The sequence below is a fragment of the Cannabis sativa genome, chromosome 1 (assembly GCF_029168945.1).
Source record: "Cannabis sativa cultivar Pink pepper isolate KNU-18-1 chromosome 1, ASM2916894v1, whole genome shotgun sequence".
Lineage (NCBI taxonomy): Eukaryota > Viridiplantae > Streptophyta > Magnoliopsida > Rosales > Cannabaceae > Cannabis > Cannabis sativa.
Genome location: NC_083601.1, coordinates 34,270,966 through 34,399,277, shown reverse-complemented (window position 1 = coordinate 34,399,277; position 128,312 = coordinate 34,270,966). Strand labels below are relative to the sequence as shown.

The window sequence follows — 128,312 nt, the reverse complement described above, 5'->3', positions numbered from 1 at the left end:
ATAGGAAATGTGATCCTTTGGTAACACAATTGACGAGGTTCATCGTTCTTGATTTCATAATTTTATAACTAGAAGTGCAAAGCTTAGAATACCCCTAACATGTACAGCATTTGACATTTTCATTCTCATAATATAATGTAAAGAGTAAACACACGTGTACAATAAAATTTATTGTGTGTTTGTTATACGTACTCTCCTCCATTATTGAAAAAAGGAAAAAAATTGTTGAATTGAATGATGTGAACTTGTGGTTGACTGATAAGCTTAATGTATATTTTAAAATACAAAAATGAACTGATTTATAACGTGTCTTAAAGGGTAATTGGTTGTGAGCCATCGAAACGATCTTCTTCGTAGTTAATTGGGAGTAATTATAGTCAATTCAATCAACTCTGCTTCTTGCACTGTATTCAATTTTGTCAAGTTCAAACAGGTGGGGAGTAAATCACAAAAAGAAGAATTGTTTTGTCTATATTGAAAAAACTACAACACTACAGCTAATCAACAAAGCAAATAAAACAAACACATAATAGAAAGAGCATGAAAACAAGCAAAGGAGACTATTGAGTTGCAAGGGAACTGAAAATGTTTGCCTAGGACCATTGTGATGATCAATCCAAGAAGGTATCCATGGCATCAGTGTACATACCCCCTTGCTCAGAATTCCTATACTCCACTTGTTGGTGGTGATTAAGATGATGATGATCGACCGAGGTGGATGAAGACGATGCAGCCATTCTTACAGGCAAAGTAAAGCTCCTCTTGAACTTATTTTCCATGCTATTGGTCTTTCTGCCATCCTCAGCTGAGTGGCTATCTAAACTCAATAACTCGTTTGAATTTCCATGACAAGCATTATCTGAATTGGGGTGGTTGTTTTGGTTCTCTTGTTTGTTTCCCAAGTTGTCAGTGTTGAACAGAAGCTTTGCATCATCACTTTTTCCAGTGAGTGCATTAAAGAAGGACAAACCATTGGGCCATTTGATGTCATTTTCATGCTGATCTCTGCCTCTGACTCCTCCTCCTGCTATACCTCCCATCATGTCTTCCATTCGGGTTGTTTCAGATGATGAATGAGGATGCAGGAACATATGTGTCTCATCTTTGGCTTGGGGAAAGCCTAGTCTTGCTGGAGAGTTATGGTAATTAGGTGAAGGAATCATAGAAGTGGGGGATGGGAGTGGCCTTTGTGCCCAGTTAAAGAGTGGTGGAGGTGGTCTTATTGGTATGGGGGATTGTTTTGAAGGAATGGGAATGGAAGAGGATGAGCTTCTACTTGAAGAAAACAATTGGGAGAGATAAAAACCAGATTGGTAGCCCAGTGATTCAAAGGTATGCCTCATTCTCAGCACAAAATGAAGGTCTTCAGGTACCTATAGATAGGTAAATATGCATGCTCGTCATTAGTACTAATTGCTTCATAATTTACAAATGTTTAAAATCCAAAGGGAGTAGAGAAGAGAATTGAAAAAAGAAAAAAAACACTCACAATCTTGCAGGAGCCCAACTGCAGAAGACCATGACCAGCTTGAATCACAGCTATAGTCTGGTGAAAATAAATTATTTTACTTGAGAATTTCCAATCAGTAATAAGTAAATCAGATAATGATAGTACATGATCTACAGTTAAATCTGTAGTAAGTAACATAATTTTCCTCTGTACTGACCTGAATCCCTGACTCAAACTGATCAGTCCATTCAGTGGGCAGCTGCAATCAATAACATCAATAATTGGAGTCAGAACCAGATATTGCTAATAAAACACCGTCTTACCTAAAACAGAATAATAAAAGCAGAAGTAATACTCAATTTACTAAGTTTAAGTAATTATAAGAACATACAGCATCAAAAGAGCTTTGCCAGTAGTTGGAGATATTAGGTTCACATTCAGTTGGTTCTTTGAAGACCCATTTGTGACACTTATCAGATGCAACTTTGCCCATCAGCCTGGTCATGATGAAATGAAACTCATCAAAAGTAAAGAAAAAAACAGTAGAAAAATTTCACCAAAAATGTATTTATGTTTATGTTTTGGTAGGAGGAATTAGATTTTAGATTGTGAGAGGCAGAGAGATTATTAAATTGAAACAACCACAAAAACACCTACCCAGTACCCACCCTTCTCCATAATTATACAACTGTATGGACATCTTGCTGAAGGCTTTCCTCACCAGATCCTCTCCTTCAATCTCTTCCAAACTTCCTCGGCAAAATCCATCTTCCCACATCAACATCCTTCATTAAAACCATTCATATTAATATCCAAAACTAAGAATTTCAAACAGTACTCAGTTATACTGGAAATTATTTCCACACCCTTTAGTCATAATCATTTACCACATTCAAATAGTATTTGAGAAAAGAGAAATAATGAGAAAATATATAATGGACCTATTTTGTAGTAATTAAGCTGATTTACTTAATATATACACACACTAATATTTACTTAATAATTATATATATTACGTAACATTAACTATACTTACAAGCTGCCGTTGTCGTCTCCAACCTTGCACCCATTGCCACCTCTGACTCTCCTGAAAATCAAAAAGGAAGAAAAAGAAACCCATTTAAGGAAACAGCTAATTAAGCTTAGTAAAAAGTAGAGAGAGAAAGGGAGACATAGAAAGAGATAAGGAGGGAAAGAGACATACGGGCGAGGACGGATGGTCCAGAAGACAGAGTAAGTCCACTCTGTGTTGAGACAGACGGTTCTAAGGGCCTCATGAAGGGCCATCATCCCAACAGCTTCTTTGCTTCTATCTGATGCTCCTGAGCCCACCATTTCTCTTTCTCTCTCAAGACAATTAAAGCTTTTATAGTTAATCTCTCTCACTTATTCTATCAACTTTCTTTATAAAATTTTAAGACTTTTCTTATTATCCCAGAAAGAAACACTACAATTCCGAACTCAGAGTCTCGACTTGGTTTAGCAACACTACAACACTGCTTAACCACCACAAGAAGAGGAAGACCTATTCTTTCTACTTCTCTCTCTCTCTTTGTTGGTTTCTCTTTTAAGCATATATATTTAATTAATTAAGGTTTTTGGGTTTTGCAACCTCTCTGTTGTCTACTATTGTTTTTGTATTTGCTGGTCCCAAGTAATAAGCTTTGGTAATGTTGAGAGAGAAAGATGAAGATGAAGGAGTAGGAAGGAGGGGTTGTAGTAAAAGTAAGAAAAGAAAGGATGATGATACATGGTTTTTGGACGTATCTTTAAGCTTTTTACAACATGGAAACAACTTTCTTAAAACAAATAAAAGAAAGGGGGCCATGGAAAGACTCAAACAAAACACACAGAAATTAAATCAGCGGTGGGGACAGCTTAAGTCCTTTGCTAAAATCACATTAATTAATATATTATTATTATAGTAATACTAATACCAATGTATATTGTGTAGACTTTACTATCCATGATCAAAATCACCATTTTACCCTTTTACTAGTGTTGCGTTGTTACCTGCCTTAATTCGTAGTACCCACACTTTTACAATCTGCATTGACTCCATAAGGCTCTGCTTAGCAGGAGACTTTCGAAGTCATTTTCAAGACTGTTGTAGTATATTTTTAAAGTACTTTATTTGTTTGTTGTGTAGTAAAGACTTTTGTGGAAAATTTGCATCTATAAAGAAGTTTTGATTAATAAAGAAAAAGGAGGAGAAAACTCAGAAAAGTTAATTAGAGCTTTTAATCAAATGCTTGTATTTTACACTGTATACTACTTTTATGCAATTTCTAATAGTGCCCTTTCTATTCTAATACCATAAATAAATGGCAAAAAATGAGAAGATCTCTTCTTTGGTTTTATTATTATTATTATTTGTTGATGGATAGGATCCAAACTGTAACCATGTGGAATTGTTTGTGTTTTTATTATAGTATTTAGATGACTTGATTGATAAAGAAAACAACATCACAATAAGTTAACCAATGAATTGATCTAACAACCCAAGACCTAATCTAACCACGTAACACATTGACATATATCCACAAAATAAAGCTTTATTAACTTTTGTACTCTTCATAAATATAATTTGTGAAAAATAATATTTTGTAAGGAGTCCGGAACAACAAACAAACATGGCACAAAATTAAGTAGAAAAATGTGATTCTGTTTCTGTTGTTGGCTTGAAACTTGTGGGAAATGTTTTGATTTCAGTACAAAATGGATTTATTAAATGTAGTGTACCAATGAAGAAAGCTGGCTGATCTGATCACTATCACAGGTACCAAAGTGAGTGCATGTTTTTTTTAATATTATCAAACAATTCGGAAGGCATAGAATCTTTACCAAAAAAAAAAAATGCTAGGGTAGACTCAATATTATTAGATCTGAATTCTACTTTGAAAAATCCTATTTATATGATATTATTATTTTGTTGTCAGTTTTATCTTTTATTATAAAAAGGCGTAACTTATAGAAAAATATTTAAAGTATGTACGGATGAAAGTATATTTTTCATATTTAGGTCACTTATATCTTGTTCTTATTTGGTTAAACTATCTAGCTATTTGAAATGGTTTATCTTCTTAAAAAGAGCAACCACTATTACCATAATTGTAACTTCCTAAACGAAAGTAGGTAGGGAACTGGGAACCTATGTGTCTTATGTGAGCTATGTAGGATTAAGGATTCTAAATCAAATTAAAAGAGGAAAGGAAAGATTATTGATATGTTATAAGCTACAAGTGCACACATTATAGGTGCAATTTTTTTATTTATTTTTTTTTTTTTATTTGGAGAAGGTGTACTCTCTTAGAAAAAGAGAGATTCAATTTGCATATATAAAACAAGTAAATAACTCACTCGCACTTCGGGACGGTTGTTTTTAAATTTTCTCTTACATTTTTTTTTTTTTTTTATATTTTCTCTTAATATTTTTGAATAATTAATTAATTAGAAAAATATTTTTTTAAAAAAAATTATAGAATATTCTTTGTACGGTTTATTATGATAGGCTTTTTTTTTTTTTTTTTTTTTTTTTATATAAAATATTTGTATTGTATTGTGTTTTTGTATATTGTTATTGTAAGTTATTATAAATAAAATTTAAGTTTTTTTTTTTTATTCTTCACTTATTTGTAAAGAGATATTAAAGTACTTTTAAATTTTTAATTAATTATTAATTATTTAATTATTAATCAATTAATTTTAATCATAACTATCTTAATTATCAATCATTTAAAATTAAATAAATTAACTCAAAAGAAAAAATAAACGTCAAAATTAAAATATAGTGAAATTAATTTACAAAATAAAAAAAAAAAGCGCATAATATAGAAAAAAAAAATACAAGAATATAAATATAAAATATTTATAAAATTAAAATAAAAAAAAATAAAAATGAATAAAATGTTAATGAAAACTTAAATATTAAGTTTTCAAGGTGTGCATATGCTACCCCTAATTCTAGGGGTGTTTATCAAATTACTCTCAACTTACAAACTGCCTGTACCGCACTACACCGTATAAAAAATATAGTTTGAAATTTTTTACGATGAGATTATAGTTTGCATTCTTGTAGTGCAGTTTGGTTCGTGGTTTTAAATTTAATAATTGCAGTTTAAACAACACTGTACTATACATTATAAAATTATCAATTTTTATAATATGATTTTTGTTTTTTTTTCTTCATATAAGAACAAATATATATAATATATGTGTATATTATATAATTTTTTTTAAAAGACAATTCAATAAAATGACTTGATGATTAGTATATATATTATGATGTTAAAACTTTAATAATAATTTTTTTTATTATTATTAAATCTTTATTAGATTAATTTTTGAATTTTTTATAATATTTGATAATAATGATAGTGTAAACTGTTCGAACTACCGTTCAAACCGCACGACATCATACTATATTTTTGCGATGTAGTTTTTATGGTTTTAAAATCTCGCAGTGCGATTGTGATTTGAGAAATTACTAAAATCACACGTACGATTTGGTTTTAAAAAAATATTATAACCCACACCTGTACCGCGAATACCTCCACCCAATCCTATGCTAGTCAATGTTATGATAGTGTCATTTTGTTTTTTCTTTCTATATTATTTTGTTCATATCATGCATAAATTTACCATTTAAGGGCTTGTTTGGAATGCTGTATTAGATCGTATTGTATTGTATTGTATTATATTAAATTGTATTTTATGCAATCTTTTTATGTAAAACTATATGTGGTATTAACTTTTATGGACACCTAAATATATAATATTTTAGTATAAATTAAAGATTAACATAGTATTATATAAAAATATGATATATAATCCAATTTAATATAATACAATACAATACAATACGACTTAATACGGCGTTCTAAACGAACCCTAGTGTTTTCTATGTTGATGAGTCCATGACCATAGAAATTAAAACAGTAGACCTACTACTCTACTACACATACGTCTGAATGTGAAAATGAGTCATTAAAAAAGAGAGATCATCATTAATTTTCCTAATATCAGGTCAAAATTATTAGTTTATCATTGCATCATTTATTATGTTTTGTAGAAAATTGATGATTAAGTGATCAGTATTCAGTGGCACACAAGAAAGATGAGTTGACGACTAGGACAGTAACAAAATTCAAAAATTTTATTATAACCCATACGAACAAAGATAAATATTCTTTTTGGCTCATTTAATTTTACTTTTAAAGCCACTAATTAAGGAGTAAATTTGTCACTTTCTAGATTTCGTACGAGGTGTAAAAGTAAAGTAATTAACGATGATTATTAAGAAATCCTTCAAGTAAATTTATATGTATATAATCTGTATGACCAAATCAAGTACTAGCGTAGTGCATTCAATCAGAATGAGGCTTTAGAATTGTTGTGACTCGTGAAAAAGGATTGGTTCACTAATTTAGCTAATTAAAACGCATATGATGATAAAGAGAATTCATCCTAAATCAAATCTCTGAGTAAAATCAATAAGGTTTCATCTTTCATAATGTCATGATGCTCTGACTATATTTAATTTACTGAACACTTTGCTCTTAACTTCTTTTGGCAGCCCATTTCGCTCGTCGCCCTACTAGAGACTGGATAACAATACCTTTGGGGCCCATAATAGGTCATTGTGCAGGACATCAAATAAGATTTTCTCTTAATGAATTTCTATTGCACACTAAAACTCATTTCACTACTACCATTACTTACACTCAGATTACCAAATTAAATTTTCATATTCTTTTACTTTGTTCTACAGATTGTTCGTTCTTACCATAGATTCCATCTCTACCATAAAAAATGTATACTATATTAAAAAAAAATATATATGCTGAGAGAGAAACACCATCATTTCAATTTCAAAAACTCAATTAGCAAAATACTGAATTGGGTAAATGTGGAAATAAGTACCTTTATAGTTGGGGTAAGTTGAAAAATGCCTCTTTTATTAATCAATTAATCAAATTTGCCTCTAATTTTATATTTATTTGAAACATACCTCTTTTTATATGTATTGTACCCAAAATACCCTGATATAAGAGAGTCACATGGAGAGTATCTTAAAATGACAGGGACAAAATTGGTACAATGATTAAAAAAAGAGGTAAAAATGATAGACTTTAAAAAAGAGAGTAAAAATGAAAGAGAACAATATAAAAAAAATATAGAGTGTAATTTCGTCATAGTTCGGGTTTTTAGAAGCAAAATAGTATGCATTGTCAATTGTCCAGTAAAAACACAAATTTGAGGCCCAAGTCGATCCAAGTAACTTTTTGGGATATCAAAAGCCCAATATAAATCCACTTATTTAGAATGAAGCCTGGTGGCCCGGTCTTATCTTGTTTAATTTTTTTTTTTTTTTTAACAATTAAACACATTCTAGAACCAAACTACTCACTCGCAGTCACAGTCCTTAGTACGGCAAAACCCTAAACCTTTGCAATAAATATACACAAAATGGCATAACCCGAAGACTCCTTCATCGCCTCCCTTCACAAACTTGGAACACGTTCAAAAATGGCTGCCAAAATGGTGTTGAAGGACGCGAAATCCTCTCTTTTATTGTTTCGGAGCTCAATATTAGCCGCCGCCCGGCCCCGGTCCACGTCCCCAACTGTTCCCCCAAACGGCGACCTAATCCAGTCTCTGCTTATTACGAAGGCTCAGAAACCGCTCCCCGAGTCTTGTTTCGTTCCCTCTAGCTATCTCTACAACTTTGGTTCTCTTAAAGTCCAGGGCTGCGATCTTCATTCTGCTTTTGATTTGCAAGCTGTGGGACCAAAGAACGTAGTTGATCGTGATGAAGACGAGGACGATGATCCCGACGATGCTGATTTCGATATTGATGATGGAGACTTTGACTCAGATGACGATGACGATGATGATTCTGATGATTTTGATGAAGTAGTAGTGAAAAAGAGAAGGTGAAAGCTGGTTGTGGTGTGGTCATCATGATCATTCATTGGGTTTGGGCTGATACAAAGTGTAGTGTGTGTTTTAGTGCTCGAAAATGGACCTATTATATTCGATTTTTTTTTTTTTTTGGTTAGTATTGTTATTGATGATGAAGAAGGTGAACATACTGATTTTATTGGTAGTGTGCGTTTGGCTCTTTTGTTATTTTATCTGATTTGTGTTTTATGTCAGCAGAATATCCTAATCTTAATCTCTAATAAGCTGTTTAACTAAAATAGATGAAACAGAGTTCCATTCAAAAAAAAAAATAGATGAAACAGAGAGGAGCACTCTTTATGAATATAGATTAATAAAGAAGAAAAATTATTTTAATTTTAAGTTAGGAGGAATTTTCATCTAATGTATTATGTCAAACTGGTTAAAAATAATCAAAATTAGATTAATTAAACAATAAAATTGAAAAAGAAAATGATCGGTATAGTTGCAGTAGTAGCGTGCTCTAAATTCAAATATTATTAGATGTTTTTTTTTTTAAAGTTAGTGATTTGTAATAAAAGTTGACTATCCCCTAAGGATGAATAAATAAAAGAAAGTTATCAATGGTATAGAATTCTAAATTTCTAGTATAATTAATGTTGAATATTTACAGTAAGCCTAAATGAGATAATGGTATGATAAATTTTCATAATCTAAGTAAACAATGTCGACAAAGCGGGCAAGTGGGATTTTTCTTAAGCCAATTTCCAATGCAGATGGAATGGAAAATGTGGTTGCAAAATGGGATAACCTGACAGGAATCCCCTTTTTCAAAATCCTCTAAGCAAATTACACATTCATCAATACCATTCTCACCAGAACAAGAGAAAGATGATGAAGGTGAAGAACAAGTAGGTTGTTTCAATTCTGTACTATTATTATGGCTCCCGTAAATGACACACGGCGGCAGTTTCTCCAAGGCTCGCCGGTGCCGCCTCCTCCCTTCTCGCCCTTCCCCTAAATGTCTAAGGATTCTTTCTAACATTTCCAAGACATGTACGTTGTTTTCCAGATCATCATGGTTTCCACGTTCAGCACCACTCGTTCGATGAAAATCCTGAGTGGATTCATTGGACGTATTATTATTATTATTATTATTATTCCCTGCTTCAAGGTCGTTCTGACGTGACTCGTTGAAAAATTCAAAACAACTGTGCACAACGGCGACGATGATCAAGGAAATCATGATGGCAAAAGCAACAATGCAAGCGAAGACCACGAGTAGAATGAGTAATCCTGTGAGAATATAGAAAAGGGTAGTGGAAATTGATGGCGAAATAAAGATTAAAGGAGGAGGATTTTGTGTCGATGGGGAAGACATTATAATTGATGTTCGAATGTTTTGATTGAGCTTTGCAAAGCTGCTGAGGTTTGGGTTTGGCTACTGCTCTTTGCTTGGTATTTGTCCATGTAAGTTGTTGCCATAAGTAGTTATATCCATCTAAGAGTTCTTTCATTATTGTTCGAATTAAACAACCTTTATTTTATTTTTATTGTTTTTTTAAACATGTTATTTGAGATAGGAAGCAAAACTGTTTTTTTTTTCACTTGTGTGACAGTAGGCAATAAAAAATAAAAATCGGTTACATTTGATTCCTCATTATAGAAGTTTAGGTAAAACACCATAACAAAATTTTAGGTAAGTAGATATTGGGTATCGAATATTAATCCAAAAAAAACTAATATAAAAAAGAAATGGGATAAAAAGAGTTGGGTTTATTGCATGGTAGTTTGACACACGAAGCAATTATTAGTTATGACCATAACAAATTACTAATATTTACTATCATTTGCCTTTCTAATTCCTTATAGTTTTGATAAGGTTCTAATTCCTTAGGAGTTATATATCATATGTCTTTACAATGTATAAAACGTGATTAACTTTTTTTTTTTTAATTAATTGAATTTTTTTCAAGTTTATCCATATTTCGTAAATTGGGAATTTGACATCAAGTCATCGACTGCGTCATTGTATATCATATATTAACATTAAAAAAAGGCTAATTAAAATTTTTGTTCCTGAATTTTGACATGTACCAAATCATGCCCCTAAATTTTTAAGGTCGTTAAAAATGCCCACTGAACTATTGAGATTGTGTGATTTAAGGATTTTTGTCTAATTTCATTCAATTTTACTACCAAATTATGTCCCTCGAACTTTGACATGTATTAAATTATGCATCCTGAACTTTCATCCATGACTTTTTTATTAAATTAGAAAAAAGACCTTAAATTTAACAATCTCAATAGTTCAGGGGGCATTTTTAACGACCTTAAAAGTTCAGGGGGCATGATTTAGTACATGTCAAAGTGCAAGGGGCAAAAATCCTAATAAGCCTTAAAAAGATGTATTTCGTGCCTATAATCAGTGGCGGAGTGAGCGACACTTTTTAATAAGGATATGTAATACATTTTGTTACTTTTTTTTTTCTTCTTCTTTTGCTTTTTTACCAATTTGTACAAAATATTTGAATGGTATGTACTGATAATTATTATTTTGTAAGCCATTGAGAATAGCTCAACGGTAAGAAAGGGGTGGGAAATTAGAGAGGGTATGAGTTTAAAACTAAAACTTTTAAGTTAATAATATTATCATTAGGTTACACTAAAAAAATTAATTTTAAGAAAATTTTATATATTTTGACGCACAAAAAGTCACTCCAAATTACATGTTTTCTGTTTAGCATAAAGTTTAGAAAGGACATCTCTCTAGGAGTGTTTATAAAATAGTCGACCCAATTCAATCTGCACGATCGAATCCAATTTAATCCGCAAATTGCGGATATCCACACTTATGCGGATTGAATTAGAAAATTTAAAATCCGTACTTATGCAGTTTGGATGTTGATTGACATATAAAAGTAACCGATCCAATCCAATTCACACATATTTATAAAAAAAAAATTAAAAATTATATATACAAATAACATTTTAATGTAAAGAGAATAATCATTTAAAATTCTCATACATATAATACAATTATATTACAAAATTTAATGGATCAAATGTATATTCTATTCTTATATATAATTTTTTTTCTACATACAATTTCAAATAAAATTAAATATTTTTTTATACATACAATTTTTTTTCTTCCTTTAAATTTGTTATTTTATTTATTAATGTGTTATTAAAGATATAAAATAACAATAATTTATTTTATTTTGTTGCTGTTATGTGAAAAAAAAAAATCATAAATATTAAATAACTTAATATTAAAAAGTAACCAATCTAAAATAGCTGATTCAATCCCTACTTTTGCAAATTGGATTGGATTGAATTTGAACTATTGTGCGGATTGAATTAGATCCAAAAAATGAAATTCACACTTAGTGCGGATTGGATGCTCTAAGAGTAAAATAGTACGGATTGGATTGGATGAACACCCCTACATCCCTCTCCCTAAACATACAATCAGCATAACATCAAGTTCAAGACTGTCTCGTAAGAAAATATGCAGCTCAATTAGGAGACCGTTCAACAAAACATAAAGCAACATTGCGTAAAAATTACAATGAACTTTTACAATCTTCAACCACTAGACAAAAACCAGCTGAAAGTATTCTAAAAGAACTACCAATGGCTTGAATAGTAACAATACTATCTGAATCAACTTTCACTTTAGAATAACTTTAAGATTTCAACCAAAAAATTTTCTTTAATTCCCATCGTTTCTGCCAAAGAAGGAGACACCACTCCTTGAAAACAAGAAGCAATAGCTGCTAACAATTCCTCCCTCGAATTCCAAACCACAAAAACATAATCAAACTGCTTATCTTACTCAAAAATAAATGTATCTACATTAGGCTCCTTTGATATAAAAAGAGAATTCACTCAATACATTGTATATCCTCTCACTTTTTATACCTATCTATTTATAATGATTGCTCACTCAAAATTACTCTCGAACAAAAATTCATTTACCCTTTTTATTTACCCTTCTCATGATGTCTATAATTAGTGGCGGAGTGAGCAACTCATGAAACCACAGTTAAATCACTCTAAGCCCGTGAGAATTGAGATAGTTTTGTTGAAATTGCTGTCAATATTGGCTTGTTGTTAATTAATTATATGGCAATTCCTAAAAAAGAATAATTTCCTTAATTAACTACAGGTGTATATTATATACATACAAATATATGGTACAAATTAGTCAAACATCTAAAATACAATGGCGACAAATAGGACAAGTTGGCCTGTTCTTCAACCAATGATCGATACAATTGGTATGGAAAATATGGTTACAAAAAGGAAAAACTTGACAAGACTCGCCTTCTTCAAAATCTTCCAAACAGATCACACACTCATCATCGCCTCCTCTAGTACTGGAGCTACTACTACTACACATTCTTTCATGGCATTGCCTGCCATAACTTATCAATGGAGGCAACTTATTCAACGCCCTCAACCTTGGTCCTCGTCTTTCATCAATGTCTCGAACAAACCTCTCCAACATGTCAACTACCTGCACGACATTGTACTGGACAAAACCTCTGTAAAACGCTGCCTGATGATGTTGATGATGATGAGGCATGCTATTGGTGTCTGCTGGTGATGTGTACATTATGTCTTCTTCTGTTGATCGGTCTGGCCTCATGTCGAGAAGCCATGAAAGAAAGCTGAAGAGGATTTGGTAGAGAAGAACGATGCACAAAGCTATTGTGAGGCATAGAATTAGAGTAGTTAGAAGATCTAAGGTTATGGTGTATTGGATTGAAAGGCCTTGAGAAAATATTAGCATATCGTTTAATTGAGATTTTCTTGAATTTATGAACAAAATGTTGCCCATTACTTCTTTTTTTTTTCTTTCTTTCTTTCTTTCTAATACTACTTTTGAATGTAATGTTTGATCATGATGATGATGAGAAGATATCCTATTTGGTTTTATAACATTTTTGAGTTATGAGAACTAAAAGTGATTTGGATAATTTCAGAATCTAGATTTTGCTATGTATAGAAACTTGGGCTTGAAGATGACAGCTAACAATCTTATAATGACTTGTCAAAGATATCAAATCTCTTAGCTGTTATAATAATGACAAAACAAACAAATATATGGATTGAGCCCACGTATGCATTTAGTGTCGTTATAATCTTTTCTGGGTTTTTTAGGAATGAAAAAAATGGGGGTTGAATAGATAATTAGGAAATTAATTAAAAAAAACTTCCAACTAAGCCGTTAGGAGATAAACCAACAATAAATACTATGGTAGGGTGATAAAGAAGCCACGCTTGCCTGTTTTGGCGTAATAATTTAACAATGATCTCTAAAACGGCATCACTCAAATAGGCAGTTTTTGTTTCGTTGATAATAATAGCTTTTAATCGGATAAGATTTTGGTGAGATAGGTTTCATATTTAATATGTCGCATTTATTTTTTGGGAGAATAAAAGAGATGACAAAGAACTAGATTGGACTTGGTACCCTCCAAGTCCAAACCTTCTCATAAAACCAAAATGAAGGCGGATGTTATTCGATTCACAATTCACACATTTAGAAGCGGCGACTGTGTAGCTAAGCTAAGTAGAGGTAAACCTTAGATCTTCAATTTTTAAACTAAATTATCGAAAAACAAAAGTGTATAGTATATCACAATATTTTTATTATATTTGTTAAAAAAATATATATATTTTTATTGCATGTTATGTCAGAACCCACACTACAAAAAATCTTACTTTAGTCCCAACAAAATTTGTGATTAAAAGTGAAAAAAATGTAATAAATTATAAATTACTATTCTTATGTTATGACTAAAAGGTTTGTGTCTAAAGATATTAGTCACAAAAATTACAATTTATTGTGACTAAATGTATTTTTAATCACAATACTTGTTATGACTAAAACTAAAATTAGTGACAACTTATAACTAAATACAATATTTTAGTCACAAGTAATATTTTGTTGTGACTAAAAGTCACATTTAATCACTAAAAATAGCAGTTTTTTGTAGTGTCATTTCATCCACCTAATACCTTTTTTTTTGAAAAAAAGCATTTTAATTAAATTTATGTTATAATATAATTTATAGAATTTTTTACATAAAAATACAAATTGACATTTTAATTACTAAAATACCTCCACACATCATGAGTAACAAATTTACTTTTAATAATTTTATTTACCAAAATACTACTTATACACACTATGCATGAATCAACTTGATTGACACACATCAATTTTCTCTCTATTTTTTTTTTCAGTTTTTATTTTCGTTACAGTTTTCATTTCAGGTTTATGTTTCAAATTTTTTCCAACCCTAAAAACCTATCTCTAGGGGTGAAGAACAGTCGGTTTGGTCAGTTTTTTACAAAAAAAAAAAATTAAAATTTGGTTTTCAGTTTTCATGGTTATAATCCGAAAACCGACCGACCATCATATAAATGTAAAAAAACCGACTGTATTTAATCCACAGTTTGGTCGGTTTAAACCGACCAAACCGAGATTTTTTTTTAAAAAAATAAGTTTTTAAATTTGCTATAATTATTTGAAATCTAAAAAAAATAGAGTATTGTATCAAATATCATATAATTTAAGAACAAAACTTTTTTAGTTAAATAAATAATTTAAAATAATTTTTTTAAATTTGCTCAAATTATTTGTGCTATTAATTGGTAATTATATTAAAAACTCGTATTATTTTATGAATGTGTGTATATAATACGTAAATACATCAAATTATAATAAAATAAAACAATGAATAATTGAGATTTCAAATAAAAAAAATAAGAAGTAAAACTAGTTTAATAGAATTGTATATTAAATATGTACAAAAATAATTATATTATATATGTATAGTGTATAATATATATGTTCGGTCGGTTCTCGGTTTAATCAGTCGGTTTTCCATTAACACTAAAATCGACCGTGCAAAGACAGTTTTAATCGAAGGCAGTTTTTTCAATTTTTGGTTTTTTCGATGTTGATTTTTTCAGTGTTCGAACGGTCGGTGTACTTGGTTTTGGTAGGTATTGGAGATCCCACATGGAATAAATAGTAGAGAATTGGGCCATATATAAGAACATGGGCTACTCCACTCATTGCCAATTGGTTTTGAGATGGAACCCTATGATTCTCAATATGGTATCAGAGCCATATCCCTAACGGACTTTTCGATCCACACTTATCCAGATGGTTAACCAGCCGCACGAGATCCAGATGGTGCAAACACGCTTGAGATCCGAATAAAAATAAGCGAGCTAATGGCATGACTTGTGATAAGGTGATTCAATATTGGTGAGCAAAAATAGCCACCTTCTTGAGGGGGGATATTGGAAAACATTGTCCCACATGGAATAAATAGTAGAGAATTGAGCCATATATAAGAACATGGGCTACTCAACTCATTGCCAATTGGTTTTGAGATGGAACCCCATGATTCTCAACAGTAGGTTTCTTGGATTTTTTGCTCACCCCTACCTATCATAACCCACGTTCGAAAATTGTATACCCACGGTCAAAAGTCTTTTCTCCCATCATCTTCTCCAACTCCCTTAACCGAACTATCCACTCTTTTTTCTCCTATTTTTTTTGTTTGAACTTGTATAGTACTTGCGATAGCTCATTCTTCTTCGTCCCCTTATCCATTGCCGAAAAAAGCGGCTAAAATGGGTGTTAAATTCGTTGCAAGCAAATTCAAAAGAAAAACGTCCAGTTGTTGAGGATGATGACCCGAACTTTCCTCTGCTAGTAGTGAAATGCAACCGTAAGAAGAAATCTAAAATTAATGTTCCTCCAAAAATTTCACCCACCAAGAGTAGGAAAGGGAAGGACGAAGCTAATCATAGTTCAGAGGTTTGTTCCTGGTTTTATTTTTGTTTTTCCCCAACATTAAAATTTTGTTTATTTATATTGTGGGTTGTGTATATTCTTTTGATTTCAGTTAAGGGTTTAGATTTGTGTAGTTATTATAATATTTTTGTATCGTTATTTAGGGGTTCATAAAATAGCCGATCCAATTTAATCTGCACGATCCAATCCAATCTAATCTGCAAAGTGCGGATATCTGCACTTGTGCGGATTGGAAAATTCAAAATCCGCACTTGTGCGGATTGGATGTTGATTGACATGTAAAAGTAACCGATCCAATCCAATCCACACATATTTATAACAAAATTAAAAAATTATATATACAAATAACATTAAGAAAATAGAAATTTAAAAGTCTAATAGATATAATACAATTATATTACAAAACTTAATAGATAAAATGTATATTCTATTCTTATATATTTTTTTTCTACATACAATTTTTTTTTTGAATAATTCTACATACAATTTAAAATAAAATTAAATATTTTTTTATATATACAATTTTTTTTTCTTCCTTTGAATTTGTTGTTTATTATTTTATTTATTTAATGTGTTGTTGGAGACATAAAATAACTATAATTTGTTTTATTTTGTTGCTAGTTATGTGAAAACAATTTTTTTTTTTCATAAATATTTAATAATTTAATATTAAAAAGTAACCAATCTAAAGTAACCGATCCGATCCGCACTTTTGCGGATTGGATTGGATTTGAGCTATTGTGCGGATTGGATTTGATCCAAAAAATGAAATCCGCACTTAGTGCGTATTGGATGTTGTTTGACCAAAAAAATACGGATTGGATCGGATGAACAACCCTATCGTTATTTGTTGGCTTTAATTGGTTGTAAATATTCCGTTTGAAATTGGTTTCTATTTGGCTTATTATTTTTAATTTTGTTGTGTATATTATTCTATATAATTTTTCTGTTATTTATGCTTTTTATGTTTATTGTTGCTATTAGGCTTGTAAATAATCTGTGTTGATGGTTTTACTTTTGACAGTAGTTTGTTTATTTGTATTTTCGTTGTTATTCATGGTTTTGGTCACTTTTGGTTATAGTTGTTTATTGTATTTTATGTTTATTAACTTTCATTGATCTAAATTTATGTATGCTCAATGATGTTTGGGGTATGATTTATCTTTTGTTGATTTTGTTTATCATCATTTTTAAGTTTAGTTGATGTTTCTTTATTTGTTTTTGTTTATATTGGTAATGATATTTTGTACATTTAAAGTTGTTTTGTAATTTTTATACAGTTTTGAAACCATAAATATTTTAACATTTATGTTTTTATTTTCGTATTTTTTTTTATACTAGGTGATCGTTACGTGCCAAGTCACGTACTGTTAGTTTTATTTAATATTTTAATTTTTTATTTTAATTAATAATTAAAATAGTATAATTATTTGAACGATTTGTTTTAAAAAAAATAAAATATGTGTCAGTATATTTAGTAAGTAAAACATAATTGTGTTATAATAATGTATGTTATTAATAGTAAAATGTACATTAATCTTCTAATTGAAAAAAGTTCTATTATCTCATTAGCTACACAACTATATATTTATAGACTTTCACATTCTTTGCAAATTACTGATAAGCACCAATAAAATTTTCATATTCTAATATTTTTCAACCTTCTCCTCTTGGTGGTAAAATTAAAAATAAAACTAAAAAATAATCACAAACATATAAGGTAAATATCTATATTTTTCTTTTTTTTTAAAAAAAAAAATTATTAATATTCTCCCAAGATAAGTTTGTTAGAGAGATATGTGGCTAAGATGATTTTTTTAATTTAAAAAGAGATTATTAATATTTAAAAGATTCTTTAATTTTTTGGGTTTAATTATTGGGTTTATTTGTTAACGGGAGATCAAAGCTAATCGTTAAATTTAACAGAATATTCTTTTATTTTTAAGTATATTCTGTTAAACCAAGAAATGCCGTTAGATAGGCACTTTTAATACATAAAGATACATACAGGATTAAATTTATAAATTTAAACCTAAAGGTTATTACATATGTTATTATACATGCACTTATTTATCATTAAGATTATAAAGAGCACACTTAAGTGGCGTGTGGTTGGAATGAATCAGGGCCGGCCCTAGGCATAGGCGGGCTAGGCCCGTGCCTAGGGCCCACACTTTCCGGGAGCCTAAAATAAAAAAATAAAAAAAATTATTAAGCTTTTATTTAAGTAAAATTTAAGTGTATTATAAGCAACAAATATTTATAGCTTAGTTGGTTGAGGTAGATGACATAATGTCCAAGTCATGGGTTCAAATCCCATAACACTCTTTTTTTATATATTTTTTAGGGCCCCAAAATTTAATTCGTCTTGGGCCCATATATTTTCAGGGCCGACCCTAAAATGAATAAAAACATAACTAGAATAAGAATGAGATTCAAATACGTTAAAATAAAACTAAACAAATGAATACTAAACAAATGAATATAATAAAAATTGTTTTCTTTTTAAGTTCATTATATTTTATTCCCTCCAACCAAAAATCACCTATATGTAAAATGGAAATCACTATATTTCAAAATCACTATTCTCTTATGTATATTGTTGTTTTTTTAAATGATTTTTTTTTTTAACAATGAATAAAAGTTTCATTGAAAAACTAAAAGAGAGTAGTACATTATCAAAAAATATAAAGAATCCATCTAAACTAGTTCACAAATTACTCTAAGTGCATGCACTGTTAATTCATGAATACGAAAATGAATTAGGAACGCCTCAAGAAGATTAGTAAGTAAATTATTAAAAATCTCTAAAAAAGATCGTAATTTATTCAATACGAATAAAAAATCTCGTATAGAATACAAAGAACTAAATTCAACTGTTAATCTTTTTGATATCAATTGTCAATCTTAAAAAAAAGAGGAGGAAAACCATGGGTCAAAGACCAATCCAGCACCATCATCTTTATAAAATAAATAAAAGTGAATTAGCATATTAAAACAATAATATACATTGCAATAACATCCACAATAATAACATAGAAAACTTATCTGCTACAAATAATTTAAGATGTGGTATAAATTCTTTTTATATATATACATTATCACCAAACAAAACAAAACAAAACTTATACTGTAACAACACATAATATAACAAAACAAATAAAAAAACATACCATCACCATACTCATAAATAGAAACTCTTTAATATAATAAAAACAATTAATTAAAATTAAATACACTATTAAAATAGTAAATAAAATCAATATCTCAATATAACTAGAATAAAAACATAACTAGAGTAAGAATGAGATTCATTCAAATACCTTAAAATAAAACTAAACAAATGAATACTAAACAAATGAATATAATAAAAATTGTTTTCTTTTTAAGTTCATTATATTTTATTCCCTCCAACCAAAAATCACCTATATGTAAAATGGAAATCACTATATTTCAAAATCACTATTCTCTTATGTATAGTGTTGTTTTTTTAAATGATTTTTTTTTATAACAATGAATAAAAGTTTCATTGAAAAACTAAAAGAGAGTAGTACATTATCAAAAAATATAAAAAATCCATCTAAACTAGTTCACAAATTACTCTCAGTGCATGCACTATTAATTCATGAATACGAAAATGAATTAGAAACGCCTCAAGAAAATTAGTAAGTAAATTATTAAAAATCTCTAAAAAATATCGTAATTTATTCAATATGAATAAAAAATCTCGTATAGAATACAAAGAACTAAATTCAACTGTCAATCTTTTTGATATCAATTGTCAATCTTAAAAAAAAGTGGAGGAAAACCATGGGTCAAAGACCAATCCAACACCATCATCTTTATAAAATAAATAAAAGTGAATTAGCATATTAACACAATAATATACATTGCAATAACATCCACAATAATAATATAGAAAACTTATCTGCTACAAATAATTTAAGATGTGGTATAAATTTTTTTTATATCTATACATTATCACCAAACAAAACAAAACAAAACTTATACTGTAACAACACATAATATAACAAAACAAATAAAAAAACATACCATCACCATACTCATAAATAGAAACTCTTTAATATAATAAAAACAATTAATTAAAATTAAATACACTATTAAAATAATAAATAAAATCAACATCTCAATATAACTATTAGTATCAATCAATATCAATATCAATCAATATCAATATCAATATATAATATAAAGGAAAACACAAAACATCTTAAGTGGCATCCTAATCTTCTTCTATTCTCTATTCTCTATTTTTTCCTATTTCTATTTTTTAATGCATATTTTTAGTTTTAGGTAATTAATTCATTTCAAATTCATGTCTAGCCTTAATACTATTAGCTCTTTAATTATTATGTATACTATTTCTAATTATATGTGTTATTTGAAAAGATTACTTATCATTAATTATGTAAATATTTTTTTTTTTCAATTATATATTATTGGTAATTTTACACTAATGTCTATATAGGTATTCTTTATTTTTCTCATTTTTTTTAACTTTTTTAATTATTTATTAAATAATCAATATATATAAATAAAGCAAAGCACAAAAGATCTTAAGTGGCATCTTATCTATTTTTCTAACTATTTTTACTATTTTCTAACACTTTCACATTTTGTTAAAGGAAAAACAAAATAAATTACATATTATTAATACCATTATTATTAAAACATGTATATAGTGACTTCTCATATTTTATAACTCTTAATCATTCATTATTATTATTATTATTATTATTATAGAGAACTTTTTATATTCCTATTAAGGCTAATATCATGTATATATAACTCTCTCTATAGAGAAAAATATCATCATCTTTTCTCATTTGCTTTCAAATATTTGAGGTATGTATCATATTCTTTTCCTAAGTAGTAGTAATAAAAAATGATAATTATATTTCTATCCATAGTTTCATCTCTTTCTATTCTAATAAATCAGATATCTCATTTTTTATTTATAATTTTTAACATTATAAAATTCTAAATAGTATTTATAGTGTGACTATAAGAAAAATAAAATTATATATTGCATTATAAAAAAGAATCAATATTATTATTTTATTTTAATTTTTATTGTTACGATTCAATTTTATCATGAACTTTATGTAAAATATTTTTTTTTAGAGAATTAAGATTGGAATAAAAAAAGTAATAATTAAGCTTTGCTTGCTACAATTCTAAATTTCATATTAATGCGTTTATAAAGTTTTTTTTATTAATATTTTTCGTGACAATTTTATGAAGTTTAGGGATTGTAGGACTTATACAACACAAAAAAAAAATTCAAAATATGTTCACAAGTGATCCACATGCCTTTTAATACAAGTGAGAAATCTTTTAATCTTTTAATATAGTGTATATGCACTTGATTAATATTGCCCTCACAATGCGATTGATCATAATGTATTAGAACCCTTGACATATATATATATATGTGCCTATGTGGGAGAACACATTATTTATCCTGTAAATTTTTTAAAATTTTATTATAATTAGATATCAATCATGTATGTTAAAAATATTGATTTATATAAGTTAATAGTGTATTTTTTTATTACCTTTTTTAGATGACAATGCAAATAGTTATTATCTACTATATATTATAAATTATGTTGAAATTAGAATGCATATATGAAAATAATAATAATTTATTACACAATTGTTTATTCTATTTTTTTAATAATAATTAGTAATATATTTCTATATATTAATTATTGAAAATAATAATGATGCGTTTATGAAATTATGTAGTTTGTGTATGGGAAGTTATATAGTTTTTGTATATGATATATAGTCATGACCATTTAGTTCTCACCATTAAAACAACCATTTCAACTTAAAATTATTATTAATTATATATATTATATTTTTTCAATTATTAATAAAAAAATAAATTTTATAAAAGTGTCCGTATATAATTTATATCTATATTTATTTATCTATCTATATCTATATAGGGATATGATTTTGTCCCGTTACTGTACTTTCACGGATTGTAATCCGTGATGTACGGCAGTCGTCAGATGAGGAAGTTATTTGATCTGACGGCTGAGATTGATCTAGGAGTAATTAGAGTTAAAAAGTAGAAACGTACCCTGACACTCATTTAATGTACTCTGAGACCCATCTAATGTACCACGGAATACATTCCGTGAAGTACATCACGGGACAAAATCATATTCCTATCTATATAATCTTCAAATAAAAAGAGGTGATTCTATTTTTATAGTATTGTAATGTTTTAATTTTGTGAGTTTTTTTTCTATTAATATAAACTAATAATAATTATTAATTTGTTAGTTGAAGAGATAAATCTAATATATAATTGAGACTCTTCATTATTTATAGTGGGATTAATTTAATTTTATTATGTATTATTACGAAAATTTTAATCATATTAATAGTAATCTTAATAGCAGTTATATAATTAAAGATTTCTAATATAAATGAGAGAATTAGACTACTAACAATAATATATTTAATTAAAGTGTTTTATCTACTACATTTATTATTTTAGAGCAATATAAGAAACTAACAGTATTTATATCTATATTTATATATAAATCTAAAATTTTGAAAAAATAAATATTATAGGTAACATAAAACAAAAAGAAAAAAGTAATTCACGTCCCAAATTTATTTTTTTTTTGTCACTCTAGATTCATAAAATAATGTTATGTATTATAATTTTATATATTATAACAATTAAACTGAAATATTGTGGAAAACAAATCACATTATTATTAATAATTAATTTTAATGTGAACTTCTTAAAATATGTAAATATTTTTCTTGTATTTGACATAATATAAATACAAGTATATGAGATTGTCCTATACATATAAATATTATTATACGCTTTAAAAAGAAGCATGCAATAATAATGCTTGACAGTTAGAGTCTTATTTAAAAAAAAAATAGTGCTAAATCGTAAAGTAATCGAATTATAATGAGTTTCTCTTATGTATTTTTTAACAATTTATATACAATTTAAGAGTTTGAAGAAATTTTTAAAAAAGAAAAATATATTCCTATCAAATATATTGACCAATACAGAATTATTATAAGAAAAATCAATTGTAAAATATATATAGTCCAAAATAATAATTGGTCAAAACATATAATTTCTTTCATAAACATAAATTTAATCATTTATAATTTAGACGTTTTATAAAAATATTGTAAAAAATATGAGTGAATGAAAAATTACATAATGTATGAATTATTCATCGAGATTGTATGTGTATTTAAAAGATTATCATTAACTAAATAAATATAAAACTAAATATGTATTCATAATACTTTTATTATTACAAAACGACAAAAAAGTGAAATTATTTATATATAATAAAAAAACCCAAGCAAAAACATGTGACATCTTTTTCTTTTTTTACTTTGTATTTTTTCTTTTTTTTTTTAATAAAATTTTGAATTTTTTATAATTTTTGGTGAGTTATGCTTTTAATCTCTATATCATAATTAATAGATAAAAAACTTCTCTTAAAAATTGATAACTTATAAACATCTTCATCTACAATACATAATATTAACACTAATAAAAAAATAAAATCAATAATCTAAATATAACTTATAAAAATATTAATCATCAACAAAATCTTTATGTAATATAGATGGGTTGATTTTTTTAATCTTCACATATTCTATACTTTTCTATTAACTCATAATATACAATTCAATATATAATAATAAATTCATAATTTTTAACTATCTTAAAGTTATGTATAATAGCTTTAAAATATAAAAATTATAATTAATTTATTTAGTAAGATATAATGCACGTATACACATTTTTTTTACCTCTAACTATATATATATATATGCACTTAAAAATAATTGAGTTTTTATTAATTTGATTATTTAAATAATTTTAAACGTTAATAAATTTAGAGAGTACAATTCTTATTTTTTTTTTAAATAGAGACAACAAAATACTTATTTATTTCATACACATTGCATTGATATCACTAAAACATGTTAGGATTTAATGTGCCAAATCAGTTTTATATTAACCATATAAGATGAAAAGTAAGAGAAAGATCACAACTCAGTATCGAGAATATTTAACATCAGTAATAGTTTAGAGATTTTTTTTTTTTTAAATCAGGAGAAAAAAAATACTTACTAATTTATTTTTATAATAATTTAAATTGTACACGCTGTAAAATTAATCATGAATTTCAATCATAAAATATATAAACTTCACTATAAAATATAAAATTATTATTAAAATATAAAATATGTAATTTTCAATTATTATTAAAACCGCGCGAAGCGCGGTACCATTCCCTAGTTAAATATAAAAGAGAATCAATTTATATACATATATCTGAGAATTTTAGAAAAAGTGATGTGACATCATATATGAGAGTTTTTCCATTTTTTAATTCTTTCAAAATTTTTAATTTTTCTTATATATTTAGACTTTTTAATGCTACTTAAAACAAAATTTATAACTAAAAACTATTTGTATTCTTTGTGTAACTCCTATATTTATGTTTATATATTAAGTCTATAATTAATTACTAAAACTATTTATATTTTTCTATTAAAAAAAAAAAAAACTCTTTGTATTCTAGCTCTTATTCCTTTGTCTATATATATAAGTTAAAATTTTGTGGACATTCATAATTTTTAAGTTTTTCTTATGTTTTTTTTTGTTGCTTTCTAACTTTTTACGCTTTATTTTTTTATTCCTTAATATGGCTATTAATTTTTTGAAGATTTTATTATGTTTTTCTTTTCATCTTTTTTCTAATTCTTAATGCTCTATTTTCAGGTTATTTATTGGCAAATCTCTCAAATAGATATTTTGCACCAAAAACTATTAGGTAATTTTTTTCTTGCTTTGAAAGATTACCACTAATCTTTATTTGTTTTTATTTTCATCATATATCTCTATTTCTACTATTTTTTTTCCGCTCCATTCTACTCTTTCATATAAATTTGATTTTCATAAGTTTAAATTTTTCATTTTCATCTTCTATTTTGATTTTTTATTGTTTATATATATATATATACATGGAAGAGGTTTTAATGGTTACATTTTTATTGTAACCATCATGGTTACGTTTTTTTTAGCCATTGGATCAGCATTAAATGGTTGTGATTAATTTGGAAATTAAATAAAAAAAAATGACCTGTAACCTGATATTAACCTGTTAATTTATTTCCTTTTAAAACTTTAATTAAAATTAATTATATTTTAAAATTAAATTAAGTATTATTATTAATTAATTAATTGCAATTTATTATTAAATAAGGATCTTTTAGCAATTTATTTTTTTACACTTAAATTATTTTAATTTTTACAACAAAACTCTTAATAATTTAAAATTATACACATATAACTTGATAATTAAAATTTTATTATCCCGAGCCAACGTATCATCCCGAGTTAGGTGGCCAGAATTTTATCCCGAGCCAACGTGTCACCAATCACCACACTTCTTTTAGAAAATGTGTTATTAAACAAAGCTTTTATAATTAAATTTAATTTTTTTTTTTTTTGAAGAAAATTAAATTTATTTTTTTAGTCAGTACTGCGGTAGAATTTTTTTTTGGGCTTTTTTCATAAATGTACAACAAAAATAAAATAATTACAAAAAATGTGCAAAAAAAAATTATTTTAAAAATTTATGCATTTTAAAAACTTATTACATGAAACCATACATTTTTAATATGTTTATTAAACCTCAAAATAAACAATTTCGTAAAATTAATTAAACGGTTTTATAAAAATAAACAAGTTAAATATTTTTTTATTGAAAGATAAATGTTTATTATTTATTTTAGTATGAATTATTATAATTTAATAAGATTTTTTTTAATAAAATACAATATCAAAATTATAAACATTAATGTATATAAATATAAATCAATACTTAAAATTACTAAAAATAAACATGACACGTAGAGTGATATAATAAACATATGTGAATATTATTATTTTGTTTATTAAAGTAGTATGTTTAATAAATAGAAAACAAAATAAACATATATATACAAAGTATTTTATATTATTAGTATGTTTATTATAATTGTAAACATAAAAATAGACATAGTCAATTTATACTATACTAAAATAAGTATATTTTTTTCTATTGTTTCTATATATTGATTATTTTCTAATGAGTTAGTGAACAAGTTTTTTATTGAAGTATAATTCTTACATCAAAAAATAAATAAACAAACATAACTTTATAAATTCCAAAAATTATTTAATTAAAAAAAATATAAACACGACACAATTAATAAACAAAGAAAAAGATAAAGATAAACAATTTTTTATATATATATTATTTATTTTCTAAAAAATTATTAAAAAAATAAACATAACACACGTAGAGTGATATAATAAACTTATGTGAATATTATTATTTTGTTTATTAAATTAGTATGTTTAATTAATAGAAAATAAAATAAATACATATATAAAATATTTTATATTATTAGTATGTTTATTATAATTGTAAACATAAAAATAAACATAGCCAATAAACACATATATAAAATGTTTTATATTATTAGTATGTTTATTATAATTGTAAACATAAAAATAAACATAACCAATATTACCATATATATACTAATCAATAATTATTACCATATATATATTATAATAAAAATTGAAAAAAAGTTTTTAATTATATATAAAAGTGTATGAGAAAATGATAATAAGTTTTTTTGCACATATTTTGTAATTAATTAAAATAATGTATACAAAATTGTAAAATGCCCTTTTTTTTTCTCTATCTCCTCCTCTTTCTTCTTTGTCTCTCTCTCTCTCTCTCTCTTCCTCTCTCTCTCTCTGTGTCTTCATGCTCTAACTATTTCTTTTCATCACCTTCTTTTTTACTTATACACCCAAATTAAAAAAAAAAAAATTGGACTTAATGAAATCTCAACATAAGCATACTGTAAAATAGGTTAATATGAAATTAAACAGATGTCAATGAGTGAAATCTCATGGAACATGGGCGCAAACAAAGGGACTTAGTGAAATCTCAACAATTTGTAACCACACCTTCCATATTAACATTAATAATGGAAAAATGGGGAAAATTATCTTGGGTATTGAAATTCATAAACCTAGATAGAAACTAAACAAAAATTTTAATTGCCACATAGAACATTCATTAGAAGAAATTATATCACTTTGTCATCACGCAGCTCTTAAATTTACATCTATTATACATATATAAAATTTGGGTTATCAGTTGAAGAGTTGCTTGAGTAAACAAAATTGCTATTCTGAAATTAAAATAGTAATAGTGATGTTATGTTCAAACCCACACGAAAAGTATGAATTTTTCAAACTCATTTGTTTTAGCCCTCTCCTTAAGATCTTGAATTAAAGTTGGTTAGCTTGTGATTTTGATAACCAATAATTTTTCTAGCGATTAAAAATTGCTTGGCCTATATTTTTTTTCCTCATTCTGATTTTTCCGTGTTCATAAACACAAAATCAACAATATAATTTACACTCTGAAAAATAAAAAATAATATAATTTAACTATCATTTTAAACTCTATTTTCACACAACAAAAAAAATTATTACTCAGGATGTAGATGAGATGAAAAAAAAAAGCATTGAGCTGAGTAAAGAAAAAGGTAATGAAAGAGAAGAAGAGTTACAGTTCGAAGAGAGAGAAATACATAAAGATGAAGGAAGAAGATAAAAAAAAGTAATTATATTAAATAAATAAATTAATAAAAATTAATTATAAATTTTGTTGCATGAGACACTTATATAAATGACATGTGGCTGACACGTTTGCTCGGGAAAAAGTTCTAGCACTTTACTCGGGATGAATAGCATTTCTCTATTTTAATTTAAAATGATTACATTTTTTTTTTTAAACATAAAATGATTACAGTTTATTGTATAGAGATGTCAACATTGTACATCATCAATATTGTACTTCTTTTCACATTATGTTCAACGTTCCTTACTCTTTCATTCCCTAAATATTGCTCTCGAACCCGTCAAACCCCTGCGCCTCCATCTTCTACGATCTCACTCCCTCTACCTTTCTCTCTCTCTCTGCCATTTTGGCTTTCTTCAACTCAATCAGCTGTACCCTAGAATTTTTTTCAAACTTAGATCGGAGATTGGAGATCGAAGATTGGAGAGGACGAATTCCGTTTCACTCATTCGCCGCTGGATAAAACAATTGCTTCGCTCAAATCAGGTACTTTACTTAGGGTTTTGTATGGTTATTTTGAGTTTTATCAAGTTATTCTCTCTATTTTGAATAGCGTTCTACATTGACATTATATAGGGATTTGATTTAGCTATTATTCGATTCTTTAATTACAGTTAGGTTAGTCGTAATTAGTTTATAATGTTTAGTTCTGACATTTAAAAATTGTGTATATTGTTACCATTTGAAACGTTATAATATGATATCTGTTAGCAAAATTTGCCCTCTTTGCCCTCTCATCCCATTTCTAATTTTCCCTCCATCGCCTTCTCAATGTTCATTCACAACGAAAATTCAGGTGTTGTCTTGTAATCCATTATTGGTGAGTTATGTGTTTTCTGGATTTGATTTTCACAATCACCACTTATTATCTTTTTTTTTTTTTTTAAATGTGTTTGCTTTGCATAACTTATTGAGTTGTTTGTAATGGGACTAAGTGAGATTACAAAGTGGACAGAAAATGTGGACAGAATTTGTGTGCCCATTAAGTGTTTGTTTTAATTCCTCAATGAAATGCATGAGAAATGCAACTAGTGGAAGAAACAAACCATACCAATATTATTTAGTTCCCTAAAGTGTTGTTGTGCTTATTTATGTCTGGATGTTAATTAGTTGTCATAGAAATAAAAATTATGAACTTGATTTTTCCATGTGTGACTACTAGTTTATTAGATTTTTTTCTTTATTTCTTTCATTAAATTAATTTTTTGGCAGAGATCTGACTCTGCGGGCACGTGTTTCTGCCAAGACAGAAGAGAAGAAGTTGGAGTTGCTGTATCTTCGGTGGAGTGAGCACCATAAAAATCTTTGCAATTTCATAAGGACTAAGACTGAGCCTCTAATTTATTATTTGCCAAAGAAGCCACTGGAGGCTGATGCAAATGAAGCTGAGCAGCGGAAAGAACAGGCATTTGAAGAATGGAAGGCTTCTAGGAGAGAGGAACTGACCGAATACCAGAAAGAGATTGGGGAGCAATATCTTGCCAATGTTGAGAAAGAGTTGGAGAGGTGGCAAAATGCAAGGAATAGGAAAGCAAATAATGATGTGCTGAACTTGCAGGAAACAATGGACAAAGAATTGGACACCCATAGACTTGAGCATGGTCCCAAGAAAAGAACGATTCCGAGCGAATACCAGAAAGAGATTGGGGAGCAATATCTTGCCAATGTTGAGAAAGAGTTGGAGAGGTGGCAAAATGCAAGGAATAGGAAAGCAAATAATGATGTGCTGAACTTGCAGGAAACAATGGACAAAGAATTAGACACCCATAGACTTGAGCATGGTCCCAAGAAAAGAATTGGTTTAATTCATTATTATAAGATTTTGGTTTTTTTTTTTTTTTTTAATTATAGAATTTAAATTAAATGGATTGATTAATGGGATCTTTTCAATATTATACCTAAAATTAATTTTATTTATGAAAATTTAAAACTATTATATATAAAAAAAAAAAATTGTGAGAATACGATTCGCTATTTAATTACTTTTAAATTTTAAAAAAAAAATGTTTAAGTAAATTATAAATTTTGTTGTTATAATAAATCTTATTTGATTAAATTTTAGTTAACTAGATACATTAAGGTACAAAGAGTATAATGGTAATTTTGTGGTTGGCACTAATAAAATTGTAATAAGGTGGAAGTGAGTAGTGTGTGTTGTGTGTTGTGTGTAAGCTATAAAATAGAAACACACAAGTGGTGCACATGAATGAATTGAAGAACGTGGCAATCATTAAAAATATCACTTTCTTTAGAAATTAAAAAAATTTCTAATGTATTAAGACAACAAAATTGTTTATATGTAAAATTAAAATTCAGTTGTTTAGAATATTACGTATAAGTTTTGATGTATATTTAAATAAATAAAAAAAAAGTTCTGACATAGAAAGAAAATGAAATAAAGCTTATTGAATAGTGAAATGTATAATCAAATAATTGGTATACCTATTAATAAAAGTTTGAAAAAACAAGCCGTATAAAATACATTAATATAATTGGAGTCAAAGCAAATAAAATCAAATTAATGTCATTTGGCCTAAATTTCGCTTGATTAAAAGCTATAAATTTAAGCAATCCTTATTTTAAACAAAAATTTTAGAGTTGATATTATGATTCTAGCTTTTTTTAATATAATTTGGAATTATACTGAATTTTTTTTTTTATAAAAAAAAGTGATATTTTTCTATTTTGAATAAAAGAAAATATTACTGTAATATTTAAAACATAATCAATCTTATAGTATATAATAGTATCCGTCCAAATTATAATATTTTTTTTTAAAAAAAGAAAACACTTCAAACAATACGATTATTAAAATTTTTGAAAAAAAAAGTGTAAATATTATAATTAAATAGGTTAATGGTTAAAATAATTAAATCAAGGGATTTATATATAAATAAAAAAAAATTATTTAAAAATTTTAATTGCTAAAATAGGTCTTTGTTAAATATTTATTTAATTACTTAAAAAATAGTTAATTATAATTAATTAATTCTAAAAATGGAATTTTTACCTATTGTTAACCTGCTATTGCAGGTCAAAAAAAGATGTAACCATATGGTTACAATAAAAATGTAACCATTGAATAGTCACCCATATATATATTTATATAAACTATCTGAATCTCATCTCATAATAAGACATAAAACCATAATATCTTTAATTTGGATAACAATTAGAAGTAGTATTACAAATTCTATTTAGTTTATGAGGAAGATTTTCAATCTCTAAAAATAAAAAAGTCTAATAAAATTTAAGCAATTTACCGTTATAATTAATATATAATGCCACATCACTTTTTTAAAAAATTTTCTTTACAGATATATATAGATAGATTGTAATAAAAACATGCATACATTATTTAAATTTTTATATTCATTATATATTATATTATATAATTATATAAAAAAATGACAAATAAAAGTGACATGGCGAACTTTATGAATTTTTTTTCTTATTTCTTGACATCTCAATTTTTCTTATTATTTAATTATTTTTTTTAATAAATTTTTACTAAGTGTCCGTTTCAATGAAATTTCTTATTATTAGCCTACATAATTTACTTAATTTTTAATGGGTTTATATGAAAATAAAGTTTAACATTATTTCATTATTATTAGCCTACGTTTTAATATAAATTTTCAACGTTAAATGACTAACCCTTTCTCATTCCCACTGTTTCATTTATTAAGAATGAAATATTTATGTTTTATCAATTATTATGATAAATTTTATCTAAGAAAGAAAATTATGACTGATTAATAATGAGTAATTACACATTTTGATTTAGATATATAAATATGTATAAAAATATAAACAATGTATACTTGTATATGAATATGTATGATATGGCAATGGCATCCTAAATCTTCTACAACTATTTATTTATTTCTAATTTTTAATTTTTATAGTATTGTCTTCCCTTTTTTATTATCTTCAATTTTTAATTTTTAATTATTACTTTTTTTTTTATTATCTTTAATTTTTTATAATAATAAATTAAAAATAATAACATTTTACTAATTCATTAAAAAAATAATAACATAATAATAATAATTTATAATAATGAACTAATGTTTTATACCAAGTTAACAATGGTAATAGTTAACTAATAAATAAAAAATTATTGACAAATAATATTAATTCATACTTTGCTATATATTGAAACATTGTCATTTGTCACTATAGAATTTATTGTCTTTCAAATTTCCTTAATTTTAATTTACATTATTTCTCACTCTTCCTCTCTCTCCTTCATTCTTATACATATTTGTAAGTCTTAACATTTTATTGCCAATTAATTTTCTAGCTTTTCTCTTTGTTTCATTTTGTTATTGTAAAACCATTTTGATGTTTATTTGTGTCATTTGTCATTTTTTTTTGTTCCCACTCCTTTTAATTAGTTTCTAAATAATAGAATTTTAATAATATTGTTCATATGTGTAAGATAGTCAATAATTCTAATTTTTTAATGTGTTTATTATAAATTATTACTTTGAACCACCTATAATTTAATATTTTCTTAGATGGATGCAAAAAAAAAAAACAAATTTAGTTAATGTGATGAAGATAATAATTAATAATTTTCTAATTTTAGAGTGGAATAAAATTTCAAAAAACATATCATATATATTTTTTTATAAATACTTCACTAAATTTTGGTATTTTTATTTTTGATACTAATACTATATATACACAAATGAGTCTGAATTATTTATGTTGAGAATTTCATAATTATTATACATTAAGAAAAATCATCTTCAACAAATTTTATAATTTTGTAACTCATTTGAATCATTTTACCTCTTATATCAATACCATAACCTTTTATATAATGAGTTATATTATGCCAATTTTAATATGGGAGTAGATTTCAAAAGACAAATTATATATATTTCAAATATTTGCGCTAATTTTTGGTATTTTTATTCTTGTTATAGTGAGATTTCTCTCACCTAGAAAATCGAGACCAGACTCCTCTTTAAAGGACACGTGTATTCAGATTTCCAATGAAGGCTGAATGTCCGTGAGAGACTTCTCGAAGTTTAGGCCTCGCTCAGGATAAAAACAGCGAGATACTGTAAGTGTGACTTAAGTCGCACCGCATAACCATAATTCTCATCATGCAGGGTAGATCCAACTCGCATATGTCAGAACATGTGCGAGTGTCACCTCTATATCTCCGCGACAAGTATAGAGACCAATCCCCTATGATGCAGTTTGGTCCCAACGACCCAATAGCCCTGACAGACCAATATAAGTTCGCATGTCCAGACTTTACTAGCTCCAACATGCGACGTCTACAAAGGGCGATTACCTAAGGACGCAGACGTTCCAAACGTACTGGCGATCCTGCGAGCTCAACAAACGGAACATGAACGGTCAACTCGCAGATGCGGAAGACGCATACGTTGATGAATTTAGTAACTGTCACACATTTATTAATGTTAACGTTGTTTGAGTTTAGTTATTGCAATTCAATGTGTAAATAATGGATTAACAATGAATGTGATCCTCATGTAACCGATTGGACACCTACTTTGTATATAAAGGGGTGATCCACCATGAAAATGCACCTACGAATCCTTTGCTACAGTGGACTAAGCAGAACGAAATCTGACTGAACCACTATAATTCATTGTCTTGTTTACTTTTTCCAGCCTTGTTGTTTGTTCTTGCATTTCCAGTCGAGTACTCGCCATTTTAGTTAAATACTCGCACTTGTCATTTCTCAAATAATTCTCTTTTTAATCAATTAAATAATACTTTTTGGTGTTGCGAAAATTCACTCGACAACATTTGGCGCCGTCTGTGGGAATTCGACTGTAAGATTTTATTCACTTCAAAGAACACCATTCATCATGGCTGGAAATCACGTTAACGGAGCTAACAACGGATCCATCAATATTAGAATGATGAGCGTACCATTGCCTGGAGCTGGAGTGCCACCTGTAGACGTCATCAGCGGCGGAGTAGGGAGGAGTAACATCAGACCTCTCAACCTATTCCCAGAAACAACTGGCCCTCAAGTCGGAGACACGTCCACACCACCAGCAACCATGCACTTTCCCCCCGTCACCCCGGCGGTAGTGTCCGAAGGAGTGGTCCAGCTCACGACCGATTAATATGCTGCAATCCAGGATCAGCTGCGAGCACTACAAGCCGAGGTAGATGGACAGAGTCGAGCTCGACGCCCTCCTCGAGTTCCTGCCATTCGCAACGAAAACCCTCAGGTAACAGTTTCCAGACGTCAAACTAACCGTGTACGCAGGGAACGAAGAACTGATCCTGAAGTTCTGGACTTGAATCACCTGACGTCAAGAGATCAATCTGCAAGGTTTCCTAACCGGAGCGCACAAATCGACGAGGATCCTGAGCGCCGCAACCCTCGCAGTCGTCCACCTCGAGATAACGACGCAGAGTCGGCCTCTTCATCCTCGCATGGCCGCACTCCGAGCAGGTATACGAGGTCTGGCTCTGTACAGACACAGCAGGGAGGACATTATCGTGTACACCGAGGTGATCTGCGTGATCACCTCAACGCAGTCTTTAGGGCACGCTCCCGCGGCCCGCATAACACTGAGACGCTCCATGATCCCCATACGGGCGATCAGGGTGTCAATACAGTTAACAACCCGCCTATCGCGCCGATCGCGACCACTGGGATTAATATCCCCTCGAACCTTGCCGCAGTGGTTGCGAGCCCCGCAGTCGTAGCGACTCCAACCCCTGCGACAGGAGGAATCGATCAAAGCATGCTTCTGCAAGCTTTGAAGATGCTCGAGCAGCAGCGTAAGCCCATATACAAGCTGCACGGCACTTCGCCTTTTACCGCAGAAGTGCGGCAGGCCCAACTTCCAAAAGGGTTTCGTTTATCCGAATCCCTCAAATATAAAGGTACTTCTAACCCGTTAGATTACCTAGAAAAGTTTAACACTATAATGGAAGTGGACCAGGTATCGCAACTTGCGAAGTGTCGCATTCTTGCGGCCACACTCGAGGAGAATGCCCATGATTGGTTCACCCAATTACCAGAGGCATCGATATCGACGTGGGAAAACTTCGTCGACTTATTCCTCACACATTTCCAGGCCACGATGACGTATAGGCCACCCTATACGACTTTGGCCAACATCAAACAAGAGCCTGGTGAGTCTTTGCAAAATTATTTCAAGCGTTTTAACGCCGAAGTAACGAAGGTCGAGAAGGCCCCCGAGTCTTCGCTTGTTTGCATGCTAATAACAGGTATCTTGCCAAGAACCGACTTCTGGAAAGAGCTACAGGCCCGAAGACCAGAATCCTTGGTAGAGTTCTTCGCCATGGCCGAACCTCATAAGAGAATCGAGAATTCTTTGGCAGAATTAGAGAAGGGCAAGAACAAACGACGATCACCCATACCGCGGTCGCGTTCTCGCAGTCTGCGAGGAAAGAATTCCAGGGGCCGAAGCCCAAGAAGACGCAGCCCGCGCAGACCGCGAAGCCCGAAGTTGGCTAAGTCACCCCCAAAGAAGGAGTCCTCGCCGAAAAGGAAAGGGGGACCTCGCTTTGTCAATTATACCGAACTGGCCGTACCTCGAGACCACATCTATGCGATTGAGGAAAGGAACGGCGTCTTCAAGAAGCCGCCCCCCATCAGGGGAAATCGCGATCGAAGAGATCCCAAGAAGTTCTGTAAGTACCACAAAGACATTGGTCACACTACCCTTGAGTGTTGGGTCTTGCAGGACGAGATAGAGGAACTGATCAGAAGAGGGAAGTTCGACAAGTACAAAAGAAGCGAGGAGGGACATCCCCAAGCGGATGGCAAAGGAGATAGTCAGAACGCGAGTGGCTCGAGAACGCCTCGCAACATCTTAACTATAATCGGAGGACCGCATATCGCAGGCGACTCTCGCAAATCACAAGAAAGGTATGCTAGAGAAGCCAAGGAGAGGCCGTTAACCAATGTGAACAATCTTGGTGAACGGCCAGAGAAGCTCTTCAAGAAGGAATGCGAGGACATCGTCTTTATGGAGAGCGATGCGAGATGGGTCCACCACCCGCACTCTGACGCACTGGTGATAGTCGCCAATATTGGTGGAGACAACGTCCATCGCATATTAGTCGACAATGGGAGTTCGGTGAATTTACTGAATTTCCAAGCCTTCAAGCAAATGGGATTACAAGAAAAGGATTTGCGACCTATGACATCGAGCATCTATGGCTTCTCGGGAGATGTCATAGCAATCAAAGGAATGATCAAACTCCCAATCACTTTGGGAACTGCCCCGATAACTGCCAAGTCGATGGCCGACTTCACAGTAATCGACCAATACTCAGCGTATAACGCCGTGATTGGTCGACCAATTCTGAAGGAAATGAAGATCATAACCTCGATCTACCATCTAACGATGAAGTTCTCCACTCCCTCTGGAGTAGGATCGGTGAGGGGAGTCCAATCTGACTCTCGAGAATGTTACAATGCGAGTACATCAAACTCGCAGAAAAAAGGACAGTGAATGTTATTCACCTTTTGAACGCACCACCACCTCGCCAGGAGATCCTCAGGATCGAGGAGGTACCGCACGTGGACAAACCGGACTTGGATCCAAGAATCCTTGATCACACCGCCGTAGCCCAAGCCGCGGAAGATACAATCGAGGTACCTATAGATCCTATAGATAATAACAAGGTTTTAAAGATTGGTTCTAGATTAAACATACAGTTGCGAGAACAATTGACGACTTTTCTAAAACAAAATCTTGACATTTTTGCCTGGAAACATTCAGATATGGTCGGGATATCTCCACAGGTCATCTGTCATCGCTTGAACATTGACCCCGAAGTGCGAGGTGTCCGACAAAAGCGCCGCAAAATGGACCCCGCGAGGTACCAAGCGCTGAAAGAAGAAGTTGACCGCCTCCTTGCCTGCGGCTTTATACAGGAGTCATTTTACCCCGACTGGTTAGCTAACCCAGTACTCGTGCCAAAGCCCAATGGCTCATGGCGTACATGCATTGACTTTACAGATCTGAACAAAGCCTGTCCCAAAGACAGCTTTCCTCTTCCTAACATTGACCAGCTTGTCGATGCCACTGCAGGTCACGCACTTTTAAGCTTCATGGATGCGTACTCGGGATACAATCAAATCCCGATGTATGAACCAGACCAAGAACATACCTCGTTCATTACTGATCGAGGATTATACTGCTACAAAGTAATGCCTTTCGGTTTAATAAACGCAGGTGCGACTTATCAAAGGCTAGTGAATATGATGTTCGCAGATCTTATTGGAAAGACAATGGAGGTATATGTTGACGATATGCTCGTAAAATCGCAACATGCGGAGGATCATATTACGCACTTACAGGCCATGTTCGACATATTGCGACGATACAAGATGCGTCTAAACCCATTAAAATGCGTCTTTGGAGTATGTTCCGGAAAATTCCTTGGTTTTATGGTAAATCAGCGAGGAATAGAGGCCAATCCTGCGAAGATTAGAGCGTTGGTAGAAATGCCGTCACCGACTAAGCCAAAGGAGGTTCAAAGCCTCATAGGCAAAGTCGCGGCTTTAAACCGCTTCATATCCAGATCCTCTGACAAGTGTAAAGAGTTTTTCCAGACTTTGAAAGGTAACAAAAGGTTTCAATGGGATGAGAAATGCGAGCAGGCTTTTCAAGCGTTAAAAACGCATCTGGGGCAACCTCCAGTTCTATCAAAACCGTTGCCCGGAGAAGTTTTGTCTATTTATTTGGCCGTCTCCGAATACGCGATTAGTTCAGTACTAGTCCGCGAGGACCAAGGACGGCAACACCCGGTGTACTACGTCAGTAAGCGATTATTAGACGCTGAGACGCGTTATCCTCAAATGGAGAAACTGGCTTTCGCCTTGATAATATCCTCAAGAAAATTGCGACCTTATTTTCAGGCTCACAGCATTAAAGTTTTGACAAACTTCCCCTTAAGGCAGGTTTTGGCAAAGCCAGAAGCATCGGGGAGATTGTTAAAATGGGCGATGGAGTTAAGTCAGTTCGACATCAGGTATAAACCAAGAACTGCGATCAAGGGGCAAGCCTTGGCAGATTTTATACTTGAATTCCCAAGCACCGAGGTGGCAGTTGTAGAGGGTGGAAATGACATTGCCGTGGCAAGCAAAGAAGTATGGACATTGTATGTCGATGGAGCCTCAAATAACGAAGGTTCTGGCAGCGGGATCTTGTTAATCAGTCCCAATAATTTCAAGGTACACGCTGCTCTGCGTTTTGAATTCTCTGCATCTAATAATGAAGCCGAGTATGAGGCTTTAATCGCAGGTCTGAAATTGGCTCTCGAGATGAAAGTCGAGTATCTACAAGCTTTTAGCGACTCTCAAATCGTGGTATGCCAGGTGAGTGGAGAATACCTAGCAAGAGGCGGAAGATTGGTTAAATACTTAGCCATCGTTCGTGAAATAATGCAGAAGTTCAAACATGTAGTTGTGTCTCGAGTACTGCGTACTCAAAATGCCCACGCAGACGCATTGGCCCGACTGGCCTCCACCAGAGAAGCCGAATTACTCGATGTAATTCCGGTAGATGTATTGGCTCATCCAACCATAGATCGAGAAACAATCATGGAGATCGATGACGTTCAGGAGATTACCTGGATGACTCCTATCCTCACATACCTTGACAAGGGGCTCCTACCTGATGATAAAATAGAAGCAAGGAAATTGCGACAGCGAGCAGCCCGTTATGTGATATATGACCAGAGTTTGTATCGCAGAAGTTTTAGTCAACCACTTCTCAAATGTATCAGTGGAGAAGACTGCGGTTACATACTGCGTGAAGTGCACGAGGGAATTTGTGGCAATCATACTGGAGGTAATTCCCTTGCCTTAAAAATTATGCGGCAAGGGTATTGCGGCCAACATTGCGACAAGATGCCCTCGCATTTGCTAAAAGGTGTGATAGATGCCAACGAATAGCCACTTACACACACCAGCCCCCGAGTAACCTCCATTCTATCACGAGTCCCTGGCCCTTTGCAATATGGGGAATTGATTTAATTGGCGAGTTACCCAAGGGAAAAGGCGGAGTCAAATATGCTGTGGTCGCGGTTGACTATTTCACGAAGTGGGCTGAAGCAAAAGCACTCGCAACCATCACTGCAACGAAGTTACGCGAGTTCGTCTACACCTCCATCATTTGTCGTTTTGGCATTCCGCATAAACTCATTTCAGACAATGGAAAACAATTTGACTGTAAAGAGATGCGACAGCTATGCGATGATTTAGGGATTAAAAAAGCTTTTTCCGCAGTCGCTTACCCACAGAGTAATGGACAGACTGAATCAGTCAACAAAATAATTAAGCACACCATAAAGGGAAAATTAGAAGATCGCAAAGTCCTATGGTCCTATAATACGACCCCTCGATCTACAACTGGCGAAACACCCTTCTCGCTTTCTTACGGGTGCGAGGCCATGTTGCCAGTAGAAGTTGGGGCAGGTTCCCTACGCAGGGATACTTTCAATATCTCGCAGAACAACGAGAATCAGTTATTCTGCCTTGATCTTTTGGAGGAAAAGCGTGATAAAGCGCAACTACAAAATGCGGCTTATCAACAGCGAACAGCAAGGTACTTTAACTCCAAAGTAAAGATAAAAACCCTGCGAGTAGGAGACTTGGTCCTTAGAAGAGTAATGCCAAACACCAAAATCCCATCGCATGGAGTTTTTGGGGATAATTGGGAAGGACCATACGTCATCGCAGATCAAATTGGTGATGCAACTTATCGACTCGCAACACTCGATGGAACCGCGATTCCACGAGCATGGAATAGCGAGAGCTTGAAATTTTATTATCAGTAGTATTCGCATTATTCGATTATGTTAATTCGTGTATGGAATAGCCCGCATGTACTATTGATTGCATGAATAAAATTACCTGCTAAGTTTTTCAAGTGATTTAAATTTAGTTTACCAACTTTGAAAATTTTCCTACTCTATATAAAATTGCGATTACACCGAGCTGTAATCAAAGTTAAAGATATATAAAATCGCGAGTACCCGTGTACTGCGTAAATATTAAAGTATAAGCTATCCCCGCGAGGATAGAAATTTGTCCAAAAGATAAAGTAAATTTGTTCAAGTACAGAAGTGCGAGTACCCATGTACCGTATATATAAAAAAAAGTGAAATTAAACAACAACATAAATTGGAAGATAATCAAGCGTCTGGAGCAGCAGGAGTAGTCTCATCAGGAGCAGCCTCGTCCGCGACCTTGCTGACGACCTCATTCTCGACTTCTTCAGCCTGTACGCCCTCAACCTCGTCCAGAAGGTTGCCTCCCCCACCTTGAGTCTGGGTAGGCGACATGGCGCGAAAGGCTTCAGCCATCTCAGCAGCTTCAGCTCCAAGAAGCGAGAAGTCGAAGTCGGGGACTTTGGAAAGAGTGGTATAAATATAATCAGACACAACCTGATCGTACTGCTTCTTCCCATTCTCTTTCTCAGCCTCCAAGTCGCGAGCCATCTCAACGATCGTTGTCTGCGACTTCTTGACCTCAAGCTCCGCCTGTTCTTTCGCCCTGCTGAGTTCCTCGAGCTCTTTCTCCTTGGCCTTGTTAAGTTCCTCAATCCTCGCCACCTCCTGCTTCAGCTTCTTTATATTTTCTTGAAAATGGGCATTCTGCCTCTTCAGCGAGTCGGCTTCCTTCGAAGGAGTAGCCGCGGCTTTTATGAACAAAGCCATGGATTGCGCGGCCAGTTCAGTAGATCGAGCAACGAGATCCTCGTAAGGGATCTCAGTCAGGAATTTTTCCTGCATGGCCAGGAAGTCGCGAGCACGAACTGGAGGGTCGATGACGACTTTCTTCCCCTTATCCTGAGTAGTCTTGGCCAACTTCTTGGAAGAGTCTGCGACAAGCGAAGCCATAACATCGCTCTTCCTCTTCTGGGCGACGACCGGCGAAGTCGCCGGTGTTCCACCCTTTTGTTTGATCTTCAGGACAGGGGCAGACTTCAAAAAAGTCATGTCTACAAGCATAAATGACAGATAAGTAAAAAATCACAATCCTACCCGTCAGTTTACAGCAAAAAGACGAGTTACCTGAAATTTACCGAGGAGTTTGCTTAGAAAGACGTTTGTCTATCCGCTCTTGCTGCCTCTCAGATGGTTCTTTGTATACTGGCTCCCGTTGAAGACTCGCGTTCTCGGGAATCAGCTGGTGTTCTCGCAACTTCGCAGTTGTGCACAATAATCGTCAGTCGCGATCTTGTACCGGAAGACTCCCGAGAATTTCAGCTGTCTCCTTCCTAGTCGCGTCAAGAGTTGGTCGAGCTGGTCTATCTGCGATGACAACAAAAAGCGAGTTAGCAAAAGATTTCAGAAAGCAAAGTAAAAAATATGTCTAAGTCAACAAATACGCGACATACTGGGTCTGCGATTAAAGTCAGTCCTAATCCCAGGAACCTTAAAGACGTAAAACCACTTCGACTTCCAGTCACCCATGTTTGATACCATCCCCTCAACACCGTTTATTTCAGAAGTCGCCCATTTACTAAAGCAATAGAAGCCGTTATGGAGACCCACGCTCTTTATGTCGTAGAAGTAGCTAAACTCTTCTACTGACGGAGCCCTATGGACATACTCCATGTACATCGCATAGAAAGCCAGTACAGTGCGATAACTGTTGGGTGTCAGCTGAAAGGGCGATACGTCATATCGCCTAAGAATGGCTGCGACGAAGGGATGGAAGGGGACCGATACACCACATCGAAGGATAGGTATTGAGATTACCACATCCTCTGTAGGGATGATCGCAGGATTGGTGAATGGAAGGTGCGCTCTCTGAGATGGTTTAGGACGTTGAAACGCAAGTCGCAACAAATTCAACCTCACAAAGGTGGTGAAGTCAGATTTGGCAACCCTCGAGACTAAATCCTCGCACGAGAAGGGCTCGTTTAATTGAGAGTCGTCGACCGAATCCGTCCCACTCCCTTCCGCTTCCTGTTGTCCTCAAAAGTGAGTGTTTTAATATTTATACTCGCAAGTGCACGAATCGTTTCGGAATATAGTGTTCATGTAAGTGCAAGGTCGAACCCATGGAAGTTGACTAACATCAAAAGAAACTATTTCAAACAAAATAAGAATATTCTAACCTAGCTCCAAATATTTGATGGGATTTTAGTTTTGCAAAATAAAATAAAAGACAAGCAACTAAAATACTTAAGATTAAAGATGAGTGAGTATGAAAATGATCTTCAAATAAGATGTGTAAAATAAGATTATTAAGATATTAGAATCCACAAAATGCAAGTTCAATAATATTTATAAGTATATTGATTCCCAAGTTTTAGATATAGTTGAAATAAATCTCACCATATTTTCCAAAATATATTTTTCATTTAAGTACAAGTTATTTTCAAAAAGGTAGGATTTTTCTTCACTTATAAAATGTATAATTTCTAAGTATTAAATGTGTTACAATTTAATCAAACTACACAAAATCAAAGAAACTATGTTTAGGCAAAATATAACACTTATATTCTAAGAATTAGATGTAAACAATTTAATGAAAGACATTTAATCAAAGAGTATTATATTTTTGCATAATGAAGAACTAAGTAGAAATATGCTTTAACAATCAAAAATACATGATATTGAAGATGAAAAAGACATATTTTTGATAGAAAAATCCATGAACTTTATAGCACAAATGGGAAATCAACATACAAACATAAACACTATCTAGTTACATTTTGCTTCATCATCATCTTAATAATCTTGAAAAAAGATTAGAAGCTCATAACTAGATAAGAATTACAAAAGATAAACATACTTGACATGCTCTTCAAAGTGTAAAAATGGTAGAAAGAAAATGGTAAAAATGAAGAGTGTGGAATGGAGAAGTGTTTTGGGTTGAAGAGGTGTTTAGGAGGTGAAGAGATGTTTAGGGGGGTGAAGAGATGTTTAGGGGGGTGAAGAGATGTCCCTTGAAATGGTCTTCCAACACCATATTTATAGGCAAAATTAGAGAATTAAATTAATCAAAATAAAATAAATAAAATGATTAATTTAATTAGTGTTGGGAAGAGAATGGATAAATAGAGTATGTGTAAGAGTATTGGAAAAAATAAATATTTGTTTGGATGGAAAAATAGTGAAAAGATAGGGTAAAAATAAATTAGGAATGTTTATTTAGGTGAAATAAATTGGGAAGAGTAAATAGAGTATTTATGTGTAATATGTGGGAGAAAATGAAATATTTGGTGTTTATGAATGTGATTTTCGGATGAGTAAATGAATTAACACCACTTTTTTTTTCTTCTCAGCAGGCGGACACGTGGCGAGATCTGGTTCGTGGGCGCTGACGAATGTGGACGGGTGGCAGGCGCTGATTAGTGGGGCGCTGACGAGCTGGGTCCCACGCGGAAAAAAGGCTGGCAGGCGGTCTGGCGCACCACTTGCGCCTGTCTGGAGGTGAGGTGCACTCGCCCATCTGGGCCGTTAGATCTTCACACGGACGGCTTCGATTAGAGCTTGCAGTTGACCGAGAGTGGGTCTCTTCTTGGTCAAATCTGATATTCTTTTACAATTTGTATTTTTGACCCCACTTCTTCAAACTTTCTTCAATTTAATCCTAATTTTCACCACCAATTACACCTAAAAATACATAAAAAAAATTAGAAACTAAAATAAAATAAAAAATAATTACCACATAACATATTATCACAAATTAATTATAAAAACACACAAAAACATATAAAATTACAATAAAGCTAATAAATTCAAAAATAGTTCAAAACTTAATAAATTAATTAAAAACTTAAGAACTAAACCAATTTTTAGTAAAAAAAATGTGAAAAATAACTCTAATTTCTAGAGTTATCACTTCCTCCTCTTCCCCACCTGACTCGCGGACTGGAGTAGTCCATTCCTCCTCCACCTCCTCGACCTCGATGTCGGGAGCATGCCTCGTATGAATGAGGTAGTCGCGTGCTGACACTGTGGACTCGCTGTCCCGAATATCGATTGTCCCAGGTTCAGCGAGCTCCTGTACCATCCTCTCGATGTCTACGGAAGACATCGGACCTAACTCTATTTCCGCAGCCTCCATCTCGGAGATGTCCGTAGGGAGAAAACTGTCTCTCTCCTGGTCCGACTCTCCGTCAAAGGCGCGGCCTCCTGAGCCGAGCTGCTGGCTATCCGATAGATCGCTCATCTGAAAGATAGAAGATCTTTTCAGCGTGATGGATGTGTGAAAAATAAAAGTAAGTGATCTCACCCGCAGTAGATTATGAAGTCGCATTCGACAGAAAGGTCAGCCTCCATGCAAAAACTGACCATCCTGTCAATATGCGAGAAGAGATACAGCTATCTTGGGCAAGTAATTCACGCATCATCGGTTAAACGGTATACCTCCAGAAACGGCTGGGAGTTTCCCAGTGACTCAAGAGGTATGCATTTTCGAGCACAACCCTGAAGTTACTGGGAGACCCCCACCGTTCCGAGACTACCTATCAACCAAAGAGTGCGATCATTCGAATATTAACGCACATCAACAAATGGCTGGGCGTATCTCAGTATCTCAAGGGGCATATAATCGCATATATGGCCATTAGAATACTGTGACACACCCACCATTTGGAATGGCAATTAATACTCTCACCACTCAGCCCGCGACATGTAAAGATCCTAAAAGGTCTAGCTAACAGTTAAGCGGAAATAAGTCTTGGAAACATGCGATTATTCAAGCTGTTCATCTGAACACCCGCGAACATTCAAATTGTTCATCCGAATATCCGCGAGTATTCGAGACGTGAATCAGTGCCTATGAATTGTGTGCGGTTATGTCAGTTTACAGGCCCTATACTATGAATGTTACCCAGTTTCATTTACCCAAAACACATAAATACCCACTAGCATACATTCCTAAAAAGCCTTCAAAAACATCCAAACCCAGAAAGTAAAGCGCAATTTCTCCAAAAACAAAAACGAAAATGCAGAAAACTAACCTTTAGTTTTGATTCCTGTGAATTGCTCTCGATCACGTCTGAGGTTGAAAATGTTGTGGAAAGTGGCAGGAAATCTGGGGATGAATTTTTTCTGAAGTGTATGAACTGTGGGGAAGTTAAGAAGAGGGAAAAATGGGGAAATTCGATTCGTATCAAAGCGTTTAATTACCCATATCCCTTATTAATTGGGATTGTGACACGTGGCAGCCAGAATGTCTAAGGTCGCCTAATCTAACGGCCAGTTATGGCCACGCCTACACGAAAACCGAAGGGTTTTGTGACGTGGCATCCTAGAGATAATAAAAATTAATTATTACAGCCGTCATTTTTCGAAACCCTCGATGGGACAACCAAAAGGTCACCTCCTCGTGACAACGTTTCACCTGTCTCTCGAGTAATAGTTTCCCTCAGTGACCGCTCTTGTCACGTCGCGAAACTAGGGGCATGTGTTATAGTGAGATTTCTCTCACCTAGAAAATCGAGACCAGACTCCTCTTTAAAGGACACGTGTATTCAGATTTCCAATGAAGGCTGAATGTCCGTGAGAGACTTCTCAAAGTTTAGGCCTCGCTCAGGATAAAAACAGCGAGATACTGTAAGTGTGACTTAAGTCGCACCGCATAACCATAATTCTCATCATGCAGGGTAGATCCAACTCGCATATGTCAGAACATGTGCGAGTGTCACCTCTATATCTCCGCGACAAGTATAGAGACCAATCCCCTATGATGCAGTTTGGTCCCAACGACCCAATAGCCCTGACAGACCAATATAAGTTCGCATGTCCAGACTTTACTAGCTCCAACATGCGACGTCTACAAAGGGCGATTACCTAAGGACGCAGACGTTCCAAACGTACTGGCGATCCTGTGAGCTCAACAAACGGAACATGAACGGTCAACTCGCAGATGCGGAAGACGCATACGTTGATGAATTTAGTAACTGTCACACATTTATTAATGTTAACGTTGTTTGAGTTTAGTTATTGCAATTCAATGTGTAAATAATGGATTAACAATGAATGTGATCCTCATGTAACCGATTGGACACCTACTTTGTATATAAAGGGGTGATCCACCATGAAAATGCACCTACGAATCCTTTGCTACAGTGGACTAAGCAGAACGAAATCTGACTGAACCACTATAATTCATTGTCTTGTTTACTTTTTCCAGCCTTGTTGTTTGTTCTTGCATTCCCAGTCGAGTACTCGCCATTTTAGTTAAATACTCGCACTTGTCATTTCTCAAATAATTCTCTTTTTTATCAATTAAATAATACTTTTTGGTGTTGCGAAAATTCACTCGACAACAATTCTCTATACTAATATGATATACATAAATGAGTATGAATCATTTTCATGCAATAATTCTTTTACTAAAAAAACTTCAAATATACTTATTCAAAATTAAGTAACATCATCTCCAAACAAAATTCATAATTTGGTAATTACTCATTTGAATAATTTTTCTCTTATATCAATGCTATTTAAATTCATAACCTTTTATACTTATCTATGTTTTTTTTTCTTACAATATTTCTTTAATCTTACTTGACTTTTGAATTCCACTAACAAATTGCCAATCTCATATGATTCAAAATATTTATTGGAAGTAAAAAAAATATATTTATTAATGACAAATATTATTACTTTTTTTGTAATAATTAATATTCAGCTTAATTAAAACATAAATATAAAAGAAAAAAAAAAGACAAAGATACTGATGTTATTAAATTCCAATATTTTTTCATATAACAATTAAAACAACATTAGACATATTATATATATAATATATATACAATTATAACTGAATATATATATAAATATTTCCACAAAGGTATTTTTTTAAAAAAACAAAGAAATATAAGAATTAAAAGTGCATAAATCTCATATCATATATATTTTTAAAAATATTATTAACTAAATAAATATAATTTAATAAAAGTGAGAAGATGAGAGATAAAATTAAAAAAAAAAAATCAATCAATTTACATATATCCTTTAAAGAAAATAAAGATACATTTTATAATTAGTAACATAATAATTTTATATTTCAATTTTATACCTATCTATAAGTTAATACCAAACAAATATAAAGAGAGTTACTATCATCTCTATTCATCATTGTCCATCATTCTCAAACTCTTGATCTTTCTACTATATATTTTTATTACATGTAAGCACAATATTTTTCTTTCCTAATTCTAAAAAAGAAAAACAAATAAAATTCTAAACATACAAGCAATTTAATTTTTGATTTTTTAGAAAGTACAAAGTAATTAATAAGGTGGCATCCTATTTTTTATTTTGTGGTATTCATTTATTTTATTAGACTCTTAGTGAGTTTGTGTTTTTTTTTTTATATAATTTTGTATACATCGAATATTAATATATCATCTTAGTAATTTGTTTAATTAAAAATCTTACATATTTACAAATTATGTTAGGGTTATAAGTAAATCATTTCTTTATTAATCAGTTCAATTTGTCAAAAAATTAATAGTATTTTTCTTTTATTTTATATAAGTGATTGAATACTTAAATCTTGCTCAATTAAGTGATTAAATTTAATAGATATCTAAAAAATTATTTTTACATTTTTTTATACACTTGATAATTTTTCTTAATTATTTATAATTTTGTCATTTAATAATTAGTTTCTATAAACATTAATTAGTGTATGTATATAAGTAAATAATTAAAAAAATTGAAAAGTATTAGATTTAATTTTATTAATAACTAAGAAATAAATTTTAAAATATATAATTTCAAAAAAAATTATTAAAACCGCGCGAAGCGCGGATCCATTCCCTAGTATATACATAAAGAAATGCACAATAAGAGTTTAGGTGGCTTTTTACTTTTTTTTCTTCCTATTTTTCTTATTTTGTGACACATTCTCTTATTTTCTTTGAAAAATAAACTACACTACAAGGTAAAAAGTCTCACATTGTTTAGAGATATTTTAATTGTTATCCATGTAAGTTATAAATAATACTTTTATTTATTTATTTTCTTTTATCTTAAAAATATTATCTTCTTGGGTGATTGATTAGTGTTTTACCCAATAAGTTATATATATATATATTTCTATAAGTAGTTATTTATTTTTTTAATAATTAATTTTTTTACTAATTTTTAATTTTATATATTATGAAATTAATTTAGTTTAAAAATTTATTTTAATATTTTAGACTTTTATATTGTTATTTGTTCGAGTTAAAAATATTTTTTTACAACTACATATATTCTCTTAAATTTTAATTTGTTCAAAAATTAAAAAAGTGACACACTTATATGACTATATACACAATTATTATTTTATCATTTTTCAAATTTTTATATTTTGTAAGTTTAGTTTAAATTATTTAAATAGTTAAAATTATTAGAGATAAAAATTGACATTTTTTTACTTAAGAAATAATTTTTGTAGTATACATTATAAATTAAAAATAAAAATATGAACTTTAAAATAGTTTAAAAGTGATGATGTGGCATCTCATATTTTTTATAGTATTTTTACTATTTTGTGAGAGCTTCAAGCTTTGTCTAATGAAAAAAAAAAAAATCTACTAACTTTGTAAAAAAGTCCCACATTGTTTAGAAAGTATTGTAGTTTTCTATATCCAATCTATAAATAAGTTTTTCTTTTTCGCTTTCATTAGTCTAATCATTATTATTTGCTATAGTATAAAAAATATTTTAGCAAATAAATATTTTTTTTGTATGTTATTTTTTTTTTGACTAATTAATAAAATTAGTCTTATCCAATTAGCTTTATGTTTTTAGTTTCGTTTTAATATTATATAATTTATTATTTATATATTTTTTTATTCATATAATATACTCTTTGATGATTTTATTTTAGTGTCACATAATTTAAAAGTAAATATTTAATTCAAATGGTGTCTTTAGTTTTAAAACAATATTTTTTTTTTATATAAAAAAAAAAAAATCAAACGAAAAATATAACACAATAAATATAATTTTGCGAATAATTCAATGTTAATGTCAAATACTAAAAATCAATCAATCATCAATAGCTATATATTAATATAAAGGAAATCACACAATGATATAGGTGGCTTTCAATAATTTTTTCTTCGTATTTTTTTTAAATTTTTTGAGAGTACCATGTTAATGTACTAAGAAAATATGGTTATTTAACTAAGTTTACTTTTTGTAATAATCCCACATTGTTTAGAAAGTATAGTGGGACATTACATATACACTATAAATAAATTTTTTCTCATAGCATTTTAATTTGTCCCAAAATATGTATTTCTTCCATGACTAATTGATTAAATTAGTCTTATTCAATTAATCAATTATAATTTTTTTTAATTTGTCCCAAAATATGTATTTTTCTCCTTGACTAATTGATTAAATTAGTTTATTCATTTAATTAGTTATAATTTTTTTTGAAAAAATTATCTATTCGATATTCTATTACAATAATATACATTTTATATTTTATATAAAAATAAAATATATTTTCATCTTATTTTTTAATTTTGTGAGAATTTCATATTATTTTTCACATGATTTCTATATATTAATATAAAGGAAAGCACACAAGAGTCTAGGTGACTTTCTATAATTTTTTCTTCATATTTTTCTAATTTTTTTTATAGTACCTTGTTAATGTACTAAGAAAACATGATTATTCACTTTACATTTTGTAATAATCCCACATTATTTAGAAAGTATAGTTGGACATTACATATACACTATAAATAAATCTTTTCTCATGCCATTTTAATTTATCCCAAAATATGTATTTGAACTTGAAACACTTCTTCTTTTTCCAATGTAAGTGTAATATCACTAACCTATGTATATGACCATTGTTAAATGATTATTAGTGAAAACAATTACAATTAAGATAGATTAGAAATCAGGTAACAATTGTTAATGAGGGTTAGGAAATTTTTTTTAAGATTAGAGTAAAAATATTTGATTACAATCAGATTGTATCATTATATTTTATTTTGTAAATATTGAGAACTATGGCTTCTTCGTAACTTTTTTTTTTCCTCTGTGATTAAAATCTCGGATTAAAAATACATAATTATTATACTTCTAAATTATAAATAAAGTATTTTTACATTTATTTTGATTTGTCTAAATATACATGTTTATCATTTGATATTTCCCAATTAATTATAATTTTTTTTTATTATTTTGAGTTTTCAAATTAGCTCTATATATTATTATATATATTTATATACTCATTCAATTAAAAAATACTTAATATATGAATTTTTAAATACAAAAAAAAAAATCATAAATTAAATTTAATTTTTCAATGACTATAATGATTGTACGAGACACGATATAATAATAACAATCACACGATTGCACAACCAACTTCATACGATATTTATCATTTTAATTATTATAAAACAGTAAGACAAATAAATATTTCCATATAGAAGCAATTAGTCATATGAATCGTGACCTCCCTTTTCATCATTACAATTTATGATATATATTTCACCTCTACATAATTTATTAAAATTAATTCTCTTATTAAACATTTCATATGGATTAGTTTTATCATTAACATTTTTATATAAATTACTATTTTTTTAAAGTTTTTAAAAACAAATAATATTGTGACGCATCTTTTTAAAGTTGTCTTCTTATAAAACAAAATGTAAAAACTTTCATAAATAGTATAGTTATATTGTTTCTTTCTATTAAAGAAAAAAATAAGTCTAAAGGGTCCGTTTGGTACGCAGGACTGGTTTGGATTAGACATGCTAATTTGTCCAATCCAGTGTTTGGGCATGTTAGAAGTCTGGATAACTAATCCAGTTAACCTCATCTGTCTGGGATTATTTATCCATCCAGCAGGGTGGGATAAATAATCCCATGCAGGTGAGATTTTTTTTTTATCGTTTTTTTTAATTTTAATTTTATGAATATATTTTAAATTTAACTATTATTTAAAGGAAATAATTATCACACATTTATTTATACATTTTTTTTATCAAAAATTTATTCATTAAAATTAGTGAAAATGTATAATTTTGAATTATTATACATAAGTTTTTAAAATTTAGAATATTATTAATTAAATAATAGTTACTTAAATTGATTCTAAGAAAAAAAATATGACAATAAAATTATATATTATTTTTAAATTACTAAAAAATTTATATAAATATTTTAAAAAATTAATATTTATATTAAATTAGTGATTAAATTAGTGTTTAAAATAAACAATTTTATATTATTCTAGTATTTTTATTTTACTATTTTATTATGTATTTATGATATATTCTTAATTATATATGATGTATTATTTTTTTTTTGCTACGAATTATTTATTTTTATTTATTTATTATTATATATTTTAATTTTAATTTATTATTATATATTTTTATTTAATTTAAGTTTTTCTTTTTCTAAAAGAAAATAAATAAAATAGTCCAGTCCATTCTTAAACCAAACACATGATTACTTTCAGCATAATCCAATCTTGTCCAGTCCAGTCCAATCCTTTTCAGTCCAATCCTGCGTACCAAACGGGTCCAAATAGTTTTTTAAAAAAGAACTACATCATTAGTCACAAACCCAATTTATTAAATTGTTAAATAGTTTTTTTTTTTTCATTTATTCTTTTATAATAACACATGCAATTTCTTTGTTATTTTTACTATTTTTAATATTAATCACAAAGTATCATCTTTATATATTTTAAAAATGATATGTTTCTAATTTCAATACTATTACTTACACATATAAAAATACTATATTTTAAATCATATCACTCAACAAGTATAATATATTTATATAATAAAAAATTGTAAAAGTTGAACAACACCGCGCGAAACGCGGCTTAGTTCCTTAGTATATAATAAAAACAATTACATAAGATAAATTATTGTACTAAAATTAATAATGTTAATTATTTTAGTAAAAAATATATATATAAATAAATAGTATACACATAATTATTAAATAAAATTAATATACGGTATATAAATAATATAAAATTATTAATTAAAAAAATTATATAATCAAGATAATTTTTAATAAATTAATAAAGAGTTTAAACTTTCGAATTAAAATGTTATTTTTTTTTTAAAAAAATAATGAGATAAAAACGTAGGGAACCTCTCCAGTCTCCTCCAGTTGAGTCCAGTGTAAAAAAGATAAAAATTGTTGGCGCCAGAAACCCAAGTAAGTGATATAATCAAGGATTGGGAAACCTAATGCTGCGGCCCATCCTAAACTTAGGCTGTCACTCTTAATTATTATTCCTCCTCTCCAATGGAGGAGGCCTCGCAATCGCAATCGCAATCGCAATCTTTCATCTACGAAACCCTAACCACTCTATCCTTCCCTTCCTCCGACCAATCGTCACCGTCCGATCACCGTGAACCCTATTCTGTCTACCGAAACGAGATTTCACTATCCACTATTCCTTTGCCATCCTTCGACGCCGAAGCAGCCGCCGCCGCCCCTGATTACTTCTCCCTCGATGCTGCCGCAGATGAACACTTCTCCCTCCCGGTTCCAGAATCCCTCGCTCGCTCTCGTGGAGCCGAGCCGAAGACACCGGCTCCTGTTGAGGACGAGCGGCGCCTTGAGAGCAGCTGGTTTCGTGGCAATAGTAAATTCAAGAGCCCTATGCTTCAGCTCCATAAAGGTACTACTGGTTTTGAAGTAGAAAGCGGTTCAATTCATGAGATACTGGATGTTTAATTATTATTGATTTATTTATTTTTGCAGAAATAGTGGATTTCTGCGAATTTCTCTCTCCAACTCCAGAAGAGAAAGATTCCCGTAATGCAGCTATTGAACGTGTTTCTGATGTTATCAAGTATATTTGGCCTAACTGCGAGGTATAATCTGATTCTTTCCCTCTATTTGGGGCATGAGTTCTGTTGTAAACTCTGTACAACACAGGACTCAAAGCACATCCTATATTAAGATCAAACCGCCAGTAAGAAAAACAATCTAAACCAGAAAACAGGAAACCAAAATATGAATGGAAACGCAGTAAAGAACACAAGCAACTTATATACTAGTTCGACCCAATAGAGTGGTCTACTTCCTGTCTTCTCCCATGGAGTTCCAATTTGAATTATATGATAAAATAGTTCTATTACAACCTATAGCAACCATTTCAATCTATACAAGATTCTTATCGGATGTCCCCGAAGAGACAATCTATACAAGATTCTCCTTGAACTTTGCAAAACTGAAGCCTCAAAACTTTCTTTTTCAACCCCTTACAAAGCCCTTTCAAAAGTGTTTCCCAATTCTCCCCCTAAAATGACTTAACGTTTACTAGTGATTAAGGCTCAAGCCTTTTATAAGAGTTAACCCAAATAAAACCCAAAGAACAAGAGGGAAAGATGGTTGCTAACAAAACTTAACAAACTTTCATTTAAATTGAAAATTCTTAACTAAGAGTTAGTTTTATGTGGATTATATTACCACAAGTTCCTTAGAAGCTTAATTATGATGACTTCTACTTGTGGCAACTTTGTAGGTAGAAGTTTTTGGGTCGTTCAGGACAGGGCTTTATCTTCCAAGCAGTGACATTGATGTAAGTATGTCGCCCTCCATCTTCTTTGTTATATATGAAGTTGTGGTGCTGTTGCAGTAGACCACTATTAATTACTTATTGTTTTCTCATAATTATTGTGCATTTTTTCTAATTTTTATTTGTTGCCCTCTTTGATGAACTAGTTATGACCACTTTTTCTATCTTTAAACTAATGTCTCTTTTGTTAGTTCCGTCCATGTTGGGGAATAGAATAAGGAGTGTTTATCATTTCAAATTAGTAATGGATTTTCTTACAAAGGTTGAAACAAGTTTTGGTGGCCCAACATGATTACACCAATCAGGAAAGAATCACAATAACACTTGGCTAATGAGTTTTATGTCCTTACAAAATAAATTTGTTTCTCTAGTGTCTCTATTTGATAACTCACTTCCATCTAACAGTATGTTACTTACTGAAGCACTTCACTTCATTTACCTCGGCAAGTAATCACTGGAAAGAGAATTAGGTTTATTTGGATTCCAATTTTATAACAGTTGAAATGCTAAATGTCACACAACAATGGATCTATGTTCTCTTTCCCATTCCTTTCAAAAATATTTTCATTTACAATTTATAAAATTATAGATTAGTAACCATGCTATGAAGTCTGATTTGAAGTTATTTTGTTGGATACTAAAGTGATTTTGAAGCAATAATTGATTTTTGGCCATGACATTTTCAAGAAATTAAATAAATAATGTGTGTGTGTAGTTTTTTTCCCCCTTTCATACTTATTAGCTAAGAATTGAAGATTGCTGGTGTTTTTCTTAAATGATGATGGCCCATCATTTTTTTTTTCCAATTAATGCTTTTCACTGATTCCTGCCAATGATAGGTTGTGATCCTAGGCTCAGGAATCCAGAAACCACAGCAAGGTTTGCAAGCTCTTTCTCGGGCATTGTCACAGAAGAGCATTGCAAAAAAGATACAGGTGCTATTTTTTTTTATTTATAATCATCACTTTTCTGTCAACAGAGAGTTTTCCTTCTTACTTTTGGCTATCCATTCTTCAGGTGATTGCAAAGGCTCGTGTGCCAATTATTAAATTTATAGAAAAGAGAAGTGGTGTTGCATTTGATATAAGGTTCGTCAAAAACTCTTTTGCAACAATTTAAAATGTTTAATGTTTGACTTGGAATCAATCCTGATATCGTAGATGGTTTACTTTTGTATTGTTTACTGTCTTAATTTTTCACAATTTAGAAATCTTTTGATGTAGTTTTTGTTGTATAATTAAATTTTAGTAATCATGTTTTAATCTGTGGGACCAAAGTGGATTTGCATTAAGTGGAATTCTTATAACAAATTAGCGAAATTAAACCAGGTGGCAACTGTTGGTCACTTGATCATTACCTAACTGTTAGGTTGGCTGCTTTATACATGCATCATTTTATTCAGTTTTGTTTGCTGAGCTGTAGTATAGTCTTTTTCTCAATGAAGCAACTGTACTTTGTTCGTCAAAATGAAAATTACAAACAAAAGAGAAGGAAGATTATATTTCTTTCATAAAAAAGTGGAACAAAAACCGTACTCAACCAGAATAAAGAACAGACATAACCCCACTCAATTACAATAAAAGTTCTCATTAACTTACAGAAAACAAAAATGACCAAACAATTACTTGCATTTATTTCACAGGGGAACCCAAAACTTGATCCTTCCTCACAATGTTTCCAGAAGACTTACATTATCTAAAAAAATCAATAATGTCCTCTAACCAAACTCCCCACATAACAGCCAGCACTTTACAACTCCTCAATAGCCTGTACTTCAGAATTCCACAAATGGCTGCAATTTTTAATGTAACCCCCCACAAATCTTGAACTAAGAAATCATTTATCATATAATCAGATAACCATTAGTACCTGTAGAGTTTTTGCAAGATGAGGTTTTGCACTATTTATTTCTGACAAATAGACTACTGAATTTATATTTTGAACAAGGAAATTGAAAGCTAGTGTCGAACTTTTGATTTTGTGCTTAGAAGCCATTGCAAAAGCATTTTCATATTGAGTATGTTCTGTGTCATTAGCCTTGGTTGATTTAATTTTTGTTTTTTTGTAACAGTTTTGATCTACAGAATGGTCCAGTAGCTGCTGAGTTTATTAAGGTTTGTTACCTCATCTTCATATAATTATATTTAGAAAGAAGAAAAAGATGGTATGCTTACTTTTTTTTTAAAAGTTGTGAATATAATAATTTGTAATAATTTGAAATGTGAATGTGGATACGCAACTTTTTATAAGACTGATGATGTAAACACACAACTTTGACTTCTTTATGATGGTTGAATAGAACACTGGTGTTTGGCGTCTTTTGTTGCTAGACAAAGATGACCATTGGTTAATGCCTCTACAGGCAAGTTATAAAATTTCCAAATGTGTAGGCGTTTTATTAAAAGGTAAAACTGCTGCGTTAGAAGTCAGTGTATCATTTTGAATAGCATACACAACTAAAATTAAAAACTAAAGCTTTCCTATCTCATATAGCAGTGAAATAAAAATAGTAGATGTGGTAATCTTAATGTTCTATTGGTCACATTGAGCAAAGACGTTCCTGTGATTGAAAAATCTTTTTGGTCAATCATCTCTTATTAACTTTTTGATTATGAAAATTTGAGGCCTGTGTTTAATGGTTGTGTGAATTTTTCGATTTTATATTATAATTGTCTTTGCTTTTACTCCTTTATTCCAAGATTGAATTGGTTTGTTGTAAGATACACACTACTTTGTCCACTGAGTCTAATTGTGTAAGTTGGAGAACTCATTTTACTTTTATCTTGTTGCTACATCACACATGTTACAATTTCAGAATGCAGTTTCAAGATTGCCTCCTATACGGCCTTTGTGTTTGATTTTAAAAGTGTTTTTGCAACAGAGGGAGCTTAATGAGGTATGTTCTTATACACCAAGTTCAATCAAATTAATATGGCATTATTTTTACCTGTAAAGTATATCACTCCAGTTTCCTAATTCAATATTTGAACATATTATTAAGGTCTACTCTGGCGGATTAGGTTCTTATGCTCTTCTCACCATGCTCATGGCAATGTTGCAGGCAAGTGATTCTTTATAAGTTCATTTAAAAGTTGATCTGTGATTGCATATATACATATAGTCTGTACTCTGTAGGACCTGTTTATTCCCTGCAGAACTTGTTAATTGTACAATTAAGTAAGCAAAGATGCGGAGGAGAAACATAGAATCGTTAGTATAAACAAATAAATAATCTATGGGAATATGTGACGGATGTGGTCTATACTTTGCTCTCATGAGGTTTCTTCATGAATGAGACCTACCTAGTCACTAGCTTATGTTTCCTACCTCCCCAAAATTGTCCAAGTCAGGGGGAGGATCCAATGTCAAAACTACTTAAAATATGAACTGTTTCTTCTTTTTTTGGTGCCACTAAACTTTTCCCCCTCCTACACTGACAAAAGAAAACGTGGGGAAAAAAACCAGTAACCAAAACAAGTATATTAGCTTTTATCGTGGAGTATTTTTATAAAATGATAGTGTGCCTTGAGTTCCTTCATTGTTGGAAACGCCCTCATAACTTGAATCTATGCTGCTTTTTTTTGCTTTTATTTTATTTAATCTTATCTGAAGTATTAGAATCTTACTACCATTTTATAAACGTAATAATCTACTACCACTTATCTTTCAATATTCCGTGGTAGTGTATATTGTCATAGGGAGAAATGTTGTAATTTGTTTAAAGAAAAAGCAATTCTGGGACATCTTCATATTAGAATGACAAGAGTATACCTATGACTTAGAAGCTTGATGAATCCTTTGGGACAATTTGTCCTTTTTTGCTACCTATATGGTCAATGTTTAGCAATTGTTTTCAGTACAGCTGAATACAGTGAAAAGAAAATACAGTCTTTTACCTTTACTCTGTGTTATATATATGTATGACTGGACCACCTATAAGTATTATGCAGCCTTTTAGATCTTTTTGGTTCTTTTATGACTCCATATGATAAAGTTTTAAGAATTGGTTTTTAAAGTTAAATGCATTGGAGAAGACAGTTCTCTACATTTATGCTGATCTGGTTGGTGCTGTGTCTTTTATATATGCCTTGACCTCATTGTCAACTTATTTTGTGGGTTTTGGAATGAGGTAGGGAGACTGGCCCAGGGATGATGGCTTTTGATACATATCACTTATCAGTATCATACATTAGAGCCAAATCCATTTACATTCTTAACTTTTTTTTTCACTAATTTTGCCTTAGCTATCAATCTAACACATTTTCACACTGCAGAGCCTACGAGAATCAGAAGCTAACTTAGGAATTCTTTTGGTAAGTGTTTCTTAAGCAAACGCATTAAAGCTTTCTTTCATTGCTCCATTGTTTTCAAATATTAAAGTCAGTTCACATGGAATCTAACTACTAGGGGTGGGCTGTTGTTACTGCTGATTTTACTTCAGATTGTGCTGTAGAATGTTATTGTGGTTTCTATGATAAAATTTGGTGTTTTGTGAGATTAAAATTTGTCTATGTAAGTTTTTGTGTACGCATGAATTTATATATTTGTACTTTTTTGTTGTGGAAAATAGGTAAACTTTTTTGACTTTTATGGACGTAAATTGAACACACCAGATGTTGGTGTATCTTGCAATGGTGGAGGCACCTTTTACTCAAAGAATGATAGAGGGTAAACAGAAGCTTCTTGTTCCTTTTCATTGTTGCTTGTTATGCATCTCAGTCATCAATATAATTAAATGGGTTGACTTTTCTGTTTTGTTCTCTTTGATACTTAGGCATACTTGCACCTCAGTCATCATTTGATCAATCTTGCAATGAAATTTGTCATTTTTGTAGACATCTAAGATGGACTGTGTAATCTAGCCACAAAAACTTATAGGATTTTTGTGGGACTTTTTCAATGAAGAGTGTAATGACATTTATGATATCATACATCTGTTTATTTATATGTTTCTGAAGTTATTTACTTGCCTTTTCTTTCAGTTTCTTAAATAGAGGACGACCTTTTCTTATATCCATTGAGGATCCTCAGGTTTGTTGCCATAATTTGCTCGTACTTATAAGTTACAGCTGTATTCATCCTTTGATTGAACATGCATTTTCTTGAAACAAAAACTTGTATTTTTATGGTAAACAAATACCTCTTCTGAAATGTTTGTCACAATTTGACAATGATTTTCTGGGAGAGAAAAATCCTTTGGAAACATGCAAAGTCGATGATTTTGTTATTATTTACAAATTTGATGTATAAGTTTGTAAGGTGTATAAACAGATCGGATAGAATTAGGAAAATAAGGAAGATACTTTGCCTCTCTAATGGTTTCTGTTCTATTTCTTGTTACTGAGCAATGTTTCTGTTTTGCTGATGATCTCTAGGCTCCAGAGAATGACATTGGGAAGAGCTCATTTAACTATTTTCAGGTTTGTTTATCTTGGCTTTCTTTTTGCATGGCTGTTGGTTTTGAGTACTTAATAGTTCATCATTTTGCACTTGTGATCTTACGCTGACTATCACTCCTGTTTCTTCGCTTCCTGGTAGCTTTTTTATGACACGTCTTTTGCTACATTATGGGATTGGTGACTTTAGGGTTTCTTTTTTTCTGTGTGTGTGGGGGGTAGACTTTAGTATCATTAACTAGAGATATATATCTTAGTATCTTCATTCATTTTATGTTCCACATTGAAGAAACTGCCTCACTGGGTCAACCTGCTATGAACTGCTCTACCACCATTTTCATTTTGAATTATTATCTATAAATTCTGCAGTGTAGTAAAAATTGACATCATTTTACATCATTTCATGAAGCGTTGAGTGTCTAAATTATATGTTTACAGATTAGGTCAGCTTTTGCAATGGCCTTCACAACCTTGACAAATCCTAAGGTCATCTTGGGCCTAGCCTCCAACAGGAGCATTCTAGGTACCATAATTAGACCAGATGCAGTCTTGCTAGAACGCAAGGGAGGATCCAATGGACAAATGACTTTTACTAGCTTGCTTCCGGGAGCTGGGGAGCCATTACACTCCCAGTATGATCATCAGGAGATTTTGTGCAATTGGCAATTAGACGACGAAGAACCCCTGCCACGGGGAGGTGATGGTGCTGGTGAGTTTTTTGAGCATTCCTCTGGTAAGAAGAGGAAATCCTCTTCTAAGAAGGATAAACGTGCTAAGAAAGTAAAAGAGACAGATGGGGGCAGTTCCAGACATCGAGAAAGTGGCTCTAGAAAAGATTTAGTCAAGAAAAAACGTTGGAGACACAACCAAGCTGATACGAATGGTTATGGTCGTAGCGTTTCCCAATGGAGTCACTAGAATTCTTGTTTTATAATTGCTAATATATCTTGGCTGCTCTGTTGTCATCAAACCTTGTCGTCCTGAATAGAATGATGCAATGCCTGAACAGAAGACGTGAAAGCAGCCTTCACTTTCTAGACAGGCGTATGCGGTAATGAAGTCTAGTGTATACTTTCCAGATGGCCTTAAATTTATAGAAAGTTTCGGATCTGAAACCTTAAGCTCGTCTGGTATCATGTAACGTATTTAGCTGAGCAACAATTGTTCGTCAGTTTTGACGTAGAGCGAGCATATACAGATCATTCTTATGCTGTATTCTTTAACCTAGTTTTAGGCTTCATTTTTTGTTTTCTTTTTTCAAGGGACGAATAATTTTCAGTGGAATGACATAATTTCTTGAAAATATTACTCTACTTGAGATTCAGAATGCTAGATTGTGGTTATTTAGTTATCTGAGTTTTTTTTTTTTTTTTTTGTGATATAGTGAAATTTGCATTTAGAAAAAGAAAATAGCACGGTATGACGCAAATTGTCGTTGTAATGCATCCTGCCTGGCAATGTTGACAAGTAGGATATTAATATTGGCTTTAATAACGGCGATGTAACTTGATACCAACCAAATCTTGCATGAAAGAAAAGGTTTATACTAAATATTGAAGAAGTAAAACAGAATAGTAAAAAAAAAATGGATTTCATTTTTGATAAAAAAGAAAAACATTCGAAAGAAATTAGGATGAACAGTGAATAGATTGCAATAAAAAAAAAAGAAACTTTGTTCCCAATTCAACATGCGTCACCTTTTGTCTGTTCCCTCCCAGGATGCCAGCTCAAGCTTTTGCTTCTGCCAGCTCACGCACCACCTGTGATTCACTTCTTCCCACCGCCACCGCTTTTCCCAGCCTTGTAGGCTTCGCACGCCTTCACTCTCCTATCTCTCGCTAAGGAAACATTCAGTGAGGTTTTTCTAATTTTATGGTATTTCCTATTGTTATATTAAGAATATTATTATGAACCGTAATTTTAGTTAAAATCTTTTGCTCATACTATTTCACACTCACATTGGAAGAAAACAAGACTTTAATTTCCTTCTCGATTTTCAGTGATTGACACAACACGCCATGTCCACACGTTCTTCTTCATCCACATCTTCTTCGTCTTCATGTGGATCTTCGGCCACTACCATTGCATGGATCGGTTATGGCATAGCCGCCATTACAGCTGCAGCAATTGGAGCCCGCTTCTATCTGGGTCGAGCTACTAAGTTCCGAAGCCGGGTCGTTGGCATTATTCCCGCTCGTTTTGCTTCCTCCCGCTTTGAGGGCAAGCCTCTCGTTCAGATCCTCGGGAAGCCCATGATCCAGGTACCCATTATTATTTTTTTTCTTTCTACGAATTGAATTTACGAGTTTGTGTGATTTGGTTAAGTTATTGCAGTGTTGGTCTCAAATTTTAAAGGGGCTTCTGTTTAGCTTGGCGTAAATAGTTACCGACAATGCACTTTTAATTTGTTAGAATTATTGAAGAAAAAACTGTTCTTTCTTTTGAAATTTATCATCTCACAAAGTTAATTGTTTGTGCTTACAAGTTTATGTCAGTTACATATGGATCTAATAGGTAGTTTTTTTTTTGGTTAAGATCTCATATTCAGAGCATTGTCATTTTGTTTTAGAAAAGTTTAATTATTTATTGAGTTCATCTTATGCAGAGAACTTGGGAAAGGGCAAAGCTTGCGGGTTCGTTGGATCATATTGGTATGTTAATTAACTTCTTTTCATCTTATATTATGACATTGTGAAAAAGCGAAGAAAGACTCTCTTAGGCGATATTTCTGTCTGAAATTTTAGGGTCAAGTTCAATGTGTTTTAAGAATTATTTCGATTCAAGTCTCAGAGTCATTAATGCATTAGCCAACTTGTGTTAGTCGCTGAGTACCCTTTCAAGATTGTTTTGATACGTACTGTAGTAGAATCAAATCTCTCTTTGATTTGTTCTGTTATTCAAGATCCATTCTTTGTGTGCTGGTATCAATCTTCGTTTCTTAGAGAGCGAAGTTTCTTAGTTGTACTAAAATATCCCCCGCAGGAATGAAGGACAATTGATTATCAAAGAGAATTTTGTCTTGTTTGTGTCAAGGTTTTTGGCATAATTATTCTTAACCTTTCCTTTAATCAACCTTACTGTATCTCATTGCTCAATTATCTGTCTGTCTCACTCATCTAGTATCATGTTCATCTGAAGATTTGTTTTTTTTTTCTTTCCGGTAGTTGTGGCCACAGATGATGATAAGATTGCAGAATGCTGCCGAGGGTTTGGTGCTGATGTTGTAATGACTTCAGTGTCTTGTCGAAATGGTTGGTATCTTACTATACTTGAATGTTGATTTAGATAGTTTTGGTTAGATTTTGTTGACAGGGTATCGTTTAAGGTACTGAGCGTTGCAATGAGGCACTTCAGAAGCTTGGTAAGAAGTATGACATAGTTGTCAACATTCAGGGCGATGAGCCTCTTCTTGAACCTGAGATCATAGATGGAATTGTAAAAGCTTTGCAGGTATGCTATCCTCTTTCTTTTGCAGTCTTCCACTTCTTATTCTTAATATGCAAAGCTATCTCATTTGTGGACTACTCAAATTGGGTTTTCAAGTTTTAGTCTATAGGAAGGCTTAAAATTGAAATTTTTTGAACTTAGGTGAAGCTTGGGTTGTTATATATCCTATAGTTTGCAATTGTCCATCTTTTGTTAAATCTGCGTGTTCATACTGGAATTTGTTTTGTCTACCAGGATGCACCCGATGCAGTATTTAGCACTGCAGTTACATCTTTGAAATCAGAAGACGCATTTGATCCTAATAGAGTGAAATGTGTGATGGATAATCGGGGTTATGCTATCTACTTTTCAAGGGGGTTGCTTCCATATAACAAGTGAGAATATGCTCCCCGTCGGCTTGTTTTATCTTTTATAATAGCATGTATGAAAACCAATCCATGTTTACAAGTGTTTATCATACCTTGATTCTGTCCAAAATTTTCAACAGGTTAGGGAAAGTCAATCCACAGTTTCCATATTGGCTTCATCTCGGAATTCAGGTACCAAATTCAATCTTTCCTGTGTTACGCAGAGTGGGTACAATTTACTTTGTATAGATGTTGGTTACCCATATTTTTTCTGGTGATGTGTTTGGCATGTCTACCAGAGCTACGATTCCAAGTTTCTCCAGATATATTCTGAGCTTGAACCCACTCCCTTGCAACTAGAAGAAGATCTTGAGCAGCTTAAAGTCCTTGAAAATGGATACAAGATGAAGGTACAATGAGATTTTTACTAAGTTAATGTCCCTTGAAATTTTAAAGACTAGAGTTTTATTCACTTTTTTTTTGGCCTTTTCACTGGAGGTTGTGGAGAAAATTGGAAACATTCTGTTGCAATCTTTATTTACTTGGACCATAATAAATTAATGGAATTTCAAAGTAGCCCTTAATATAACACTTATTAGTAGGATGCATGGTGAAGGTATAATGAGATTTTACAAAGATAAAAGTATTTTGAAACTTAAGCCTACAGTTTCTTCGTTCTTTTCTTGTTTTCTTCACTGAAAATTGTGAAAAAACTTGGAAACATGCTGCTGAGATCTTTGTTTTCTTGGAACATATCACATTAATGGGATTTCAAATCTTATTTATAGTTTCCTTTTGCTCATTACACTGTTCAGGTGATTAAGGTTGACCATGAAGCTCATGGTGTTGACATTCCAGAAGATGTTGAGAAGATAGAATCTCTCATGCGTCAGAATAATTTGTCTTAAGTTTTTTTCCCCCTCGTTGGAAGTGAAATTTTGTCTTAGTTTGTATACTACATATCTTCCTTTTCTTTTGAAAGGGATATACTACACATCTATAATTATAGAAAACACAATATCAAAGTCGTCTATGTAAACTTATTATTGTCTTGTTCACTTGGTTAAGGAGAGAATAAGAGTGTTAATTGAGTAACCCCATCTGATTTATTTATCCTTTTCCAGTTGTAACTCATTCTATGTAAGTCCATTTTTTATTCATTATTATTAAGACAGCTATTGACATCCCATGTTTGAAGCAATTTCCATAATTTGTGCAGTAATTGTATGTAATATGTACTATTCAGATTGTCAAACATGAGGAAAATAATGTATTATTTCTTTCCTAGTGTTGAAGTATTTTGACATGTTAATTGCTACATTTTCTAAAATTGTCAGAGCAATTGGCCTTTTCTAATTTTAAACATGGACTCTTTTGATTCGGGTAAACTTTAGTTGTTGAGAATATATTGACTTTGTATATTTTTTTTAAATGATGTAAAAAAATTACTAATAAATTGACAAATAAAGAAAGAAGGCGGTATTAGTCCAAGTCCCTCGGGGTAGCTCAGTTGGTAGAGCGGAGTTTTTTGAGTTTGTGAGACAAGTGCCAAACGACAAAGCAATAGACTTCATAAGTTTAAGATCACAAGTCGGTTCGTTTCTTTTCCCTAGGTTGATAACATGACACTATTTTTTTTAACTTTTAATAAAAAGTTTACTTCAAAATTAGGAGAAGAATTCTATCTAGGAAAGTGAACATGCCAGACAAACTTGTTCCTCTGTCTCCTAACCTAACCCAAAAACAGAAATCCATGCTCTACTTCTACTCATATTCTGATATTGCGTGTCTTTATAGACCAAATTCATCACACACTGGCTCTGCCACTCACACCACACTAGTAAGGAAGTAACAACTCTTTGACACAAAAAAGGCACAAACGACACAGATTGTAACACTGTAACAACAGGTGTCGTTTTCTGTAATGGCGTACTGAAGTTGGCAAAAATTAATTACAATACAATACAAGATTAGGATGAGAAGAAAAATCTTAAATGAATCCAAATCTTGAAATTAATTTAATTCCGTAGTAGTAGTTGTTGTTGAGCTTCCGTGACCAACTTCACCTCTGTTTGGAAAAGTAGAACCGACAGTGAGTCAATGGAGAAGTAGACGAACCCACCTGGCGAGTGAGTCACGAACGACCCGAAACTCGCTCCGACCACGCAGTGCCACGCTGGTCCGTACGACAAGTCAAACTCCTGTATAAATAAAACGACGACCAACAACAACCACCGTTGCAATATCAATAATCAGAATTCAGAAACCCAAACAAACATTATTGGAGCTTAGTGTACCTTTTTGAGAGCTCTAGCGAGGAGGGTGGGGTTGGGCTTCGGACGAGTTTTTGTTGTCGTTTTTGTGGAAACGACAGAGTCGAGGAGCGATCTGGTGCTTCTCAAGGCGTGTTCTTGCATGTGGGTTGGCATGTCGGATGATCTCAACCGTACGTTGAAGCTTATGGCTACGGCAGCCAACTTCACATCTTCATTTGCGGACCTTAATTTTAGCGAGGCAGCTTTGTTTTGAATTTGCATGGCTTGCTGCTTCTCTTGTTTCAATTTTCCATCCATTAATTGTATATATATATATATATATATGAGACCTATAAATATACAAAATGGAGTTTGTGTTGAAAAGAAAGAATAAAGTTGTTTCAGAATGAAAGGTGCACAGAAGCAGAGTTGGTGGGACTGGGAGAGTTGGAAGTTTGACTCGCCTTTTCTGAAGAAGAATTTTCTGAGTTTCTGGGGTCCACCAGGCACCACAAAACGCATTTGATATAACAAGTAAATACATGCTTCAATGCTTCCTAATAATAAATAGATATTATTTTTAGATTTATGTTTTATAAAAATTATAGATTTTATTTTTTATTTTTGCTATTTGATAATTCATATAATTTAAAAAATAGTATAAATTAAAAATACTATATATCATGAAATTAACGAATGGGGCTTTTGATTATATTAAAATGAAAAAATAGATAGACATTGAGCTCAAAATTATTTTCTAGTAGTTTAAAATAAAATAAAAATGCTAAAAGTATTAATTTAGATTTAGAGTGTCATATTATAATGATTAAAATACAAATGTAGGTTTATTATTTACTAATGGCTCATTCGATACGCTGTATAAGGATTGTATTGTATTAATAATAAATAATATTATGTATAGATAAATCAATGTATTGTATTAATTATTACGACCAAAATTTTTAATACATAACAAATAGTTCGTATTAGCTTATATTATAATATTTACAAAGGATTCGGGTCAACACCAATCTCCAACCCGGACCCAAACCCAAACCCGAGACCCGAACTTGGACCCTGGACCCGAGACCCAGACTCGAACCCCGAATCCCGAACCCGAGATCAAGACCCGGACACGAATCTAGGACAGACTTGGACTCGAAACCCGAAACTCGGACGTAGACCCGGGCCCCAGACCGAGACTTGGACCCGGACCTAGGAGCCGGACTCGGGACCCAGGACTCGCACCTGGGACCCAGACCCGTAGTTGGTGTTGGGATCAAGTGTATTGAAAATATTTATAACCTTACACAATTTATTAATACAACTCAATACCAAACATTATATTATATTAAATAATATTAATACAATACAATGTGTCATACCAAACGAGCCCTAAATATGATCAGTAGATTATAATTCATAAAGCAAAATAATCGGTGTGAGTGAGTGACTGTAATATAAACTTCTTTTTATAAATTTAATCACACTAAAATAATACTTATTCAATTATTTAAAGAAAAATTTAATATTCATACATTAAAACGATCCCATTAATATAAATAGATACTTAAGTTTTATAAAGGGATAAATACTATTTTGGAAGTTGTGTTTTGTAAAAGTTACTAATGGGACCCTCTATATTGTTAAATGACAAAATAGACCTTGTATTTTCTAAAATTGTACAAATAGGATCTTGGATTGATTTTTTGTCAAAATAAAACTTTATAATAATCTGATCTATAGATATTATGACAAAACTGATTACATTTTTCGTATCTATTCATGCTGGAAATTATCTTAAAGTTGGTTATATTAAAAAATAAAATTGTTAAAAATTGAGCTTAGGGTCATATTTATACCATTTTGGAAAATATAGGATCTATTTTATCATTTAACAAAACAAAGGATCCAATTAGTAACTTTAATAAAACACAAGATCCAAAATGGTATTTACCCTTTATAAATCATACAAATTTTACCTTTCTAACAACAAACACATCATTTAACTCTTTCTCTATCTCTCTCTCTCTCTCTCTCTCTCTCTCTCTCTCTCTCTCTCTCTCTCTCTCTCTCTCTCTCTCTCTCTCTCTCTCTCTCTCTCTCTCTCTCTCTCTCTCAACTAAACTCCAAAATAAGTCGGCCTTAGCACATCTGCCTCTGCACTAAATGCCAATGCTCTGCTCTCCGTTTGTAGTTTCTCTCACCTCAACCAGCAAAACTAAAATGGATAAATTATAAAAAATATAGAAAAATACAAGCATCGAAAAATCATAGATAAACCATTTTAAAAAGTATCACAATCGTATTAAAACTATCACAATAATAAAAAAACATAAAACATAAAAAAAAAACCCCATTGATGACCTATTGATAAACACATCGAGAAGCTATTGAGAAATCATTCGAAATAATCTATCGAAAAACTATTGAAATAACACCTGAGTTAAGTTTTTAGCATAGGAACCCCAAACCAAATCGAAAAATACCATTACAGCCTATAAATCAAGCCTCAAGCAAACACACACAAAAAAAAAAAAAAAATTGAATCAACAAAATTAAACCTTTGACTCGGTTGATAAGGGTGGGGCTTCGACGAAGATGAGACTATTGGTGGGGACTCAGGATTTGGCCTTTCAAGCTCGAGATTTGGTTGGGTAGGGCTTCGACGCCGAACAACAAGAGGAGTGGGAGTTCGACAGAGATGGGACTATCAACGTAGGGTTTTGACGACAGACTGGGTTCGGTCTTGCCGGTATCGATTGTCTTCTTGTCGCATCTCGGATGGGCTCCCAATATAGTTGGTTTTTTGTTATGAAGGGATAAAATGGGGAAACTAACACTATGTTTGATAGAGGAGAAAGGAGGAGAGAGAGATAGGGGTGTAGGGAGAGGGATAGAGGAATTGAATTCCCTTGTTTGGCAAGTGGGAGAGGGGGGAAGGAAGAGGATTGATGAAGGGAGACTCTTTCCCTTTCAAATACACAATTTCTAATCCTTCCAAAAATGAGGGAATGGAAGAAAAAGACAAAAAAAAGTATATAAAATGACTATTCTACCTTTCAAAATAATATATATAATTACATTAAAAAAATAATAAAATCGTAATTTTAATATTATTTTTCATCCTTTCAACTTTACTTTTAATACCAAACAACACGAATGAAAGTAACTATCATCTCCATCCTTTTTACTCCCCATTCTTTCGAAACTCTCTATTTATACTACTCTCATTCCTTCTTACCAAACAGAGCCTAAAGTAAAAGTACAAATAATTTAGTATAAAATATTTTTGGGATTTAAAATTAATTATTAGTAAACATTTAAAGATGGTTATTGAAATTTCACTTACAAAAATCCTAAATGAGGTTATAGCTTGTTGAATACTAAGTGTAATATAAATGCCATAAATTACTCACACATAAATAATGTAGAACAAATACACAAACATTATATATATATAAAAAATAGTAAATAACGATATAAGTACTCAAAGTTTTGAGTTTGTAAGAGTCATAAATTCAATAAAAAATTTTAGCGGCATAAGCATCAAATGTTAATAAAACTATAATTTTCCTTCACTTTCTTCAATATAGATTCTGTTTTGAATTTATTAATAAAATATTTAAAAGTAATTAGTACTACATATTTATGTCTAGACTAAATAGTCTAAAATAGTATGTGCCTTGTTTTAAATAAAAACAGTGTCTGTACCAATAAAGTTAAAAAGAAATTACAATTTTTATAAATATTATGTACTTATGCCTCTAAAAAAATTATTAAATTTATACCACTATTTATCTTATATACGTAAAGAGTATGGGCTCTTAATTGGGCATATGTCAATGTAAATTAAAAGAAGACCGACTGTATAGTGTATACCCATGTGAATGCACATCCCGTGAAATTGAAAGTCCAAGATAGTCATGCTTCACTTATTAGCCAATTTACATGACACGTGCAACATGTCTCGTGATTGAGAATAATAAATACAAATTGGCTTGGTTTTGCTTTGCTTTGAATATCACAAATTTTATGACCATTCCAAATTAAATATTTGGCTAATTAGAATTTTTGCCCCTGAACTTTAATATGTATCAAATTATGTTTCTTAAACTTTTAAAGTCGTTAAAAATGCACCCTGAACTATTAAGATTGTTAGATTAAAAGACTTTTTTTTTCAAATTTAGTAAAAAAGTCTAATATAGATGAAAGTTCAAGGATCATAATTTAGTACATGTCAAAGTTCGGGAGACATGATTTGGTAGATATCAAAGTCTGGGGAGTATGATTTAGTACATAAACAATCATTGAAACAATATAATTGAATGAAAATAGAGAAAAGTCCTTAAATCCAACAATTTCAATAATTCAGGGGCATTTTTAACGATATTAAAAGTTCACGAGGCATGATTCGGTACATGTCAAAGTTCAGAGGACAAAAATCCTAATTAACCTCAATATTCATTGTATATACTATAACGTTAATTATGCCTACATTATTAGCACATACTCAGACGTAAGGGAATGATTTTTGTGTATATGTAACAAGAACTCCCTTAAAAATAACAAATATGTAAAAAGAAAACACAAAATCCTTGATATATCATAATATAGATATGGTGAGATGAAAATTAAGTTAATGTGATCTTGTAATAGCTACAATAGATATTGATCCATGCATGATATAATGCTTCCAAAGTTCCTTACTACAAGAAATATCACTTGCCGGCTCTAATTTGTATCGGCAGAAGTCTACTAAATTGGGCCTTTGAGTTCATGTTGTTCATAAGATGATAATGATATGCATGTAATGTTTTGTAGTTAAATTAATGAAAGAAATAATGAAAATGAAAATTCTCTTTTGAAGCTCCTCAGAGAAAAGTATTGATGTATAATAATACAACTCACAAGTCATCAGACTTTCTTTCTTTTTTCTTGTTAACATTAACATGGTTAATTTTAAGATTATACTTTAGTACTCTTGAGAGTTGGCATAATTTTTTTTTTTTTTGTGAATAAAAATTTAAATGATGAAACTTCTTCAAAAAAATTTCTTTCAACTTTTTGTTTTTCCAGTATGTAGGATAAAAATAAAAACTCTAAGTTAGTTGAATATTGAATTTATTTATTTATTTTGAAATGGACAATATTAGATTCTAGGTAACGTAACAATGCATTCATTCCTAAATTCGGATAATTATATAATACACTATTTTTTTTTTTTTATATTTTAATGTTTAAAGATTTTTTTTTTTGTATTTTTACATTCTATAAAAACAACAAGAAAACTACATAACATGAAAACTACATAAAGTAAATTTACAAATAAAAAAAAATAACATCAAAACAAAAAAAAAAAAGAACATGAAATAATAAAAAATTAACAACAAATTAATAAGAGTAAAACATAAAAATATATCAAAAGCAGGACCGGCCCAAACATTTTAGGGGCCTTGTGCAAAATTTTAAAATTAGGCTCTTTGAAAAAAAAAATTATGTACATTTTAAAACTACAATTCTATTACTAGTTTTTTTTTTTTTTCTTACGATTGGTTCATAAATTTTCAATTATAAATTTTTTATTTATGTATATATAATAGAAAAAAAAAATAGGCCTTTTCTTAAAAAAAAAAATAAAATAAAAATGGGGGTCTTGTGCAATGGTCAATCTGTCCCATACTTGGGCCGACCCTGATAAAAAAAACTATATTTTTGTAAATAAAATCATAAAAATATTTGAAATTTCGTACAATCGTATTTTTATAATTTTTTTTTTTGGAATATTTTATGTATATAGAAAATAATCTCACCCAAATTTCTAATATATGTTTGTCATAATGATTTACGAGGAAGTAAAAGTAATTTATGAATTAAATAATACAAACGTGAAAAATGAAACTTTAGCAAAAGTAATTTATGAATTAAATAATACAGAAAATGAAACTTAAAAATAAGAAGAATATATATTTTATTTTGTAGAAAATAAGAAGAATCTTTAAGAATAAATTTTGTTAAATTGAAAACTGTTGCTCCTAAATTCGCCCAATATACGTGGACCAGTCAAGAGGGGACACGTGGATCAAATTATTTGGGAAGAACTGCTAAGTCTTTTTATGACACCAGGAAGCGTTATTCGCATGGATCCCGGAGGATATACCCGGAGTACAAGGTACTCCCGGAAGTGAGCATAGCTTGAAGGCACTCCGGGACGTGTCAGGTCTCTCCCGAGAGATCAAGTCGCATTTAATGCTGCATGGGAGGAAGCGTGTTGGGACTGTAACACGCAATAAAGTCTGACAGCACAACCCCCAAACAGCAGCGCTACAGTAATGATCATTTAAGTCTAGCGACGGCTACTCTGCGAAGAGTCACGTCAATCATAAGACAAAAAGGACATTCTCCATAAAAACCCTACAGCACCTAGGGATTTGACCATGCATCACCCATGGTATATTCATCGGAAATGCCCAACTTTATGGATACTTATAGACACATGTGTAAGAACAATTCTAGGGATTGCCCCACCAAAACACTATAAATACCCCCTCAAAGCTCATTTAATGGGGTCGGAGAATCTTGGTTGCTAAAGAGCAAGAAGAGAAAAAACTCACCAAGAACATTCCTTGTATTAAAGAGAGAAACATTCTCCCAAGTGTAGAATCTGTATTAAAGATATCCATTAATAGCAGTGGCTCGTGGACTAAGGCTCATTAACGCCCCAACCACGTAAAAAGTCTTCATCTCGCTTTCTTACAGCTCATTATTACAATCCTATTTTACTAGTTGCCGAAAAACTCGGTCAACATTTTGGTGCTTTCATTGAGAGCTGAGGAAAGCTGCTTCACAACAAGCATTTAACTTCACAACAATGGGGGAGACAAGAGCTACACGTCACCCTCGCCCTCTAGAAGACGCTCAAGACCCCAATGAAGAGGATGTAGCCTCAAGGGCAGCAGAGGAGTCCGAGGAAGAAGTTCCAGATGAAAACCACGAGGAACACCTCGACGAGTACGCTTACGATGATGGAAGCTACCAAGAGCTGGTGCTCCTCAGACAAAAAGCTATCGATCACGAAGCTGAGATCGAAGCTCAGAAAGTGCAAAATCAAAAGATGCATGAGGTGATGCTAGCCATGCAGAAAGCCATGGAGGCGGCTGGCATTCACGTGCATCCCAAGGCAATGGCCGCTGGACTCGACAGGGACCCAGCTGCGTCTTCGCCTAATTCCCAGCAGCAAAGGCCTAGGGAACCTAGCCCTATAAGGCACCCTGCTGAGGAAAACCAAACAAAAAACCCTACTTCTGCCCCTGGTCGAAAGAAAAAGGCGCAGGATCCGCGTAAGGTCCGCTCAGATTTCCCTAAAGGGAAAGGTCCGCAGAGGGGCAAGCCCCAAAGGGGGAGTCTTGGCCCTCAGGATCGAGGGGACCGGAAAAGCGTTTCCGTGCACCAGGAACCAGGGGGTAGAGGAAGAGGAGGACAGAGATGTCCACCCATTGATCTGAGAAATCAAATCAATGGGAATCAAGGTGACCTCCGGGATCACCTTGATCAAAAGATACGGACCGGAGTCTCCTCGGGTGCGTAAACGAAGGGATTATGGCGAGCTTGCCATCCTTCGAAAAGATATTGCCGAGTCTCCGGAGGCAGAAGGGAGATGACTCCGACTCGGACAGTGAGGACCGGGAGCCTTGTGCCAAGCATATCCTGGAGGCGGAGCTCCCTAAAAACTTCAAGATGCCCGAAATGGCGGCATATACTGGGAACTCCGACCCCATCGATCACTTGTCACGATTCAACCGAGTCATGACGGTCATGCGGGTCAGCAATGACGCCAAATGCCTATGCTTCCCCCTCACTCTGAGCGGTTCGGCAGAGGAATGGTTCAAGAAACTAGAACCAGGATCGGTGGGATGTTGGAACAAACTCCAAACCAACTTCGGAGACAATTTGTCGCCGCCGGGAAGGTCAATTTGGAGGTTAGTGCCTTGACCAACATCAAGCAACTACCCACCGAGACCTTGAAGAATTACATCGAGAGGTTCGAGAGGAAGCCTCGAAGACCAAGAAGGTCGACGACGGACAACGGCTTGCGCTTCTCCAAGCGAGGATCCGCACCTTTGGGACTCCTTCAGGAACGAACTACGACGAAGGCGGCTGCTAGCCTTCAGGACTTCCAGAAGCGAGTCCAAAAATATATTAACGTCGAAGAAGCCCAGATCGTGGCTTACGGAGGCTATTATCCCACCGGGATAGCAGGATACATGCCGGGAGTATCGCCCTCGGGTACTGTCCCGACCGCGACCCCTCCGGTTAGTGGCATACAGTTTTCTGCTACTCCCGGATACAACCAAGCTCTGCCCCCGGCATCTTCCCATTACGGCAATCCGTCCGGGGTGAATGGACGGGCTCCTTCACAGGCTGCCCCAACCGCTAGCTTAACGGGCCCTACCCGGGGTCTAGAAGCAAGAGGTCTTCCAAGGGCGGCACCCGAACGGGAGAGAAGCGCCAAAAGAAGGGGTACACACCCCAATACACCCAGTACACAGAGCTCACGGACTCTCAGGAACGTGTCTATTTTGCCACAAGGCAGAACACGCATTACCGGAGACCCCAGCCATTGTACAAGGACAGCTCCCGGAGAGATCCGAGTAAAAGGTGCGAATATCACAACGACATTGGCCACAGCACCAACGAGTGTAAAAATCTCAAAGATGAGATTGAGAATCTGATCCGGTTGGGCCACCTCTATGAGTGGATCAAGAATAGGTTACCCCACCTTAACCCGGGCGGGTGGCGGGGGGCATGCCTTCGGGAACACCGGGGGTACGGCGGGAGCATTGCCTCCGCTGCTCCCGCAGTGACACCCGGCATATACCCGGACTACCGCCCCGGCCTAATGGACGGGTAGCTATGATCTCCGGAGGTCCCCATATCGGAGGTAACACTCGAAAGGAGCGAAAAAGATACGCCGAGGCCGCAAGGCACAGTGAGGTGTGGGAGGTCACTCAACTCCCAGCTCAAAGGCCTCGGCTAATGGACCAGCCCATAACGTTCACGGAAGAGGACGCCAAGACAGTGCGTTTTCCTCTTCACGACCCGCTGGTCATAGAGACCCCCATTGCAAATAAAGTAGTGGCTAGGGTCCTGATTGATAATGGAAGTTCCGTGAACCTGCTCTTCAAAGAGGCCTTCACTGCGATAGGGTTGACCGACCGGGACCTCTCTCCTAGCGGATCGCAGCTCACAGGGTTTAACGGGACAACTCTAATCCCGATGGAAAAAGTCAGGCTCCCAGTTACCCTGTGCCCGGATACTCCCCAGAGCACGTTCAAGTATTGCACCTTCGTGGTAGTAGACTGTCCAACAGCCTACAACGCAATCTTAGGCCGACCGGCCCTCGTCGACTTTGGTGCAATAACTTCCATCCGACACCTATGCCTAAAATTTCCTACCCAGGAAGCCGGAGTCGGAACGGTGAGGGGAAATCAAGGGGAGGCCAGACAATGTTACAACGTTGCCACCCACTTGCCAGTGCTCATGGTCCGGGGGCCCCCTGAAGTAGAGAAGGCCGAAGAAGACGAGTTGGATCCTCGTATAGGATCCGAAAGGGTCGTAGAACCAATGGAGGACGTCGAAGAGATACCAGTGTGCGACGACGACTCCACCAAAGTACTCCGGATAGGGAGAGGACTAGATCCGGAGGAAAAGGATAAAATAATAAAAACACTGAAGGGCGCCATTGACATTTTTGCATGGCGCCAAGAGGACATGACCGGCATCAGCCCTCATGTCATCACCCATGTCCTCAACGTCAACCCGGACATGCCTCCTATACAGCAAAAGAGACGCCCGCTCGACTCGGCGAAAGCCGAGGCCTTAGAGAAAGAGGTGGATAAACTTTTGTCCAATAGCATGATCCGCGACGTATACTATCCGGAATGGCTAGCCAATCCGGTCCTGGTGCCCAAGCCAAACGGGACTTGGCGGGTTTGCATAGATTTCACAGATCTAAACAAAGCCTGCCCAAAGGACTGCTTTCCGCTGCCCAGGATTGACCAGATGGTGGACGCCACCTCCGGATTTAAACTGCTATCTTTCATGGATGCCTATGCTGGGTACAATCAAATAAAGATGCATACGGCAGACCAGGAGTGCACTAGCTTCAGGACCGATAAGGGGGTATATTGTTACCTAGTCATGCCTTTCGGACTGAAAAACGCCGGAGCAACCTATCAAAGAATGGTTAACCGGATGTTTAAAAGCCTCACAGGACGAAACATGGAAGTATATGTAGACGACATGCTCGTCAAATCCAAAGCATGCAATAGCCATGCAAGCGACTTGGAAGAATGTTTCGAAGTCGTCCGGAGATACGGCATGAAGCTCAACCCGAAAAAGTGTACCTTCGGGGTCAAATCGGGAAAATTCACAGGCTTCATAGTCGGCGGAGGGGGATTGAGGCGAACCCGGAAAAAATCCAAGCTCTCCTGGACATGCCATCCCCCAAAAAACATAAGGACGTGCAAAGTTTGACCGGAAAGGTAGCCGCACTGAGCCGTTTTATCTCACGATCCACGGACAAGTGCATACCCTTCTTCAACATACTGAAGAAATGCCAAAAGTTCGAATGGACGGAGGAATGCGAGGAGGCATTCAAAAGGTTAAAAGACCATATGGCCAAACCTCCTATCCTATCAAAGCCCGTCCTTGGAGAAGACTTGTTCCTTTACTTGGCCGTCTCCGAACATGCGGTCAGTGCTGCATTGGTCCGGGAGGAAGAAAAGATTCAGCACCCCGTGTACTATGTTAGTAAACGCATGATAGGGGCCGAGACAAGGTACCCGGTAATGGAAAAGCTAGTATTCTGCCTCCTGATGGCATCACGGAAGTTGAGACCATACTTCCAAGCCCATCCGATCAGAATTTTGACCAATCACCCACTCCGGCAAGTTCTCCAGAAACCTGAAGCCTCCGGAAGACTCCTCAAATGGGCAATGGAACTGAGTCAGTTTGACTTGCATTACGTGCCCCGGATTTCCATAAAAGGCCAAGCCTTGGTGGACTTCATCACCGAATGTAATGAAGCCGAGGCAACAGCCAATACTCCGGAGCCACCCATCCCCACTTGGAGAGTATTTGTGGATGGAGCTTCAAATGAAAACGGTTCAGGAGCCGGAGTGGCTATGATATCGCCTACCGGGTTGCGGCTCCAGGCAGCACTCCGATTCAACTTCACAGCTTCGAACAATGAAGCCGAATATGAGGCCCTAATAGCAGGGCTAAAATTGGCTAAAGCTGTAGGAGCCAAGAGAGTGGAAGTCTACAGCGATTCCCAGCTGGTCGTAAACCAAGTATCCGGAGAATACCAAACCCGCGGCGAAAGGATGGCCGCGTACGTAACAATAGTTCGAGAACTGCTCCACGAGTTCACGGACTATAAAATAGAAAGAATCCCCCGAGAAAAGAACGCTCACGCGGACTGTCTGGCTAAGCTAGCCTCGGACACTGAGATCGAAGAGCTGGGGGTAGTACCCGTGGAACGCTTGGCAGAGCCAAGCATCAAAATAAAAGAGACCACACAAACGGTTGGGCAAGAACCCAGCTGGATGGTCCCCATCATAAAATACATAACCACAGGTGAGTTGCCCCAAGAGAGGGCAACGTCTCGAAAGATTCGATATCGGGCTCATCGTTATGTAATGATGGATCAAATTCTCTACCGAAGAGGACTCGGCATGCCTTATTTAAGGTGTGTATCGGACCCTGAAGCTAGACAAATCATGCTGGAGGTCCATGAAGGGTTCTGTGGAGATCATACGGGAGGACCCAGCCTCTCAAAGAAAATATTGAGGCAGGGATACTTCTGGCCAACAATGAAAAAAGATTGTATAGACTATGTCCAAAAGTGTGACTCGTGCCAAAGGTACGCAAACATACCGAGAGCCCCTCCAAATGAGATCACGCTGATGACAAGCCCCTGGCCCTTCGCGGTCTGGGGCATAGATCTCATCGGGTCTCTACCTACGGGAAAAGGAGGGGTAAAGTATGCAATAGTAGCAGTGGACTACTTCACCAAGTGGACGGAAGGCCGAGCCTATGAAGACAATAACCGCTAAGAAGGCGTTGGACTTTGTTATCAAAAACATAGTGTGTCGATACGGCTTACCTCACAAAATAGTCTCGGACAATGGAAAGCAATTTGATTGCGAGGAATTTGCGACTTCGCAACCAACACGGAGTAGTGAAAAGCTTCTCCGCGGTAGCCGGCCACAAACAAACGGCCGGGCGGAGGCGATCGATAAAATCCTAAAGGTCACCTTGAAAAAGAAGCTACTGGCTTGTAAAAATAACTGGCCTGAAGAATTGCCAAGGGTATTGTGGGCCTACCGGACGACCCCCAGAACCACAACCGGTCACTCGCCGTTCTCAATGGCATACGGTTGTGAAGCAATGGTCCCGGTGGAAACATTATTCCCATCCCACAGGAGAACGACCTACGATCCGGCCACTAATCAGGCCCTGCTCCAAGAAGCTCTGGATCAAGTCGAAGAACTCCGGGATGAGTCCCAAATACGGATGGCCGCTTATCAAAAGAAGGTGACCAAGTATTTTAACTCCAAGGTTAAAAACAGAAAGTTCGCTATTGGTGACATGGTCCTAAGAAGGGTCTTCCCAGCCACCCAAGAACCCGGAGTGGGGGTACTTGGACCAAATTGGGAAGGACCATATGAAATCGAGGACGAAATCGGTTCTGGCACTTACAAGCTGAAAAGAATGGACGGAACTACTGTCCCAAGAGCCTGGAATGCCGATCACCTCGTAAAATACTACCGGTGGCGAATTAAACTTAGCTTTTGTTCAAAGGGTTTGTACCGTCCAAATGTATGCCTCCTCTATATTAAATAAAGGCGAGTGCCTTGAAAACAAAGTTTACGTGCCACTCGGGGTACTAGGGTATACGCACGGACAAACAAAAACAAGCTAAGTAAAATATCCTGACCCAAAGGGCAGGTCAAGCTAAGTAAAATATCCTGACCCAAAGGGCAGGTCAAGCTAAGTAAAATATCCTGACCCAAAGGGCAGGTCAAGCTAAGTAAAATATCCTGACCCAAAGGGCAGGTCAAAAAACATGCGCAAAAATAAAGAGCGTAAGTATGAAAACCTGAGCCAAAGGACAGGTTGAAATATATAAAGTGTGAAAAAAAAGATCGCACATATATAAAAATAATAAAATATCCTAGCCCGAAGGTTAGGTCATACACATATAAATGGCCCGGGGACAGGCCTTAAATTGTCTCCCCTTCAAATAAAAGCTGCCGCCTGTATGTAAATTGTTCTAAGGCAGCAGCAAGTATAGACAAAGAAAAAAAAAAGAGTTATAAAGAGAACGGGGACAATCTGGGTCAATAATATGGCGGCTCGGTCGGCCGCGGCGGAAGACGAGGTCCGATCCGTGCCTCAAGCTCAGCATCAAGCCTCTTCTTCTTTTCCCGAAATTTGGCAATCATGTCCTCGGGTTTGGGATAAAAGGAAAGCTTGATACTCTGATCATTGGTGGCCCAAGCCATGTAGACACCATCATCAAAGCGCTTCGGGCACCGGGCACAGGAGACGGGAGAAAGGAGCTCGGCCCTCTTGGCCTTCCTGATAGACTGATCTTTGTAGTCCCGAAGCTCCTTCAACTCCGCAGCCAGAGCGGCCTTGGATTCGATATCCGACTGGTGAGTCTCCTCTAGAGACCTCACCTTGGCGGCCATTTCATCCAAAGCCTCCCTGGCCTCCCGAAGATCTCGCCTAGCCTTCTCGGCAGCCTCGGTTTGAGCCCTTAGCTCCTCCTGATGATGGGCCTCCATCCTGCCTCTCCGCTGGGCCTCGGCCTGGATCATGTCCTCCGCCTGAGCCTCCCTCCGGATGGCCTCCTCCTCCCTGGCCTTGGCTTTCTCTTCCTTGGCCTTGGCCGCTGCTTCCTGGCGCTCGGCAGCCTCTTGATAGATCTGCCTCTCCGCCGTGAGATCCTGGAGGACCTTCCGGACGTCATTCATGTCCCCAAAGTCGGACAGAGCGAAGCCGTGGTTTATGATATTCCTGGAGAGGCGACCCGCCTCAGCAGCAAGCTGAACCATAACGGGGTATAAGAAAAAATTTCTCAAAGAAAACAAAAGGCAAACAACAAAAAAGGAAATGCAAGAAATTGCGAAGTACTTACCACTGTGAGGGAATGGCTGAGGTCCTGGACCTGGAAGATGGAGTTCAGAGAAGCGCAGGTGGCGAACCGTTTGGGCGCACAGCGTGTAAGCTGAGAAGCGAACTCACCGGTCATTTCCGCGGCAAAGGGAGCCAAAGTGGGCCCTAGGAGGGGACGGAACCAGTCCGTTAGAGGGTCCAGGTTGAGGTTCCACGGATCATGATAGTCCGGATGATTGATACTCGCCTCAACCTCGGCCCGCAGAATCCTCCTAAGGGCCTCCACCTCAGCATACCCCCGGGAGTACTCATCCATAGCATAGTTGTGTTTAGCTATGCGAAGCTCTTGCCTCACCTCATCCCCCGGGACCGGGGTAAGATCAATGTGAGGAGGAGCAGGATTTTCCTCCATCGGAGAAACCCCGCCGTCTAGGCCATGAGCGGGAGTGTCGGCCCTCCGAGGCCTCTTCGGCTCGTCCTGGGCAATCATCTTGCCCTTACGCTTGCGAATCAGAGCCACTTCAGGCTCCTCCTCGTCCTCCTCTGCTACCACTGGAGGGGCTTGAGGCTCTCCAGTACCCTCGGCGGCTTCCTCCGAGAAGTCCCACCCTTTCCCCTGGCCTTCTCCCGGAAGCACCTCCTCGTCATCCACTAAGTCGATGGTTTCGGGAGGAGCGCCGGAAGAAACCTTCAAGGAAGGAGCCGGGGGAGAGGGGGTGAAGGCCGGAGGAGCCACCGGAGTATGGACCCCGGCAAGCCGTTCCGAGATGGCGTCCATGGAGGCACCTGTTCCAATAAAATAAGCAAGTGTTAGAAGTCCGTGAGAAACTACTTACAAAAAGGTGCAGCAAATAAAACTACTCCTACCCGGACTCCCTAATTCGGCCCTAGCAAAGTCCTGAACTTTAATGCTGGCAGCATCATCTCCAAGATAACTGTCCGAGGGCCGAAACCAGCTAGACGCTATGTAAGCCGACAGACCTAAGGGGATAGGTTCCGGAGGGCCGGGGCCCATCCGGGACCGACCTAGGTAATCTCCTAAGTTTGTAAAATAAAATTCCTTCAAATGATCCCCCCACCGGGTCGACGGCATCTTAAACCTACGGAGACGCTCGTCGAACCCTATGGGCCTACGACTGGTATATTCATCAACGGAAGGGACATACTGAATTATCAAAGGAGACTTACCACCAGCACCAGAAGTGCTAGCACCGGGAGCACCCGAGTTTGGTTCGGGGACTGAAGGCTGAGGCCGGGAAGTCTGGTTCTCAGAAGAACCTTCAAGACGAAGGGGCCCCCCGGCGGAAGGACCTCCAATCTCTTCTTGAAGAATCTTGTCAAAAAATTTTGCCTCGGACTTCCCGCCAATGGCTTGGCTCCTTCGCACCACCGGGCTCCCCACGCGAAGCCCTCTCCCAGAGGCAGCCTGGGCACTAGAATACGCCTTCTCCTGGGCCTTCCGGTAGAGATAATCTTGGTACTTCTTCTCTGCCGTAGCAATGAGCTCATCCCGGAAGGCCTTCTCCGCAACCGGCGCCCTCACGTTAGGGCAGATGACCTTGGAGAGGTTGGAGTCATCCACGGATTGGCGAGAAAGGATAAGTTTAGCCTTTCTACAATTCTCCGTGGTGACCAGGCCCCCGACATCCAGATCGGCATGGTCGTAGGAGGCGAAGGCTTGGGCCCTTCGAAGGAAAGCCTGAGTGGTGAGCGTCCGCTGGTAAGGTGGGATCCGCACCCACTCCGTGAGAAGCTCCGGATGGTCCACGGCCCTAAACCCGGAGGAGAAGAAAAATCGGTGGCGGTACTCCTTAACATGAGTACACTTTATTATACGGAACCACCCCTTCGTTAGCAGGGTGGATCCGGAACCCATAAAAACCATCCTTAAGTTTGTCCCCTTTCTTGGGGACGGATACAAGTTCATAAAAATATAAAATCTCCGCCGGGCTGGGAGACCCCCAGCCGCGCGCGGAGTAAAAAATAAATAAGCCTGAGAGCAGGCGGTAAGCTTGAGGAATAAGTTGGTATGGCGCAAGGCCGACAAATACAAGAAAATTAACAAAATAATCCTGGAGCGGGAGCATTGCACCGGCCATCAGATGGGTCTGACTCCAAGCCCCGAAGCCATCATAGTTGAGGTTGGGCGTCTCCGAGTCACGAGGAGGCCGGTGGAAGGTCCCTGAGGTAGAGGGTTTGATCCCAGCCACATTAATGATGTTCTCTAGCTGGTGAGGGCAGGTCAGGGTCGATCGAAGCTCGGCCGCTTTCCAGCCAGTGGCGCGGGACTTGTACCCTTCCTGGGCAACAGGTCCCAGAGAAACCTCCTCCAGGGTGGCAATGTTTTTCCCTTTCTTCTTCGAAGACTTCGAGCCGGAAGCAGACATGTTATGCTCTGAGAAAAATAAAAGAAATAAAAAAAAAAAACCCAGCAGTTAGGCTCCATACCAAACCCTAAATCAGAAAAAAAGGGAGTGGGGTCCCCTAACCGTGGAAAGAGGCCCCCTCCGGACACGTGTCACACAGGAAACTCAAAAGAGGATCCCCGAACAAGTGTCGGGTGCAATAAAATCGCAGTAAAAGTGGTTTTGCAAAAAGGAAAAGAAAAGAGAAAAGTCTTCCTATGCCCTAAGCAATTGCTAAACGAAGGATACACGGCCTTCTTCAAACAAAACTGTACGCCTACAACAGAGGCATGACAGTGGCGACTCTACAACTAATACAGTAAAACGTAAAGCAGAACTCGAAGAACTCAAACACCCACACTCCAGAAATCTCTAAGTGCGAACCCAGAAAACAAACAAAATAAATGTAAGCATGTTCCTAAAGATGCAAAAAACTTACAGTTGATTGTTGAACTGGGGTACGGGTATGGTTGAGCGAGGAGTTGAGAAGCACGGCCAAACCGAACCTTTGGAAAATTACAGGAAGTGTTTAAGTGTTAAGGCGGTTTATGCTACTTTGAGAAATTTTCTCTCTGAGAAATTCAAGCAAAAATGGTAAGGAATGGAAAGTAACCGAAGTGTAGGAAAGGTGGTGGCTTTTATAGGCAAAAGTGCATGAGGAACAGGCGTCTTCACCTACCAATCGTACGGCAGGGGAAACGCGCGATTCGAATTCCCAAAAGATCAACGGGCTAGATCAATCTACCATTAAGGCGGTGCAAACGTTTGAGTATCCGCCTGACACCATCAATGCGCCGCATCAATCATGGGGCGTGAAACGAATCGACCTCTGCAAAAGTGAATCACTGCATTTAATGCCATTATTAGACACACCGTCACGCGCCCCCAAGTCGTATCATAAGACCGAGGAGGCGGCTGGAAACATTCCTGCGAACCAACGTATTGTCGCATTAAATAACATCATTTAATGTGCCCCCACGCGCTCGAGGCTCGAGCTGGGGAAACGAGGGGCCAACTGGAGACACTTGAACAAGCCTTGGTTTATTTTTACTAAGTAAACAAGGCTTGGGGGGTAAATGTTGCTCCTAAATTCGCCCAATATACGTGGACCAGTCAAGAGGGGACACGTGGATCAAATTATTTGGGAAGAACTGCTAAGTCTTTTTATGACACCAGGAAGCGTTATTCGCATGGATCCCGGAGGATATACCCGGAGTACAAGGTACTCCCGGAAGTGAGCATAGCTTGAAGGCACTCCGGGACGTGTCAGGTCTCTCCCGAGAGATCAAGTCGCATTTAATGCTGCATGGGAGGAAGCGTGTTGGGACTGTAACACGCAATAAAGTCTGACAGCACAACCCCCAAACAGCAGCGCTACAGTAATGATCATTTAAGTCTAGCGACGGCTACTCTGCGAAGAGTCACGTCAATCATAAGACAAAAAGGACATTCTCCATAAAAACCCTACAGCACCTAGGGATTTGACCATGCATCACCCATGGTATATTCATCGGAAATGCCCAACTTTATGGATACTTATAGACACATGTGTAAGAACAATTCTAGGGATTGCCCCACCAAAACACTATAAATACCCCCTCAAAGCTCATTTAATGGGGTCGGAGAATCTTGGTTGCTAAAGAGCAAGAAGAGAAAAAACTCACCAAGAACATTCCTTGTATTAAAGAGAGAAACATTCTCCCAAGTGTAGAATCTGTATTAAAGATATCCATTAATAGCAGTGGCTCGTGGACTAAGGCTCATTAACGCCCCAACCACGTAAAAAGTCTTCATCTCGCTTTCTTACAGCTCATTATTACAATCCTATTTTACTAGTTGCCGAAAAACTCGGTCAACAAAAACTAAAACAAAATGTGGTTTAGCGATCTGTAAATAAGACTGCCCATTGAGTTGTTAGACCGTTCTATTTTATGTCAGATTATATTTTTAATGAGCTTAATGCTCCTTTCGGTTTGATTTCTATTGTAATGGATGAACTTTTTTTTTTTTCTTTTGATTCAAGCGTTTATATATTACACAATACATAATTTGGTACTCGAACCTAAGACCTCCAACACACACGCACCCTCCTATGGCCACTTGAGCTACCCTCAAGTGGTTATGGATGAACGTTTCACTTGAATAAAATACCATTTCTATTTCAAAAAAAAAAAAAACAAAACAAAACAAAATCTGGTTAAAAAAAAAATTATAAGTAAATATATGATGAGAGTAATAATAATGACACGTGTGTTCATTTGATTGGTGAAGTGAAGAAACAGCAGGGAAAGTAACAGGAGGAAATAGAGTGCTTCACATAGACGACGCACCTGTGCCACAAGACAAGCCTATTTCTCTTTCAACTCAATCATCCAATATTGAGCTCCATCCACTCGTATCTCGCTATCTCTCCCTCTCTCTACTCTCTCAGATCGCTCTCTTCGGAGCTCGGATCTTCATCTTCTTCGCCAATGGCTGCCGTATTCGAAACCCTAACTGTTCCTCGCTGTTCTGCTCTGCCTTCCCGCGCTCTCTCTCCGATTACAACCTCTTCGGCTTCTTCACTCGCCGCCCGCCGGGCCTTGCCGCAGGTCAGAGGCCTCAAGCTCGCCCCCACTCGCTCTCTAGGATCGGTTAGTTCCGCTCCTAGTTCGAGAATTACTCGTCGCGGTGGACTCGTCGTCTGCGAGGCTCAGGATACCGCTGTTGGTGGTCAGTATTCTATGCTTTACATTTTATTCCAGTGATTTCTCAGAATTCCTTTTTTGTATTTTACACTAGCTCTTTTATCCAGGAAATTAGGAAATGATAACTTCTCCTCACATATCTTTTGTATATTACAGTTTTTCATTTCCCAATTTTGATCTAGATACTGGACTTTTTAAGTGTTAAAAAAATTCAGGCAAAATATGCATTTTTATATTAATAATTGTTAGGGATTGAAATTAAAATTTTAATAAACACTTAGAAATTTGCATTTGCATACATACATGTTTGATCATTATGTGTGTACTATCAATGAAAGCAAGGTTAGAACCAAAGTAATAGGCATATTTTGAGGAACATGTCTTAGAGATTAGTTACATTCTTTTTGAAAACTTCAGCGGCTCCTGTAACCGACGCATCGTGGAAGTCCCTTGTGCTTGACTCTGAATTCCCTGTGGTCGTTGAATTCTGGGCACCCTGGTGCGGGCCTTGCCGTATGATTCACCCTATAGTTGATGAATTGGCAAAACAATATGCTGGAAAGGTCAAATTCTTCAAAGTAAACACTGATGAGAGCCCTACAATCGCTACTCAGTATGGTATTCGAAGCATCCCAACTGTTATTATGTTCAAGAATGGTGAGAAGAAAGAGGCAATTATTGGCGCTGTTCCCAAATCCACTTTAACCACAAGTATAGAGAAATTCTTGTAGAAGTGGTAAGAATGCCTTTGTCAAAACTCGAATTTAAGTATGTACTTGTAGTTTTTGCTTCGATCTTTTTATTCCAGATTCTCAACTCTAGCTGTTTTGCATAATAAACGCCTCTCTTGTACAGTTATTTGATTCAACTTTTTTCTGTCTTCGTAAAATGCTAGCTATTAGATAATTTTTCGATTAAACGCTATTTCTAAATTATTATGTTAAAATAATATATCTCTTTACCAACTACACTACTTATGTTATGTTCATGTATAAATTGATGACTTTAGTAACTTAGTAAAGCTCTTGAGCCTGTTTGAATCTTGTGAATTAGTGAATTTGGGGTAACATTATTGTGAATGTTGACTGACTCTTTACATGGAGGAAAAAATATTAATCTTAAGCTAATGTAGAATAAAGGAGATCAGATTGGATAGCTGTTGAAAGTGGAGCAGAAGATGGGGATTGTTTGGGTGAAGTTTTATTCTAGGACGAAAAACCAATGATCTTTCTGGTCTTCAGACAAATTCAGAAACAGCTTAAAAGAGTATAAAGCTGACCACTAGGGTGCTGAATATTATGGAGTGATTAAACTGATATTTGTTCAAGACTTCAATTGCATTGACAGGAAAGGCTGGACTTTTAGTTTTTCCAAACACGTTTAGACTTCAAATCTGGACTTTACTATTAATTCAAAGATGTTTATTAGTGTTTATAAAATTTCCACAAAATCTCTAGTTAAATTCCAGTATTTCTCTGAGTTTGTGCAACTCTAACTCATTTGCTCAATTCAGAAACTCTCTAATTTGGACCTTCACATTGGCAACCATGTGTACTACTTGTCCTCTGTCTGGATGGTTCATTTTGTAAAATCGGCATATACATAAGTCATAGATGATTTATTAGAACCCCAGATTAGTTGACTGAGCACCATTTATTAGCACTTACACTTCCCAACCTTCCTTTCAACCGAGCTAATATTTCTCGTCTATATCAAGTAAATGCAAAATTTCTAAGCAATGTTTCTAGAATGAGATGATGCCGTAGTGTATGCTGCTTCTAATTTAGTGTGATGTATTTCAATTTTCTCCATCAAAGTTCAAAGATTGGCAAAAGACAACCAGTAGATATTATTTTACGTTCTTTGCAGAAACAATGGTATAAATATGTGCACGTGTTTGTAAATGTCAAAATGATCAATTCAACATAAGACATGGTTCAAACTTCGAAGATTCATTGAAGAATTCCCATGTCATAGTCAGGGGTTCGCTGTCTTGTTTCTAGTCGAATTTACTAATCCGTAATAGTCACAACAGGATACTATGACCCTGGCCAAACCCAATTTAGCACTCTTTTTCATTCTCCAATGGTACAAAGAATATTTTATATTGTCTCTTAGGATTTCTCTTCTTATATCTTTAGTCATTTTTTCTCTGGCCAGGCTCGTCGACCCTCCCTTCGTTTGGGCGTGGCTTGGTCAGGATCTGTGGTTTCGCTATCGCGATTAGGTTTTAGCTATTGCGATTAGTTTTGTCTTTGTGACACAATTTTGAGTGTTTTTTGTTTAGGTTACTACGATTAGTCTTATCTATGTGATATGATTTTGTTTTATTTTATTTCATTGTTAGTTTGTCTTCTTTGTTCTTCGATGCCTCCCAGTCAGATTGTTGTTAGTGATTGAGAATAACAAGTTCTTTACAACTGAAAAAGTTGTTAGTAGTGTAGTTATGTACCTTGCATAATAAATGAGTGCTCAAACTAAGGGTTGAATGGATCTGCTACAACAGATCTACTGTTGTATCTTTTGAGCAGTAGATAAAACTAAATATAGGTATTCTTAAGGTTAATTGTGATGCTCTAATATTTTTCATTTGACTTTATTTAATATCTTTTGTCAAATGATTCGGGAATCAGACAATCAATTAATTAGCTCATTTATTTATTTTTATCTTACTTGTGTTTCTAATAAGGGAGATGTTTTGATTAGGTTGCAGACTATTAATAAAATTGCACGATTTTTTAAAAAGAAAAAAAATTAATATCTTCTCATTTATTTATATATTTTGTTTCTTTATAAAATAATAATTAAGAATAATTTTATTTAATAAATTAATTATAATTATTAAATAAAATACTCTTAGCAATTATTTTTTTATATTCTAATTATTATTATATTTGTAACAAAAAATTTCAATTACAATTCATTCATCATGTTAAAAATATAGAATTTATTTCTTTTTATACTTCAATGCAGTTTTTTTGTTTACATTATTACGAGAATTCACATAGCAACTAATGGAGCAACTTAAATCACAACTAGAATTCATAACAATTCACATAAAAACTACCAGAGCAACCTAAATTATAAACTTTTAAAAAATAAATAAAAAATAATATTTAGGATAATTCTCCTAAAAGTAAATAAAATACTTATTATTTATTTTTTTGTTAAGGCATAGGCTAGGGTTTCACAAAAACTTTATGAGAGAAAAGAGTGCCTAAGATATATTAATGTCATTCTGAATTACATTATAAATATACTTCGGGTAGCCAGACCACCAAATATAATCACCTGACATTGAAAAAACAAGCTTAGCTAAAAAGTGTGCAACATTATTGGCCATTTAAGGACAAAAACTAAAAGAGGTATACCAAAAGAATCAAAATGAGCAAGGATAGCTTCAATGACACATCCTAAATAAGATTGATCAACATGGCGTGAATTGATAGCACAAACCACATTGGCACAAACTCAATGATCACCCCTTGATATCCAAGTCAAACACACAACAAAGTGCTAGAGTAGACTGCCAAGGCTTCAACAACAACCGATTCCAACATCCCTCTCCACAATTAGGTACTGGACACTAAGATAGTACCATGAGTCTCATACTACTCCACCCACTCCAGCCTTTTTCGCAACAAGATCAAGGCTTGCATCATAGCTCAACTTTAACACACCCGACACTGGTTTCTCTCAATGACATACCCCCGACGACTCTCTCACAATATTGAAAACAATAGCATGATAATCATTAGTGTTGATTAAGATTTTTGGCAACTATTAATTAGAGTTGTTTTAATTATTATAAGAAGTTTAATACGAAGAATTTTTACGTGGTTGGGGCATTAATGAGCTTTAGTCCACGAGTCACTATTATTAATGCAATAACTTTTTACAAACATTTTTTCACAATCTGTTTTTCTAATCCCTTAACTGAATATAGTTGAGGGTATTTATAGCCTCATAAAGATAGTGAAAAGGTTACCATTATCATAATTATATGAGTATCACTTGCACAATTTCCTAAATTTGGATAATAGGGCAGTCTGGCTATTTTGTATAACACGTAGACTTGCTATAGGTATTTGGTGAGATAGACTTTTAGTTTCTGCTGATGATTTGACTGTTCATTTTGCAACTGTCATAAGGGATATTGAATAGTGTGAAATTAGAGAATGATGGGTTTAAACCTCTGATACGTATTTTTAAGGTAATTTGCAGATGTTTCTTCCATACTGTATTTAATGCGTTTATAGTGACTTTGGTCCGGACTCGCGGAGTCTGGATCCATTCCTTTTTTCTTACCACATCTCCAGGTAGATTTGACTCTCAGAGTTGGGATAGCGCAGCTTGCTCTCCTGAAGGGACTTCTCGACCGCGCCTAATGATTTACCTTATAATTTTAGGAAATTTTAACATAATTATTCCTAGAGCATCGATCTCAACACCATGTGGCCAGCTCTTGACTTGTCACATATTTTAGGAGAAATTATGGGCAACAATTAGCACCAAGAGAAGCTTAAGAATGTACCACGAGGATAGTATCAAACTTTATACATGACTCACAAAGGATTGACACATTTGTAACCAATATTCAAGCTTATTTACCCAACATGGCCAAATTAAAATCTCGTAAATGATGAAACTCAAGACCCACATGATGCTTATGAAGACACAAATTCTTCCAACTCAGCTAACTCACTCCACACGTTTGAGACTATCCCGAACTCCACTAGTATTAACTCATCATTCCTTCCAATTTATTATATGTATCAATAGGAAGCAAGAAAATTGGCATAGAAAAAGAAGGCAGAGTTTGAGCAACGGTCTTTAACAACACCTCTTTTCCTGCTTTTGACAACAATCTACCTTTCCAACCATAAATTCTCTTTTGAATCTTATCTTTCAAAAAGCCAGGAATATCATTTTTATTACGATCCATTTTACAAGGAAGGCCAAGATACAAACTATTTGCCGACGCCTCCATCATCCCAACAGATCACACATCTTAGTTTTGGTAGGCTGAGAAGTGTTCATTTTAAAGAAGATTGTCGACTTAGAATAATTAACACATTGACCCGAAGCTCGTTCGAAAACTTGCAACAAATAAAGAATGTTTCGAGCCTCCATTTCAATAGCTTTACAATAAATATAACTATCATTAGCAAAAAAAACATATAAAAAATAACAAGAGCACTATTACATACACGACACCCATGAAGAGCCCCCCTTCTTCAAATTTCTCAATAAGTGAAGAGAAACCTTCAACACAAAGAAAGAATAAATTAGGGGATAACAAATTACTTTGGCAGATACCTCTTCCTAGAGCAATAGGCCCTATCTCCCTACCACCATAAGTGATCAAGTAAGTGACGGTATAAATCAATGAATAAACCAAGTCCACCACACGAATATGAAATTTATCATCATAACACTAGCTAAGAAAGGACCACTCAGACATTATTTTTTTGTCTAACATATTCATTTTTATCTTTTTGCTCACATACTCGGATCCAAACCTGGACCTAGACCCAGCCCCGAACACAGACCCTAGACCTTGGACCCCGACTCCAACCCCGGACCCGGACCCTAAAACTCAACCCAAACTCCGGACCAAGACCAGAACCCGGGCTCAAACCTCGAACCCGAACCTCAACCTAGACCCCGCTCGAACCTGGACCCTAGACCTAAACTCTAGCATGGGTTAGGAGTTCGGGTCCAAGTTGGGGTCTGAGGTTTGGGGTCCAGTCCACGCGAGGTGGGATGGGTTGTGGTATGTTGTAGAATATTGATTTTTTCTTTTTTCTTAAATAAAATCTAAAAATTGTTTTAAAAAATTAACATAAGTCAAACACGAGTAAATTTTTAAAATGACAAAAAATTATTTTCTATTCTCACTTTTGAAAATACAACTCTAAAAATTAAAAACTAAAATTACAGCCAAACAATCTCTTAATATTTGAGACTATAATTTAATAATGTGATTGGATGCTTCCATCATGTATCCTATATTTCGGTATCTAAGAATTTTTTTTAGTTTTTTTTTAAGTTGTATACGTTATAATTATTTAAAATATTTTGTAAAAAATTTAAGAAATTTGGAATAATTTGCAATATAAAAAGTAGTATTAAAATATTTTATTTCACACGCATATATAAATTAAGAAAGTCACGAGCACATCACTATACCTTATTTTTAAAGTGTTTAATTTTTTCGAATTTCTTAAAATTTTGCAGCATGTCTTAAATAACTATAACGTACATAATTATAAAAATAAAAATAAAAATTAGACTAATTTTGTTTAGATGCTAAAATAAATATGAGCTGAATGAACATCTTTTTAGAGGTGCACCATGGAAGTTTCCATTATTTGTAGTAGTGTGCGCTATAAATAATAATATTTGTTAATAGTTTTCGTTTTCTTCAATCAAACAATTTGTTTCCATTCTCTGATAACTTTTCTTTCCCTCCAAACATATATTGCAAAATGACTTAATAAAATACAAATGCATGCCGAGTTGATAATTAAATCAATATTAGTAAGCCTGATTAATTAAAAAAATTGACCAACAATGAGAAATACAAATCAAATTAAAAGGGCTATTGTTTTACTATGCATATTTAATTGATCAATTAGAACTATATATATTAACCTACATATATATAATGAAATCAATGTTAAAATATATATTTATTAATTTTGTATATTAACCCTACCTCACTTATATAAATATTTAGTTCAATTATATATGCTTTCGAAAAAAAAACAATTATATAATTTAGTTCAATTATGACTTATGATAGTCACAGTTTCTAGTAGCAAAGACTTTCTTTAAACTAAGCATCTAGAATATGTATATGTATCAAGATCCATCCTCAATACAACAATTACTATAATCCAAATTAAATTATCAATATTTATAATCTGCTCGGGCTAATGAGGAAAGAAAAATCTCTGATATCGAGTCATATATATTTGTTTCATTGGGCGCTGTATAATCTGTAGTTATAAACTATGTAGTTAGTCAGCTTGATGATAAACATTATACGATCTAGTTATATAAATATACATTTAAGTCGTTTTCTTCTGGATGGTCAGTTGATCATGATGGGTAGCTACCTATTGTATTACAAACGTATACTATTATTATTATTATTATTATTATTATTATTATTATTATTATTATTATTATTATTATTATTATTATTATTATTATTAACATGTGTCAAATTTATTGCTACAACTTTTAACATGTGTTAAATTTAACACATTTTTCAAAACATAATTTGAATAGTAATTATTTTTTAAATATGCTAAAATTACTAAAAAAAATCTTATTTTCAATCACAACAAAACTTGTGACTAAAAGTAAAAAAGTTAAAGCTAATTATAAATTATCATTTTTATGTTGTGACTAAAAGATCCGTGATAAAAAGTTTTAGTTACAAAAATTACAATTGTTTGTAACTAAATATATTTTTAGTCACAATACTTGTTGTGACTAAAACTAAATTAGTGACAACTTGTATTTAAAACTTATATTTTAGTCACAAGTAATATTTTATTGTGACTAAAAGTTACATTTAGTCACAAAAAAATATATTGTGACTAAAAAGTTGTCACACAATATGTAGTAATTTTTTGTAGTAAATATAGTAATATACTACTTTTTTAACACTATTAAAAATGCTCATAACAAGATCTAAAGAAAAAACTAATTTAACCAAACAATGGCAACAAAATTTTTAGAGCCAATACAATGCTGAAAATTAAGTACCCTAACACCAAGTCCGGTCTTAGACTAGGGCTCACTCCAATTAGGGGCCCAAATAAAAAAAAAGATTTAATAAATATACATTATCTTTTTTAATAATTTTAAAAATATCTATTGTTATAAAAAGAATAAAAAAAAATTATTTTTTAAGGCGTAAATTAACTAGGGCCAACTTTGTCTAACACTTTCTAATTCTATAATAGCGTAAATTCTTGTAATCGTACTAAATTCAGCCAAAAGCAAATTTATCCAAGGCCATAATAACTCTTTGACAATCATTCTAAACCTCTACTATAAAAAATCTCAGCCTTAAACATAGTTGAAGACCATGGAAATGTTAGAGATAAATATTACATGATGGAAGATAAATAAAAATATATTACAATTCAATTATAAAATAATACAAAGATTATAAAAAGTTGAATATTACATATTTGTTATAACAATATATACTGCCACCATATTCTATAGGGGTGTTCATCCGATCCAATCCGTACTTTTTTGGTCAAACAACATCCAATCCGCACTAAGTGCGGATTTCATATTTTGGATCCAATCCGATCCGCATAAAAGTTTAAATCCAATCCAATCCAATCCGCAATAGTGCGGATTGGATCGGTTATTTTTTTCATAATAAATTATTTAATATTTCCTAGAAAAAAAAATTAAAAAAAACTATTGTTTCTTAATCTCCAATAATAATCTATTTTCATCTCTATTTATATACAAATTAAACCAATATACATATATATCAATATATATATATACTTATCTTTAGATTTACACTAAAATATATATGTATCTATTACTAAAATAAATAAGCTAGTATATATATTTAAACTTTATGTGTATCTGTCTATGTGAATAAGAATTATTATTTTTTTTTGTATTTTTTATTACAAAATAAATAAAATGCACCAACTCAATATATTACTAAAAAAGATTAAGAAATTAGAAGTTTGTGTCTTTTTTTAATTAATATATATTATATATTATATTTTTTAAAAATATATATCTTTATATATTAAAAGTGCCTATCTAACGACATTTCTTGGTTTAACATTCTTGGTTTAACAGAATATACTTAAAAATAAAGGAATATTCTGTTAAATTTAACGATTAGGTTTGATCTTCCGTTAAAAAATAAACTCAATAATTAAACCCAAAAAATTAAACAATTTTTTAAATAAACAATCTTTTAAATATTAATAATCTCTTTTTAAATTAAAAAAATCATCCTAGCCACATATCTCTCTAACAAACCTATCTTGGGAGAATATTAATAATTTTTTTATTTATTTTTTAAAAAAGAAAAATATAGATAAAATATCTAGAAAAGATAATATAAAAGAAAAGATAATATAAAAGATAATATTATTAGATATGAAATGAGATAATAGAACTTTTTTCAATTAGAAGATTAATGTACATTTTACTATTAATAACATACATTATTATAACACAACTATGTTTTACTTACTAAATATACTGACACATATTTTATTTTTATAAAACAAATCGTTCAAATAATTATACTATTTTAATTATTAATTAAAATAAAAAAACTAAAATATTAAATAAAACTAACACTACGTGGCTTGGCACGTAATAATCACCTAGTATATAATTAAGTGCGGATTGGATTGGATCGGTTACTTTTTGAGGTCAAACAACATCCAATCCGCACAAGTGCGGATTTTAGATTTTTCAATCCAATCCAATCCGCACAAGTGCGGATATCCGCATTTTGCGGATTGGATTGGATTGGATCGTGCGGATTTGATTGGATCGGATACTTTGTGAACACCCCTAATATTCTATATGAAATATGGTTATGTAATTTTTTTTTTTTGATTTAACAGTATTTTTTAGTTTTCAACGTTAATTTTAACAAAATATATTACTACTTAATAGAATATTTATTATTAATTTAATTTATAATATTATTATATACATCTAAAAATAAAATTATGTAGCAAAATATACTTTTACATTACATAATATTTTTTATTAATTTTATAATATTATATATATATATATATCAAAAAGTAAAAATTATATAGATATTTTATATAAGTAATTTTAATTTAAATTTATAATACTTAAAATATTAATGTAGATAATTTTAACCTCATTTTTAACTTTGCATGTTTAACTTTAAATTAAAAGAAGAGGCGATTCTGCAAAATCAAGTACACAAAGATTCACTACAATATCTCACTTGAGTTTTATTGTACATAAAATATGTATATATACAATCACATCTAAATAACACACCAATATATAAGATACAGTAGCTAAAAAAAAATTCAAAAATCAAAATCTCAAACTTATTTCAAAAATTAAAAAAATACATTATCTAATTATAAAAATTAAACATTCATAAATTGTACTCAATATCACCTAATTAAACTTAATTAATAAAAAACTAAATTTATATACATTACATGTAACATTGCCTAATATATGTGTATATATATAGATAAAAAAATAGATTACATAAAATATAACATATATATATAATATATATAATATGAAGAAGGTTAGTAAATTCTACAACTCACTCCTTATTGATCATGATGATAAAGTAGACAATGATTGCGTGGTGTGGAGTAGACTCCATACTCAAACATAGATTCATTCTCAGGTAAATGATGAACTCTCAATTGATTTGATGACTCTCCATACCAAGAATAAACTCCAAAAGTTATAACTTTTTTATACTCTCTTTATTGTTCCGTGTGTAATAATTTTGTAAGAGTCATGATTATTTGTTCTTTATTTGTCATTTCTCCGTTGAGTTACACTACACAAAAGTTTGTGGATGGTGACACTGTTAAAAATTGTTACTTTTAGTCCCAACATACATTTTTTGTGATATATTTTTTTGTATATTTAGATATAAATCTTTTATTGTTCACCATGTCATTAATATAATTAAATTAGGATATAAAAGATCGATGTAGGTGTGTAGGCAGGAGGAAAATGTTCTTTAAAGATAAATTTATTGTTAATATTGTGAACAGCAGATAATGTTCTCTTAAGTTTTGCCCCATGTAATGATGTTGTTTGATTTAATGAGATTTTCTCATTTTATAAAAAAAAGGACAACATGACAAGAAAAGAGTGAAAACAATGCTAATAATTGTGGTTACTTTTGTATATTATCAACGAAGTGATATGATGAATTGAACTAATGTGCAATGCATGACCAGGTCTTTGAATATATATGAACTAATGATTAAGAGTGAGCATAAAGTAATAAATAAATCACCACCAACCCTATAATATTAATATCTGCCTATTGAAAACTGTATAATATCTCCCCAAACTATTAATTAAAATTATCCACGAACATTTTTGCAAGAAGAAAATTCGGTGAGAACTATTTAATGAATTTTTCATTTTAAAATATTGATAGTGTGTCCACATATATACACATACTTACACATACATTGTATTTGTATTTGTATACATATTTGTTTTTTTTTTTAAATAACGGAGAACACGATTAATGTCAGACTAATAATAATTAATAATAAGTTTGTCGGCTTTGTACCTAATACATATATGTCATGATCTAATCAATGTTTATTCAATAAGAAAAAAAAAACAAAAACAAATCTGATCATATGTTTATTATTGTTCATTTTTAATATTTTTATATTTAGTTTATATGTACGTATGGAGTTCAAATGCTCTGATTCTTTCTGATATAGAAACGTATTGAAGAATTAATGCACTATACTATTCTGCTTGAGCTTGAAATGTTTCGAAGGTTAGACTCGAAACCAAAGCTTAAAATAACTTACGACACTACCCAAACTCCGAAAAAAATAATAGAATAAGACCGGATGTAAATTTTTTATATATTAAAGAATAATTTTGTGATAGATTTACATTAAATTTTAATATTGTACTTTAATATATAATTATTGATGTAAAACTTAGTATTACACTATAAAATTTTTTATTTTTAGTCACAAATTTTGTAATAAAAAAATTGTAACTAGTTATAAATCATGATTCCTATGTTGTGATTAAAAAATTTGGGACTAAAAGTATTAGTTACAAAAATTACAATTTGTTGTAACTAAATGAATTTTTAGTCACTATTTATTATGACTAAAATTAAATTAGTGACAACTTGTAACTAAATACTATGTTTTAGTCACAATTAACATAAATTATGTTGTAACTAAAAAATTGTTACTAAAAAGTAACAATTAATGTTTTTAGTAAAAAATAAAAATTAATAATTTTATTATCAATTTTATTATTATTTTAATATATAAAATATAAAAAATAATACTAATACTTCATATTTTAATATTATAATTAAATATATTAAAAAATTAATATAAATGACACAAATATATTTGTTTTGCTAAATTTACATAAAACTTATTATATACTAATTAAATTTACATTATTTTTCATATATTTTAATTTTTTCTTACTTATTTGTATTTCTAAAAAAAAAGATAAAGACAAGTTAACAAAAATTAAAAAAATAATGAAAAAAAATAAAGGGATAACTAAAGACGAAGTAGACAAATTAATAGATATAACATTCCACGTCTTATAAGGAAAAAGTCACCCAAAGATTCGAGCCAATCCAATTCTAAATTAACCAAGCTCTAACTAATGTTTCGATTTTACTCTCATTAATTATTATTATTATTTTTTTCTTATTTATACTCTAGGTCCTTAAACTATATATGTTTTAGCAAGTTGGTCTTCAAATTTTATTTTTTGACAAATTAATTTCCAAATTATATAAGTTTGGCAAGTTAGTTTTCAAATTTTATATTTTTATAAATTGATCCCAAATTTTTATTTCTTTAACAACATTAAGTTTCCACTATTAGATATTGACATTTTTATTATTTATTTTACTCTTTAATTTATATTTTTGTGTTAAATTAAAATAATTTATTTTTTAATTTTAATACTTTGAGAAAAATAATTATATTAATATTTTTTATTTATTATATTAATATTAATATTTTAATTTATTATATTCATATACATTAATAATAATAATAATAATAATAATAATAAAAGATAAATATTAACAAACACATATAATAGCTAGAGAAAATTTTAACTCACATTTTTATATAGTCTTTATAATATATTTTATTATTGATTTATGAATATGTAGTATTCAGGATTATAGATTTTTTTATTTCTGATTTGAGATAAAGATTTGTGAAAGGAAATTTTCCTCTTTGTTGGCTTAATGGAATTGTTTAATTATATTATTTTTTTTATTTTTCTAAATTTTGTTTGGTTTAGTGTAATAGTGGTGTGGTAATAGTTTGGCGAGGTGGTGATAATGTTAACGAAAAGAAAAAAAAACTATATCTTTGTTTAAAATTAGTCGATAATTATTTATTTATTAAATTAATTACCGTATTTTCTAAAAGTAAAAGTAAATCATATTTGTTTCAAAAATTAAAATAACACCAAATAAATAATAATGACTGATATAATTGAGAGATGGGACCACAGAGATTAAGACCTTCGAATAAGGCGATCAAAACCGTGTATTCCTCGTGAACCTAACCCATCTGAAGTTGCATGTTATAATCTTCTGCCACGTGTATACACATCTACAATCCATAGCTTTTCCTTAGTTTTATTATTATTTTTAATTAGTGTGGGCTCGAGTGAGTGAGTGAGTGAGTGAGACAGGTTTTGGTTTAGAAAGTTTGGTTTGCGGCTTCTAATTTCCTTTTAAACTAAAGATTACCGTTACCTTGCGCCAACACTAAACAGTTTCCGCTGCGCTACTGGTTTTATTTTTTTGATGATCTTTTTGTTCCTCTTGTTTTAAAATTCAAAGGCTCTGACTCTTTCTCTACACTATTACTTTACTTTGTTAAAAAGAAAAAAAAAATCTCACATACATTCTCAAAATTCTCACATGATCTGGATGGTCAACTTTTCCATTATTTTTCTCTGGACAAGAAACTTTTCATCTTTTCCTAAAAATAAATTGATAAATTTTATCTTATTTCTGAGTTTCCCTTTCCTCCTCTTTTTTAAAATGGTAAACCTAATAAAAATTCATTGCAACTATAATGTAACAACAGCCTCTCTTTCTTCATTAGTATCAAACAAAATCTTTTTTTATTTAGCTTTACGTGTTAGACGTTGGTTATTAATTTTGGTATAATAAACATAATAAATAAAGTTCCTATTTAAAACTCAGAACATTCTCTTTATTTTTTTTTAAAAAAAAAATCAGAAAAACAGCACCGACAAAACTAATATAAAATTACCCTTAAGTCCATGAAATGATTATTTTTTCTAACCCCAAAATTTAATTTTTAATGAAATTCTTACCCCGAAAGTTGGTTTAGAAAAATTGATATTTAAACAGATATTCAATCGTGTTTAGCACTTCACAACAAACAAACACAGTAAAAACTAAAAAAAACATCAGTAAAAAAAATACTAAGTAAAATTTATCCAAAGAAATTCCTTTTTAAAGTACTCTATTCAGAAAAAAAAAAAAAAAAAAAAAAAAAAAAAACGTTAATTTTGAAGGATTGATCTGACGCTCGATGAAAATCCTGCACGTGTGGCACGTGCGAAGACGGTTCAGCTTTTCTAGAATTAGGCCCAACTCCGAAGAGGTGTTTCTAATTTTTTATATTAATTAAATTTTAAATAGCGTACCGCGTTTGCGAATATATATATAGCGAGTTAAAGATGAAAGAGACCTAAAACACAACAAAACAGCTCAGCTCAGCTCATTCACAAAAATCTATTTGGTGTGATCAATTTTCCTATCATCTTCTCCGTTTTCATTCCCGTTTTTGCTATTTTCATATCCCAAAAATTACTCCTTTATTTTTCGATTCATTCTACCACCACAACTGCCTACTCTTTCTTCTCTTCCTGGGTATGCTCTTTCTCCTTTTTCTTTCTTTTTAAGTTTCTGTAGATTGTTTTGTTTCTACTTTTCAATGTTTTAGATTCTTAAATATATTCGAAGGTTAGGGTAGGGTTTGGATCTGATGTTTTGTGTGTTTTTCAAGGGATTAAATCCTTTGAGAATTTGTTTATTTTTCATAGAAAAGAAAATAATTCTTGATTTCCTTTATATGAATTTATTTAGTTTTTCGCCTGATGCATCTAATTTTCTCAATTCTGGCAAATTCCATGATTGCATCTTTAAATAGCAAAAAAAAAAAAAAAATTTCTTCTCCCAAAACAAACTAGAAATCTTAGTTACATGATTCTCCCAGAAGGATGTGTAAAAAATTTATGTTTAAGGGTTGATTAATTAGCATATCATGTCTGGACCGTCTTGGATAAAAATATTAGACATTTTTGGTGTGATATTAGCCAACAAAAATCTAGTCTTTAGTTTCGATTACTGGGATTTAGGTTTTTTTAGAAATATGTTATGAAAGATAATGAAGCATGTTTTTTTTCCTTCTAAGATAATTATGATAATGTTATTCAAGGAAAATTCGATAAAAGAAAAGCCAAAAAATATTCCCAAGTGATCCTTATCTCATGAGGGGGTGGTAGGAAAAGAAGGGGTTTAGGGGCCCAGCTGTTGATTCTTCTATCTTCCTTTTTGTTTTGTGTTTTTAGGATAAGTGTACACATTTGTCTGCCTCATATGTGTATAAAATTATATTATTTTGTCCTGTCTGACCTGTGGTTTTTTGTTTTTGTTTTTTTTAATGCTAACTACCAGTGGATTTTTGTTTTTGCTAAAAACTATCAACAAAACTTGATGTTTGAGTCATGGGTTATGTTTTAATCATCGTACTTCTTAGATGCTAGGCAAATTGTTTTATCTAAGGCTTTTGTGCTAAACCCTTTTTGTTTACAGACTGTAGAATCAATGGCACACAATTTCTACGAGCCAGAGGCACACTTGGAATCGAATGAAGATATTTCCATGAAGCAGAAATGGGGTATGCCAGCCTCATCCAGAATCTCTGATCATGAAAGCGGGTGCTTTGAGTGCAACATATGTTTAGATTCCGCAAACGAGCCTGTCGTCACTCTATGTGGTCACCTCTACTGTTGGCCCTGCATTTACAAGTGGCTTAATGTCCAAAATGACTTTGAAGAACCTGAGCAGCAAAACTGCCCTGTCTGCAAGGCTAACATTTCCCACGCCTCACTGATTCCCCTCTATGGCCGGGGAACATCTCGTTCTGATTCTGATTCCAAGAAACCTCACTTGGATCTTGTCATACCACGCAGGCCACTTCCTTCTGGCTTAAACAATGTATTTAATACTACATCGCACCAGAATCATCACCTTCATCATCCAACTTATGTCCAATCGAATCCAAGATCACTTAACCAGCAATATTTTCCTCGTCCTTATGGAGTTCATGCCGCAAACAATATGTCATCATCTTATCTAGGTGGTGCAGTGATGACTAGCTTGTTCAATCCAACCATGGGAGTTTTTGGAGAGATGGTGTTTGCAAGGATGTTTGGGGGCTCGGGTTCGAGTCTGTTCCCTTCTTACCCTCAAATTGGTGTTAGTAGCAGTCCCAGGTTGAGAAGGCATGAAGTCCAGCTTGACAAATCGCTTAACAGAGTGTCCATCTTCCTTCTCTGCTGCATTATTTTGTGTCTTCTCTTGTTTTGATTCTACACGCTTTTGGGGGATTTTCTTCTGTATAGTTTGCCATCCAAAGATATGTCCATATAGAGTATGATTGATGTTAGAGATTTTTTTTCAGACATTCTTGTGAGAAGTCCATTGATATGTATATAATGTCATGTGTCGATTGGTCTTTTTGTCTTAAAACTTCTCTATACCAGCCAGCAATACAATTATTTTCCGTCCTATGTATTTTCTAGTTTAGTGTTTATTTGATAACCTAACATGACACTGCCTTCGTAACTTGTACCTACATTGAAATCATCCACTGAATAGGAATCTTTAGGACTTAAACCAGTCATTTAGTTAGGCGGATAGGTTGTTAGATATAAATAATAGCAACACTCCACAGAGTTGAATTTCTTTAAACAATAACTCTACATAGAGTTGAATTTTCTATTCTTCTTTCATACCAGAAGATATAATTGACTTGTATGCTAAAAAATTTATAAAACATCAACACTACCAATAATTCAATAATATTGAGAAATATCAGAGTTTGGTAGAGCAATACTAATCTATTTATAGAGTTAGGAGGAGATCTAGCAACAAAACCAGTTGGACAGAGCCTCCTTTATATGGTTTTAACCAATTTAGAGTATGAGTACTAAATTTTCAAGTATATTTTTTATTTATAAAAATATCAGTATTTGCATAGGAAATATTCATGTGCAATTATAGGTAAGCATATTAATTTCAGTTTTACAAATGGGAACACGTATGTTGGTATGCATTTTCCACTTTTACAAGGAGATTATATTGATGCACACACAAATCTACATTTGGTAGATTAGTATGTTGTATAAAATTTGACTAAAGACACGTGTTATAATTTATTTCTAGAAATGGGCACCACAGGAGAGACCCTTCCCTTAAATTGAATAATTACATCATTCCGAAGGTGACCCATTGTAGCATTATTGGCTACTTCATCAACGAAAGAGATGTCTCCACGACTAACATACACTTAATCAAACAAGAAGAGAACTTGAGTTTGGGTTTAAGGTCTAAATACTGTAACAAGAAGATAAATGGAAAAAGTCTCTCTCGAGTCTTCCACAATTCACATTTCTTGCTCAACGCCTGGACTGCCACCTAGCAATCTGCATCGCTCATCACTTCAAAAGAAACACAAAGACATGCAGCCCCCTCTGGAGTCCGAAGGCTGAAAACTACTCGTCTTTATCATGTTAAGAAACATATAGAGTTCTATTTTAGCAATAATTAGTCACGAGTAGAGTGACTTCTTATATAAAGTATTTTACATTTAATCTATATACAACAATATTGTTTAATAATTAATAAATTAGATTTTTAGTTATTAAATAGACTTTTGGACTCTAATTGTATCTATAACTTATAGCCACATAAATAAATTATTTTAAAAAATAAGCAAAATATAATTGATAGGAACCGGTTCTATAGCATAATGAATAAAAATAAACAATACAAAATAACTCAAACCGATTATAATTGAGATATAAACGGTTCTGTAATATAATGAATAAAAATAAATAACACGACATAACTCAAACTAGTTATAATTAAAATAGAACCGGTTCTATAACAGTGTTATAATAAATAAAAACAAATTATACGAAATAACTCAAATCGATTATTGTTGTGGTAATTTACAACACTCAAATATACGTGTCGTTTTAACAAGTAATACTCACAAAAAGTGAGGTCGGTCGCATGAGGATTGTAGTTAAGTACATTAAAATTAAAATTCTTACTTCTGTATGGCTAAATAAAATTTGAGAGAAAATTAAAACTAGGAAACAATTAAAAACACTAAAAGAAAGAAGTAGGTAAATTAATAAAGGAATTAACAATGAATATAAGTTAGGGCTTTCAATTTCAATTGTATCTATTGATTATAGTTAAATATGATTCTATTCCTAATACCAATTTTTATGCAATAGCAGGTTTACTAAGGTAATTTATAGTCTTCTCCGATATATAAACTTCAATTACATGTAAATTTTCTACTCTCGTGATAAATTAAATATGTAACAGGCATTAAACATTGAAACCCTATAAGTTATCCCAACCATATAAGTACTCTCGTCCTATATCGAAATTCAGTTCTATTTTACTATAGCATAATCGACACGCACTTCTCAAATCTCGCATCAAAATCATAAATAGTTAATTGGTGATCAGACAATTAAAAGTAATTAAGTACGAATGAAATAGAATACATAAAAATTGAGGAGAAATTAAATCATATTGAAACCAAAAATTAATATCATACAATATCCATCTAGACCCTAATAAACTACTTAGCTACTCATGTTCATCGTAGCAAATTTACACATATTAATTCAGAATAGAAGAAGGAAATAGAAAATAAAAGAATGATAAAAACACCGTTGAAAAAGCCTTCGCGATAAATTTTGCTCTCCAAAATTCGTACTCCTTGATTGTTTATTGAAAACTATTGAAGTCTACTTCTTTTATAGCCAAAAAAAAGATAAAAAAAAGCTGAAAAAACCTATTCTGCTTAGGATTAGAAGGGGCAGGCCGCGGCATGAGATTTCCATGCCTAGGCATGACCCCCCCTTTATTTGGGCAGTGAGTTTTCTACTGCATCGACTGATCGTATTTTGGCCATAATTCTCTCGATATTGTTTAGAATTGGACGATTCAAAATGTTTCGCAAAGATAAAAGAGAGATCTAGAACTTTTATATTTTGATTTTTTCCAAAATCTAATCAAAATATAGTCGAATTCAGGCTTGAAGTTTTAGCTTTATTTTTTTTGTACAATTTTCTCTATTTTATAGATTATATTTGTCTGAAATTTGACCAATTTATACATTCAACTGTTGAAACCTGAAATTAAAGAAAACAAACATAATTCTATTCCAAAAAATAATAATAAAGAAGAAAATTAACTCTAAAATAACATAAATAATAAGCTAAAAATATCCTAACAGTTATAATTAAAATAGAGCCGGTTATATGGCATAATCAATGCGTATTTTTGGGTAGATATAGTATGAGTGTAATTATTTGGTGGGTAATTGAAGCATGTTAAATGGTTATTTTTGTTTAAGTTATTTTATTTAATTGGTTTTGTGTGTGAGTTTTTATCTTAGTTGCTTTACGGAACTAATTTTTTTGTCTCAAATTTTTAACTAGTTGATAAATATAACGAGTTTCTTTATATTATATTTGTTATTGTGTGTTATTTTTTGTGTTTATTTATTTTGTTATGAAACCGGTTCTTTTTATATTTATGCATCAATAGTTTTTGGAGGTGATCCCTATTTTTTTTTAAAAAAAAAAAATTATAATCAGTTTTATGAGGTATTATGTGTTATGAGGTATTTGTTATGGAACTAGTTTTGTTTATGTTTCAGTGTTTTAGGAATTGATTTTTTCTTTATTTTTTAATGGTAATCGGTTTGAGTTATTGCGTGTTACTTGTTTGTATTCATTATGTTATATAACTGGTTCTATTTTAGTTACAACCGGTTTGAGTTATTTCGTGTTATTTATTTTTATTCATAATATTTCAGAATCAGTTATATTTCATTTAGGCTAATTAGCAATTTTCCCCCCCGAATTTTGACATGTACTAAATCATGCCCCCTGAACTTTTTGGCCGTTAAAAATTCCCTCTGAACTATTAAGATTGTTAAATTTAAGGGCTTTTATCTAATTTTAGTAAAAAAAATTCTAACATGGATGAAAGTTTAGGGGACATGATTTAATACATATAAACGTTTGAGGAGCATGATTTGGTAGATATCAAAGTCTGGAGAGTATGATTTAGTACCTAAAACAGTAAAATTGAATGAAATTAGACAAAAGTCCTTAAATTTAACAATCTCAATAGTTCAGGGGGAATTTTTAACGGCCAAAAAAGTTCAGGGGCATGATTTAGTACATGTCAAAGTTCGGGGGGAAAAATTGCTAATTAGCCTTTCATTTATAACCGGTTTGAATTATTTATTTTTATTTATTATGTTATAGAATATTTTTGTTGTTTATATCTGAGGCATTTACTTCTGGTAACTTTTCGAGTGATTTTTTTCAGCGACGGTTAGTTTTCTGGCGACACTACCTTTTTCAGCAACTTTTTCGTCGATTTTTCTGACGTCGGTGACTTTCCCAACAACTTTTGCCGTAAACCTTATTATTACAAGTTTCATCAAATTTGTTTATGTTTTTTTTCCATATTTAAAACTTCACTTATTTTTTAATCCCATATTTTATTGCATTATTTATTTATACCATAAAAAAGTAAACTCTACTATATTTTTCCATATTTATGAAAAAACCCCAAATAAATTTTTCTGTCCCAAAATGGATCACGTTGCTAACCCAATAATAATTGGGAAATTTACATGGTATACTAACTTTTGTCATTTTTTTACAAAAATTCTGTCAGACGTTATTTTTTACTTTTTTACTGTGTTTTTTTATAAGTTTCATACTGCAGTATACTGTGTTAAGTTTTCACTATTGTTCTACTAGTGTTTTTTAATTGTTCTACTGTTGTTTGTTTTACTAGTGTTTTATAAAAATACAGTATTTTTGAAAAAATTTCCGTGTGATAGTATTTTTGTAACAATTAACCTAAATTTAGTATTTTCATAAGTTTCCCTAATAATAAAGCAAGTATAAATAAGGCCTTAGGATTTCAAAACAACTTGGGCTATAAACTCAAAAGTGTGAGCTAGGCATTTTTACAATGTTTTGGTATTTAAGAAAGCACTACTTAAATTGTTTGACAAATATTCATATAAAGCTAATTGGATTGGATTTTTTTTTTTTTTTAAATAGTATTCTTGAAAACTTAGATTAATTTTCTGTGTTAAATCCTAATTTCCCATATGTGAAAGAAAGATGACACTACATCAGTATGTTGTAATAAATTAAAACAAATTTCATGTCTCCCAACAATTATAATGTAACATTCCAGCAAAAAGAAGAAAAAAAAAACAATTACAATGTAACATATTGTCTACTCTCTATTTCGTGAACTGTCTAGTTATAGGGAAAAAAAGGGAAATTTAAAAAACTATCCTTAAAAATCTCTAAAATTATTTTCCTAAAAATATACCTATTAAAATTGCCCATATATGACTCCATTTGATTTTTCCTCATAATACCCCTCCCATTTGAAAAACAAATCCCAATCAAAAATCAAAAATTCTCTCTCTCCCTCTCGGTGACCACGCAACACCACGCCGCCCTACCACGCCTGGCCACCGACGACCACCCACCACCACCGACAGCAGCCTCCGACCACCGTCCGACCACGCACAACCCAGCCCAGCCCCCCTCTCTCCCAATCGGACCCAGCCCCCTCTCTCTTCCTCTCTTTCAAACTGAAAAAAAAAAAGAACCCAGTGTCCGATGGTCGAACCATGGGTCCGATGGGTCAGATGGTTCGGACCCCTATCGAACCCATGGTCTGACCATCGGCCCAATCGGACCCAGCCACCATCTTTCTTCCTCTCTTTCAAACCGAAAAAAAAAGAACCCAGGGGTCCGATGGTTCAGACCCCTATCGGACCCATGGTCCGACCATCGGACCCCTGGGTTCTTTTTTCTTTTTTTTTTTTCAGTTTTGAAAGAGAGGAAGAGAGAGGGGCTGGGTCCGATTGGGAGAGAGGGGGGCTGAGCTGGGTTGTGCGTGGTCGGACGGTGGTCGAAGGCTGCTGTCGGTGGTGGTGGGTGGTCGTCGGTGGCCGGGCGTGGTAGGGCGGCGTGGTGTTGCGTGGTCACCGAGAGGGAGAGAGATTGATTTTTGATTTTGTTTTTCAAATGGGAGGGGTATTATGGGGAAAAATCAAATGGAGTCATATATGGGCAATTTTAATAGGTATAGATTTAGGGAAATAATTTTAGAGATTTTTATGGATAGTTTTTCAAATTTCCCAAAAAAAAAAAGGTTTTTACAAAAATATTGGATTTAACTTTTCAATTTTACTGCCACACGATATAAATTATATTATACTGTCCTCTCGCTTTTTTTTTTCTTTTGTATTGTAAACACCAAAAAAAAAAGTATGAGGCCTCCATCTTCCACACCCACAGACAGAACCACCACAACAATACCAGAACAACCGGAAAACAACTATTAATTCCAATAAGATTGAGCAAAAACAGTGAAATCGACGTTAGGTAAATAATCATGGCAAAACAACTGTAAAACAACACTAAAACAAATCAAACAAAACAAAAAAATAAATGATCAAAAGAACACAAACAATCTTCTGCACAACCTTAACGCCAGAAGCAAAATCAACTATATTTGCAAGTCCATTCCTAAAAAATTAAAATAAAAAAAACTATTAAAACAAAACTAAAACAACACAAAAATAAATGTAAAACAAATGAATTAAGTAGACATAACCACTTATAAAAAAAAAATATAAAAGAACTACACACCTCAAAACTCTTTTGTCAGTGAGCTCGTTAAATGTATTTACCAAAATAAAAAAACTACAAAAAAAGCCAAAGAGAACGAAGATGAAATATATTCATAGCCCCCATCTTCTACACCCACGGACACAACCATCACAGCAACAAGAGAACATCCAAAAAATAATTATTAATTCCGACAAAATAGAATAAGAGTAGTGAAATCAGCGTCAAATAAATAAATCATGATAAACAACTGGGTGACCGTTATAGGTTGGAGTTCCAAATAAAAAAAACGAAGAAATAGTTGACAATTCATTCACCTATAATCATATGATTCTCTACCTTTTCAAAGCACAAATTAAAGTATTCTCATCAACAATTGATATGCCAATGTAATGTTATTTATAGGGTAAATAGTGGCATAAGTACTCAAAGTTTTAAGTTTGTAAGCGACATAAACTCAATGATTTTTTTAGTGGCATAAGTACCCAATGTTTATAAAACTGTAATTTTCTTCCAGTTTCATCAGTACAGACTCTATTATTGTCTTAAACAGGACACATATAAGACTCAAATTTTAGATTATTTGGTCTGCACGAAAAATATGTAGTATCAGTTACTTCCAAATCTTTTTTTAATAAATTTAAAACAGAGCCTATACTGACGAAAATAGAAAAAAATTACAGTTTTACAAATATTGGGTACTTATGCCACTAAAAAAAATCATTGGGTTTATGCCGCTTACAAACTCAAAACTTTGGGTATTTATGCCGCTATTTACCCTTATTTATATTGCAACTCTTAACTTAAAAGACTTGATTTTCATGTAAACAAAAAAATATTATAACTCATTTGGATCTTTACATTTATATGAAAGTATATTTAAGAGTAATAACTCCAGGAGCTATTTTTTGTATTGATAATGAGTAGCTATTAAATGAATATTATTAGTGAAAAAATTGTGATAAAAAAGTATTAGTGATTAACTTTTGTTGTGACTAAAAAAGTATTAGTGACAAATTTTTGTTGTGACTAAAGAAGTATTAGTGACAACAAAAGTTGTCACAAAATAAATAAATTGTGGCTAAAGGATTGTTGTGACTAATTGTAAATTTGTAATGACATCTTAACAATTATTAGTCATGAAGATTAGTTGTGACTAAAAGTGACTTTTAGTGACAACGCTTATTTTTATTGTGGCTAAAACTTTATCACAAAAAAAAAATTGTGACTAAAACTTTTAATCACAACTTTTTTCATTTTTAGTCACAATTATTGTTGTGACTAAAAGTCCAATTTTTTGTAGTGATTTATTGGTCTCGGTTGGTTTGGGTTGTACATAAAATATAATATAAAGGGTAAATAGCAGCATAAGTACCCAAAATTTTAAATTTGTAAGCGACATAAACCCAATGTTTATTTTTAGCGGCATAAACCCAATGTTTATTTTTAGCGGCATAAGTACCCAATGTTAATTTGTAAAACTGTAATTTTTCTTCAGTTTTGTCAGTATAGTCTCCGTTTTAAATTTATTAAAGGAACATTTGGAAGTAACTGATATTAGAATATTTTTATTTATGGAAATTATTTTCTAATTAAGGAAATGATTTTCTATTTAAGGAAATAAATAAATAATTGATTTTCTGATAAATGAATATTTTATATTCATTGAATCTGGACAAAATCGATTATGTAATATTCTATATATGGTCAGATTTCTATATTCATTACCTGATTTGATTTCCTGAATTAATTGTCAAAATATTCTGACAATTAATGTGGCGCAGATACTGATGGAGTATCTCACCTATAAATATAGGGTCTCGGTCCCCGAGCTCCTCACTCATTCTGAATTCATTCAGCAAATTCCATCTAAAGAGAGTTGAGAGAGCGAGGAAGCCCGAACTCCAATACCGAAGCTATCGCAGGGATTGAAGCTCAAAGATCAATGGCTGGAGGTACAGCGATCCTTTCATTGCATATATTATTGATATGATTACATTTTATTTTCCGCATTTCATATCATTTGTATATGCTATATTACATACACTATATATATAGTCTAACAGTTGGTATCAGAGCGGATTTATCTCTGCCTTGATTTTGGTTGAGTTTCATATATATATATACACTTATATACACTATTCATATATAAATATTTTCTTTCGGTTGGTGTATATATATACGTATATTCATATAATTCCAAATGTATATATAAAATTCATACGTATATACATATATATATCTTTATTCAGTTTATATATATATTATATACTTATACACATATATATGTTTATATATATATTGTATATTATATATATATTTTATCGCATAATACATTCATAGTATTCATTTTTATTTATGTGATATATACATGCATATATATAAACACGATCGGTCCATTTTGGTTTTTTCCATTTTTCATTTTTCAGTGTTTATTTTGAATTCTAAATATATTGCTATGTTCGTATAGTATTATAGATCGATCTAAGCATTGAAAATCTATTGAAAAACTTAAGGATGGAAATTTTTTCCGGTTAAAACTTTTTCGGACCCGAATAATTTCGTGATATTAAAGTATATATTTTTTCGTGTTTTCGTGCATAAAATCTATGTGGATCTCTTTATTATTTGATTTAGAACATTTTAGATTTGAAAACACGCAATTTGGTCGTCGGAAACGCAATTTCTGATCGGGTTTGGGTCGGGTTCGACGGACCCGCGTGCAGAAAAACGGGTCAAAATCGACCCGGTTCGCTGAAGAAGACGACGCAAAACGACATGTCGTTTGGAGAAAACGACGTGTCGTTTGGCGTAAAACGACGTGTCGTTTGGCGTAAAACGACGTGTCGTTTGAATGGCACATTGCAGCTGTCGTTGTTGAAAAACGACATGTCGTTTTTCACATTGTGGAAAACAACATGTCGTTTATAGTCTTATGCATCAGCCCTGCATTGAGTAAAACGACGTGTCGTTTTTCTGTTAGGGAAAACGACGTGTCGTTTTCTTCTGCATTTTCAGCCCCTTCAATTTTTGGTTAAACGACGTGTCGTTTTGCTTTTTGCAAAAACGACATGTCGTTTGGCAGTATGGAATATTAATTATTTTCCTATTTTGTGTGTTAATTTAGTCAATAAATTGTATTTAGTTAATTTTCCATTTTTGTTTAATACATATATATAGTACAAATTGAAAATGGAAATTTGTTTAAATTTGGTAATTTATTACATGATTTATTTAGGCATGTAAAAATTGTGCTAATTTGTGCATTTAATTATATATTACCAAATTTATGCAATTTATTGTCTAAATTAATTTTGAAAAATCTGCCATTAATTTCATATTAAGGAATTAGCATTTAATTAATAATCATACATTAATTGTATTATTTTGTATTTATTTGACAAATTTATGTTTAATGCAATTAATTTGGATTTGTATGATTTAAATGCTATACATAAATTCCTTTTATAGTGCTAGATATATTTAGAAATATTCAAACATTAAGATAGGTTGAATATTTTATTTAGCAATTAAGTTTCATAAAACTTCATAAAATTATTCATAAAATATTCATAAAACTTTATAAAATGAATAAAATATGAATAAAACGTAAGTAGTTTTGTGGTTTGACATAAGAAAACATGAACCTGGGACAAATGCTCATATCTAGAACGGTTTTTAATGATCTTCGAACGACCACACTAGGAGCACTAATCTCAGTGATTGTCTATTATGTTAATAACGAAAATACTTTTAGGTAGAGCCCAATACCTAATGTCTAAAGTGAAAATATAATTTTTTATAATTAGGGAGTAGCCACAACATCTTTAATTATATAAAATTATATATTAATTAAAATTCACATTAATGGACGAAACTTGTAATTAATTATTTGGATATAATAATTTTACCCCACAGGGATTTTATTATATTTTTATAATTAATTAGGATAATATATTAAGTTAAATTCTCTTAATTTACCCCACAGGGAGTTATGAGGATTTGATTTAATAGTGTTATCACAAATTTTAATTAAAGATAGATTTCATTCCTCCATTAATCTAAATTAAATATTTCATTAAATCTATCATAAAGTTCATACAATTTTATTAGATTTAAAATTTAGCCCACAGGCAATTTTAGATTTAATAAAATTTTCATCTTCATCATGTTTCTACATTGGTAAAACATGAATTCATTAAAGCCTCAATTCTTTTAACATCTAAATTTTTTGTAATCCTATTCTTGCAGCTATTTCATCCACCTCTAAATATGCTGAACTTACTAGTGAAATCCCTGAGCTTAGGAGTGACAACTTCAAAATCTGGAAAGAACGAGTTCTTCTCCACCTAGCTTGCACTGACATGGATTATGCAATAAGAAAAGATGAACCAGCTGCTATCACTGATACTAGCACCGTCGTCGAGATTGCACTACGTGAAAAGTGGGAGCAATCTAATCGTCTTTGCATCATGTTCATTATGTCCAGAATTTCTATGGGAATGCGTGGATCGGTGGAGCCACCTGAGAAGGTGAAAGACTTTATCAAAGTTATGGATGAGCAGTTTGACACTTCAGATAAATCTTTGTTCATCAACCTCATCCAAGAGTTCTCGTCCACAAAACTCACCGGTGTTAAAGGAGTTCGAGAACATATTTCTAAAATGAGGGACATCACTGCTCATTTGAAGAAACTCGACGTTATCATTCCTGATACCTTCCTGGTTCATTACATCCTTCACAATCTTCCTCCACAATATGGGCCTTTCAAAATTTCCTACAACACACATAAAGAAAAATGGACTATCAATGAATTGATGACCATGTGTGTTCAAGAGGAAGCCAGGCTCCTACAGGAGCAAGGAGAAAGTGTTCACCTGACCACTCAACCTAAGAAACGCAAGCCATTCAAGAAGAACAAAGGGAGAAAGCCCATGGCTCCCAAGGCTGCCATAAAGAAAGATTCCATCAAATGTTTCTTTTGTAAACAAAAGGGACATGCGAAAAGGGAGTGCAGCCAGTTCAAGAAATGGATGGATGACAAAGGTAATCCAATTTCCTTAGTATGTTATGAATCTAATATGGCTAATGTTAATCTTAACACATGGTGGATTGATTCCGGTTCAACAATTCACATAACAAATTCCTTGCAGGATATTCAAAATCTAAGGAAGCAGTGGCAAGTGAGCAAAGCATCTTATCTGGAAACAAGATGGGCTCACATGTGGAAGCTATTGGAACATGCAATTTAGTTTTAAGTAATGGTTTTGTTTTAAAGTTAGAAAAGACCTTTTATGTACCAAGTTTCTCTAGAAACTTGATTTCAGTTTCAAGACTTATACCCTTTGGTTTTTCCTTTACATTTTCAGACAAATATTTCAATTTATATTATAAATCTGAATGTGTTGGAAATGGTATTTTGTCTGATGGTCTTTACTGCCTTAATTTACAAAATAATACCACTAATAATGTTATGCATGTTCACGCTGGCACTAAAAGATGTGTTATGAAAGAGGATTCTGTACATTGTGGTACGGAGATTGGGACATATCTCCATTGATAGAATTAAAAGGTTGGTAAAAGATGGGGTACTCAATACCTTAGATTTTACTGACTTTGATACTTGTGTGGATTGCATTAAGGGAAAGCAAACCTCCAAGTCTGTCAAAACTGGTGTCCATAGGAGTTCTGAAATATTAAAAATCATACATACTGATATATGTAGTCCAGATATGGAGTCACATGGTCAGAAATACTTCATCTCATTCATAGATGATTACTCACGCTACATGTATATCTACTTACTTCATAATAAAAGTGAAGCATTAGATGTCTTTAAGATATTTAAAGCTAAAGTAGAGAAACAATGCAACAAGCAAATTAAGATAGTGAGATCAGATAGAGGAGGTGAGTATTATGGTAGATACACGTAAGATGGACAAGCACACAGTGCATTTGCGAAGTTTCTTGAAGAAAATGGGATTGTTGCCCATTACACCTTGCCTGGTACACCCGAGCAAAATGGTGTTGCGTAAAGAAGAAACCGAACATTAATGGACATGGTGCGGAGTATGCTTAGTAGCAACTCTAATCTTCCTAAATCCTTGTGGAATTGAAGCATTAAAGACATCCGTGTACATATTAAACCGAGTTCCAACAAAGGCAGTCTCAAAAACTCCTTTTGAATTATGGAAAGGTTGGAAACCAAGTTTGAATCATGTACGCATTTGGGGATGTCCATCTGAAGTCAGAATATATAATCCACAAGAGAAGAAATTGGACCCAAGGACCATAAGCGGATTCTTTATAGGGTACGCTGAAAAGTCTAAAGGGTACAAGTTTTATTGTCCATCTCATAGCACAAGAATTGTGGAATCAAGGAATGCAAAATTTCTTGAGAATGCCTTGATCAGTGGGAGTGATCAATCAAAGGACTTAGGTCTTGAGAAAGATCCTTCAGAACCTTCCACTTCAAAAGCAAGATTGATAATGGTTAACACTCCTGTAGTTCAAACGATTGTTGAACAACCATTACCAATCACTGAAGATCCACAAGTTGGTAATGATAATCCAGTAGATAGATCAAAATGTTCAAGAGTTGCACAACCGTTGAACAACTCCGCCGAACCTGCTCCCCAAGAGCCTGTTGGTGAAGTCTTAAGAAGATCTACTAGACCTATCAAACCAAAGATTTACAAAGACTATGTTGTGTATTTATTAGAATCTGATATTGGAATTGGAAATGATCCAGAAACGTTTTTACAAGCTATGAACAGTAGAGAATCAAAATTGTGGTACAATGCTATGGATGATGAAATGAATTCTATGAGGTGCAACGAGTACGGGAACTTGTAAAGTTGCCTAATGGGGCGAGGGCCATTGGCTGTAAATGGGTCTATAAAACTAAGAAAGACTCATTAGGCAACACTGAGAGGTACAGAGCGAGACTTGTTGCTAAAGGATTCACTCAAGAGGAAGGAATTGACTATACGGAGACTTTTTCTCCTGTATCAAAGAAAGATTCCCTCAGAGTCATCTTGGCATTAGTTGCTCATTTTGATTTAGAGCTGGAGCAGATGGATGTAAAAACTGCTTTTCTGAATGGTGATCTAGAGGAGGAGGTATACATGAAACAACCAGAAGGATTCTCCTCTAGTGAAGGTCAGGATTTGGTATGCAAGCTCAAGAAGTCCATCTATGGATTAAAACAAGCATCCCGTCAATGGTATTTAAAATTTCATGATGTCATCTATTCCTTTGGATTTGAAGAGAATGTCATGGATCAATGCATATACCTGAAGGAAAGTGGGAGTAAGATCTGTTTTCTTGTTTTATATGTGGACGATATTCTTCTTGCATCCAATGATAAAGGGTTGCTACGTGAAGTGAAACAATTTCTTTCAAAGAACTTTAAGATGAAAGACATGGGTGAAGCATCCTATGTCATAGGCATTAAGATTCATAGAGATAGATACCGAGGTATCTTAGGTTTATCTCAAGAAGCCTACATCAACAGAGTTTTAGAAAGATTTCATATGAAAGATTGTTCACCGAGCGTTGCTCCAATTATGAAGGGTGATAAATTAAATTTGAGCCAGTGCCCAAAGAATGATTTTGAAAGAGAACAAATGAAGAACATTCCTTATGCTTCTGCTGTCGGAAGCCTAATGTATGCTCAGGTGTGCACAAGACCCGACATTGCTTATTCTGTCGGAATGTTAGGAAGATTTCAGAGTAACCCGGGGATAGACCACTGGAAAGCTGCAAAGAAAGTAATGAGGTATCTTCAGGGTACTAAGGATTACAAACTGATGTTCAAACGAACTGACAATCTAGAAGTAGTTGGCTACTCAGACTCAGATTTCGCTGGTTGCAGTGATTCACGTAAATCTACATCTGGTTACGTGTTTATGTTTGCTGGTGGAGCTGTGTCCTGGAGGAGTAACAAACAAACTTTGACTGCTACTTCTACTATAGAGGCTGAGTTCGTTTCTTGTTTTGAGGCTACATCACATGGTGTATGGCTAAAGAGTTTCATTTCAGGCCTTAGAGTGGTTGATTCCATTGCAAGGCCGCTAAAGATGTTCTGTGACAATTCAGCTGCTGTTTCATGGCTAAGAACAACAAAAGTGGAAGTCGAAGCAAGCACATCGACATTAAGTACTTAGCTATTAGAGAACGTGTTAAGGAAAATAAAGTGGTCATTCAACACATTAGCACTGAATTGATGATTGCCGATCCTATGACAAAAGGCTTACCACCTCATAAATTCAAGGATCATGTAGAGAACATGGGACTTGGTTCCCTTATGTAATTTGTACAAATAAAGTTATTATTAATGAAACTCTTATTTTGATTTTTCTCATATTTATGCGCATCTTAATTTTACATTTGAGAAAAATTTCAAAGGACCTGAATAAACATAAGGTTTAGGGTTTATTCACTTAAGTACATTGCCACATAAAGTACATTGTTATATAATAAATGTATTGTAATACATGGAAGATAATACTCGATTCATAATGAGGACATGTCGCTATAATTCGTATGTTTATTATATAATGAGGAACGTTGGGTTTGAATATTTTAGTTTAAATGCTACCAAGTGGGAGAATATTAGAATATTTTTATTTATGGAAATTATTTTCTAATTAAGGAAATGATTTTCTATTTAAGGAAATAAATAAATAATTGATTTTCTGATAAATGAATATTTTATATTCATTGAATCTGGACAAAATCGATTATGTAATATTCTATATATGGTCAGATTTCTATATTCATTACCTGATTTGATTTCCTGAATTAATTGTCAAAATTAATATTCTGACAATTAATGTGGCGCAGATACTGATGGAGTATCTCACCTATAAATATAGGGTCTCGGTCCCCGAGCTCCTCACTCATTCTGAATTCATTCAGCAAATTCCATCTAAAGAGAGTTGAGAGAGCGAGGAAGCCCAAACTCCAATACCGAAGCTATCGCAGGGATTGAAGCTCAAAGATCAATGGCTGGAGGTACATCGATCCTTTCATTGCATATATTATTGATATGATTACATTTTATTTTCCGCATTTCATATCATTTGTATATGCTATATTACATACACTATATATATAGTCTAACAACTGATACTACATGTACGAAATTAGAGAAAAATTACAGTTTTACAAACATTGGATACTTATGCCGCTAAAAATAAACATTGAAATTATGCCACTTACAAACTTAAAACTTTGAGTACTTATGCCGCTATTTACCCTAATATAAATGGATTATATTTTTCCAAACCGATTTAATTAAATTGGCCTATTGAAATTTCTTCAATCCGCCCAATTCTCAATCCATGATAAGCCTACTAAGTACCATATTATCGACCGTATATATAATCATATATAGATGTACTCTTTAATTATGCATGGACGGGTGAAAATGAGGTGACAACCAAACCATTTTCACATCTTGCGGAAAGAAAATTGAAAAACCAACCTTGACAATATATCATTTTCAAAAAAAAAAAACCTTGACAATATATTTCCAAACGTACGTACGTAAAGTACTAAATATTAATAGTCAATGTGATATGATGGAAATGTTAAATCGTGCTAGCTACTTTAATAGATTAGCGTCATTAAAGTACTAAATAATAGAGCTTATTAACACATTAAATTAATTTCTATCTCCAAAAAATATTTCCTGCAATTTCCTCGATTATACGTACTTAGGCGACCAAATTATAAAAATTTGATCTTCATGTTTATAAATTATAATAATTAGATTTTGTGGAATCAATAAAAATTGTGGATCAAGTAATAATTAAGAGCTAGTACTATAGAGATGTTAATTAAATAATAATTTATAACTAAGTAAAATCTATTTGAATATTACTTTGTGATGATTCTCTATATCCATTTTCACTCCATTAATACTCCAGCACATGCACTTGTATCCGTAGTGTTATATTTATCCGAAAATGATAATTAATAATATATATTAATATATAATCAAAAGATTCGAGAGCTGGTATAGCTATAAGAAATTTTTCTTTTTCCATTCAAAAAACACACATAAAAAATATGTGCCATATATTCAACCTGCAGCCCACATGTCTAAGAAGAGTGTACATGAAATGAAAAATGAAAAATAGATATTATAAAAATTTAAAGATATATATCATAAATAGTTTTTATATATTTATTGAAGTAGTGCCCATTAATTTCATTCTAGCATAATAGTATCACCGACAGGTGACTTTAAAACAGATCGCATTAGGAACCACATGCACTTGCTCTCATATTGTCTCTCGTACGCTGTCTAAAAACTCCGTACACATGCCTAGTACGTACTCTTTTACTCTTTAGTCTTTAGGACGTGATCAATTCATCAGAGAATAACGCGTTTTCATATAATTCTTATCTTTTCATTCATCAATTAAATTATATATTTTCTATGTAAAACATATTATTGATTTTATTTTAGTCACCGACGTAACCGTGTTTTGAGTCTATAAAACACAGACATTTTCCTCTAATGATTGTATAAGATTTTTAAAAAGAGCTTGTTTTATTAGTGAACTTACGTAAAACAATACAAAAGAGGGAAGAAAGCGGTTTATAGTACGTATTAACATATTATATATGGCGGTTTGTAGTGTTTCTTGGGATTTTATTTGGTATATTTTCTTCTTTTCTAGTATGGTTTTTAAGAGCATCAGTGCTCGTCAAGCTAACGGCTGGCTCGGTGCTCATGCAACTTTCTATGGAGGCAATCAAAACCCCTCTACTCTTGGTAATTAATATACTTGGAAGACCTCATTAATTATTTATATTTCATATGAAACTCAAAAAACTAATGAATGTATAATTAATAATATATTTATGTAGGAGGAGCTTGTGGTTATGACAACACATTCCATGCGGGTTTTGGAGTACAGACGGCGGCAGTGAGCGGAGCTCTGTTTAGAGGCGGGGAGGCGTGCGGTGCGTGCTACCAGGTGATTTGCGACTACAAAACGGATCCAAAGTGGTGCCTGCAACGGCGTTCGGTGACAGTAACCACTACAAACTTTTGTCCCCAAAACAACAACGGAGGTTGGTGCAATCCTCCTCGCCACCACTTCGACATGTCCATGCCTGCCTTTTTTCGCATTGCCAGACAAGGCAACGAAGGAATTGTACCCGTTATATATAGAAGGTAATAATAATTAATATATACAACGTACGTATATATAGTAATGACATCATTTGATGACTTGTATATATTCTTATTAATTATATATAATATAAATTATTCTAATAATAATAACCAGAACCATGTGCAATAAGAGAAATGCTAAGTTCACAGTAACACAACACATTTATTTTAATATAGCATCTCGTACATTTTAATTTAATAAATAATATAAAGAATCACTAACTAATTATAAGGTACACACAAATTGGTGTGCAATTGGGCACGGTATACTCGTGCAATAATATTGTAGTTTCATAACGTTAGTGTCCAGTAACTTATGATGTCTTATAATTGGTTAGCAATATGACATTGTAAAATGGTAACATTTCTTTAAACAAAAGAGCACTACTAAAGAGAATCAAAGTGTCTAGCACCACTATAGTTGACGCCTTATAATTGGTTATCAATTTTTTATAATTTTTATTAAAATAAAATATACGGTACCCAATATTAAATTACATCAATAACAAAATGCTACCTTTAGCATTTCTAGAAAAAAAAAAGAAGTCATTACATATATGTGACTGCAGTATATATATTTTTGGCTTTGATCTCTTAAGTAACAGACATTAAATATTTATATGCGTATAGGGTGTCATGTAGAAGAAGAGGTGGAGTCCGTTTCACAATGAGAGGTCAAGGAAATTTCAACATGGTGATGATGTCGAACGTGGGAGGAAGTGGAGACGTGAAAGCTGCATGGATAAAGGGGTCGAGGATGAGAACATGGATGCCCATGCATAGGAATTGGGGTGCTAATTGGCAGAGTAGCATTGATGTTCGTGGTCGAACTCTCTCTTTCAAGCTCACTTTGGTTGATGGTAAAACACTTGAATTTCCCAACGTTGTTCCTTCCAGTTGGAGATTTGGACAAACATTTTCCTCAAGAAACCAGTTCTTCTAGACTCGATCCCTCTCACAGTGTCCCAATCATAAAGGGACTCGCCGTGTAGATTCAGAATTGTCTTATTATTAATGATCAAAAAGGACATTAATAATTAGTTCTTACTGTTTTTTATTTTTATTGTTTGTTATGTCAATATAGGAGAACACACAACAACATGAGTTATTGATATGTCGATTGTGTGTTACTCAATTCGTGTTTAACAACGCGCGTTAATTATTATATACTTCTTTTATATTCCATACATGTAATGTATGTCTGGTCAAAATATATTAATTATTATAAAAGCAACTTTTGCAATTGCATTCTAATTTTTGTAGCATAATTGTAATAAAAAAAAACTACCCAACCAAATGGAAGTCTATATAGCAATTATGGGAGATCGAAGCTTTGGTGGAATGTATTATATAATTAATATATAGAAGATATTGCCATATATTGGTTCCTAATAAGTTCATTCATATTAATATTAATATGCATATGATTTTCCTTAGCATTATAAACTCTCTTTACATGAATGTTTTCATAGATGTCATAGGAGTATAAACGAGTCCTGCTTATATATTCTAGTAAAACTATATTATGTTATAATATTAAAATATTTTATGTGACACTAAGTGTTGCTCACTCAATGTCGATATTAGCGCGTATAATGATAACTATATAATCGGTAATGCATGGTATTACCATCGAGCCATAATGAGATGGAAATAACGTACTAATATGCTCGGGCCCATAGACACGCTCTAAAATATTTTTTAGTCCCATTGGACCAAGACAATGAATTCTCTCTATTTGGACTATAAGACCAAAAGACGCACTAATCTTTATAAAAAAAGAGTCATGCCCCTTATTGGTGAGCAAGGATGTGTGTGGGTATGTGTGTTTTGAGAGAGAAAAAAGTAGTGTTCATACACACCCCTTCCATGCACATATATTTTCTTTTGATGTGTAGATTGAAAGAAGAGAATTGCTCAAGTAAAAGGATCTAAATGACATGAAGAAATCAATACATATTAGAGAGATATGTTTATTATATATCTTTTAATGCGTTAAATATAATAATTTGAGTTTGGGTTGCTTGTTGAGCATTATAATTGTAAATGTTTAAATCTTATGGTGCCGTTTGGTAACACTTTTGCTTTCTAATTTTTTAATCACAAAATGAAAGTAAAATTTTGTTTTTAAAAAAATTATTTTTGAAAAACAAAAATGCGTTCTGTAACCACTTTTATTTTTTAATTTTAAAAACAGAAAACAAAAGTGTGTTCAGTAAAGTTTATTTTTATTTTTATTTTTTAATTTTATTTACGTCGGGTCTAGGTTCAGGGTCGGATTCGGGTTCAGGTCAGGGACTGGGTTTAGCACCAGGGTCGTAGGGGGATTTGGGTCCGAGTCTAATCAAAGTCCAAAATATTGATTAAGAAAAAAAACTGTTTAAAAAAATATTGAAAGTGACTTTTTTTTTTATTTTTAAAATTTTGATTCTCAATTAAAAAATTAAAAAGTAAAAACAGTTTTATAGAATATGTTTTTGAAAAATATTTTCACTTTTTCAATTTTAAAAACAGAAAACTAATTAAAAAAGTGTTTCCAAACGACACTTATATGTTTATGTTTTTCATAATGGTCATTGTGAAGTAATTTTCACAATGTCTTGATATTTAGACGAGGGTAATTTTAAAACGTAAAATATTTCAATCTCCAATTTATAAGCATGAAAAAAAAAATTACGAGGAAAAAAAATAGAAAGAACTTAGGAGAGAAAACATTTCTCCTAAAGTTTATTTGTATATATTTTTTAATTAATTATCTTATTAAATATATATATCTTGCTTTGAAGTTTATAAAATTTTATTAAATTTAACACAAATTATGTTTTCTAAGTTTTTGTACATTCCAAACTGAAGAAAATATTTATTTTTTGAAATTCTTTCTTTTTTTCTTACTAAAATTTTTGTTTGCTACAGCTGAACTTTAATCAACGTCATGTTAAATAAATTAACAATTAACCCAAGATCTATTTGTATATAACATAGAACACAATAGTAGTATATGATAATTGAGTATGTGTACCTGATTGATCCATAGCAATTATCTCTGATTGATCCACAGCAGTTACTCCAATTTGATAGTGCAATACTATCAACTAAGTCTTCCTCCCTAGATCTCTAAATCAGAAGCAGTTTATTTTCTCTGATTATCAAAAAGGTATACAATTGTGATGAGACAATATGTATTTATAGAGTTAGGGAGGGGACTTAGCTACAAAACCCTAGTTGGGCTGGGCCTGCTCATCAAAGGCTTCAGTCAACTAGAAAAGCCCACACTTCTGCTTCACCTAGACTTTACTCACAGATGCTAAGCCCATTAACAATTGATCACCAACAACATGGGCTAACACAGCAAAGAACTATCCAATCAACCCAAGTTTTAATAAAACCAATAAAATTTAATGTAAGCCCAAATAAAAGTCTAACATTCTCCCACTTGGGCTACATTGATTTTAATACATATATATTATATATCAAAATAATTTTGTTTAAAAACGACTCATGGGTTGAACAACAAGAAAACATTTGTGGCCACTTTAAAAACTGATAGTTCTCTGATAGCATCTCAACATACCGGTCCAATTCAACCTTTGATAATGAACTATGACAGTCATATTGTTTTTAGCTCAACAAAAGACATTCATAATCACAAATACTAAAGTATTAAATCGACATGGTCAATAAGTCTAGTAGTGTGGTAAGGAATTATGTTCAACATGTGATCAATTTAAAAAATAACATAATATCCTTATCAGTCCTCAATTTCACTGATACCGTGATGCTTAATAAATAAGCCAGTGAAATTAAACATACACCACTTAAAATAAGTAAGTGTCACTAAACTTGCTTAAAGAATTAAGCCAACAACATATCATTGTCAATAAGCAAATAGATTTAAAAGACAATGATCACAACAATATGAACCACATGCTTTCAATTCAATCATTCTCGAGAATATAACAAAACATAATTGAAAACATATCCATTCAATAATAAAAAATATTGAAACATAAAATGTAGTTCATAACTTTATTCAGAAAATTATAAATAATAATTTCTAAAAACAAACAGAAAACAAAACTCCCACTAACCCAAAAGATCAAAAGATTCTAAAATGCCCATATTAACAACATGTTTATTAAACAGCACGGCACTTAACCCTTTGGTTAGAGGATCAGCTAACATCGACTCGGTCTTGCAATTTTCAATAACAATGTCTCCTTTTTTGACCAAGTCTCTGACAGTGAGATACTTTATTTCCATATGTTTAGAAGCACTACTAATCTTGTTATTCTTTGAAAAGAAAACAGCAGCATCATTATCACAAAAGATTAGCATAGGTGTGGAAATAGAATCAACCACTCGTATCTCCGAAATAAAATTTTTCAGCCACAAAGCTTGCAAAGATGCCCCATAACATGCAACAAACTCAGCATACATAGTAGATGACGTGATCAAAGTCTGTTTGACACTCTTCCAAGAAATAGCAGCACCTGCCAAGGTGAAAATATAGCCAGAAGTTGACTTTAAATCATCTACACAACCACCAAAATCAATCGAATAACCAACAACTCGAAGATTGTCAACATGCTTATACACAAGCATAAAACTCTTCGTTCTTTGCAAATATCTCAAAACTTTCTTGGCTGCAACCCAATGATCAAGACCAGGATCAGATAAATATCTCCCAAGAACATTTACTACGAAAGCTATGTCAGGTCGAGTGCAAACCTGAGCATACATCAAACTCCCTACTACACTTGCATAAGGGATGTTCTTCATTGCTCCTCTTTCCAAGTCGTTCTTAGGACATTTCTTTGCTTAGTGAACTTGTCCCCTTTCGTAATAGGAACGAACCGGCTTTACACAAATCCATGTTGAACCTTTTGAGCACACGATTAATGTAAGCTTCTTGAGATAAGCCAAGAACATTTCGATTCCTGTCACGATGGATCTCAATCCCCAAAACATAGGATGCCTCTCCAAGATCTTTCATATCAAAATTGGAAGACAGAAAATTTTTGGTCTCATTTAGTAGTGACAAATCACTGCTGGCAAGTAAAATGTCATCTACATAAAGAACAAGAAAAATATAACGACTCCCACTGATCTTCATATAAATACACTAATCAAACTTGTTCTCTACGAAACCAAAAGATGTCACAACCTTGTCAAACTTCAAGTACCACTGGCGAGATGCCTGTTTGAGACCATAAATGGATCGTTTCAACTTGCAAACCAAGTGTTCTTTTCCATTCTCCTTGTAGCCTTCAGGTTGAGACATATAGACTTCCTCATTCAATTCTCCATTCAGAAAAGCAAGTTTAACATCCATTTGATGCAACTCTAAATCAAAATGCGCAACTAAGGCCATAATAATTCTGAATGAATCTTTAGTGGAAACAGGTGAGAAAGTTTCAGTGTAATCAATACCTTCTCTTTGAGTAAAGCCTTTAGCCACTAAACGCGCTTTAAACCTTTCAATTAGTCCCTTTTTATCCCTTTTAGCCTTTAAAATCCACTTACAACCTATTGGTTTAAAACCATCAGGTAATAAAACTAGCTCCCATACACCATTTTTCTTCATGGAGTCGATCTCATCATCCGTAGCTGCTAACCATTTTGAAGATTGTGGACTATTAAGTGCTTCACTAAAAGTGACAGGATCCACAAAATGATCAATATCATATTCTCCTTCTCCAAGATAAACAAAATTATCATGACACTTTGTTGACTTCTTTTGTCTCTGAGATCTTCTTAGAGGAGGTACTTCTGGAATAACTTCTCTTTGTTGATCATTGTTTTGAATAACATCTTCCACAACTGGAATTTCTTCAATAACCGGATTCTCATTAACAATAGGAGCTTCATCATTAATAGGCCCTTCATCAATAATAGGACCTTCATCATCTTCGATATCGGGAGCAATGTATTCATCAACAATGGGAGCATTACCAACTGGAGTAGGATGAAGACTACTATTATCATCTCTTGAAAATGACATAGGAATACAAATTCCTTTAGAGGACTCCCCCATTTCAAGAGATGTTGAAGGAATTTTTTCAGCAACATCAAATTCCAGAAATTTAGCAGTCTGAGATTCAACAATTCGCGTACCACGAGTAGGACAGTAAAAGCGATAGCCTTTTGAGCGCATTGGATAACCAATGAAATAACAGCGATTTGTTCTCGGATCTAACTTTTTCAAATTAGGATCATAAATCTTTACTTCAGCTGGACAACCTCATACTCGAAGATGATTTAGACTAGGCTTCCGCCCAGTCCACAACTCAAAAGGGGTCTTGGGAACAGATTTACTGGGAACACGATTTAAAATATAAGTTGCAGTCATAAGTGCTTCACCCCATAAAAACTCTGGAAGATTTGTTCTACTCATCATACTTCTAACCATATCCATGAGAGTGCGATTTCTCCTTTCAGCAACGCCATTTTGCTCAGGTGAACCAGGCATAGTGTATTGAGCAACTATACCATTTTCTTGTAAGTACTCTGCAAAAAGCCCCATGTGTTGTCCAGTTCGTATAACGACCATAATATTCTCCTCCACGATCATAATGAACAACTTTGATGACTCTTCCTAATTGTTTCTCAACCTCATTTCGAAAAATTTTGAGTTTATCAAGGGCGTCAGATTTTTCTTTAATTAAATAGGTGAATCCATAACGAGAAAAATCATCGATAAAAGTGATAAAATACTTATTTCTGCACAACGTGGTGGAATAAGGACCACTGATGTCCGTGTGGATAATTTCCAATAAAGATTGACTGCGGTTTGCAGTCTTCTTTCTTGTTTTAGTCAATTTTCCACGAGTACAATCAACACAAGTATCCCAATCAGAAGCATCAAGAGGAGGAAGTATTTCAGATTTAATTAAACGATCAACCCTTTCTCTGGAAATATGACCCAATCTTTTGTGCCATAACAATAAGGATGTTTCCTTAATATGAGGTCTTTTACCCACAGTATTCACAACATTAAAAGAGGAATCTAAAGGAGCCAATGACAACTTGTAAAGACCATCAGAATAAAAGCAATTTCCAATAATTCGAGAGTCAAGCATAATGTCAACATTATCATTTGCAAAATGAAAAGAATATCCTTGTTTAACCAAAAGCGGAAGCGAAACTAAATTCCTTTTAAAAGTAGGAACATAAAAAGTATTGTTCAGAATAATCTTATCACGAGACTGTAATTCAAGAATAAATGTTCCAACATAGATAACGTCAACTCCAACATCATTGCCCACTTTAAGCTTGGACTCCCTCTCACTTGGCTTCCTGAGATCCCTTAGCCCCTGTAAGGAAGCAGAAACATGAACAGTAGGACCACTGTCTAACCACCAAGAATCAATAGGAACATCAACTAGATTAGATTCAAAACAAACACATGCCAATGGATTACACGATTGTGCTTGCTTCTTTTCTAACCAAGTCTTAAATTTGTGACAGTCTGTTCTCCGATGCCCCAATTTTTCACAAAAGTAACACTTCACATTAGAGTATTTGGACTTTCCATTGTTATTGTTTTGTTTATTCTTATGCTCCTTACCATTACCATTCTGTTTTGTAGCACCATCATTTTTATTCTTGAATTTTTCTTTTCCTTTGTTGGGCTTGAGGTGAGAAACATAGTTAGCAGATTCATTCTTCTCCCTTTTAAGCTTGCTTTCTTCAGCTACACACTGAGAAATTAGGTCGGCGATAGTCCATGTTTGATTGTAAGTGTTGTAGGTTTGTCTTGATAAAAATTTGAAAGAGGCGGGGAAGAGCATGAAGAGCTCGATGAATTATGAAAGAGTCAGGAAGAGGAATATTATGATCTTTCAACTTGGACTGAACATTCACCAATTTCATAATAAAATCTCGCACTCATTTTAATTCATCATACTTAATGGTTGTCATTTCATCCATAAGATGTCCAGCTTCAGCGTTTTCACCAGTGTCGTATAATTTTTCTACAGCATTGAAAAACTCTTTGGCATTTGTAGTGTCTGGCAAACCACTCAATAGATGTTCAGGAATGGATCTTTTCATAGTAAGAAGACTAAGTCGACTTGACTTTTCCCATTTTGCATGATGAGTTCTCTCGGCGGTACATCTTGAGTCGATAAGATCAGCAGGTTTTTCTTCTCGTAGGCACAAGTCCAAATCCATTATGCCTAAAGTAAATTCCACATCTCGTTTCCATGTCTTGAAGTTGGAAGCATTCAAAATATGGATGGAAGCATTATTGTTGTTCACAGAAAAGGAGACTGAAAAATTCAAAAATTAAAACTTGAATAAGCAATATGAGCAATGTATTAGAAAATATTGTAGAATCAACTGGTCATTATAAACTCCCCTTTGGGGTGAGAATATAACACACACATGATCTACCTTCATGAAGTTAACAACAAAGAAAAAATACATATCATTTAAGAATTTTATTACCTTTGGGCAAATAAATTTCTTAAAAATATGTATTAATTCAAGCAAAAAATAATAATAAATTTATATATTTAAATTATTACCTTTGGGCAAATAATTAAAATATATACATTTAATATTAACTCACTTCATGGAATGTGAACTAATATATGTAAATACTACCTTTGGGCAAGTAATTACACATATAGTCAACCAAAAATATAATATTTTCTTCAACATGTGAAATTTGGTGATAAAACAATCATTGAAAATTAATAATTTTCAACCAAATTTCCAAAAGAGATATATAATTGCTTTTATTATATTGATAAGCAAAAAATAAAGTGTCCACCATAACACATTATTTTTGTATCAAATAATCAAGTTTTATAACTTTAGAACAACAAAGAATTAAAAGATGTGAATATAAGAAAATTGGTGGAGACTACATAGTCAAAACAAATTAAATAAGAGAGTGACTATGTTTTATGGAACGAGAAGAAACTCAAAAAATTTTCTATGATTGACAAATTTCGAAAAATCATCAAAAAATATTTTTAATAATTTTTTAACTACATAATTATCATTAAAATAATAATAATTATTAAACGGAGTCAAAAAATTAATTAAAAATCATAGAAAAATCAGAAATTAAATTCTAATAACGCTGAAAAAAAAAACGTCGAAAACGGACCTCCCAGCCGGCCCCACGCGCCCCCACGCGCCGCCTGCGCGAGTGGGCTTCGCGGCTGGGAGTTGTCTTCAACCTCCAGTCGGGTCTGCAATTCGGGTCACGTGACCCGGTTCGGCCAGTCGGGTCTGCAAGCATATTCCGGCCAAAAATCGACGAAAAAAAATGGGGATTTTGGATGGGTTTTGTTCGGGAATAGATTTCTAATCAATCTAAGTATTCAATTTGGGATAAAACATCCAAAATAATGGTAGATCAAGAAATTGAATCCGAAAATTGAAAACTTAAAAAAAATTGATTGTGTTATGAATTCTCGGTTGGAACACGAAATAAATTGTGTAAGAATATTGATAAACAATTGATAATGAGAAATCTATCATCAATTTTAGATCAAAAACCATAAAATCAAAACACACAAATTATAATTTCATATTATAATTATATAAACCCTAAAACTTTAAATTTAAAATTCTCTTAATATACACAATGATTTCATGCATATAATATATCAATAAAACAAGAATTTAACGATAAACAAAACCCCTAAAGTTTTAAGATTTAAAAACAAAAAATTCAACATAAAATAATAACGAAATTAATATGAAATTATGGATAATTAACATATACAAATTAATTATACTAATTATAGGTTCTAAATCATATACAATAGGCAATCTGATACCACATGTTAAATAAATTAACAATTAACCCAAGATCTATTTGTATATAACATAGAACACAATAGTAGTATATGATAATTGAGTATGTGTACCTGATTGATCCATAGCAATTATCTCTGATTGATCCACAGCAGTTACTCCAATTTGATAGTGCAATACTATCAACTAAGTCTTCCTCCCTAGATCTCTAAATCAGAAGCAGTTTATTTTCTCTGATTATCAAAAAGGTATACAATTGTGATGAGACAATATGTATTTATAGAGTTAGGGAGGGGACTTAGCTACAAAA

At 32.9% G+C, this 128,312-nt stretch overlaps 11 protein-coding genes across 16 annotated transcripts; 6 read left to right on the top strand and 5 right to left on the bottom strand.

The window, feature by feature from the left end:
- Nucleotides 1-381: 381 nt before the first annotated feature.
- Nucleotides 382-3,242, bottom strand: LOC115705921 (protein RICE SALT SENSITIVE 3). Its single transcript, XM_030633396.2, has 7 exons — nt 2,655-3,242; nt 2,487-2,537; nt 2,119-2,235; nt 1,842-1,947; nt 1,668-1,709; nt 1,490-1,546; nt 382-1,373 (listed from the first exon to the last, which is right to left on the bottom strand). Exons 1-7 carry the CDS (start codon nt 2,783-2,785, stop codon nt 612-614), a joined length of 1,266 nt encoding a protein of 421 aa, XP_030489256.2. The 5' UTR covers nt 2,786-3,242; the 3' UTR covers nt 382-611.
- Nucleotides 3,243-9,059: 5,817 nt separating this feature from the next.
- On the bottom strand, nt 9,060-9,734 carry LOC115704394 (putative RING-H2 finger protein ATL19). The gene has a single exon (XM_030631604.2). It carries the CDS (start codon nt 9,732-9,734, stop codon nt 9,060-9,062), a length of 675 nt encoding a protein of 224 aa, XP_030487464.2.
- Nucleotides 9,735-12,508: 2,774 nt separating this feature from the next.
- Nucleotides 12,509-13,428, bottom strand: LOC133033500 (putative RING-H2 finger protein ATL19). The gene has a single exon (XM_061108290.1). The coding sequence runs from the start codon at nt 13,200-13,202 to the stop codon at nt 12,567-12,569; it is 636 nt and encodes a 211-aa protein (XP_060964273.1). The 5' UTR covers nt 13,203-13,428; the 3' UTR covers nt 12,509-12,566.
- A 14,429-nt stretch (nt 13,429-27,857) lies between these two features.
- On the top strand, nt 27,858-35,762 carry LOC115704401 (uncharacterized). The gene is made up of 3 exons (XM_061109227.1): nt 27,858-27,928; nt 29,162-29,748; nt 35,671-35,762. Exons 1-3 carry the CDS (start codon nt 27,858-27,860, stop codon nt 35,760-35,762), a joined length of 750 nt encoding a protein of 249 aa, XP_060965210.1.
- A 16,274-nt stretch (nt 35,763-52,036) lies between these two features.
- LOC133033496 (uncharacterized) lies at nt 52,037-60,236 on the top strand. Its single transcript, XM_061108285.1, has 13 exons — nt 52,037-52,586; nt 52,670-52,782; nt 53,436-53,492; nt 54,329-54,424; nt 54,507-54,577; nt 55,561-55,603; nt 56,305-56,385; nt 56,491-56,550; nt 57,764-57,802; nt 58,060-58,157; nt 58,472-58,520; nt 58,865-58,909; nt 59,324-60,236. Exons 1-13 carry the CDS (start codon nt 52,208-52,210, stop codon nt 59,801-59,803), a joined length of 1,611 nt encoding a protein of 536 aa, XP_060964268.1. The 5' UTR covers nt 52,037-52,207; the 3' UTR covers nt 59,804-60,236.
- Nucleotides 60,237-60,356: 120 nt separating this feature from the next.
- Nucleotides 60,357-63,884, top strand: LOC133033497 (3-deoxy-manno-octulosonate cytidylyltransferase, mitochondrial). 3 transcript variants are annotated; one of them, XM_061108288.1, is made up of 9 exons: nt 60,357-60,738; nt 60,886-61,146; nt 61,491-61,536; nt 62,050-62,136; nt 62,211-62,335; nt 62,567-62,706; nt 62,820-62,871; nt 62,979-63,089; nt 63,495-63,884. In XM_061108288.1, the coding sequence occupies exons 2-9, from the start codon at nt 60,904-60,906 to the stop codon at nt 63,585-63,587; spliced, it is 897 nt and encodes a 298-aa protein (XP_060964271.1). In that variant the 5' UTR covers nt 60,357-60,738; nt 60,886-60,903; the 3' UTR covers nt 63,588-63,884. The 3 variants fall into 3 exon arrangements, with proteins under 3 accessions (XP_060964271.1, XP_060964270.1, XP_060964269.1); XM_061108287.1 differs by having other exon boundaries at nt 60,359-60,743; XM_061108286.1 differs by having other exon boundaries at nt 60,361-60,760.
- Nucleotides 63,885-64,231: 347 nt separating this feature from the next.
- LOC133033498 (uncharacterized) lies at nt 64,232-65,509 on the bottom strand. The gene is made up of 2 exons (XM_061108289.1): nt 64,977-65,509; nt 64,232-64,880 (listed from the first exon to the last, which is right to left on the bottom strand). Exons 1-2 carry the CDS (start codon nt 65,454-65,456, stop codon nt 64,698-64,700), a joined length of 663 nt encoding a protein of 220 aa, XP_060964272.1. The 5' UTR covers nt 65,457-65,509; the 3' UTR covers nt 64,232-64,697.
- Nucleotides 65,510-78,340: 12,831 nt separating this feature from the next.
- Nucleotides 78,341-79,909, bottom strand: LOC133034182 (uncharacterized). Its single transcript, XM_061109222.1, has 2 exons — nt 79,144-79,909; nt 78,341-79,051 (listed from the first exon to the last, which is right to left on the bottom strand). The coding sequence occupies exons 1-2, from the start codon at nt 79,897-79,899 to the stop codon at nt 78,341-78,343; spliced, it is 1,467 nt and encodes a 488-aa protein (XP_060965205.1). The 5' UTR covers nt 79,900-79,909.
- Nucleotides 79,910-83,831: 3,922 nt separating this feature from the next.
- Nucleotides 83,832-85,663, top strand: LOC115706278 (uncharacterized). 3 transcript variants are annotated; one of them, XM_061108283.1, is made up of 3 exons: nt 83,832-84,238; nt 84,631-84,949; nt 85,353-85,663. In XM_061108283.1, the coding sequence occupies exons 1-2, from the start codon at nt 83,998-84,000 to the stop codon at nt 84,942-84,944; spliced, it is 555 nt and encodes a 184-aa protein (XP_060964266.1). In that variant the 5' UTR covers nt 83,832-83,997; the 3' UTR covers nt 84,945-84,949; nt 85,353-85,663. The 3 variants fall into 3 exon arrangements, with proteins under 3 accessions (XP_060964266.1, XP_030489729.2, XP_060964267.1); XM_030633869.2 differs by having other exon boundaries at nt 85,346-85,663; XM_061108284.1 differs by having other exon boundaries at nt 85,337-85,663.
- Nucleotides 85,664-98,379: 12,716 nt separating this feature from the next.
- On the top strand, nt 98,380-100,833 carry LOC115706276 (E3 ubiquitin-protein ligase RMA3). Of its 2 annotated transcripts, none has more exons than XM_030633866.2 (2): nt 98,380-98,639; nt 99,854-100,833. In XM_030633866.2, exons 1-2 carry the CDS (start codon nt 98,568-98,570, stop codon nt 100,628-100,630), a joined length of 849 nt encoding a protein of 282 aa, XP_030489726.1. In that variant the 5' UTR covers nt 98,380-98,567; the 3' UTR covers nt 100,631-100,833. The 2 variants fall into 2 exon arrangements, with proteins under 2 accessions (XP_030489726.1, XP_030489727.1); XM_030633867.2 differs by lacking the exon at nt 98,380-98,639 and adding an exon at nt 98,671-98,908.
- A 16,735-nt stretch (nt 100,834-117,568) lies between these two features.
- LOC115706664 (expansin-A12) lies at nt 117,569-119,340 on the top strand. The gene is made up of 3 exons (XM_030634379.2): nt 117,569-117,823; nt 117,919-118,228; nt 118,859-119,340. Exons 1-3 carry the CDS (start codon nt 117,673-117,675, stop codon nt 119,169-119,171), a joined length of 774 nt encoding a protein of 257 aa, XP_030490239.1. The 5' UTR covers nt 117,569-117,672; the 3' UTR covers nt 119,172-119,340.
- Nucleotides 119,341-128,312: the final 8,972 nt, after the last annotated feature.

Bases quoted from the DNA above. Each gene is read 5' to 3' on its own strand.
- LOC115705921 (XM_030633396.2), bottom strand. From the start codon at position 2,785: ATGGTGGGCTCAGGAGCATCAGATAGAAGCAAAGAAGCTGTTGGGATG. The intron at 2,236-2,486 runs GTAAGTATAGTT...GTTTTAATGAAG, and splicing joins GGAGACGACAACGGCAGCTT to GATGTTGATGTGGGAAGATG. The intron at 1,948-2,118 runs GTGGGTACTGGG...CATCATGACCAG, and splicing joins TTGTATAATTATGGAGAAGG to GCTGATGGGCAAAGTTGCAT.
- LOC115704394 (XM_030631604.2), bottom strand. From the start codon at position 9,734: ATGTCTTCCCCATCGACACAAAATCCTCCTCCTTTAATCTTTATTTCG.
- LOC133033500 (XM_061108290.1), bottom strand. From the start codon at position 13,202: ATGGGCAACATTTTGTTCATAAATTCAAGAAAATCTCAATTAAACGAT.
- LOC115704401 (XM_061109227.1), top strand. From the start codon at position 27,858: ATGAAAGAGAAGAAGAGTTACAGTTCGAAGAGAGAGAAATACATAAAG. The intron at 27,929-29,161 runs GTAATTATATTA...ATTTTTTGGCAG, and splicing joins AAGGAAGAAGATAAAAAAAA to AGATCTGACTCTGCGGGCAC. The intron at 29,749-35,670 runs GTTTAATTCATT...TGGGTCTTGCAG, and splicing joins TGGTCCCAAGAAAAGAATTG to GACGAGATAGAGGAACTGAT.
- LOC133033496 (XM_061108285.1), top strand. From the start codon at position 52,208: ATGGAGGAGGCCTCGCAATCGCAATCGCAATCGCAATCTTTCATCTAC. The intron at 52,587-52,669 runs GTACTACTGGTT...TTATTTTTGCAG, and splicing joins TATGCTTCAGCTCCATAAAG to AAATAGTGGATTTCTGCGAA. The intron at 53,493-54,328 runs GTAAGTATGTCG...TGCCAATGATAG, and splicing joins TTCCAAGCAGTGACATTGAT to GTTGTGATCCTAGGCTCAGG.
- LOC133033497 (XM_061108288.1), top strand. From the start codon at position 60,904: ATGTCCACACGTTCTTCTTCATCCACATCTTCTTCGTCTTCATGTGGA. The intron at 61,147-61,490 runs GTACCCATTATT...CATCTTATGCAG, and splicing joins TCGGGAAGCCCATGATCCAG to AGAACTTGGGAAAGGGCAAA. The intron at 62,872-62,978 runs GTACCAAATTCA...CATGTCTACCAG, and splicing joins GGCTTCATCTCGGAATTCAG to AGCTACGATTCCAAGTTTCT.
- LOC133033498 (XM_061108289.1), bottom strand. From the start codon at position 65,456: ATGCGTTTTGTGGTGCCTGGTGGACCCCAGAAACTCAGAAAATTCTTC. The intron at 64,881-64,976 runs GTACACTAAGCT...TTATTTATACAG, and splicing joins TCGCTAGAGCTCTCAAAAAG to GAGTTTGACTTGTCGTACGG.
- LOC133034182 (XM_061109222.1), bottom strand. From the start codon at position 79,899: ATGGACGCCATCTCGGAACGGCTTGCCGGGGTCCATACTCCGGTGGCT. The intron at 79,052-79,143 runs GTAAGTACTTCG...GTTATGGTTCAG, and splicing joins TCAGCCATTCCCTCACAGTG to CTTGCTGCTGAGGCGGGTCG.
- LOC115706278 (XM_061108283.1), top strand. From the start codon at position 83,998: ATGGCTGCCGTATTCGAAACCCTAACTGTTCCTCGCTGTTCTGCTCTG. The intron at 84,239-84,630 runs GTCAGTATTCTA...TGAAAACTTCAG, and splicing joins TCAGGATACCGCTGTTGGTG to CGGCTCCTGTAACCGACGCA.
- LOC115706276 (XM_030633866.2), top strand. From the start codon at position 98,568: ATGAAAATCCTGCACGTGTGGCACGTGCGAAGACGGTTCAGCTTTTCT. The intron at 98,640-99,853 runs GTGTTTCTAATT...TTTTGTTTACAG, and splicing joins TTAGGCCCAACTCCGAAGAG to ACTGTAGAATCAATGGCACA.
- LOC115706664 (XM_030634379.2), top strand. From the start codon at position 117,673: ATGGCGGTTTGTAGTGTTTCTTGGGATTTTATTTGGTATATTTTCTTC. The intron at 117,824-117,918 runs GTAATTAATATA...ATATTTATGTAG, and splicing joins TCAAAACCCCTCTACTCTTG to GAGGAGCTTGTGGTTATGAC. The intron at 118,229-118,858 runs GTAATAATAATT...ATATGCGTATAG, and splicing joins GTACCCGTTATATATAGAAG to GGTGTCATGTAGAAGAAGAG.